The sequence below is a fragment of the Pangasianodon hypophthalmus genome, chromosome 22, assembly GCF_027358585.1.
Source record: "Pangasianodon hypophthalmus isolate fPanHyp1 chromosome 22, fPanHyp1.pri, whole genome shotgun sequence".
NCBI classification, from domain to species: domain Eukaryota; kingdom Metazoa; phylum Chordata; class Actinopteri; order Siluriformes; family Pangasiidae; genus Pangasianodon; species Pangasianodon hypophthalmus.
Genome location: NC_069731.1, coordinates 14,708,536 through 14,824,266, shown reverse-complemented (window position 1 = coordinate 14,824,266; position 115,731 = coordinate 14,708,536). Strand labels below are relative to the sequence as shown.

The 115,731-nt window shown below is 37.7% G+C and overlaps 5 protein-coding genes across 7 annotated transcripts in view; 3 read left to right on the top strand and 2 right to left on the bottom strand.

Annotated features, from left to right (window-relative positions):
- The first annotated feature begins 1,421 nt into the window (after positions 1-1,421).
- On the top strand, positions 1,422-5,619 carry thtpa (thiamine triphosphatase). Its single transcript, XM_026937932.3, has 4 exons — positions 1,422-1,488; positions 1,586-1,659; positions 3,818-4,330; positions 5,107-5,619. Exons 2-4 carry the CDS (start codon positions 1,590-1,592, stop codon positions 5,205-5,207), a joined length of 684 nt encoding a protein of 227 aa, XP_026793733.3. The 5' UTR covers positions 1,422-1,488; positions 1,586-1,589; the 3' UTR covers positions 5,208-5,619.
- A 968-nt stretch (positions 5,620-6,587) lies between these two features.
- On the bottom strand, positions 6,588-12,493 carry LOC113541072 (uncharacterized). The gene is made up of 4 exons (XM_026937861.3): positions 11,986-12,493; positions 9,524-9,664; positions 9,025-9,082; positions 6,588-8,896 (listed from the first exon to the last, which is right to left on the bottom strand). The coding sequence occupies exons 1-4, from the start codon at positions 12,283-12,285 to the stop codon at positions 7,152-7,154; spliced, it is 2,244 nt and encodes a 747-aa protein (XP_026793662.3). The 5' UTR covers positions 12,286-12,493; the 3' UTR covers positions 6,588-7,151.
- Positions 12,494-20,425: 7,932 nt separating this feature from the next.
- jph1a (junctophilin 1a) lies at positions 20,426-55,774 on the bottom strand. 2 transcript variants are annotated; one of them, XM_026938139.3, is made up of 6 exons: positions 55,178-55,774; positions 52,733-53,468; positions 34,838-34,956; positions 27,745-28,409; positions 27,516-27,612; positions 20,426-24,509 (listed from the first exon to the last, which is right to left on the bottom strand). In XM_026938139.3, exons 1-5 carry the CDS (start codon positions 55,554-55,556, stop codon positions 27,532-27,534), a joined length of 1,980 nt encoding a protein of 659 aa, XP_026793940.3. In that variant the 5' UTR covers positions 55,557-55,774; the 3' UTR covers positions 20,426-24,509; positions 27,516-27,531. The 2 variants fall into 2 exon arrangements, with proteins under 2 accessions (XP_026793940.3, XP_053083965.1); XM_053227990.1 differs by lacking the exon at positions 20,426-24,509 and adding an exon at positions 24,534-26,779.
- A 3,963-nt stretch (positions 55,775-59,737) lies between these two features.
- gdap1 (ganglioside induced differentiation associated protein 1) lies at positions 59,738-67,173 on the top strand. Its single transcript, XM_026937825.3, has 6 exons — positions 59,738-60,101; positions 61,483-61,675; positions 62,797-62,970; positions 63,861-63,955; positions 64,130-64,244; positions 64,873-67,173. Exons 1-6 carry the CDS (start codon positions 59,952-59,954, stop codon positions 65,223-65,225), a joined length of 1,080 nt encoding a protein of 359 aa, XP_026793626.1. The 5' UTR covers positions 59,738-59,951; the 3' UTR covers positions 65,226-67,173.
- Positions 67,174-109,160: 41,987 nt separating this feature from the next.
- The window catches only part of LOC117598271 (uncharacterized), a 7,193-nt gene continuing 622 nt past the window's right edge, over positions 109,161-115,731 (top strand). The window contains exons 1-2 of one of the 2 annotated variants that reach the window (XM_034308043.2): positions 109,161-109,488; positions 109,738-115,731. The exon at positions 109,738-115,731 is cut by the window's right edge and continues 622 nt beyond it. In XM_034308043.2, coding sequence (XP_034163934.2) covers positions 109,902-115,649 — 5,748 coding nt within the window. In that variant the 5' untranslated portion in view covers positions 109,161-109,488; positions 109,738-109,901 and the 3' untranslated portion in view covers positions 115,650-115,731. The other variant, XR_008300767.1, reaches the window with a different exon arrangement.

Sequence of the window (115,731 nt, the reverse complement as noted above, 5' to 3'; positions counted from 1 at the left end):
TAAGGCTAATAATAAATGAACAAACAAAGAAAAATACATATATAATTATATAATTATCTAATTATTTTCCAGAAGGTTAATGTTAAGAAGAGACTTGAATAGAGAGAAAAGAGAGAGACTTTATAGCTGCTATAATGTAAGTGATAACAGGCACTTACTGTGGCTGTCTTGCTGACGTTCCACAAAATTAAATGTAACTATAAATGGCTAAAAATCACAACATATCATTCATCAATAAATGTAAAATTGTAAGTGATGGCAAATGGCTATAGTATAAGAGGAATAAACCACTTTGGGGCATGCTCTTTTATGTATCAGACCGCACTACACCACCCAGTCATTTATTATTTTCCTGTAACAGCACACTCTGTTGATTTTTATTCCTTACATATTCTACAATGTCAATTATTGTATTATTGTTCATTGTTTGTATACAACAAAACCATTCAGTGAAGTCTAAAATAAATATTCCTGCAGAATGAAACCTTTTGTATTGTGTTGTCTTCTATTGTATTGCACTGCATTGTATTTCACAATAGAAAATTGTGATTAATACTGATATACTAATACACTATTAATGTCATAACACTAATGTCAGAACACAAGCTCTATGCAGAGCCTACGTACATACACAGAATTAATAATGCATAATTTATTATTATATGTTTCTGCTTATATGTGTATAATCTACATTATTGTATACAATGTGCCCTTTTCTCTATCTATCTATCTATCTATCTATCTATCTGTCTGTTTGTCTCTCTGTCTGTCTATCTGTTGTCCAATAGATAGATAGACAGAAAGACAGCTAGACAGACAGATAATTGCCCTCCAGCTTATGTCTGTGTTCCCCGTAATTGCTTTTCTGTTCTGCATGTATTTTTTGTTGTTCACATCTATCTATCTATCTATCTATCTATCTATCTATCTATCTATGCATACATACATACATACATTATTTTCAATATTCTGGCATTTTATAGTTACTCAGTGACATAAATTTAAATATCAAATATCCAAACAGATGCTTTATTAGTTATGGAGTGTAAATGCAACTGGCTCAAAGAGAACAATTTACCAAATTTTATTTTAATTACATGTTTTATGATATAAATTTTTAATTATGCCTCAAAATTTTACAAGTGAGGAACAGTATTTACCCACATGATATACCCAAAGAGTATCAGAAGAAGCAAAAAAAAAAAATAAAAAAAAGTCTAAAGCAGTCATGAATCTTCATTAATATAAAATATGTTTTAATGTGGGAGGTCATACAGATTTATTTATTTATTTATTTATTTATTTATTTGGTTTACCATTCATTTTCACAAATTTTTAGCTTTGGACAACTTAAAGAAATTGCAAATGCACAAATTAAAAGGCTGTACAATACACGTAAGTATTTGAACGACTCTTATATTGAAATTTTTGCCCAGAAGCCGGAAGTAAAGCCTTCTAAATGCATTATGGGATTGACTAAAGCTTTGAGTGAGTACATTATCATTATCCACAGAGTCCAATGTAATCATGATGAGTTTAAATGGCTGTTCAGTTGCACATTTTCCTTTTTTCTGATTTATTTCAGAGTAATGCCTGTGGAGGTGGAGAGGAAGTTTGTGTGTGATTCACACATCCTAGAGAAACTGAAGGACATTGGAGGTGTGTTTCATTCCTAGCTAGATTTCTGATTAAAGGCTGTTATGGTTTGTAAGTAACATCATCAGTGATCATATTAGTATAGATTAAGGTGTTATTTCAAAAAAAAAAAAAAGTTTCCACGTATGATGTGTTGCATGAATTTGTTGCCTACTCTGTTCAGGGGAAGTAGCTAATGCATGCTCAAAAAGTGACTAGAAGTCGCCAGATGACGTCATAGACTCATTTGCATATAGAGTGAATCGTCACGTTCATTTGCATGTCAAAACGTGTTTCACGAAGAAGCAAGATTTTCTGATGATGAATAGATTTATGAAAATGGAAAATAATAAAGTACTACCTTGTTTCCTATAGAAATACGTTTCCAGTACTATAATTTCTGTAAAGAACACACAAGAAAAGAGGTAGTGGTAGGGAGTAGTCGGAAATAGACATGAAGGAAATGGTTATGGATGGAATAACTCACTTTTATTACTTGTATATATTGCCAAGGAGACTTTAAAATGAGGATCAAATGGTGATCAGTGATTGATCATTGAGAACAATGATGATCCGTGATTGGTCGTTGGGAACAATGGTGATCACCGATTGATCTTTGAGAACAATCGTAATCAGTGATTGGTTGTTAGGAACAATGGTGATAACTGATTGGTTGTTAGGAACAATGGTGATAAGTGATTGGTTGTTAGGAACAATGGTGATAAGTGATTGGTTGTTAGGAACAATGGTGACCAGTGATTGGTTGTTAGGAACAATGGTGATCAGTGATTGGCTGATGGGAACATTGGCTCACACAAGTGCAACTCAGTGAGATTTTACACACTAGTAGTGATTTGACTTGATTGAACCTGCTCTCTCATCTCGTATAACCAGCAGTTGTGCTGTGAGCTGGAGAGTACAAATTTGTCACTAGACGCTTTTCTGAAATAAAGTCGCTAAAGAGATGTCAAAAGTTGCCAAATCTAGCAACAAAATCGCAAAAAGTTAGCAACACTGGACAAGACTTCTAAAGCCTTCTTTAAATAGGTGAAACTAATGTTTCTAGATTGTTCTCAAATTCAAATTTTATTTGTCACATACACAACCATACACAGTACGATGTGCAGTGAAATGCTTTAACGACTGTCCATGACGTAGAAACAGAATTTACAGATACAAAGATTGGTGGCAGAAACAGTACGACTGTATTTTGAATAAGGTGCAGATATATGCGGTTTGTGCAGTCAGGCTGAGGTAGTGAGTGTTCTGCGAACAAGTCCAAGCTCTAGTCCTGTGTGTTGTCCTGGTTGAGGGCCCGAATGGCCTGTGGGAAGAAGCTCCTCCTCATTCTCTCTGTGTTGGCCTTCAGGGAGCAGAAGCGCTTCCCTGACTGCAACAGAGAGAAGAGTCCATTGTTCAGATGGCTGAGGTCCTTCACTATCTTCCTGGTCTTGGTCCAGCACTGCATGCTGTAGACAGACTGCAGGTCAGGGAGCTCAGTGCGGATGGTGCGCTCGGCTGATCGCACCACCCTCTGGAGAGTCTGCCTATCCTGCATGGTGCTGTTCCCAAACCAGTCTGTGATGCTTCCTGTCAAGATGCTCTCGATGGTGCAGGTGTAAAAGTTCCTTAGCACCTTAGAGGGCAGTTTAAAATCCCTAAGAAGTGACTCTCCCTGTCGGGGAATTGAACCCTGATCTTCTAACAAATCCACTTTAAAATAATAACAGCCTTCTTTCACTGAATAACTGAACTGTTGCACTGCTTTTGCAGTTGGGTATAGTGGCGATTCCATGATTGCTGTCCTGTTTAGTTCCTGTTATTCTTTAAAATGATCTTCTTTCATTCTTTTGCAACATTAAATCTGAGAAAATGTTTGTTCCACCATTTTTACAAGGTTTATTTACAATGGCTGCTTGTTACTCTTAAATAAGTAACATGATTGAAAGTAATATGGTTTTAGCATAGAACTAACATACAAAAATAAATAATTTGCATTAAATCTGTAATTAGGGTAAACCAATGAACCCTTTAGGGTGCTAGATGGAATCTCTTTTCAATGCACAATTTTATTAGCCCCCCCTCTAAACTATCCATCAGTTGAAAGCAGCACCATAGGACCATCACTGACCAGGTGTAGGAACACGAGCTGACATTTTCCCTCTCTTTTCTCTCCTCCTAGCTGTATGTATGGGTCAGTATGAATTTAAAGACCAGTACTTCGACTCAGCAGACTTCACATTAACCCTAAAAAATTTCTGGTTGAGAAAACGTGAAGGATCCTGGGAGCTAAAACGGCCCCCGTCATCTCATCTGAATGCAGAGAAAAGAGCACAGGATGTGTGCACTAATTACAGAGAGATCACAGATCTGCTTCAGATCAGAGCTGAACTTATGGCTATCGTGGGCATTCACACAGAACACACATCAGACTCCTCACAGACAGAACAAGCTAAAGATGTTCATGCTGAGTTTGAAAAATGGCTGCAGGATTTGAAGCTGGAGTGTTTTGCGGAGTTTACCACCGTCCGGTGTTCTTACACGCTGGAGGACGAAGGGGACAACAGAAGAGTCCGGATAGATCTGGATCAGGCCGATTTTGGCTACTGCGTAGGAGAGATCGAAGTTCTTGTTTCAGAAGGGGTCGAGATGACGTCTGCGCTGCATAGTATCGAGAAGACGGCTCAAAAATTAGGTAATTAGAGAGTAGTAGGCCTGTGTTGATAATTATGTATACAATATACCATAATAATCACCAATTGATATTGATATTGTTGTCATTCAAATTACACAAATTACGGTCACTCCCACTGCCTTTCATGCAGGCGTAGGCAGCCTAGGTAGCTATAGGCACTGTCCTATTTGGAAGGCAGAATAAGAACCTCTAATTCCCCTTTTTTTAATTATTATTATTATTATTATTATTATTATTTATTTTTTTTTTAAATTCTCCACGTGAGTGAGGTTAAAAGACATGGCAGACAGTACTGACACTGCTGTTTGCAGAAATATAAATCCTGTATATGTCTAAAATGAAAAAAAAAAAAAAACTGTGAGAGAACCTTATTCAAGAGAGTAGATGTGTGAATATTTTATCATACGTATTATCACAAACCATGATTATTAATACAAGAATCAAATTTGAATTGACAATTATGGTAATATTGTGAGTGTTGAATATCATACATTTTATATCAGATAACCATTTTATTGGAGTATACCTATCAGAGAGAATGCTCAGTATCGTAAGTATAGGAATAATACTTTTTTTTTTTTTTTTTTTTTTTTAAACAAAGTTCTTAATTTTGTTTTCTTCAAATACTTATTTGATAATCATGCTAGATAGAGTAATGTATTCATAAAAGATACATCTAGATAGATGATAAAATTGCACGTTAATGTCTGTGTATTAGCGTGTTGACGTGACCGTTCATTTATATCATTTTCTGTCTTCCTCTCTCTGACTCAAAGGTCTCGGTGGTGAGCAGAAAACTCGGGGGAAAATGGAGGTGTATCTTCAGAAATTTCGCCCAGATCACTACGCAGAGCTTCTTAAAGCTCATATACTGTGATATAATTGTAACTAACAAATATTTTATTCATTAATAATAATGAAAAAAATGAATATATGCCTGTAATAATGTGTAAATCTGCAAAGTTTGATCACAAATAAACCAATATCTGCAGCCAGACAGTATATACTGTAGAGCTGAGGGAGTCTGTGGGGAAAATTTAGCAGATTTGAGGGAAGTTTTAAAAATTTTTCTTTTTCAAAATATTAATTGAATGTATTCATAATGATGCCAAAATTTCCAGTTAACATATTTCATTAAATATCATATAAACGCATTTGAAATCACGATACAGCTTCCCCAGAAGTCTCTGTTAGTGAGCGATGGATATGGGGACCTTAAAGTTTCTGAAAGCTTGTCAGAAAACCAAATAGTGGGTGTTTAAATAAATATTATAGGTTAATAAATGAAATTGTGTTGATTTGTCTAATGATGTTTCATATTTCTATTTGTACTCTACACTATAAACAAAAGATGTATGAAATAAGATCCAAGGATAAAGGGGCCAGTATGACTTTAAAACTTGTGTGTGTGTGTGTGTGTTTGAGATTTGGGTCCACATGTCCCCTTAGAGTGAAGAGTCCCTGCAAATTAATACAAACTTCTTCTGACTGATCACCTTTATTTATTCTTTGATGAAACATTTCTATTCTGATGGGTGTGGTCTCTTCCAGGATGACCCCGCCCCCATCCATAGGGCAAGAGGGGTCACTGAATGGTTTGATAAAGGAAGCAAATGATGAAAATTATGTTATGGTCTTCACAGTGAACAGATCTCGACCCGATTGTCAAACTTTGTCAAATTTTTGTGCCATTGCAAAGACATCCAAAGTTCTTGCGATGTCAGAAAATTATTGTTTACAGTTTTTGTTTAGAGTATGACTACTGCCACGATGCTCGTCTAAAAGCCACCAACAGGAGGATGCCGTAGGATGACGAGAAACTCACACGGCAGCTACTAATACTTAAGTGGCAATGGCAAAATGTAAATGCAATCTGCTGACAAGCTTGCATATTTTACGTCAAAAGTTATATTCATGTAAAATGTGTCCTTTGCCATGTCAGCTGATGATGTCATTAACACTACTGTAGTAGGAACTATCGCTAGAAGTGGAATTTTATGTAGTGAACACAGATGAGTGAACACTGAAACGTCCCAGTGCAATTATACTAAATATAAGCACTCTTGGAATGTGGCTTGTCCAATCAAATTAGTGGAATGAAACTAACTGTTGTATAAAACTGAAATATACTGTAATTATGTGTAATTTAATGTTTTTAATGAATATTTAATAAAATATCTCAGGACTGGTGTCTCTGTGAAAACATTGTAAGTATGGTGAAAACTTTTTTCATTTCTTCCTGCTCAAGTGTATAGAGAATAAACCTATGCGAAAAATGCACAGAATAGGTATAATTGTCCTGTAATTAAAAAAAAAAAAAAAACTGCATACCAGCTGAACCAGTAGTATTTGTTTATACTCATACTTGTAGTCAATAATGCAATTAAAAAAAGAATGAATGAAGAGTGCGGCGCAGCAAAAACCAAGCTTGTGTAGTACAAATAGCAAAAAATTTAATCTTCACACCATATAAAGCATTATTTTAATATTAAATATATTTATACATGATTTAACATACATACTGTACATATTAATCATAATGAAACAAAAGCTGAAGAGGTGGTAAGATTAGAAAGTAACAAAAAGTGAAAAACTAGTGCGTGGTCATCAGTCAGCTCCCAAAACAGAACCAAGTGAGTAATGAATTATAAGATACCACAGCAACGTTTAATATATAGAACGATGTTGGAAATGACTTTTGACCCTGAGGCTAAGTAATTGGTGGATTTATAAAGGCCACTGCTTTGGCTTAGTCTCTGACAGAAACACTGACTCCAACAATATATGAGGGATTGAATAACCTTGAGGGTCACCTGGAGGATCAGCTTGTTCTAAGTGAAGGTAGAAACCGGCACTCTGCCCCTCCTGATTCCTCCTCTGAATCCTCCTTATCCATGCCCCTCTTTCTCTTTTTATCCACTGTGGTCTGTTCATCATCTACACTCTCTTCATCTGAAAGGAAGTCCGTAGTGGAGCGGAGAACCATTCCCCCACTTTCATCAATCATTAGAGCATCTTCGTCATCTTCAGTGCTTCCTTGCCTCTCATAGTGAGACTGTACGTCTGCACGGTGCCTGTCTTTGGTGCCCTGGGTGTCCACTAGCCATTTTCGTACCTCATCCTCAGTTAGTCCCACTTCCCTGCCAAGGGCTTCACAGTCTTCTCTTGGTGGAATTTCAGAATCAGCTTCATTTCGCGACTCGAAAAAGGCCCACAGAACCTGAGACTGAAACTCGGTTAGTGCTGGAGGTCCTGAGGACAAGCTTGAACAAACCTTGGTACTTGAAGGCATTAAGACAAGATTAGCATGTGAGGGGTTGCATTTTGCAGGACTGGATTTGGTAACATTTCGTGAACTCGCATCAGAACGTTGTCTTTTTTTCCCCACACTCACCCCTTTGGCTTTGCTCTGCTGCTTGTCACCACACACTATGCTATCCTCAATTCCATCCCACATGCTGCTATACTCTTGTTTTAAACCCACCTGACTAATAGCATCTGCTGTACAGGGTGTCATCTGTGATACCGCTTGATCACAAGGCTCCTCTTTGATTTCCATTTTCACTTTCACTCCTACCCCATCAACCGTTGTATTCATTTCTAAAGCTTTCTGAGATGCACTGGAGACTCTAGTAGCTGCCGACTGACTTTGGGTATCACTTGAGCCAAGTCCTTGAGTCTGTTGTGCTGAGCAGAGATCAAGGACTGGCACAGCTTGCTGCAAAATTTGTTGAGGGCCATCTGGGCTTGCACTTTGGGTTTGAAGCCCATTCATGATAAGAGGCATTAGCATTTGAGGTTGGGGTATTAGCTGAGTAGTTGAAGTCCCTGGTGGAGGAAAGACAGAGGGGACAATGGCGTGTGGAACAGAGTTTGGAGCTAATGTTAGGAGAGGAAGAACTGTAGGCACTGCCTGAGCTGACACCACTGGAGTGGGAAGCAATGAGGAAGCAGGCTGAAGCTGAACCGTCTCTGCTTGTGTCACATAATTATAGGTCTTAGCACCAGCTAACTGTGTGGCATTAGCCACTGTGGTGCCTGCCAAGTTTGCCACAACAATTCCAGTTTCTGTATTTGTTTTGGATTTAGTTGCAGTATTTCCAGCCTTCCTGGTACGACTCTGGTGCAGTACAGACTTTAGATGGCTCTCCAAGCCGAAGGCATAAAAGTAAGAGACGTGGCACACATCACACTGGTATGGTTTGGTAGAGACATAAGGGTAAGCAAGAATAGGGATTGAGGAATCACCATCATTCCCTGCTCCTGTTCTCATTTTTTGGATATGAGTGGCTGAATTATAATGTGCATTCAATGCTGACTTATTAGTAAAGAATTCCAGACATGTGTGACACTTGAAAGTGTGGTTAACTTTGCCATCAGCAGCAGCATTGCTTTTATCATTGGATTTATCATCTTTGACTGAGGCTTCTGTGTCACCATAGATGCTTCCTCTGTTCCCTACTACTGATTCAGCACATGCATCATTTTCCTGGGAAGAACCATCTTGTTGAACTGCCATTAAAGGGGATTTGGTGTTTTCGCAGGACTTCTGCTGTGATGTGCCATCTTTCAAGGAAAGAAATTTAAATGTTAATTCCTGATAAAAACCAATACCATGAGCGATTTACATAAGTATGAATAGTAATGATATCCATGTATGAATAATCTTGATGGAAAATGAGGCTTAAACTGACCGATATTTTGTGCACTGGATTCTCTGACTCCTCCACTGGAACGGTTTGCGTAAGGTGCCTTGAAGAACAGGAGGGAGAGATGAAAGGAGAGGGAAATAAGTAATGGAATAGTTTGATGAACTATCAAATGCACACCATGTAACTCAAATGGAACTGATCAGTCAATGATATATTTGATTAGTCTTTGCTTCTTTTATTTTAGCCCTGGAGCTATGAGGTTAATGCAGCCTACAACTACTGCAAGTTTACTTTGCACTAAATAATTTATTCATTCATTCATCATTTTTTGTACACTTTTATTACCAAACTACTGATGCTACTTGACTAAACCAGTATTGTAAGAAGTGGACTCAATACATTCAGACTAATGTTAAAATACAGTATAGTCTGGAACATGTAGTAGCTTTCTTCTTGGTATAAATCCAACAAAATGAATAATTTAAAAAATGTCATTTTAGGTGACAACAAGTGGAAACAACAGAAATATTAAAATACTCACAGTGATGAGTAGGTTATCGAGACATGCTGGATGCACGCTGTGTTTTTTAGTCAGGTGCAAAGAAAGAGCATCACTGTCCTTTTGACGTCTTTGACACAAGGGGCACAGGCGTGTTTCAGCTGTGGTTTCTTCCAGTTTTTCCTAAAGTCCAAAAAACAACAACAAAAAAAAAAAACTCATCCAATAAAATCATTACCCATTACACCTATCAGCTATAACATTAAAACCACCTGCCTAATACTGTGTAGGTCCCCCTTGTGCCACCAAAACGGCTCTGACCCATTGAGGCATGGACTCTACAAGACTTCTGAAGGTGTGCTGTGGCATCTGGCACCAAGACGTTAGCACTTTAAGTAGGTACTAACCACTGCATACCAGGAACACTCCAGAAGACCTGCTGTTTTGGAGATGCTCTGACCCAGTCGTCTAGCCATCACAATTTGGCCCTTGTCAAAGTCGCTCAGATCCTTCCTCTTGCCCATTTTTCCTGCTTCTAACACATCAACTTTGAGAAATGACTGTTCACTTACTGCCTAATATATCCCACCCCTTGACACCTGTGAGATAATCAATGTTATTTACATTACTTGTCAGTGGTTTTAATGTTATGGCTGATCAGTGTATATTTATTGAATGAGCATGAAATCCTTTACACATGAAATAAGTTGCCCTTTGTGTCCTTCAGCATGGATCTGAACTGAAGTTGTCACGTGATTCTATCATAAGCCATGCTTTCTCTAGTCTTTTAATGTTTTTCTAATGTTGTATGAGTAGAATGCCCATTCAGCCACAAGAGCCTTAGTGAGGTCAGGCACTGATGTCAGGCAAAAACTATGGCAGCATGGTTTTATGTCATTAATAGCTTAATATCTTCATCTTCAGATATGAAGTTTAACTGTAAAAACAGTAAGAATCCAGCCATAACTGTCTGTGTGTTCTGTTTTTCTCCCTTATCAGTAAAGAATGAAAGTCAAGGAAGCCAAACATGAGAGAACTTGTATGATACACAGCAAGATAATTTCATTATAGAAGCATGGCAAACAAATCATTTTTTCCCCTGACATTTTTTGCAGGAAGCGACGACACCATGTAAAGTATTTTGTTGCAAAAATATGGAAACACATATATAGTGACATCACAATTCACAGTATTTTTAAACTACACCTTCATCTCATCCCGTGCATTACGCTCACTATGCCGACAGGAACTTAAGCCGGGTTTATACACTGTTCTGCTTACATCATCAATCAATGTCGTGTTCTGTCGCAGACAAAAATCACCCATTATAAAAGAATTATTTAGTCGTGAGTTGAGATCTGTGGTGTTAGAATGCAGGATGTGGTGTGCTCGCTGGTGGACAATTTAGTGAAATTGTGACCAAAGACAGCTGATGACAAAGTTCTGGCAGTGTCAGAAATATTTATTGAAATCTCAGAGTGTGACTGCTGCTATAACATGATGGATGTAGCAAAACTCATAGAACAGCTACAAGTACAGTAATATTTGGGGGCACGGTGGCCTCGCTCCTCTGGGGTTGGGGGTTCGAATCCCACCTCCACTCTGTGTGTGCGTGGAGTTTGCATGTTCTCCCTGTGCTTCGGAGGTTTCCTCTGGGTACTCCAGTTTCCTCCTAGTCCAAAGACATGTGTTGAAGGCTGACTGGCATTTCAAAATTATCCGGAGAGTGTGAATGGGTGTGTGAGTGTGTGCGATTGTGCCCTGTGATGGGTTGCACCCCGTCCAGGGTGTCACCCGCCTTGTGCCCTGAGTCCCCCTGGGATACGCTCCAGGCTCCCCTGCGATCCAGTGTAGGATAAGCGGTACAGAAAATGGATGGATGGATGAATGGATCAATGGATGTTCATGGACAAAAAAAATATCCTTATTACATAAATCTCAAAGTTTCTCTTACTTTCTGCACGAGCCCTGATCACGCTGATTAATGACGCAAGCGAAACGTCATCATTTTCTTTACTCGCAACTCTGTTGTCAGAGAACATCTTTCATCATCATATAATCAGACATGGAGCCTTTTTGGAATTTTACTGGGATCATCTCATACAGCGTGACAACTAATAATGTTAAAACACTCAGTCTAGAAAACTTTACATGACGTCAAACGGGCGTGAAGCGCTGCGTACGCACAGGACTTTTATTTTGACACGACGTCACAGTACGGAAGCGCTTTTCGATTCGAAGTGTCCGTTAGTTAAAGCGACGTTATCAATATTAAAAGCCGGTATTTGGGATTAAGGCTAGTGAAAAAAATAGAGATTAATGTTACAGAGTGTAAGAAGTAAGTGCATGTTGATATTTCTATCTCACTGCTCTGGCTGTAAATAAATGTCTAAGGTTAGAGGATAGCATTGTGCTAGAGCAGTGCGTCAGAGAGCTAGCAGACTGGGAGAAGACAGTGGGATGTGTTTGTTATTGAGCTACTGGTGAGTGAAATGGAGGTTTACCTGTCGAGTCCTGCTCGCTGCTGCTGTGAACTCCAGCTGCACAGCTATGGTCGGGACAGCATTAGGTTTAAGAATGAGCCTTTTCCCGAAGCCCATCATTTTCTGCCGGTAATTAGTGAAACATTCCTCAGTGAAATGAGAGCTGCAGATCCTTATGCGATCCAGATTTTTAAATTTAGGCGCCGTGCGGTTTTTGTAAATGAAATCAATCCACTTCTGTCGTATCTCTGGATCCTTTGGAATATAATGCAGTGAGGCTCCAGAGCCTGCATAACACCCCCGACACATGCAGTCCGTCATTTTCTTAACTTCAGCTTTCTACCTTGTTATCATGAACAGGTTTTCTATACTCTCCTGTAATGGCCTGTATTTGCATATCAGAACATGATTGGCTCTTATGGTCTTTTGACGTAATAACGCTTTCCTGTCACGTGTTCAATGCTAAACGCACTGAGAATATGAGCAACCCCGTTTCTTAACGAAATTCACACTTTGTCCATTCAAATAAACTGCCTCCGAATTATGTTTTTATTAATATTCTTAAATGAAGTTTAGAATGAATGTAAGGTTTTTTTTTTTTTTTTTTTTTTTTTTTTTTTTTTTTACTTTCAATTTTCCGCCTTTACTCTTAGGTACTGCTGTGTAAACAATGGAAAATCACACTTCCGGTATGACGCATACATTATGTCAGTGTTCACTCAGTAAGGATCCAGCCGAGCTGTGGATAAATTCCCAATGGATATAACGTGAACTACATAGGGAGCACCATCTTTTTATTTCACACACTGTTTAGGGCACTTCTATAGGGAGGATGAAACTATGTGTAACTCAGCCAGTGCGCGCGCTCAGGCATTATAGTCACACGGCAGCCTTCAGAGTTGTGTTTATGCCGGAAGTATACGAGTGTGAGCACCTTATGATTATCTTTGTATAAAAAAAGAACTTAAATGTATTTTTAAAGCTTTTAAAACTGAAATTACTGGAATAAAGCTGCGTTCGTGGTGTTAATACAGTCTGTAGCTAACAAATCCCTCCCACTTGCACTTCGGAAAACGTTGCCAAACTCGCTACTGTGAAATTATCGTGCGCAGGTACATCGCACTTTACGGTAGCGCGTTTGCTCGCTTGGAGAGCCATAAGTTTCAGCTTCATTAAACACAGAGCAGAACCTAAAAGAAGCTGTCCGACCATCACAAAGCGTTAAGATTTACATTATGTATTTTATTTATATACGCAGATAGCTTGAATGGTATGTTATTGGTTATTATAGGATTATTACTCAAGTAAGTTCACAAGTATTTTGTGTTGTTTTTTTCTACTTTTTTTCTGTGACTTTATCAGAAGATTAATCCATTAAAACTACAGGTAGCATGTTTTAATAGGCATATGACAAAATCCAGGATTATGATCCGGCATTAAAATATATAAAGAAGCGTGAAGTTATGGGTGCGCATGCGCAAAAACAGCGCACAACACCGGAAGTTTCGATAGGCTCATTAACTGCTATTTCATTGCAGTATATATCTGTAATTAGTCGATAGATAAAAAGTACTTTTTTTTAATGTGTTAAATTTATTTAAGCAGTGTCTTGGTTAAAAGAAAGAACAAGAAGCAGCAAATATGATATTTATTTTGTAATTAAAATGGCACAGAGACATAAATTCAGTTTTGGCTTACAGTTCTTCATACTCGCCCTCGCGTTATTTACATCCTGCTCATGATTATGATCCCGGAAGTGACTCTCTGAACCAGTCCATAGAGGCAGGAGGAGCAGAACCATAAATCAGTCATTCAGCCAATATTCATCACCATAAAGTCCTCATTCACAACTCCATACAATTTAAAATTAAAGTTAAGTGTTACCTCCCTGAAGCTGATTGTTTTCCTGTAAGAGCACAACCCAAAATGTTTTATTCCTCTTACACCACAGCAAATTATCAACAATTACCTTTTTAATTTTTTTTTTTTTTTGTAAAAATGACACATCATACTTTTAAGCATTATCACTACACTTAATGTTGTGGAACATCCATGAGATAAGTTACACTGTATGGCCAAAAGTTTGTGAACACCTGACCATCACTTGGAAGCTTGGAAGCACACAATTGTCTAGGACGTCTTTGTATGCTGTAGCTTTACAATTTCCCTTCACTGGAACTAAGAGGCCGAAACCTGTTCCAGCATGACAATGCCCCTGTGCACAAAGCGAGCTCCATGAAGACATGGTTTGCTAAGTTTGGAGTGGAAGAACTCGAGTGTCCTGCACAGAGCCCTGACCTCAACCTTGCTGAACACATTTAGGATGAACTGGAACACTGACTGCACCCCAGACCTCGTCGATATCCCAACATCAGTGCCTGACCTCACTAATGCTCTTGTGGCTGAATGAACACAGATCCCCACAGCCATGCTCCAAAATCTAGTGGAAAGCTTTCCCAGAAGAGTGGAGGTTATTATAACAGCAAAAGGAGGACTAAATCTGGAATGAGATGTTCAGCAAGCGCATGAGTGTGATGTGATGGTCAGGTGTCCACAAAGTTTTAGCCATATAGTGTAGTTCTTGTTATAACAGTCTTTCCCTCACCAGAAAATGAGCCTCACAATGTTTACACAGCACATCCATTACCTTTAAAAAAAAAGGTGAAAAAAGTGAAATATCCATTTAAAAAAAAAAATCAATAAAAATCCACACTGTTGACTATAACCTGTTACTTTACTTATTACCTGTATAGCCTTGTAAGTTCAGTGCAAAATTAAAGGTTTTTTTTTTTTTGTCCTAGGAGTGATCAATGAGCGTGTCATAACAGTATTTGTTGCAGTCCCAGAGGAACCTGACATACGTAAATCTCCTAAAACCATGATGATGTTTGCGACTGTCATAACTAGGCAACTTGTACTAATTAGGTGTGGATCAGAGATCTAATGAATTTGACGTTGGCGGGAAAATGAGGCATGAGGTCGTGCAGCGTCATCGCCTTAGTTCACGGGATTGAGTCAGTTTTTATTCGTTTATATCTGTCCCTTGAGTCATGTAGGGGTTTTCAACTGTCTGTGAAAATAAATAAAATACTTTTTGGAGTAATTATCTAAAGTTGATTTTGGCTGTACTATTATGTTCCTTGCATGCTCATTATTGATTTTTGACAGTATAAGTGTTGCTCAAAGCTCATCAGAAAACTAAAAGGAATTAAAAAGAAAATAAACTATTTGTTATGGCAAATCAAATTGTATCAGCATATCTTATTCGATGGTGTTTTTAGTGTTCTGTCAGTGATTAGAAAGAGACAGTGCTGTTCTTACACACTGTAATCCTTTCACTTCACCACCAGCAGGCAGCGCTGATGCTGTTTAAAGTGTTTACACTCACTTTAAAAAAAAAAATGGATTAAGATGAACACTAATACAGTCCATGCAGAAACATATACTAAAGTTAAATGTGAAATATATGATTGATAAAACAGAAAGAAAACAAACAGACACACCAGGCTTTAGTGTCACACCCAGACACACCCAGACTGGAGTGCACATCACTGCACATCACTCCTTACCAGGAGAAGCAGCTGGAAGATGGGATGAGATGAAATGGAGTACACACAGTGGAAAAACACATTTTGGAAGATCTGTTCCTTTTTCTATTGTTTTAAACCTGATATAATAACATGAGCAATAGAATTGCTCCTTAAAATGATTTGCTGCTATTTAATCATGTGATTCAGTACTTAAAACATTTTAATCAATCAGATGTAACAGCAGTATAAATGAAAAAAAGAAAAAACAAAGTAAAAATAATGCAAGCTTAAGGGTTAACATTCAGCTATAGTGAAGCAATCATTTTATAGAAAAAACAGAAGCACGATAAAATTGAGTCTAGACCTGAAATAAATTTTCTAATGAAACATAATGAAGTGTTTCTTCCTCTAGACATGAATTCTTATGATTTATTGATCGTCACGAAGAGAGACAGACACTCCCTCTCTCTCTTTCTCTCTCTCTCTCTCTCTCTCTCTCTCTCTCTCCATGTATCTCTGTCTGTCTGTCTCATGTCTCCATGTACCCCTCTTTGTCTCTCTCTCTCTATCTCTCTCTGTCCATGTATCTCTGTCTGTCTGTTTGTCTCACTCTCCATGTATCTGATCTCTCTCTGCCTGTCTCTCTTTCTCCATGTATGTCTCCCTGAGTCTCTCTTCATGCATCTCTCTCTCTCTCTCTCTCTCTCTCTCTCTGAACACTCAGTGACCTTTCCGAACTCGGCTCCTGTGTTCCTGTCACTGCTTTGAAGTTTCTCTGGTTTGACTTTGAGCAGCTGCTTTACACTATTTTGGGTCCGGAGTCCCTTTACACACACACACACACACACACACACACACAAATGCAGTATGTTAGATGGATGGTAGAGGATGAGTGTTGAGAATCTTGGTCATTAAGAGAGATCAACTCTATAACTGATATCTCTCCCTCGCTCAGCGGTTCTCTGAATCTCTACTATTAATCTTTCTTTGCAATGTACATGTTGACTCTTTAGGAAAGACATTTAGTTGCAGGGATTCTCAAACTTTTTACAGACAGGGACTCCTTTAACTGTAAAAAAAAACAGTACAGATTTATTTTTACAAATAAAATATTTAAGAAAATAAACATTATTTAAATATGTATAATAATACAGATAAAAATATGTATAATATTTTGACTATTTATTGGAGCTCTCTCTCTCTCTCTCTCTCTCTCTCTCTCTCTCTCTATATATATATATATATATATATATATATATATATATCTCCACACATAGAACTCATTTTAATTTGACATGTCATTAGATTCCATTATTCATTTATTCATCATCTTCAGTGACGGTTCATGGTGGAGAACAATGGGAGTAAGGTGGGAAAACACCCTGAATGTCATGCCAGTCTATCATAGGGCACCATGCACACACACATTCACACACTCATTCACACTTTGGGGCAGTTTTGCATAGCCAAGGAATTAGGAGAAAACCAGACAGTTACAGACAGTAACCCGAGCTAAGGATTGAAGTGGACATTATTAATAGGCATAATATCTTTGATAGTGGTGGGGTGTCATTTCTACCACTGTAACTAAATTAGAAAATCATGGACCCCCTGGCTATGTTTCAAGGACCCCTGGGGTTACCTGGAGCCCATTTTGTGAACCATAGAGCTATTGAAAAAGGATCTACAGTATATCCTATAACAAATATCCTCTGTGTGACCCAAAGTGTGTTAGTGTCTGTTTATTGAAAAAAGTTGATCACATTATGAGTAACTATTCATTTTACTGGTTAATCTTTAAACACTTGGGTGTTTTCCCAAACATTTGTACACACCTTGGCTGATTAGCGACCTAGCACTTGTATCTAGACACAATCTGATCAGTGAAATGGCCATGACGTTGTTAAACAGTATATTACACACACACACACACACACACACACACACACACACAGAATGCTGTTCACAACTAACTGTACGTTGTTATTCGGTCAATCACTCATGTAACAGAAGCAAATATATTTTCTTTCACAGTTTTGCCACATTTAAGTTGTTAAATGCTTCAAAATCAGAAAGAGGTGCTAGATCGAGGTACGTCATGAACGGTTAAGATGCTGTGAAAATTTTCATTTAATATTTTATTGGTCTTAGATAGACTGCTAAATCTATTTATCTACTGGAGAGTAGCAACTTGGTCCAGTGTCTGTACATCTGTGGCATTTTCATTTTACTGTGCAGCTAATATACTGCACAACCTAAAATTTATCCCTTTAGAACCACTATTAGTTAAAAGCAGCTAACTGTAAAACAAGCAACAGATACAGAGAGGGCTCAGTCTCAATAAATATCTAGCTAGCTAGATATACTGCTACTCTGAATATCTAGCTTCAGTCTCAGGAAATATCTAGCTAGTTAGATATACTACTACTCTGAAAAACCTAGCTAGTTACTGGAAAAGCTACATTGTTTTGAATATAGCTCACCTCCGGCTACACTACTAAAATGTATTTAAGCTAATAGTATGGCTACTTTTAGCTAGCTACTCGTCAACGCTGCTGTTAACATGGCACTACAGTAACACCTGTTTTATTCTCAAGAACTGGGTTATTTTTTGTTACATTGTCAAAGTAGTAGCACAATCATTTCTGTAATTTGCTCTTATTTGATTCCCATATTTCACCAAAAATTTCAATTATGTGATCTTTATAATTCCACGCTTGATGATTTACAAGGAAGAAAATATACACAGCAGTATACACACAATATACACAAAATATTACTGTAGCACTTCCTGTTATGTGATGATAGTACATATTCTAACCCTAGTTAGTACGTTTGGTATGTTGTTGGCATTCCAGTTCATCCCAAATGTGTTCAATGGGGTTGAGGTCAGGGCTCTGTGTAAGCCACTCAAGTTCTTCCACTCCGACCTTGGCAATCCATGTCTTCCTGGTTCTCACTTTGTACACAGGGGAATTGTCATGCTGGAACATGTTTGGGCCTCTTAGTTCCAGTGAAGGGAAATTGTAATGCTACAGCAGATAATTCTGTGCTTTCAGTTTTGTGCAACAGTTTGGGGAAGAACCACATATGGATGTGAGGGTCAGGTGTCCACATACTTTTGGCCATTTAGTGTATATGCTGCTATTTAGCTGTGAGTATTGGTTTCTTGGATTATAGCTAAGGAAAGTTGTGGGTGCAGGCAGTTGCACATCAATTGATGTAGTTGTTGCTAAGATAACTGATCTGGAATCAGGCAGTAACTGCTTTTATACAACAGCGCCATTGCATTCTTTAATCTGATTGGTCAGAAGGTGTTGATTAAGCTTCTGTAACAACAGCTCTGAGAGTAGTTCCAGCTGTTCCAGTAGTTCATGTGCCTGTTATAATATGTTATCATTTCTATAGTGACTGAACAACTGTTTATACACTCATCATCTACTTTATTAGGAATGCCTGTACACCTGCACATTCATGCAGTTATCTAATCAGCCAATCGTGTGGCAGCAGTGCAATGCAAAAATCATGCAGATACAGGTCAAGAGCTTCAGTTAGTGTTCTGTGTAAATTCTAGAGACTGTTGTGTGTGAAAATCCCAGGAGATCAGCAGTTTCTGAAATACTCAAGCCAGCCCATCTGGAACCAACAACCATGCCACGGTCACTGAGATCACATTTTTTCCCCCATTCTGATGTTTGATATGAACATTAACTGAAGCTCTTGACCTGTATCTCCATGATTTTATGCATTGTGCTGCTTCCACATGATTGGCTGATTGGATAACTGCATAAATGAGCAGGTGTACAAGTGTTCCTATTAAAGTGACCACGAGTGTATCTGGTATAATGTGTGTTTATATCTGCTATAATAATAATATAAAGTGATAAAAGGAACTAACTTGTCTCATGAACATTCCACAACAATAAATGTAACTATAAATGCATACAAAGTATGTGTCTTTCAGTAATAAATAAAAAATTGTAATTGTTGGCAAATGCTGTGGTACAAGAGGAATACAACACTTCAGGACATGCTGCTATATGAAAATAATCCACTGTGTTTTCCAATAACAGCACACCCTGTCCTGTTTTATTCCTTACATGTGGAACAAACACTGCTCTTCTCTTCCATGTTTTTTTTTTTTAAACCATTGCATCAGCTGTAAATCTGCCAAAAGTTAGCAATAATAGATGACATCACTTACACCAACTTCAACGTATTTTTTTTTAAAACTTTGTTCACATTACTGTAATATAGTTGAGTGACAATCATCGTTATAAACTAATTAAATGTCTCGGTGGTGATGTCTGCTGGATAGAGTTATGTTAAGTATGGAAAGATGACCTGCATGCTATTGATGTCTTGGCATTGCTTTTTTAAATAAACAGTCAGTAGGATCTGTTCACTGCTTACGAGCCTTAAACTAAATTTAGCAGAATGCTACAGGCTCATCATGGCCTCGGAACAAGTGTACGATTACACACGTGAAAGCAAATCTGTAAAATCACAACTCTATATACGCTCCATGTCTACGTTTAGGCATGTAAAAGGAAATCGCTGACAGGATTTGAGCTCGGCTCGGTTATTTATCGCACTGCTTACAGTGCTGAAATGCTCTTCTAAACAACTAGGTGCAGAACATAATAAAAGTGTTCATTAAAAATGTCTAGTATTAAGAAACGTGTAACAGAAAGGTGGGGTTGGTGGCATTCCAGTTCCTCCATACATTATTTTCTCCTGAGGATCTATGAACATATGAAGGACTTTGGAATTTTGTTCCATCAGGATTATGTATGTATATTAATCATCAGTGAGATGTAGAAAAGACAGCGATTTTAAAATAAATTATACAGTATAAAGAGACAGGCAGGAACAGGACAATGTTTCTAAGTAATGAACACTACAAGGGGATTACAAAAAAAATAACAAGATAAATTTTTATGCATAACATTTTTATTGTTATACACAGATCATTTTTATTACAATCTCCAGAGTACAAATGTCACTGGGGCTTAAATATGCTTCAAATGCCGAAGGTCGTACCTTTCTTCTCTTCCAGTGGTAGAATATATCTACAATAAAGGCTCCTTGTAGCTTATATTATTAATCAGCTGAATCAAACATATATTTTTTTTGTCAAATAGGTGTGACACAATTGATTATTAAGTCATTCACCCATAAAATAAATGTGCAAAACGTTAGAAAAATACCAACTTGGGTTATGGACTAACCTTTGTAAAAACAGAGTAAAACTGTTGTTTATAAATGTTTTCTTTGTGCAATAGCTGTTCATTTTAGAAAAATAATTCTGCCCTTTGATTAGTTAGTAAAATAATAAATCAACTGGGAAAACATGAACAGAGGCCATATACAATGCAAAAGGTTTGCTGCACAACACATATTCACAAAAATTATAATTAAAAAAAAAGGGAAAATTAAAATGGCAAAATAGGTACCACGTAATGATTTATAGTTAAGGATTTAGATATGTAAAACACCATAAAAATAGTTTTTATTTTCTGTACATATGTAGTTTGAAAGTTTACTATATTCATCATTCTGATATTTTTTCTTGTAAACCTATTATAAATATTATAATCTATAGAATTTATATTATACAATATAATTTAATGATGTATATATTTCTGCTTGACTGCCCTAAAATTTCTGGAGCTATATATATCGTAAGTTTATACTGATCATCAGTGGTACATCATAATATTCAGTAGGCACAGTTATATTCAATATCCCTGCATTGCATTTTTGCCTAAACTGAGAAGCTAGCAAGCGACTGTGAGTAAAGTAACAAATGTTGCAAACACAGCATGCTAGAGGAGATGATGTACAATCAAGCTTGAAAGAAATCGACCTTCCAGTCTTAACTGACTAAAACAGCATTTTTGTTTGGTAGTGCACTGTAGTGCATGTATGTCTCAAGAGACAGCCTTATTAAAATATTGGACTTATTAGTGGAACATAGTGGATTTTAAATAAATTATGCAAAGCAGTAATAAAAACAAATACAGCATAGCCTATGCAAGCCCTTTTTCATTCATGTCTTGAAACAAAACTGATGCGCTACTAATTATAGAATAAATAAGCCTTCTATGAAGTGATAAATGCACACAGGTTTGGTAACAAGTCCAATAAAATCACCACTCTGTGCCAGCAATAATGAAACAAACCAGTGGCACAATGTAGTGTTCCCTTACTAAAGAATTAAGACAAGACCTGTTTCTTTTTTTTTTCCCTTTTTCTTCTTTTGCATTCCTCTGAGGTAAACGGTAGTTAAAGACTCATTAATTGCAACACATCCGTTGTTCAATGTATCACATACCTGAATTAACCTCTTCACACCCCGTGTCCATTACATGATTCAGGAATTTTCATCTACAATGTATAAATGTATAAAAGCTGGTTAGTTAGTGGGTAAGGGTGTAAACCTCAGGCTTACACATGATATGATATGAATTTGATTGATAAGGAAACGATTCAATATTTGATGATACCACAGAATCTGCTACAATATGATCCGATTTGATTCAATAGCTTCCAATCAATATGTGATGAACTCTGTTCAGAATCTGGGTTAGGCCTATCATTACTACCTTGAATTCACAAAAAGAAGATGATGAACGAGTGCTCTTGAATGGCGCAGCAGTGACACTAGCCAATCACAAGTGTCTGTGAGGTCAAGTATGTGAAAGAGGGCAGATAGTTCTTTCCTCTGAGTGTGTTACGCTGCCCTGTGACATACCATGCACAGCAGTTCAAAAAGATGTGGTTAGCTGGCTTCATGTGTCTCAGAGGAATCACATGTTAGCCTTCACCCTTCCCACTGGTAGCTGTTGTGTGATAGGAGAGAGATAGCTAGTGGGTGGGACTTGGCAAAATGACAAAATTAGTAAGAAAATGTGAAAGATGTTATGAGCAAATCACCTGGCTGGCTGATTAAATTATTTACACATCAGTTTATAAATATGAATTATTTTTACACACCAGTTGTTTGTCCTTTTTTGATAATAATCGATTTATGATTGTCACATCGAATCATTTCAATTGTTGCATGTTAATCAATGCATCAGTCCAACTCCTCGGATTGCTACATCTCTAGTGGGTAACCAATCAGAAATGAACCTTGCTCTATTGAGTATCACAAAAAAAGAAAATCTGCATCATTCTGAAGGGAACCCTGATGGAGATATCAAAGAGAGAACAGTAAGGAACAATAATTTAGTAACTTTACACATGTCTTGACTGCTGATGCTTATATTTGATGGCATCAGAATAATAATAAAGTGTGAAATTTTAGATTTTATATGTTTTATATGAAAAAAAGCAGGTCTGAAGGGGTTAATTCAACACCAAACAGAGAATTTTGAATAGTATGTTTTCTAACATGCAAACAAAGCTCAGACCTTTTTACCTAAAGCATGTCTAAAAATAATTTTTCATCTACTTCTCACTGCTCACTTGTAGGCATGTGCCGATAATCGGTTATATGATATAATGCAATATTGCTATTAAAAGAGTGTCAATAGAAGTGATGCTACTTTGTATAGTTGTATGGGTTTCGCTTGCTGGACTTTTCATTGATACTGTGATATGCTGCATTTGGAAACATCATGGTGACAAAATTCTTAATGGTGTAGCTATGTAAAAAACGATATATATATATATATATATATATATATATATATATATATGTATATATATATATATATATATATATATATATATATATATATATATATATATATATATCCTTATTCAGAGGTATAGTTTAAACATAAGTAGTAATTATTTTTTTAAATACAGTGTAAACTGTGATAAAATGTTAGGCGATTATCGGCACGTGCCTAGTCATTTGCATGTCAACGCACCAAATCAAAGAAACTGCATGCATGATGAGCAATGCTCATTTCACAAATACATACAGCATAAACATTTTCATCTCCTTTACATTTTAGTAAACAATATTCACCCATGTGGCTGTGCGCATGGCGATTCTTATTACAGTAGACAGTCCTCTCCAACTTAATCGTCATCTCATCGTCATCTCATTTTCATTTCCTTTTATTCTTTTGTAATCAATTATGGAACAAAGTGAGCTGTTGGCTAAATGCCCTTGGTGTGATATGGTGTGATATATAATTTGGAAAAAAAAATCATATTGCACATTTTATACAATAAATTCTTTCTGAAAAATATCATAAAGTGAAAATAATGGAGAACTGAAATACATCTGTGATTGAGTGCATGAGGACAACAGAGAAAAATTAATTACATGCTACCATGCAACAGGGCATGTTCCTACAGATAGACATGTGCTGATAATCAGTTCTATGATATATCACAATATTTAACACACATTATAATATCGTTATTTGGAATACTTGCTGCCTATGGTGAAGTCTGGAGAATATGCATTGATAAGTAATATTTGCAAGTAATTAAAAAGTAATTAAAATATTTTTTTAATTACTAGTATTAATTATTAGTATTTTAATTATTAAGTAATTAAAATATTTTTAATATTTTTAATATCATAAAACTGCAATTATATTGAGCACATGCCTACCTACAGTAACAGTAATGCTTGTGTAATGTTATAAGACTGGCGATGGAGGCCGTGGTGCGTGTTCGTTTTTCTCTGACTAGCGTGGAAAGTCCAATGAACACATTCCTCTGGCACTGAGCATAAATCTCCGAACCCAACACGTCAGACGGGAAAGAAACGAGGCAGCTGTTTGTGCCTGTCATGTAAAAGTGCACCGAACGTTTCCACACAGAGCAGCCAGCTTGGATCAGCACACCCTAAACTCTCTCACACACATCTCTCCTTTTTTCTCGTTGCTCTTCTTTGTTTCTAACAGTCAGTCTTTTACACGGCTAAACGAGCCATGAAAAGTTACGTCGTCCTCCAAAGGCGTTCTTATTTTCCAAAACTTCTTCTGTTGCTCCCACGGCCAAGGACCAGCGCCAGTTTAACGTAACACTGTGTTATTTCCATGACTGAGGAATAAAAATGATCAGAAGGTTACAGCTGGCAAGAAATTCCACTGAAAGAAATATTATATCATTCCATTCTTACTTATAATTGTCTAATGAAAGTGTTTACAGGGGAAAATACTCTTAAAGATGAATAAAGTAAATAAAGATAAGCTACAAAGCACAAAATCGGTATTTAGAATAACAGTCCTTATTACAATTCTTGCTTAGGTGTCATTTTAGTATACTGGAAGTTGTCATTTTAGTACACTACCAGTCAGGAGTTTTTTTGAACAGCTTAAGTTTCTTATGTTTTATTACAGTTCAATCACTATTATTGCCCCAAATGTAAATAAGTGTGCTACATGTCTCTAATTAGAGTGAGAAAGACTGGCCTTTTAGATCAAGATCTAGCTTAGATCTAGATTATTCCAATCTACAATAAAATATAATTCCCTTTCTAACGTTTTTCAATTCACTAAGTAAGGAATAAAACATGAAGAGGTGTGCAGTTTTAGAAAAATAATTTATGATGAGATGGTGTCATGTGGTCTGATGAAGTAGAGTTACTCTTACCACCCTGAAGTGGGCCATTTTCCTATAACAGCATGCCCCAAAGTGTTTTATTCCTCTTATACCACAGTGATTTGACAATTATTAATTCATTAAAGAATGACATGTCATAATTTTTTGCAGTTACATTTAATGCTGTGGAACATTTGTGAGACAAGATTTGTGTTATCATTTACATTATAGCATCTATAGTATCCATAATATATACACAGTTGTTCTCTCATCAGCCTCTGGTGGAAAAATTTTTGATTAGACAAAGAGCTGACACTGGAGACTTCCATAAATGTGAAACAGACATAATAAATAAGAAAACTTCACATGGACACTTTTTGTTTAAATCGGAATGAAATCAATCAGATTTATTTATCAGAACGCTGAATAAAGTAATCGGGTTGATATGCGCGTTTACATGACAGAATCGGATTTGATCTTCTGACATGAGCACAGTGCACGAATACACGTTTCCCGCAGTTTCTTACACGTTTCTTACCTTCGACTACAACAGTCAGTCGTGCTTCATACGTCATTACGTGATTTGTACGTCATTGCACATGTGCAGAACTATCTGGTTTCATTTTCAATCTGATGAAGTGTTTACATGTCCTCTCCATCGGATTAGAAAAGGTTTAAACCACCCCTTATGATCCGAATGAAATTTTAATCGGTTTTGGCCAATTCATTCCAATTGACGTGTTTACATGTGACTTTTTAAATCTGGTTGTGCTTCTAGTCCAATTACGATCGGATTATTAGTGTCCATGTAAACGCAGCTACTGTCTGTAGCCCATCTGCTGCTCTGCCCTGTTCAACCACATTCATCAGTGTAAATATCTGGTACTGCTGACCAGATATTATATGGTTGGTAGATTATTCTCAAAGCAGTGACACTGATGTGTAAGTGAATCAGTAACTTTTAAACACCTCAGTGTAATAGTCCACCAACCAAAAATATCCAGCCAACAACAGTCCTGTGATCAGAAGAGCAGAGTACAATTAGCACACACTGTGCATGAAAAAACTGAGCTATAGCCTCTAACTGTACACCTACAAGGTGCACCAACAATATCTTTATTATAAAGGTCATGATCAAATGTTTCTGCACAAACTTCAGCCCTATTATGACGGCATTAGTTTTACACAAGGTGTAATTTCATCCTTTATATCTGCATATGCAGAAGTGCCAACATAGCTAACAAGAAAATCGTAGCAGAAGAAAGAGAAAAGAACGGAATTTTACCAAACCCTACTGCATGTCTGCTCTGCAGTCCTGTCCATATCTAGATTATAATACTCTGTCTACAACTGTAGCGAAAGATGTTTTCTGTTGATTAACTTAATAACTCTTTACACAATATCTTTAAAAGAAAGAAATTATTGCAGTCCAAAAGTGGCAAGCAGCATTCGCCCTATTCTCAGGAGATCTCCATTTGAATATCGAAGATGCCACAGCTATCCGTGGTCGGAGTCCAAGAGAGCGTAATTGCCCTTGATCTCTGGGTGGAAGGGATGGTGTTACTCTCTCACCTGTCAAACACAGTGACACTAGCCAATTGTGGACCTCTGTGATGAGGAAGATGGCAGTTAGCGCTTTCTTTCAAGTGTTCAGTTCAGTGCCCAGTGCTGTATCATTAACAGCTGCTCGAAAAGATTGGCGGGCTTCACGTGTTAGCCTTCACCCTCCCCAGTTGGTAGCTCTCATATGATGTGGAGAACTACAGTAGCTAATGGGTGGGAATTATGAGGAAATTATTATAGCTTAACCGAAAGAAAATAGCAGTAGTGACGCACATCACATCCTACCCTGATCTATTATTATCAAATGACCTGTCTGTAAATACATAAATGGAAAATACTGTATATAATACTGGTATACAGTTAACCCATTTCAACCTCGTTCAGTCAGGTGCAGCCAGACGTTTTTGGTCACGTGATACAGAAGTAGAATTTTGTTCGCACATAATGTGATGTTTTAGAGAATGTTGGGATAACATCAGCTAGCTAAATTGTTTGGAAACGCTTTTCGAAACAACAGTAAGGAAATAACAAACATGTCTAAAGAGAATTCTTGTTTTCTACTGGCTCACAAGACAGAGGCTTGTGAATTCACAAATGCAGCATTCACGTCCTACGTCATTTCCGCTTCAATGAAATGTTTTTTCCGATGGGTGAATTTTATTCACATATGGTCTAACCGCTGCTTTCACTGACAAAGAAGAAAACGCTGTTTCCTATTTTGCTGTAAACATATCTCCCATATCACTGTAGCAAGTTGTCAAAAATTGTGAATGCTACAGATAAACCGTAGATGCTGGTATCTCTGCATATGTAATTCCCTTGAAATAGTTTCATGATCCAATAACGTGATCACGCAAAAAAAAAAACTTGTACATTTGTGGGAATAGAAAAACATGATTACATTTCTAAGTCATGTTTTAAGATCAACAAATGGTAGCTTACCTGAAACACAGTGCAATCATGTCAAAAAGTGTACAAAAATGATGGCCAATCCAATATTCAAGAGCATCACCATGGCAACTAAAATAGAATTCAGACCCTGTAATGTAAATTAGACAAATAGTTACGACAATATATATATATACATATACCTCACTGGACATCTCACAGGCAATGCTTTATGATATGTTTTTTTACACCTGATAAAGACAACAGGGAGGACAGCACTTACCGTATCATCTTCTAACACCTCATTCATGAGCTCCACACTGGCTTTCTTGGTTTCAGTGAGACTCTTTGGTTTTACACTTTCTTGTTTCCTGAGCTTTGTCTCTAGTTTTGGCGTGGGTGACCGCACCATCTTTGGAGGTGGTGGCATTCGAGCTAAACTGGACTGTGTCATTTCAGGCTCTTCATCCTCCGGTTCGTCTGGTGGAGGGATGTTTTTATGTGTTTTCACATAATAGCTATGATAAGCAGTGTGTAATTGGCCGTTTACTGATGGTTCGTTGAGCTTGGGCGGCTTTGGTGGTGCAGTATCTTGAATTTTGATGGCAGGAACTTTGCTAATTTCGGCTACAATGGTGGCTCTTTCATCTTTGCTAATCTTACGGGATAGAGTGCTGTTGTCTTTGCTAATTTTACGGGTTGCTGTAGCACTTTCTTTGCTGATCTTTCGTGTCACACCAGTACTTGGTTGTTGATTTTTCTTCGTTGGTGATAATGGAGGTGAGGGAGTCGGGCTGTGAGTAGGCGAGTGTGATGGAGTCGTGCCACGGCGATAAAAAGGACTGCCTGATGAAGACTTCTCTTTCTTCTCCTTCTTCTCCAACTCTAGTGGAGCTTCTTTAATCTCCTCCACATGGTATGTGAAGTTTTGCTTGATGTACTCAAGGCCTGTGAGAGAAGGAACATAAGATCGAGCAGGGGGAAAGGTCAGTAACCAAGGCATTAAAACAGATATCTGATATACTGATATCTGAAGATCTGAAAAAATTGTATAGATGTTTCCCTCCAATCCACCCATGTAATCTGTGATTCACACTCCAGCCAGGAACACAGATTAAAAGGCCAGATGATGTGCACATACATTCATGAGCTTTCTATCCATTTTTCATATGAATGCTGAATTTTTGCCAAAGAATATGTGAATGGAAAAAACAGACAGATAACAACTCATCTGATCTGAGGAGTAAAGATTGTGGTATATAGAAAGAGAAACGTGATAAACGACAATGGCTACGTCCCAAACTACAGATTCAGTACCGGCATTTGCGCTTGTTGGAAAAGTGTCCATGAATCAAATTCATGTTCATCAAACTTAAGTTACGAAACAAATGATAAAAAAAAATAATGAAACAAAAAAAAAAACATAACCCTGGAGTTGTATAATGGTGTTTCTGAGAAATCTGACAACTTAAGCCTGCATAACTTAAAGACAACAAATAGGAACAGCAAATGCTTAGAGAGATTAATGTCTCTTTTGATCATAATTTCAAGCAGTAACTCAATAATAATAATCAGTGTATCAGTCTGTTTATGCATAATGCTGTCCATGTAAATTCCACACATGGTTTGAATAATTCACTAAAGAAACAGACTCATGACTAAGTCTTTGGTCACTTACAACTCTGATTCCTTTCCATTTATAAACAATATATAGTATATTAACCATCTTTAACTGTTACAATTTGGAGTCAAATATGCATTAAAAGCTTGATCTAATCCTCTGCCTGCTCTTGTGACTGCACAGAGATTTATCTCTGAACCAATACCAAAGAATTTTAATCTGCAATTTGTTAAACAGATTCAAAATAAGGCCTGCATAAAGCTTTAGGATCACTTTCCTCATCTCCCTATAATCAGATAGAAACTCAGTGATGATGTGGGATTGCTACCATTCTATTATGAGAAGCTGAAATAACAGTACGTCAGAATAAGCCTGACAATAATTACCATTCACATGCCTAAAACATCCCCAAATTATTTCACACTAAATACACCTGAGCATTAATTTCAAATAAAACGATATTTTGTATAATTCACAGTAGACAGATACACTATATGGCCAAAGGTTTGTGGCTACCTGACCATCACACCCATATGTGGCCTTTCTCAAACTGTAGCCACAACATTTGGAGCACACAATTGTCTAGGATGTCTTTGTATACTGTAACATTACAATTTCCCTTCAGTGGAATTAAACTGTTCCAAACTGTTCAAAACTGTCCAAACTGTTCCAGCATGACAATGCCCCTGTGCACATAGCAAGCTCCATGAAGATATGGTTTGCCAAGGGTGGTGTGGAAGACCTCATGTGGCCTGCACAGAGCCCTGACCTCAATCGCACTGAACACCTTTGGAATGAAATGGAACGCCAACTGAACCCCAGGCCTCTTCGCCTGACATCAATATCAGCTCTTGTGGCTAATTGGGCACAAATCCCCACAGCCACGCTCCACAATCTAGTGAAATGCCTTCCCAGAAGAGTGTAAGAGGGTAACAAGGAAGAAAAAAAATTTAATATCAAAATCTAAAGAATATAGACCGAAACACATCATTGCAGCTTTTCGTGTTAATGATATGACTCCAGCATGGATTTATAAACACACATGCTATGAACTGCAAAAGTGGTTTTTGATCGTGTTTTTCTGAAACACACAATTATCCCTTGCTAGACAGGAGATTGCCTAAAAGCTGCATTCCTTTTCTGCAGTCCAGTTCACATACAATACAGATTCCATACACAGACACTAGAAAGCAATAGAAATGAAAACAAAAAAGAATCGAGAGCATGGATACATGCATACAAACTCTTTCCTCCTAAAGACATTTGTCTACACTGATAATAATTTAGAAAGGTTACCCACTTCAAGTGGCCCTATGCGTATTTAAGTGACATGCCGACATGAGGAGTGTGCAAAGAGGTTAGGGGTGACTATGTACTATCAACTATGCACCTTGCACCAGAGGGTAGAAAAGAGAGAGAGAGAGAGAGAGAGAGAGAGGGAGGACAGAAGAAGGGGGCTGAGGTCACATGTTCACAGGTCTGAGTGAAGGAATGGACAGCTGCTGTGAGTCAGGGACTCGATCACTGTTCTGCAATTGCAGCCATTCCAACATGGCGATTTTAGATGTGAACGGAGCAGGCTCTGCTGCACTGAAAGGTCATTGCTGTCACACACTTCTGTGCTAATCTAACGTCAATGTCAGTCACACATGCAGGCATTAATTCTTCTTAATATGATGTATATAGTTTAATTTATGGGTGTGACTACAGTAATTAATTAATTACATCCATCCAAGCACAAATGGAAATTCTTCTCATTTTGATGAAAAGCATACAGCTGGCAGCAAACATTTCCATTCGTCTTCTTCTTCTTAAAGGAAACCTCCACTCTGAAACACATTTTCATGTTTATATTGAAATATTTGTGATGCAATTATTGATTCTGGTGCTAATTTGTTGGTTGGTACTGTATTTTTGTTATTCCTGTGAGAAGTTAGCGGTTGTGCCATGATGACTTTGGTATTAGCATGACGGCACTGACGGTGGTATTAGCATGCGAATTAAAGCTTTGTAGGCTAATCTGTTTGAGCAGAGAGTACAATACAGGTGAGAAGGTAAAAGAAACGGACAGACTAAAGGACTAAAGTGCCACTGCATCACTCTCTTTGGGTAGAAATGAAGCGAAGGGCTAAATCCAAATGCACCACTGTCAGCAGGTAGTCGAATTGCATTGTAGGTAATGTACAAAACCGTAGAAAGACCAGCATGTCAATGAAAGAAGTTAGAACTAATATATCAAATCAGAGTTTCATTGTTAAGAAAATCTTGGACACCAAAGAAGATCATGTTAATTATAAAGATTAATGGACAAGTTGTTCAAGGTGGATTTTTCCTTTATCCTTTTTTTTTTCCTGCCAGAAAGTTCACACCTTAGGAGCTGTCCAAAGCGTTTTAAATATTTTACGATAACTTATTAACAAAACCTTGTCTCAACTGTGAGTGTAATTGCAATGAGCGTGGAGATAAGGAGGGGTACAGTCGACTAAACTACTAAAAAAAGCAACACGTTACCAACAGGTGAAGTGAGCAACATTGATTATCTCGTTACAATGGTAATCTCGTTACAAGGGATATATTAGGCAGCAAGTGAACAGTCAGTTCTCGAAAGTTGACGTGTTGGAAACAGGTAAAATGGGCAAGCGTAAGGATCTGAGCGACTCTGACAAGGGCCAAATTGTGATGGCTAGATCAGAGCATAGTAGAGCTACTGTAGCACAAACTGCTGAAACAGTTAATGCTGGCTATGATAGAAAGGTGTCAGAACATACAGTGCATCGCAGCTTGGTGCGTATGGGGCTGCGTAGCAGCAGACCGGTCAGAGTGCCCATGCTGACCCCTGTCCACCGCCTAAAGCGCCTACAATGGACAGGTGAGCATCAGAACTGGACCATGGAGCAATGGAAGAAGGTGGCCTGGTCTGATGAATCATGTTTTCTTGAATGGTCATTTACCTGGGGAAGAGATAGCACCAGGATGCACTATGGGAAGAAGGTAAGCCGGGGAGCCAGTGTGATGCTCTGGGCAATGTTCTGCTGGGAAAGCCTGAGTCTTGTTATTCATGTGCATGTTACTTTGTCCTAAACATTGTTGCAGACCAAGTACACCCCTTCATGGCAATGGTATTCCCTATCGGCATCTTTCAGCAGGATAATGCGCCCTACCACACTCCAAAAAATTGCTCAGGAGGAACATGACAAAGACTTCAAACTTGGCCTCCAAATTCCCCAGATCTCAATCTGATTGAGCATCTGTGGGATGTGCTGGACAAACAAGTCCGATCCATGGAGGCCCCACCTCACAACTTACAGGACTTAAAGGATCTGCTGCAAACGTCTTGGTGCCAGATACCACAGCACACCTTCAGGTCTTGTGCAGTCTATGCCTCAATGGGCCAGAGCTGTATAGGCAGCACAAAGGGAACCTACACAATATTAGGCAGGTGGTTTTAATGTTATGGCTGATTATATAGAATGAGGAATTATGCTACCATAACAAACAATGACTGTCAAAAGCCATTAGCGAAATATATTGCTATTTGTAGCAATGGGGTCAATCTTAACCAAGCTCTTAGCTTAAGAAATTTTTTGACTCCTTCCTTTATGTAGTTTTTTGAAGAGGTAAGAACAGATTTTTTAAATGGCCCCAGCTGTACATATGTGAGTACAACAGCTTTGTTTTAAAATACTGCAAAGTATTTGGCCGTTGCAACACCAAAAAACTAAACATATTAATTACTGTTATATGTGAGACAGCAGTGTGAAGTGTTAGTTGTTAAACAGCAATTCTGGATCATTCAGGAATCCTGAGTATGTTGTTTTGAGATACGGGAGTTTTTCAGTTACACTATCTCTGTCCTTATCTCTAAATCAGTTCCCTCCACCTGCTGTCTCAACCCTGGAGCCTGCTCAACTATTACCTCCCTTCTTCTTAACAAGTTATTAGAGTCAGCCTATGCACTGTACATCTGCCCCCTAAAACGGTTGTGGATACATTAAGTCTCCAGAAGCCTGGTTTTAGTCTATTACAGACGTATTCTTTTTGTTTTATTCAAACGCTTGTGAAACTTTACAGTTTAGGGTCCATCCACTATATAGCATTGAATCATCTTTTAAAAGTTACCATTGATCTCTTGTAGTCTGTACTCAGGGGTGCTCCTGACATTTTCATTTTGCTTATTGCCACATTTGATAAGGCTAGCTATCTCATCTCACACATAGCTGGTGATGGAATATTGGTCATTCTGTCACTGCTCTTGCTTGGTTTACTATACCATCTCACTGTCAGGTATCCATTTGGGAAACATAAATCCTCAAAAAAGGTGTGCCCCAAGGATCAATTCTTGGCCCCTTCACCTTCATCATCAGTAATGTTCTTTCATTTAGCCTGATAATATGGTCACATGATCTTCAAAACTTTCTCAGTGACAGCTCTCTCTCTCTCTTTCACCCTTATGACTAACAGCATTAAGTTAGGAATAAACTCCAAATTTCTTAACTGAAATCTTGCTGGTTTTGTCCAAAAAATCTCTAAATTTTCCAATTGAGCTAATGCTGTTATTGCTAGGCCCTCTATCTATCTATCTATCTATCTATCTATCATGAGGATTGTGGAATGCTGTGAAATTACTAATAACATGTTCTTAAAAGTTGAAACAATATTCAATCTCAAAATCGAACTGGGTGGGACTAAGTATAATACAGTTACAGACAGAATTGACCAAGAATTATTAATTGAAACTGAAGAAATGATTGCTTCAATGCTGGACATGAATGGTCGTGTTGTTATGGTACAAGCTGACTGCTGTGCTGCTAAAGTCCCTCCAAAAGCTTTGTGTGCTTCCAAACCAAACACAGTGGTTCACTGTAGTCATAGATACAGCTTTCAATAGCTGTGGTCTTACATTACATCTGCCCGTAAAACCAGTTTCAGCTGCTCGGCATAATTGAGTGTGTGAAAGCAGTGTGGGAGAAAACTCCTTTAAGTGGCATGAACCATGGCATGAAATACTCAAAAAACTGCAAAATGTTTTCAAAGAATAAGAGCTCCAATTGTCACACAGAGTTTAAAGATCCAATTTTATCCCAATTTAGTTCCATATAACCGTGACCCACTAGTTGATTCTGCTCTAATCCACTGCTGCTACTACTCTTGTAAGGCATATACAAAAAGCGAGCCACTATTTCTTTTTGAATATCCTACCCCTTGACAGGTGCCATTGTAACGAGATAATCAATGTTACTCACTTCATCTGTCAGTAGTTTTAATGTTATGGCTCATCGGTATATATCAGTGTGTTGATATTACATAGAGAAGGTGCTGCAAATAATTTTTTTTATTTTGGTGTGACTGGGTTAGCATGAAATTAAAAACTGCTCACTGCTGTAATATTTTATTGAGTCCTGAGGGATGCCAGTACTGATGCACACCTCTAGTCCTTTCTATCCAGACAGCAGCTCTCTTCTGTGGCAACTCCAGATCTCCAGATTATCGAGCTTAAGCACATTTTACTCAGCAAGCTGCAGTCACTCCGCAACACTTTTCAGTTCACGCTGGCTGTGACTCAGTTATTATAAAGGCAAAGTGTAAAGCATTCATTACTGTGCCAGCAGCAGTTGAGTTAGGATTTAAAATATTGCCCAGGCAAGATTGTACATCATATGAGTATTTCATTTTGTAGGGTTTAGTTGCCTGCCTGAGAAAAACAACAAGTTCACTGTGTGTGTGTGTGTGTGTGTGTGTGTGTGTGTGTGTATACCTGGTTGCTGGAAGTCAGGAGCTAATTCTCTTGCTATAGCCCTTGCAAGATCTGACTCCTGGTCAGCAGCAACTGCAGCCTGGTCTGCTGATTCACTCTTTGTTCTGGCATGGGCTGTCCTGTTTCACACACAGACACACAAACACACACAATTCATTAGCTAGCACCACAGATATACATATTAGAGATAGAGGCAGCTGATGATTCTATACACAGTGACACAAAGGCACTTAGCCGTCATACTATTCCTTCCTCTCTGCTCTGTAAAATGAATGTTGGTCTAAAGGCATAAAGTGAACACACACACACACACACACACACACACAAATCCAAAGAGGGAGAGATCCTGTTTTTTAGCCATTCATCAGTCATCACAGTGCACAAAAAAGAGTTCATATTTCAAGTATATGCATTTTAGCTGTTGCTCAAAATAGACATCAGCGTAGGTGTGTTGTGAATGGTAAAGTCCCGCCCACACCACCATCTGACTAATCTAATTAATGGCTCTGTCCCAAATGCTAGAATTCATGTCTAGTTCGAGTTCTTACTGTAACATCTGCCATTTGAAGAAACGCTAAACCTTATTTTTTTTGGGGTCTGCATACTGTGTCCTTAATAAATTTACATTAACAGATAAATAAGATAAGCTCTTTGGTCTTTTCGTAAACGTGTGATTGCTTAGGTGCGCAGAAATTCGTCAGAGATCTCCACCTGTCAATTACTGTTATTGATTTTATCTTATTTTTCTGTTACTTTCTATGGAACAAATTTAATACCATCATTTTCCATAATTTTATTTTGTGCATCAGCAGTAATTACAGAACCATATGTGTGCAGTGTTCCTGTGGTTTCTGTACTTATTCAATAATAAATTCATAATTTGCCAATTAGCTCCCAGGCTATTAGCTAGTTATTGGAAAGGCTACAATAGCAATAGTAATGATGTTCCCTTTTCTAGTGACTCTGACACACTATTTCCATTTACGGTCCCAAACCACATGATAATATATCAAATATATTCCTTAATATATTAACATTATGCACTGTTATACACTCAGTAAACACAGTATACACCCAGGAACACCTGTGCACCTGCTCATTCATTCATTCAGCCAATCACATGGAAGCAGTGTAATGCATAAAACCACACAGATACCGGTCAAGTGATTCAGTTCATGGTAACATTCACATCAAACACCAAAGTGTGGAAAAAATCTTGTAAGGTGTACACAAAAAAGCAAGCCAATAATCTTTTCGAACTGCTCTTTGTGTAATGTCATGTGGCCGAGAGTGCTAACTGCACAATTGGCTAGTGCAATCTCTCTGATAAACATGGCAGCTTTTTATTTTAGTAGAGAAAAATAATGTTCTAGAGGTATTTACGGGGGAGGTTTATTTTATTTTATTTTATTTGCTTTTTTTTTATTTATTTCACCCTATTTTCTTCCCAGTTTGGTCGCCTGTGAATTCCCATCTGCGATGCTGCTCGAGCTCCATCACAGGGCAGTTTAACACACTTGGAGGAAAGAGCTATCTACCCCCTTCTGCATACATGAGCTCAGAGACGCCCACGATTGGCTAGCGTCACTCTGATTGACAGTGGAGAGAGTGTGCGACCCAGAGAGCATTGTGATCTCTGTGAGTATTTCAGAAACTGTTGATCTTCTGGGATATTCATACACAACTGTTTCTAGAGTTTATACAGAACGATGCACAAAACAAACAACCAAACAAACAAAATCCACTGAGCAGTTCTGCAAACAGAAACGAGAGACGAGTTGACGAGAGAGGTCAGAGGAGAATGACCAGACTGGTTCGAGCTGACAGGTCTACTGTTGTAGCCATTTATGAAATTAAGATTATTAAAGGAATATATTGGATAATTATTTTTCTGTATATGAATTTGTTTATGTAGCTACTTTTATGTTAGGGATACGGATCGGTGATAAATTGCAGGTGTGTTCAGCACCGGGGGTGGGAGGTAAGGGGGGGGGGGGGGGGGCCTAGGGGTGAGTTTGGATGGAGAAGAAGTGGTTGATATATAGTTTCGAGTACCTTCAAATAATCACTCTTTACGACTGTGATGTGCAGTAAAGCATCTCAGAAAGGCAAACACGTCAAACCTTGCAGAAGAGCACATTGGGTTCCACTCCTGTCAGCCAAGAACAGGAATCTGAGGCTACAGGGTGCGCAGGCTCACCAAAACTGGACAGTTGAAGACAGCAGAAGCAGAAGAACAGTCACCTGCTCTTTCTCCAATCTTCAACAGTCTAGTTTCAGTTAAACTGTGCCCACTGGAGCCTCAGATTCCTGAGTTCAGTATTGTAAAGGTAGCATATTACAACGTCCGTGTATTCTTGAAATTAAAAAAGTGAGCTGTCTCTAATGTGTATAACCCCTTATGTGTGTGTGTGTGTGTGTGTGTGTGTGGCTGCAAGCCTGTAACCATGACTAAGGCACCAAAACAAGTATGAATTAGCATTAGAAAAGACATGACCTGAATTTGGCTGTGGGAAGCAGTTGGAGGGGATGTATTTTGTGTGTGTGTGTGTGTGTTTCAAGCACACTGCATTTTTATTCCCTCCCCCCTTCAGCAGGACTACGTATTATTCCTCTTTGGGTTTGGCAGGTCTACATATTGGTTGGTGTTTGAAAGGTCAGTGGCAAACAGTGACATAAATATTAATACCTATTTGCTGTGGAAATTGAAGGCCCAAGGTAATGAAGAGGCCATGGACAATTGTCTGTTCTGCCTATACCTGTTGCCGGTGTGTGTGTGTGTGTGTGTGTGTGTCTGTGCTGCCACATGTCCCAAACCCCCTGCTTTGGTCAAATCCACATCTTGCTTTTATGAACGGACAGGAGGGGATATGTTAAAGCACATAATCTGGTCACAAGGATGCACACACACGAACACAGATGAATACACACATTTAATCTGCTTAAGCCAGCAAACTACTTCAGGATCATAGCTTAAAGTCAGTAATATCAATTCAATCACATTACACATCCAAATACGGATATTAAAACTGTATCTATTTCCTGAATATAAGAAATGAATAGTGAAGGGCTATTTGTGTACATTTAAAAGTTTGCAATTATTACTGATATGCAATGCTGCATTTAACACATTAGCACAGCCATTAGTTAATAACCACCTAATTATAATTGGTTAACAGTCAAAAATAATTGCCAAAATTTGCCTCGCTACTTCCTGTGTGTGTTTTACTGAGTTATTCTGTATAGTTACAGTATGTTTATAACATTTCTTCTTTTTTATTGGAAACTGTGTGTGTGTGTGTGTTACACTCTCGTACTGGACTGTGTAAAAATTTAAATTGAACTGATCAAATGGGACAGAGATTTAACTGAAACATGTTTTTAATATCACAATATGAATTTTGCTGTATTGGTATTGTAGTCAGAACAAAAAGACAAATAAAGCACCTACACAAAATCCAAAGATCGGTGAGTTTTTATTTTATAGTTTATGGTTTAGCGTTTGGCCACAGACTACTTTCAGGAGTGACATACCAAGCTTACATGCTATCTTAAATCCCCTACAAGACACTTCATCCATTATCCGTATCCTCACTAAAAACTTCCTGAATGAGACAGGCAAACTCAAGCACTACAATATAATACACATATTATACATGTCCTGAGCTGATTTTATTTAATCAAACACTAATCCAACATTTTACTCAGCCAGTCCTTATTATTTAAGAATTCATTATTCAACACTGAGCCAAATCTGAGGCCCTGATTTACTAAGATCCTAAAAAACAAGCACTAATTCTGCGAGTGCAAAGAAATGCGCATGCAAAAATGGACTGTGTTACAGGTGATTTACATAAAAACAATACGAGTTACATCACATGCAAAGCAGTAGGAGGAAAAAACACAAATTAGGTTTTTGCGTGTGCTGTTTGTTCTCAGATGCTGTGGTGAGTTCTGACTTCTGAAGTGTTTAAGCTGAAACTAAACTTACCCCACACACAAAATTGTGTGATCAGTATTATGCTGATTATGGGCTGCTGAAAAACGGCTCAAAATACAATATTAATGCAAAATAAAAAGCCGTGTGTCAAATCTAATAAGAAATCATCTTTCCTGCGGTTATATGTCATCATTTTATTAAACCTTCTGACCATCTTCTGATCATTTGCACATTTTCTTTATGAGTGTTATCAAGTTTGCATGTTTTTTACACATAGTAAATCAGGACTTCAATGTTTTGCTGTGTGAGAAATTCACGTATGAAAATAAATTCTACCTGAAGATCTTTTTTGCGTTATTTTGTATTATTTAAAACTGTTGCGCTGCCATATACACTCACTGGCCATTTTATTAGGAATACGTGTACAGCTCATTCATGTAATTATCCAATCAGCCAATCATGTGGCACGAATGTAATGCAGAAACAGGCCAAGAGCTTCAGTTAATGTTCACATCAAACATCAAAATGGGGAAAAATGATGGCATGGCTTCTGGAGTGACGGGCTGGTTTGAGTATTTCAGAAACTGTTGATCTCTTGGGATTTTCACACACAACAGTCTCGAGGGTTTACAAAGAAAAACAAAAAAAAACAAAAAAAAAAAAAAAAATCATCCAGTGAGTGGCATTTATGCAGGTGGAAATGTCTTGTTGATGAAAGAGGTCACAGGAGAATGGCCAGACTGATTAGAGCTGACAGGAAGTCTACAGCAATTCAAATAAACACTCTTTACAATCATGGTGAGCAGAAAAGCATCTAAGAAAGCACAACATGCCAAACCTTCGGGCAGGTGTCGTTTAACAGCCAAAGACCCCACTGGGTTCCACTCCTGTCAGCCATTCGTGTTTTTCCAATATTTAAATGCCCAGTTTCAGTGAGCCTGTGCCCAAAACAATCTGAATATCATCAGTCAATTGTACTTCTCTGATGATCATGACAAATGTCAGACATATTTTTGGACTAAGTGGAGCTCTGTTCTCAGTACTTAAGAATTCCCTCAAATATATTAAAATGCATGAGAGGTCAGTGGTCTGGAGTCTAGTTCTGAAATAGATCTTATTCAACGAGGAAGTACAATCAGCTTTGAATTTTCACACACATGACTTTGTGTTGGATTTTCACACAACACAAAAAGCCATTTCTCAAAAGATTGTTGGAAGTGTGAAGCTGAAGCGTGTCCCAAATCCATACCCTACGCACTATTTAGTGAAAGACCATTTTGTGAAAAATAGTCATGCTTATAGTCATGGTGGATGATAAGCGGATGTAGCTCCTGGTGTGAAAAAGCCTATTATTGATTTGATTCTTCCATTAAAGTAATTCGTAAATTAAAGAAACTAGCTAATGTTCTTGTATTATGCAGATATGAATCAATAGATTGATTTCTTCTGGTGACACTGTTATTTACAGACAACGGTAAATTGTCTGTGTTTATTTTCTGAAAACACAGCACGTCTCAAAATCAAGGCAACACAGCGGGTCTTTCAGCTACGATTTACCTGATAGTTCTACACCACTTGATTAGCTGTTGCTAGCGGTTAGCTCATCACATGATCTGCAATAAATGGATTGATATTACCTAAATTATAATAACAACTATTTAGTTGGATAACTAATTAAAAAAAACATGTAATCATGAATACTTAGGCAGAAGGGTGTTCTAATATTTTAAAAATTCAGCAAATTTGATAATTACATTCATTTGAAAATGATAAAATAATTTGAATTATGGACACTTAAAAGAAGTTTGCAGAAATTGTAACATTCAGCATGAGTTAGCTTGGCACAACATTAAAACCTTTACAAGTGAGGACTCCAGTCGCCATAAATTATGTCCTGTTTTTGCAATTTCCAAGCTATGTTTTAGACTTCTAATTTAAAGTGACAATAACAGTCTTTATACCAGGTGCAATCTGAATATGAATGCAGGAAAATGACATTTTGCAAGCTTGTGCAAGCTTGTCAAGGCCATGTTTACCAATCCATTCATCATCTATACCACAAAACAACCATTACCATGCAGGTTAGCCACCTTAACAGGGGTGTAAGTAACAAATATTCTTTAATAAGGCTGTGAAAAAAAGTGTGAATTAAATACTCAGTTGATCATTAGAATGCAATTCGATGATCTATAATTTTGTTGTCGTTTTTGTTACTTCTGGGTTATTTTCTCATTCAAGCAAGCATTTTGGTCTGCTTCATTTTTCATTTGGGGTGGAATCATCTTTTACTTGTACAGTCTGCTTTAAAACAAGTTCACTGGCCTTAATCTACAAATTTAGAAAGCCTTTCAGCTGAGACTGTTATCACTAGATTTACACTATTAACAGCAGTTATGTGATCCTAATTAACATTAACGTTAGCCTATAATATGCTACCACAATCTAATAACAATGATTTTGGTTTTATATTCTATAAAGATATGAAGAGCTGAAGACTTAATTCACTTTAATAATTTAATAAAAGAAACACATAATGCTAAATTAACATCATCTAAATATTGAATAGGTTTCTTTCTCTCTCTCTCTCTCTTTCTCTCTCTCTCTCTCTCTCTCTCTCTCACTCTCTCTCTTTTTCCACCCACAGTTTCTGGAAAAAAACATAGTGTGTAACAAGAAGAGTGGACGAATCACCATGGCAACACTGTAGCGTCCATGCACAAACACTGTCTCTCTCTTTCACACACACACACAAACACACACACTCCTTCCGGTGTCCTGAACTGAATTCAACACCCGGTATTCAAAGATTAAACACGGTGAAGGAAAGGTCACATTGCCTGCCAACACTGTGTGTATGTGTGTGTGTGTGTAATTGCCCAATCAAGCCTCACCTACTTCCATTTTACTTTACCGTCAATAGAATAGCACAGAATGGCACTTGGATTTCCAGCTGATTGATCCAAATCACAAAATAAACAAACCCATATGGTCACACACACACACACCAACGCACACACTTCAGCACTGTGGTGGAAATGAAAAGTTACTTAGACCTAAGCTTCAGCTACCTCAGTGGTTGCTATGACAAATTTAAAAGCACATACTGAACAAAACAAATTCAGGTCCTTATTATCCCTGTATGTCATTTTCATCAAATAAAACCTCAAAAAACGATTTGCTTAGTTTGTGTGATTACTAAGTGCTAGTGCAGGTGTCACAGGCTCACTGCGCTATTCATAGAGATCTAAGAATTTTTAATGGGTTTGCTGCTGAGGAATATTTTTGTACAGTAATGCACGCTCAGCATAGTATCACTGTCCAAGACCACCACAGTCTCTGAAACCAACTAACGCACACACACACACACACGCACTCACACACATGCCTGCTTTCTTTCAGTACCCTACCATTTCTGTTTAAATGGCTGGCAAATTTAAATGAATTTTTAGGTTACAGTAACACAAAGGAACAACATTTTTTCCCTTTAACATGATGTCTGTTTACTTACAAAGCTGAAATTCAAATATGACTCCTATTAATAACCAGTTTATTTAGCTCTCAATCCCATTCTGTTTAAGACAGACATATTTTCTGCACTACAAGGTGTGTCTTTTGCATTCAGGCAGGTGAATTACCATTAGAATTTTAGCATTGGCCCAGTTGTATTTTGCAGATTTATTAGTGTGTTAACAGCCAGGTGTGCTACTTCAGCAGTTACAGAAAGGTTACAGAAAGGTTAGAGAAAGGAACACTACTTAAGCTTGGCACTTCACCTACAATCAAATGATTATGTTCCCAGTGATTATGAGAAGACTTGTGGTATTAATTATTGATTTCAGAAGACTAATGATTTCATCAGAGCATAATTTTAGTTGGACAGAATTTGTTTCTTAGTAATTTACCAATACATGTAATGAAAATGCTGATGTTCCCAATGGATCTGTCTCACTTCTACCGCCACTGTGCCTTTACATCATCCACGTAATATACAGTAACTTGACAAATACACAAGTTCCATTTAAAGGCACCAAATCAGAAATGAAATTTTGGGTCAATATTTATTTTCTGAAAATGCACAAAAATGATTCAATCTAAAAAATGTTAATTCAACTAATTCAAGGTAATATCTTGGTGTTATCTCCTTTCCAATAACATTTTACTCCCTATCATGTCTTTGAAGCTTTAGAGAGTGTAATGACACTGTAAACATACCGAATGACATATATCATTATGACAATATATCCATTAGTGACCTGCTTTACTCGTATTGATTACGGCATCAGAATCACAAACATGATTTCCAGGTTCAGTGTGTCACTTGAGATCTGATGTAAGATTTTTTTAACAGGGTGAGAATCAGAGAGAGCATTGTTTCTACATTGTTCTGATAAAGTACTGAAGGCTAGCAAGCAGAGATCATCTTACCAAGTCTGCTTTAACAATATTCTAGCAGCTTCTCTCACTGAATAACTGAATGCTCACAGCCACTGCACTGTTATATGACATTTAATGCTGTCCTCTTTCAGAGGCACTGAAAACCATCATATTGACTTGGATGATTAGTAGAGCACACTTACAGTGTTACACACCTACAGTATATACAAGATTGCTAATAATCATTCCTAGCAGGCAGAGAGAAAAAAAATAGACAATAGAATTTTACCACAGACACCCTAGCACATGTCAGTGGACATCTTTTCATTTCATTTTCAGATGTACACCATGCAATAAGATTTTAAAATTTTAGTGAGCAATATTTTAGTGTAAAATTTTAGTGTGAGCTCCTCCATTTTTTACTGACCAAAGATACCATAGTCCTGCCCTTTTTTTTGTTAGCTCACAAGAATTTACGAATTTATGAATTCGCAGGTCTTAGATAAAGTGAGTACAATGCGAAGGTAAGCACTAAAAGAATCAAATGCAAGTCCTGTGTCCTTTCCCGTTCAGTGAACTGGTGTTTCTGCCAAATGTTATTTGCGTTTCAGTGAACTGGTGTTTCTGCCAAATGTTATTTGTTTTGTGTTATTTGAGATGAACCTACCGACATATGAATCGGGAATGATTTGCGAATGATTTGCGCTGGTGTTTTAAACTCTCGGATTTTAACAAACACCCCCGGAATCCCTGCTCCTCCCCCACATCTTACACGTTCTTGGGGCTCGAGGAATTTGTGAGGTGTTCTTTCTTTCTGTCATGGTACATGGAGAATATTTTGAGTTCTTTAATATGAAATTAAATTCATTGTCATTATCATTGTGTGTTTAACTTAGCTAAAGTTAGACGAGTATACATACTGTATATTTAACATCAGTTAACTGTATTTATTGTTAGGATTGCTGCCGAAAGAAAGAAGGAATACAAATGAATACATTAATATAAACCTGTGATTTCCCTTGCAGGCAAAACTTTCAGAGCTATTGATATAGAAAATTAATCAACCTTCTGACCTATCAGAATCAAGAATTCCACAGTGCTGATATATATATATATATATATATATATATATATATATACATATATATGTATCTATCTATCTATCTATATATATATATATATATATACATATATATATATATATATATATATATATATATATATATATATGTATATATATATATATATATATATATATATATATATATATATATATGTCATAATTGTAAAAAATACAATATAAAACTGTATTATTAAACATTTATTACAAATCTATATTTATCTATACATTAGAAAAAAATTTAATATACTTGGATTTACACATACACACACACACGCACACACACACACACACACAGGCTAAATCAATAGTGATGAAGTGGTGTTTCACTGTGTACTGGGTTGTGTATTTCTGTCCAGTGGTGATAAGCTGCCTTGCCTTATTTAGTCAGCCGGGGAGTGAGGAGTGTGCTGACACACCACTGCATTTTAAACACACACACACACACACACACACACCACAGAAGAGAAGGCAGGGGCTCCATGCTTATTAAACATACTCTTTGAGTGCCACACGTCCTCTACATAAACTTTATTTTTTTTTCCATCCAAACATTTCTTAATTCTGAAGCTCGTTTCAGAGAAGAAAACAATGAACGGTGTTATGTTCCAATCTACTACTGTTCTGTTAAATGTCCTGAACAGAAGCAACAAGATGATGTCATGAAAACAGCGTCAGCCAAACACACAGTCATGGAGAGTCTGAAACACACACTCATTACATCACCATTTATCACAGCCATGGGCTTCTTATACTGCTTACTTTCACGCTACATAATGTTGCATTAAAGAGCAAAGAACCTAGAATGCAGTAAAAACACCAAAACAAAATAAGGCCAGTGGAAACTAGAGAGCAAGGAAACTAGGGAAACTAGGAAATTGGAACAAATGGAAATAAGGGAATAGCAGAAACTAGGTAACACCTGCGACTAGAGACGGTTGAAACTAGAGAACATTAACTACAGTTCTTATCAGAAGAGGACATGTGCGAGGGTACGAGGGAACTGAAGAGCTCTCAAGAATGAACAAAGCTTTATTAGCATTCTCTAATACTAATCTAATACTGTATTGTCTTCTCTCTTATTTTTACACTTACCATATATTATCATGTATTATATTACCAGGAAGAGAGAACACTCACATTAAAATGCTCCACTTTCCACCATATACACAAATAATGAACAAAAAAATGAACAAATAGTTATTACTAATAATATCTTTTGTTAACTGCTATTCAATACATTTATATATACAACAGATTTCACAGGTAAGATGAATGAATGAATGGATGAATGAATGAATGAATGAATGCACAGTTAAGTAAATGTTAATCGTCGCACTGTGTTAAAGTGGACTGGAGTTGTCTGGATATCTACACTAAAGCTGTCTGTGTATCAGAGTGATAGTGTTACATGGTAAACAAGTATGCATGTCCTTCATGGCCTTACACACACTTGCTAACCTTTCATGCGAATAATTTCAACAGAAGACAACTGTAGGATATAATGAGGATAATAATCTGGCCACTCTGTGAATTTTAGCATTACTGTAAATTTGTTGGTTTCATTAAAATACTGCTTTTTCTCCTTGCTACCATCATTTAGATTTGTACTCCTAAATTCTCACATGAACTGAACTAATTTGAACTTTGATCCTGTTTTGAGTGTGAGGCTTAGCATAAATCATCTCGGCTCTCGAGGACTGAAATCTGTGACCTTGTATTTCTCTACACAAAATATCCCCAGTTCATTTCTTCCTAAAATTGTCACTGAGCTGTGTAAGATCTGCAGATCTGAAGTCATTACAGTGACTGCAAACCATTCTTCTCTTATTCCTGGAATATTCATAAAATTATTCCCGAGATCATTTTAAGCGAAAGGTGTGCTGTGGATTTTGTTTGTAAACTGAAAGAATTTCGATTAAAGTATAAAACTTTCTCCCTGAAATACACTGACAGAATGTTGGTCAGTTTGAATTCCAACTGCCAGTCAGGGATCAGAAATGGAAAAACAAAATTAATCGGGTTTGCATCAAACCAACATTTCTTGCGTTCTAACCCCAATATAGTGGTCCTAAATCTGTTAAAAAAAAATTAATAATAATAATAATAATAATGATGATGATGATGATGATGATGATGATTATTATTATTGTTGTTTCTTTTACACAGACCTAAGATAATAAACCTGTAAGCTTGTAATTGCTTATATGGCTTAAAATAGCATTTATCAAATGGCATCCAGTTTATTTTCCCAAGTTAAAAAACAAACCTTCACTTCCTCTTTTTCTTGTGTTAATATTTAAAACAATTATAGCTTCTCTTTGGTTTGTTGAATTGGACACAAAAAATGCACTCATGCCTCACTGCAATGCCTCACACCATTTATTTTAATTAACAAATCAACAATAATTTGTGGGTTTTATTTGCTTGTTTGAGAATTCAACTATAAAATTAGCTAGTTACACTGAATGCCCATCCCTAGTCAGGGTGAAGTAGCTAAGCTGTTTTTCTCCCATCCTCATGAATGCATGCTCGGTAATCAGCCAAATACATACTTAATACATAATGCATTTTTATGTTAAGAAAATGTTTATAGTAATTTTAATGGTTTCTTCTTCCATGAACTGAACGTTATCCATGAGCCTTGTAATGCTATAGCCTGTGCTGCACTGCACGTGTGAAACAATACACTAAACGAAATCACGTGAGATGTGATGGTGAGAAAAAGCAAAAACTATTTGTCCAAAAACATCTGGGAATTTGGAGGGAAGACATAACTAATAAGCTAGTGGGCTACTCGGAGTGAAAAATAAAACTACTATCCTGTGACAGAGACTTTAAAGAGAGTAGCATTCTGTTCCACTAAAAAAGTTAATTATGTTTGAATTGTGTTTTTGGTCCTAGGGAAATATTGTTCAGTTCAGCTTTGTGCTTCTTTTCCTTAAAATGGTTTGGAGGCCCGCTGCCTACTGATGATGTCATAACGTTAGACGTTAGAGCAGCTGACCAATCAGCAGCTTCACTTGCACTTACTCTGCAAGAGCTGAGAGAGACTCTGATTACTGCTGTCTTTAAAAAAAAAAAAAAAAAATTATCCTTTTATTTTTAAGTTTTTATTTTAATCTTTTTCTACTCTCTTTTTTTGTACCCCTAGCTTGTTTTCTTTCTTCATTTCACCTTCTTCATTTTTTGTGTTTCAGTTTAGTTCTTTCTTTCCTTGTAACCTTCAGGGACAATGGTAAATTTATATACTGTGTGTATATATATATATATATATATATATATATATATATATATATATATATATATATATAGATAGTGTTAATAGCCCACATGTCATTATATTATACTAAGAGATTATATTTTAACTGAGTTCCTAGTTTATTAGTTATTATATTGGTATACCTAATAAAATGGGAATGTATATGACTAGTAAACATTACCTATATAAAGTTTTCCCAATAAATGTAGATTATGTCATGAACAGAAAGCAGTAAGCAGGTGTGAAGTCTCAAATTAGCATTTATAATGTCATAAAATACGTTTTATTATATCTATTTAGAGAAGTTGCAGAATTTAACCAATGCAGTACATTTCATTTATTATTTTTAAATTTAATTTATTTTCCTGTAATTGTGTGTGGACAAAACTTCATAAATAAGCTTTTGTTATATTATATTAGCTTAAAAGTTTATAGTGAATTTAATGCTGAGGTATTTATATACATGACAAAATCCCACAGAGATCTAACATGAACATGAGTTGTGCTGTAAATGAACACATTTAAGATGTAGTACAATGGCTTTACTCTAATTTCATTATCCCCGTAATGACCCCTGTGTGTGTGTGTGTGTGTGTGTGTGCGCGCGTGATAGGGAGTGTATCCACACTCCCAGGAGGACCAAATGCCAAGCTGTGTGTGGTTAACCTATCTCAGGTCACACACACACTCATACACACACACAAACACACACACGCGCACAGCTGGTACAGTGTGTTTGCACATACTGTTCTATAGCTATATTATAAAATCATTCTTTCTTGCAACACATAATTTAATGTGGTGTAAAGTACTGTGAGCGAGTTGGCCACTTCATTTGCTGTGTGTGTGTGCGTGTGTGTGTGTGTATATACATGCTAACTAGGATGGCTTATTCATATCGACTGGCTGATCTCACACACACCCACACACTCACACACACACACCCACCCACCCCCTCAAACACGCACACACACACACACACCCCTACACATGTTAATGAAGTCAATAACCCGGAGCTGAGAAGTTGTGTTCAGCAAATTTCAGCTTCCTTTAATCAATGTTCATTACTCTCGTCTAATAAATCACTAATCAATAAAATATTAACTTCTGCCTCATTTCTTGTATTCATGTTTATCGCACTTTATCATGTTCTAATATGACATCATGTTTCAGAATTTATTCCAATTCAGATGCTAATAGAAAATGCAAATTTTATAACAGTTACAAAAGGTACAACAGTTGTAAAGACCAAAATGTCCAAAGTCCGTTTGAAATTTCATTCAAGTCCAAACTGGTATGATTATGCCATATAAAAAAAAAAGCAATAGTATTCCATTTGCTATTGCATTTACATTTTCTCCCTGTCAACTGAGATAGCACTGTCAGTCAAACTTAAATGCAAAAAATATGCACATAACTATTCTTAGGGAGAGTTGGCAAGGAGGACATTTCAATTGAAACCGGTTTCTTCTTATTACGGGTTGAAGGGATTCTTGACCTGCTCATAGAGCAACAATATTAGTCAAACTTTATTGACTTGTTTCAAGTTATTCACAAGCTTAGGGTGGGTGCTAGTTTAGCTTAATAACAGTGCACATTGGAGTTGTACAATATTGGGCTATAACTATAACAGACATTTTTTTAGGGACAACCTTTGAATGCATCAGCAACTTGCCTCCCTTTGGTGCTAAAGGGAGAAAATGCAAATGAGATTGCAAGGGTATTTTATTTTTGGCAAAGTTGGAGTGTGAGGAAAGTGAAATGCAATAGCAAATGGATGGAATGCTAATACTTTTTTCAATATAGCAGAATAACACCAGACACCAGTTACGATACTGACAAAAAATGTGAAATGGACATTGCGTTTGCATTTTAATTTTAGCCGTTGTACATTGTTGAGCACTAAAATGCAAATGCAAATATATGTTTTTGCAAGTGAATTTCAATTATGCCTCATAAGAGAACTGCAATGGCAAATACCTGTTTGAATTAGCATTTTATCTGATTAGCATCTGAATTTGAATAAAGTCTGGAAAATGCTGCCATATTTTTAGTTACAAACCAAAAAAAAAGGTCATTTGTATAGTACGAAAGTAAAATGAGTAGTTAGGATAGCATAAAATATAATATACTAACATGTTATATAATATATAGAAAAGTTGAAGTAGTATAATATGATGCGTATAGATTAATTAGTAGTATAGGCCTAATGTACAGCATATTCAAATAATAATAATATACAGTGCAGTATGAAGTTTAGCATATAATACTATATTCAAGTATATTCAAGTTGATATAATACATAATTTTGTATATCATACTAAACGTATAGTGCAGTAGTTTGTGTCATTTAAAATATTCTAAATGTATAGTATAGTACAGTAAATGTACACTATAGTATTATACTTAGTACTACAAGTTATAGCATAGTACATTAAGTAAGCAATTCTAATGGCATAAAGTATAGGACAATGTACAGTACTACTTATTACAGTGTAAAGATATATTATAGTAAAGGTAGATATACTTTATCAATTAGGTTGACATAAAGAATGGCATAATTTAGCGGCAATTAATATCATATAGAGCACAGTATACTAAAAGGATTGTATACAATAATACTAAAAGTATAATATGTAGTTAGAAGAGTATAAAGTTCAGTATAGTATAGTAAGTTTAGTATAGTATACTAAAAGTATAACATACAGTGATACAAAGGAAAGTTGTTAGTATATTTCTAGTATAATGTCATATTATATACTGTATATGTATATAGTACTATAACATAGTTTAAGGTATAAGGTAGTAAATGCATATTACACTATAGTTACACTATACACTATAAGTACAGTATAAGCTATAACACACATATACTACACATAGTGTATGATCAGTATGCAGTGCACCCATGAAATGTTCTTCAAATATTAATCAAATACTGGGATACTATAACTTGCTATATCAGCACAGTTTTGCCTGAGTGTAGCACTCAAAGAAACCTCAATATTAATGGGCTAATCATGTATTCTGATTTCTAAACTTCCTGAGCTGATTCAGTAATTTGAATATAGCTGTGAGACTTTTCTGTTTTATCTTTAGAGATCTGACTGACTCTATTTACAGAGTGCAGTGCATAAGAAACTGATACACGGAGGGATCAGGTGGCGAAAAGCGTACAAAAACAAGTGTGTACCGCATGTTAGCTTGTGCTGCTTGTGCTGTGTGTTTAAGGTTTCACGTTTAAGCAATATTCTTCCCTGAAACCCCCAAATCCGTTCAAAATAATCACTTATTCAGTGTTTACCGAATGCTTTCATCTGGGTGGAATAGAACTTCTGCATTCCTAATACTAAAATGATAATTAGATTACTAAATATCATTAACTGTACACATAAAAAAATAAAAGATGCTGTAGTGCAGTAATATTCAAGCTTGGTATAGTTATGCCATTAATCGGGCAGCGCATAGGCTCTGCATAACCACAGCATAATAAAACCACATTGTCTATAAAATGAGTCAGAAATATCCTTTGCCACATGAATACTAACCTCTTATTATGTTTGCTTGTATTATGTCACTGCATGTGTGAGTTTTCAAATGTGTTCAGTCTGCTTTGATCGAAAGGTCACTTTAGGCCTTGAATATAAAATGCTACTCTAATGCAGCGACTGGTTTTGGAAGGGATACAATAAACATACGTACAATAAGGGAAACTCCCACAATTCTCTGCGGACAAATAATGAGAGACCAAACTCATCAAAGTATTGGCTATAAAACATGGGAAAGCAAAATGCTTTTATGTCTATTCGTTTGGCAGATGCTTTTATCCAAAGTCCAAACTGAGTTGTGTGGTTAATATATAAATAACAAAACCACTACTTATAATAAAGATAATAATAATAATAATAATAGGATTTTGGTTTTGCTTTGCAGTGGTTTCTCTGGCAGTCCTGCAATTTTTTATGTAGTTATAGACAGGTTTCAGCCACTACCTGAATGTCCACTATTACACAACAGCTACCAATCTGAGAAGGTGAAGGCTAATGTGCTGCCTCACGTAAAGTCACCTCATCTGCTCAAACCGCCGCTCAGGCAGCCATATGGCAGCTGAACAAGTTCAGACGAGGGTGCTGACTGCCCTGTTCTTTATTATCGAACATCAGGGGTGTCCAACCGTATCCAGACAGGGCAAGTGTGAGCGCAGGTTTTGTTTCCAACTAAGCAGAACCACACCTGATAGTCTATTGAAAGTGAAGCTCGACTAATTAAACAGGTGGAATCAGGTGTGGCACCTGCTTGATTGGAATGAAAATCTGAACTCACACTGGCCTTTTTACGGATATAATTTGACACCTCCACCTTATGTTCACACTAGCAAATGAAAGCAACAGGCAACTATTAATTTTCTATGTACGTGCACATCATGGAGCCATGATTTTTGACACAAGTGATATTTGAATTAATGCTAGGGCTAGGTGCAATGTTTCTCAGTTCCCTACTCACAACTTTAGTTCCTACCTGCCACTAGCTCATATTTACTGTTTGCATGTGATATCTGTAAATGATTATAGAGAGAGTCCAGGGAAAAATAAAGCTTATAAAGAAGGAGCAGGTGGTCATTTGTGCCTCTGGTGAGTGTACATAGCTAGTACAGTTAGCTTGCTTGGCTAATCTGCCAGTGAAGCTAGTACCAATGCTAGGACATACAGTAACGTAAATAAAACAACACTGATTAGTGCATTATTACATTTGTGTTTAACAAGACTAGCAGTCGCCTCACACACATAAGAGACTACAAGTGACACAAACGGCTTGTTGCTTGCTAGTGTGAATATAGCGTTTGTTATCAGACACCTGAGATTGGCTAGCCTAACTGTGACTGACGGGAAGCTAGTAAGGTTGGTCTTCCCATGCTGACAGCAGTATAATTACATTCTCGCTAACTCCATGACAGTGACATCACTGAGATGTGAATTCACAATCTCCCAAAGAACTCAGTGACTTGGTAGTTGCTAGGTTTGAACTCTCAACCTTTCAGTCCCTAAAGCAGAACCCCAAGTGCAGAGCCAGTCAGAACACTCCTCTAACATCTCTTCTTATATTAGTAAAGGATGACAGAGTCTTGTGTAAGAAACATTGTGAAAAAATGTCATTATTTCTGCAGCCAGGTTTTTATGGTACCCTCAGGAGGCCACCTACCTTGACAGGGCGATTTCCACTTTGGTTCTGGCGACATTGGCTGCTCTCCTCGCTCCCTCCACTGCACTGTCTACTTTCTCTTTGGTTTTGGGATTTTTGAGTGGAATGAGCTGCTTCTTTATCCCTCGGACCAGTGTGTTATTTTTGTACTTCCCTTCTTCCCGGGTTCCGTCCTGAAAAACGGTGCAGCCGTATCCGTGCCGCTTGTTGTTCAACCACTCCCCTTCGTATTTGGTGCCATCAGAGCGTTCGCTCACTCCAATGCCGCTTCGCTTGTCGTTTTTCCACTCGCCTGCATAGGACTCAGTGACTGTGGCGTCCATTTTGTCCTCGGTGTCAACATTGTCCTCAATGTCCGTCTTGTCCTCGTCCTCGGCGTCGCTCGAGCTGATTCGGCTCATGGCGGAACTGCGTGTTGAGCTGCGCTTGCTTGAAATCGAACTTTTCGATTCGGACTTCCGGAGCTGACGAAGGCTTCCGAACAGTGATCCACGCCGGACCAAAGGACGTTTTTTCTTCTCACCATGGACATTTAAGACAAAGCCACCTCGTGTGTTGGCTGGCACATTAGAGGCCTCATCCTGCAGCAGCACAGCACCGTTGCTCTGCATGCTTCGTAGGGATGATAGAGAAGTTCGCAAAGGGGAGCGAATGGTCATGGCCATGCCGTACGGGACGCTCTGTCTCACGCCGTAACCATGACGCATCCCACCCATCCACTGACCCTGATATGTACCTACAAAACAAGAACGTGTTTTCATGGCTCATGATGATTATGACAATATTGTATAAAATGAATCTTATGAGCGTCTCATTTTGGATTCATTCATTCATTCACTCATTATTCATGCATTCATTTTGGGCTTTACATATCACTTTATGGGTTAACAAATGACCATTTTGCATGTTTGATGCCTCGGAGTCACAGTTTCAGCCCAACCCTCTCAGCTTTCTTGATCTCTCTACTTGTCACTGTTCACTTAGCTCTCTGGAAGCATTCACTTGTTCCCACCCCCTCAAATCTGTGCATTTTGGCAGCGTAATCAATTATTCATAGCTGTAATTGCAGAAATGCTGTTAGTGTGTAAATTGCAATTTGTAATTGCAACATGACAGTAAAAATGAAAAGTAGTTTTTGTAACTGTAAAAATGGTTCCACTAGCAAAACCTTGCTATAATCACAGTTACAGATTTACGAATCTGATTACTTAATCTGATAATGTTACAATCTCATCTGAATTACAATTATGTATAATTACTTTTAACATGAAAATAACACCCTAATAATAATTTGCTACCATATAGGGATAATTTACTCAAAAACTAAACAAAACTCTTTATGACTTCACACTGGAGCTTATCTTGCTGTGTGTATTATTTGCCTTCCAACTCTCTATTCACCTTATTCTGGTAAACTTTTGCATTTTTACAATATTTACCTATTCTTTTTTTGTACTTATGCTCTTCGAATTGCATATAAATATTTGCTCACCAGTTTTTTAAAACTTAACATTCAGTCTAGCCTAACTTATAGTGCTAACTCACTCACTGACTTAATTTTGTAAAAAAAACTTTCTAATCTAATTCTAAGTCTAATGTTAGCATTACCCATACCATATAGGTTTGATTTACTTGTTTTATGTGTGCAATATTTAACAATAACTAACAGTTTCAATCAAGCAGACTTTACTTGAAATTATATGAAGTTACATTTACTAAAAACAACCAACCAGCCAAACAAACAAACAAACGAACAAATGCAAACAACATTTTTTTAAAAAATTATATTTTACTCATTATTTTCTTCTGTGTAAATCAGTTCCCATCTCATGTCTTGAAGCTTTTTATTTACATATTTACTCAGGTACAGAAATGACACTGGGCCAATATCAGCCAATTCACTAGACCAACACTGGGTGCCAACATTGGCCCAATGCAATTTTGTCCATTTTGTCCATTGGCTCAATGTAATATTGTCCATTGGGCCAATGTTGGGCCACCAGGGCTGACTTTCAGCCACCTTGCCAACGTTGGTACAACTTGTACAAGAAGGACTCAAAATAGGCATTGGGCCAAAGGATCAACTTTGCTACCTGTTTAATTCCATCCATCCATTCTCTATACTACTTATCCTACACAAGGTCTCAGGGCAGCCTGGAGGCTATCCCAAGGGACTTGGGGCACAAGGCAGGGGACACCCTGGACAAGGTGCCAGACCACAGCAGGGCACAATTTGGAAATGTCAATCAGCCTACAATGCATGTCTTTGGACTGGGGGAGGAAACTGGAATACCCAGATGAAGCAGGGCGTAGGTGGGAATCAAACCCCCAAACCCAGAGGTATAAGGCAACAGTGCTACCCACTAAGCCCCTCTGTATGTTCACGTATTATTTTTAAAACTACACTTCCAGTGGTTTAACACATCATTCCTCATCTCTACTCACCCCCATCCTCGTAGGTTTCCACCCCGTATCCGTCTTGCAGTCCGTTATTCCAGGTGCCATCATACCTGGCGGGTGACTCCCGGGTCTGGCGGACTCCGTAACGGCCCTTGAACCCGTGACTCCACTCACCCCGGTACTCCCAGCGTCCTTTGCGCTCCACGCCGAGCCCGTGCCGCTTGCCGTGCGCCCAGTAGCCCCGGTACGTGTTGCCGCTGGGCCATGTATACGCACCGACTATCTCAAAGCCGTGAGACCACGCGCCGCTGTACTCGCCCTGGCCGCGCGGCCCCGTGCACACGCCGTGCCCGTGCGCTTTCCCGCCCTCCCAGCCGCCGCAGTAAGTGCCGCCATCGTCGAAGTCGAACCGGCCGCCCGTCATTCAGAAATGAATAATAATCCTTTTTTCCTTCTTGTTGCTGTTTTTGTCTTCTTTTTTTTTCCAGTGTGTTCTTCTTTTCCCGGATGGAGAATAAATAAACATAAACAAATAAACATGAACGGGAGAGTGTGAAGATGGATGTGAGGCGGCTGGCAGGGTTGGAGGGCGTGTGTGCGCGTGTGTGTGTGTGCGTGTGTGTGGGAGAGTGTGTGAGTGAGTGCGAGTGTGAATGAGGAGGCAGACGGAGTGCTTGCGATGAATTCAGGGTTGCCAGATTGATTTCGTTTCAACCCCAATGAGGCACCTGCTGTCAACAGGTTCCATCATAATAATCAGTTTAACTGCACTTCAGCAATCCTGAACTTGAATATCACACTGTATTTGATTATTACAGTGTCAAGAAGCTGGGACCCCTCTGTGCATCTCTTAAATATGAAGTTACACTACATGGCCATCACAGTTTCACCTGGCCATCACACCCCTATATGTGTTTATTAAACATCCCATTCCAGATATAGTCACTCTTAGCTGTTATAATAACCTCTTCTGAGAAGGCTTTCTGATAGATTTTGGAGCTTGATACTTTATGACCTTTCTGAATTTTATGGGATCTGCTAATAAACAATGGGTTTGTACTGATACCACCAGCAGAAATGTATACACAACTTCTGTTTGCAGTCTCAAAGACCCCAGCTATAAACTCTGATTGAATGTAACAGATTTGTTACATTCAAGTCTGAACCCTCTGTCTGTCCAGCAGCAGCTCTAAAATGAGCAAGGTGCCAGATCTACAAGGACAGAAACCATAAAAAAAAATAATAATTCTGTTATGAGTGAGAAATGCAAAAATCTGCAAGGCACAGACGTAAGTATTCCCTCCACCCCTCCATCCAACCTTTGCACCTTGCACTATCGTACATAGTGTATGTCAGCATTTTTTGGGTCTGAGGAGCTGTGTATGCGTATGTGTGTGTGTGTGTGTGTGTGTGTGTGTGTGTGTGTGTGGACTGAGGCCAGTGTATTCATTGGGGTCAAACTGACGCCAAATATAACTAATATTATTTTCCAGGATAATAACCTAAATTTCCTGATCTCTAAATGAGTTATATATATTTCTTCACATGTATCCTTAATGACATATTAAATATTAGATATTCCCCTATTTGCCCTAATCAAATTTCTATAATTACATATAGAATTACATAGTTTACATTGTTCTTTACATTTCTGAAATTTGCAAGCCCAGTTTGTTGTTGAAAAAATAGGGTTAACCATACAATTATTTTCGGTGTACTGAGTTTTGAAATATATGGAATAAAATGGTATAGACACATTTGGAAGGAAAAATAATTACTTTTGAAATCAGTGTTATTGGAGAATCTGGGACGCCAAACAACAAGGCAGTGAAGACAATGCTAACAAAACACAAGGGTTAAAAAAATCCTGCCCTGTAAACAAACAAACAAACACATCAATCAATCAATCAATTCATCCATCCATCCATCCATCCACCTGTCCACCTGTCATAGCACAATTTAGTTGCACAAACTAACCAAAAGTGACCAATCAGGCAACCCTAGTTTCGTTAACGAATCGGCTCTTTTTAAACGACTCTTTGAGCGGGAGTCAGTCAGGTGAACTGATTCACGAATCGAAACGTGTTTACTGAAAATCTCGTCATGCCTCTATGTAATATTAACAATTTGTTGACATGTTTTATTAATGTGAAGTGGTCATGTGAATTTATCTAGATAGCTATTACCACATAAAACGAACTCATTCTGATCCATACAGGTGCTATTTAGGAAAAAGCATTAGGTACAGCATGACCTGTACCGAAATCTCCAGAAATGACTTATTGTTGCATTTTAATCTATTAGTTTGTAGGTAGTAATATTAGTAGTAATACTTTTATATTAATATACCTAGTCAAAGGTATATTAATAAACATGCTGGGTTATACCACTCCACAGCAATCAGCTGAACTACTCAAATAATATCATGGCACTAGAATGACAAAACAGAACAGTTTTGGTCACAGTATAACACTATGGCCTGGAATATAAGCATGATTTTTTCTTTTTGTGGTTAGGAATATGGTGCAAGAAAAATACTTTAGTGGTAGTGGTAGTCTTATTGCCTGTCACTGTAGTAAAGAAAACCACAAATTTATCTTGTACAAATGTAGTAGTGAAGATTGCTTTGTTTTGCTATTTTATATAATTATATATTTATATATATATATATATATATCCTACAATGGCCTACAGTTATTTAGGCAAAATAATGCAACACCATTATTATATGGATTATTGCTTAAAATAATATAGGTTTAACTTCATTGTCTGTTGTTTTATGACAATTATGTATTATGACAAAAGTTACAGCTCATACGTCTCACTATTAAATAGAAAAAATGTCACTGTGTTTGCATTATAAATCCAAAACCGTACTTTAGGTAACAGAACCATAGGAACTCTCTGTAGGTTTTGTCACCTTCTTATTTTCATGGTACCAGCCATAATGATCAATGGCTAATTATATTTCAGTATATTTTTATTGATCTCCCATCTGTATACATTGATCAAGCAGGACAAATTAATGTGCCGTAAACAGGATTATGCAACGTGCAAAATGTCTGATGGTTGAAAGATATCTGTGTAAGATTAGAGTTCGAGTAAAAACAAGAAGTGCAGCTCAGTACAATGAACCACACAGGACAGTACAATGAACCACACAGGAGTGTTAGACTATTTTATGCCTGCTCATATATGGTTTTTAAATAAAGACTAAAAACACACTTTTATAAATGAGCATCTGTGTGGTCACATATATTTCTGTTTTTTGCAGCATGTTATATGTTGAGTGTCTTTCTTTTTTTTATTATTATTATACATAGTTTATATGCTCTTAGCTATGCACAGCACTTTGGTCAACCTTTGCTTTTCATATGTGCTTTATAAATAAAATATACTTATGTCCTTACTATTTCATTAACATTTCCAGTAAGTGGTGAAACACAGGAGTGCTATGCATGCTAATCAAGCAGTCAGAAATTTAATTACCAACTATCTTTAATATTTCAGATATTTTTTAATATAAATTACCTGTATAAATGGGGAGCTTAGTGGTTAGCACCTCGCACCTCCAGCGTTGGGGATTCGAATCCTGCCTCTGCCCTGTGTGTGTGGCGTTTGCATGTTCTCCCCGTACTTTGGGGGTTTCCTCCGGGTACTCTGGTTTCCTCCCTCAGTCCAAAGACATGCGTTGTAGGCTGACTGGCATTTCCAAATTGTCTGTAGTGTGTGTATGAGTGTGCGATTGTGCCCTGTGATGGGTTGGAACCTTTTCCAGCGTGTCCCCCACCTTGTGCCCTGAGTCCCCTGGGATAGGCTCCAGGCTCCCCCATGACCCTGTGTGGGGTAAGCGGTACAGAGAATGGATGGATGGAAGGAACCTGTATAAATTGTGACCTTCATTTTTATATTTCACTGCATATTTAGCTTTAAAAGAAATGCTGTTAGGATATCTCAGTATAGAATTTCAGTGAATCCATCATTCATGTTAAAAGTGAGTTATACTATGATATGTCATCATACTGTAAATTGTTTTTAGGCACAAAGAATGTTCAGAAACACATACAGAAATTCCCCATAAACAGCTATAGGTTTCTCCAAACAATTATAAGCTACATCACAACAAGTGCTTCAGAATAGCTATACGTTTATTTACATTGTTTTTTTTTTTTTAAATGATAATTAATTATGACAAAATGTACACTTCATAAACCTATTATATAGGAACAATGTCACTGTATTTGTATTACAAAATCCAAAATCATGCTTTAATGAATAGAATCCTAGGTGTAGTAAATCTCTGTAAACTTCCTACATCTCTGAACTGTAGAACATGGGGAACGGTAATACAGTGACACCTATTGGTGATTTGTGCTAGTGTTTTAGTAATATGTAGCGTTTTTTTTTAAAGTAATAAACGTATTTTATTTAATGACAGCAAAGTCTTTGAGATAAATGCGTTTTATATGAGAAGGAAACAGTGGTTATAATTTTTTTTCTTTCGTAAAACAATCATAATTAATTATTTCTTGAAATTGAGGCACATAGGAACCAATCGCAGGTAGGAACTAAGTTGCGAGGGTAGAAAACCGGGGACAACGGTCCCGCTCTAATGGGAGCAATAACGTTAACTTTTAACAATATTGTAAATATATAAAAAAAAAAATAGAGCTTAAAAACTGCATATTATATCTAAAAAAAAATCCCTCATGATTTTACCTGTTAATAAAAACTGAATATTGTAACAGCGTCTCCGCTGCTTGTGTACTTTTGTTGTAAGACTCCGTTAGAGGTTCTTTCCCTTGTATTGACATTTAAAATGGCGGCGCAGGACGAGAAGGAGTCTCTCCTCCAGGAAGAGACAGGTGCAGAGATGCTGAAAGGCAGCGAGGGAAAAATAGAGAGCACCAAAAAGAAAGAGTCGGAACTGGTTCTGTATCACTGGACCCAGTCATTTAGTTCACAGAAGGTAAGTGAATATGGAAGAATGACAAAGTCAGCAGGAATCAGGGAGGTCATAGCATTAAATGGAGAACAGAGCAAAAAAAAGCTACTGAATCACTGCATTATGGCATATAGTGCTGCCTTAATACCTACAGTTATTACATTAAGTTCCAACAAAATACAAATAAACTCTAGAATTGTGTCCAAAATGGTGCCCCACTCCCTTTTTCTTATACACTTATAAATTGCTCATTTGGGCACTAACATATTGTAGTAGCCCTACATTGTGAGAATACATGAGCACAATATGGTTACAAAGTGGCCAAACCTCTAAAATGGTGCTTTCAGTACTTTATACTGAATAGGGTGTGGTTACAGACATACTATTGGTGTCTGTTAATGAATTTATTCATTCATTCATTCATCCATCCATCCATCTTCTGTAAACGCTTTATCCTGGTCATGGTGGATCCGGATCCTATCACAGTTCATTGCAGGGAATGAACATTGCTGCACACACATACTGGTATGTTTTTGATAGTTGGGAGCAAACCAGAGAACCGGAGGAAACCCACATGGACACAGGGAGAACATGTGAAACTCCACACAGGTTTGGGCTCAGGATCGAACCGGGGACCGTGGAGCGATGAGACGGCAAGCTTCTTGCTGCCACACTGTGCTCTCTGTTTCTCTTAAGGAATGACATGCAGTGTGAATTGTGACCTTCATGTTTTCATGGCTCCAGTCATGATGATCATATGTATTTGACCAATTATAAACATTGTTTATTGTTCCCTCATTCATGTACTTTATACACTGGGATAAAATAATGCAAAATATGGGTGTTGTTCACAGGGTTTGCCTTAATGGTTGTGAGTGGAAAATTCCAGTTTCAGTTTAAAAAAATAAAATAATAATAAAATAAAATTGAAGTTGCTCAATGTAATATACCACATACAGTGCAAAACAATTTCATGAGTATTTACAGTTAGTACTATACAGGAATGCTATACATTTACAGTTAGTACTACACAGAAATGCTTTACATGCTTACAAAGTTGATACATATTTTAAATATACAATTATTACTTGTTTTAATATATGAGATATTTTTAATTAACTAACCTAACCTTTAGTTAACTGAGCTTAATTTTGATATTTGTCTGTGTACTACTTCTTAAAAATGGCTGCCATTTTAATGTATAGAATAGGCTTTCAGTAATTCTAATAAACCATCAGTCATTTTGAAAGTGTCAAATTATAAAATTAGTTGTTTTTATGCATGAAGAAATGAAGTACTCATCCCGCACAATCAGTTCAGTCACAGATGCTCCATATGCAGCCTAACTAAATGAGCCCAAACAATGAGACATTCAAGGACAGTGTCTGTTGTATGTGTGTTGCAGGTGAGGCTGGCCATAGCTGAGAAGGGTTTGCAGTGTAAGGAGTATGATGTGAGCTTGCCTCTGAGTGAACACAATGAGCCATGGTTCATGCGTCTAAACCCAGCCGGCGAGGTTCCTGTTCTGGTGCATGATGATCGTGTCATCTGTGACCCAATTCAGATCATGGATTACTTAGAGGAAACTTTCAGTGATGGTAAACACACCAAGTTCTCATTTAATCCTTATTATGGGGACTTAAATCGGCTTTGGCAAGTTTAGTCAAATTATTAGCAAAGTGTTTACATTTATATAGGGGTAGGCGATATGACATAAATATCATATCACAATGCTTGATTTCCATGATACACAATATGTCTCATGATATAGAGGTTTTCTAATAAACTGTCCGAAAACAGTAGTATTGCATTTAAAAACAATCTGTGGAAATCTGACGATATCTATGATATCATTTATCACAATATTGATATTATTTTGTCATATTGACCAGCACTACATTTACATTTAGTCATTTGGCAGGTGCAAACTTACACATGACCTTCATTGTGTATTTATGGTGCTGAATTGAATTTGCTCACTTGTTTGTATTCTTAAAAGTCAGTGTTGTTTTTCATTTTATTTATATCGATTTAATAAACCTTACTTTACTTTCGTAAAATAAAAACCCTTTATATAATTTGTTGCATGTTGTTGTTTTTTTTTTTTTTTTTATAATTTTACCCTTCATGTTCATTACAGTTAGAAGAAAGCGTGCCTTTTTGATATATTTTCTGTTTACATTTTTTGTGTTTTCATCACCATTTTAAGTTCATCATGACCAGAAATTTGGATAAAGGTGACAGACAGTTTGTGGTGAGTGTGTGATTTGTTTGTGTTATTATGGAGTTTTGGTTTAAAGAAGCAGTTTGTAATTTTAGAGCCCTCTGCTGACTGTGTGACAAATTGTAATCAGAGTGAAAACATTCACAAGATTTCCTCTCATTCATCTCTGCCTGCTCTGTTAAAGTATGAATGCCTTGTGAGATACCTTTTAATGAAAAGGGGCGGAGCTGGGCTCCTGAATACCGCAATAAAAAAAGAGTTTGCTGTATTGCTGGAAGATCATGAGTTCAAATCCCAATGATGCCACAGCGATTTGTGGATTTGAGTCCAGGGAGCAACTGCTGTGTTTTCTAGGTGGAAACACTTCTAAAACTTACAAACTGCACCTTCAAAGATCAGTTCATAGGAACTCTTCGTACAGCTCATTTTTAGTATCATTAATTACATTCCTAAGAAACAGGAATTTAATGTGTGTGCTTTTCCTGCATGAATCAGAGAAAACTCCAAAGCTGATTCCAGAGACAGGGAGTACATATTATCACAGAGTGCAGCATTATCGTGAGCTGCTGGACTCACTGCCCATGGATGCTTACACACATGGCTGCATTCTCCATCCTGAGCTCACTGTGGACTCTCATATCCCGGCCTACGCCAACACACGCATCCGCGGTAAGTAACCCACAGATATCTGCTTACTGACCTTACTTACCTGATAGCAAATGTTAAACCCATTGCAGAATAGATGGTTTGTGTTTCCACCACCTGCTGATTTGATGAATGTTCTTGGGAGGCAGCATGAGCTGACTTCTAAGTTTTCCTATTTTGGACAAATATTTTACACAAATATTCTTCTAGACAAATATTATTCTATAGATTTGAAAATGATCATGAATGTATTGTTGAGTGCCAAAATTTGTACACCGGGTCAAACGACATGTACTGTATTGGCATGAAGTAACAAAATCCTCTGCAGGGAGCAAAATTAAACATGATGTAATTTTGTAAATTGTCATGCACAAGTACTACTAACTTGTTGATTTTACAGATTGGGAGTGGATAATGGGGCGAGAGGTGGGCAGGGAACCATGAAATGAGGCATGTGCCAAAGTTTTGGCAACCAGTTAATGCTTAAGAAGTCACAGCTTCCCTACGTTTCCTGTAGCAGCTAACAGGCTTCCTCTTCTTTTTTTAATGGTTTATTGCTCTTCCTTCTAGTTCAGAAAAAGTTTGTTTTACAACTTACTTTTGTATCTGATAGATCAGGGGTTCTCAACTTTTTTTGTGGCCATGGACTACTTTAACTATAAGATAAATTCCACAGATCCCTACAGATAATATTCTGGTTATTGGAGTTATAGATCTTTTTGTTCTTGAGCCTTTTTCATTCTAGGTCCAAGTTGACATTCTTTACAGCTGACTTTTTTAAAAATTGAATTAAAGGTGTGAATTAAATGCATTCAGATTAAAAAATGATAGATGGAAATAAAGATGTGAATAAATATAAATAAAAGGAATTAATATTATTACCAATTAATAATGTGATTTTCTCCCTCTCACAGCGCAAATCGGGAACACGGAATCTGAGCTGAAGAAACTGGCAGAAGAAAACCCAGAGCTTAAAGATGCTTATATCTCAAAACAGAGGCGCCTAAAAGTAAGAAATGTCCACTTGTTCTAAAATAGTATATTTTGTTTGGCTATTAGATTAACACAAATATGATGCGTAATGTTTATGCGAGAAAGTTTTAGTACCTTTTGTTTTTGTTTTTTTTGAGAGTAATAAGCAGCACTGTGTGAGTAAATAAGAAATTCATATCAATGTGTCCAGACAAAGCTGTTTGATCACGACAATGTGAAATATCTGAAGAAGATTCTGGATGAGCTGGAGAAAGTTATGGATCAGGTGGAGACCGAGCTGCAGAGGAGAGCAGAGGAGACACCAGGTAACAAAACTCAACGCTTAGCTTCAGTGCAAATTAAAGGCGCCATTTGTAATTTATTTCTAGACTTGTAATAATCATGCAATTTTTTTAAACTGGTGATTCACAGTATTGCTGTGCAATGTATCAGACTTCAGTTTCTTCATTTCAGTCTGATGGAGCTGGAACTGACCTTCTCAGCTCCACCCCTTTTCCTTAAAAAACAACTCACAATGCATGCACAGTTTGAAGTATGTTTTCATTGCAATTACAGGTTACATTACCAGCAACAGATGGTTTCTTTAATTCAAAAGAAAATGTTTTTCCATTAGCTGTTAAACTTTCACATTTTGGGTTTTGTGTCATCCTATGCCATCCTCCTGTTAATGGCTTTTAGACGAGCTGAGATTTTAATAAAAACTGTCTGACAGAGCCAGAACTTTTTCACTGGCTGTCTTTGTTTGCAGTAGCACTAAATCAGCCACCACTGAGCATGTCACATTATGTGTTCTATGATCGCCAATCTCAGCTTATGACCAAAGAATTCAATTTTGCAACAGTAAAATTGGTCCAAAAATTGTACAGTGTAAACCTAGCTTAAGAGATCTCCATGTTTATGTACCTGATATTTCTCCTCTTTCTCTTTCCATAGATGAAGGAACTCAGCAGTCGTGGCTGTGCGGCGAGTTTTTCAGCATGGCCGATGTTTCTCTCGCCGTCACGCTCCATCGGCTCAAGTTCCTCGGCCTCTCGCGTCGTTACTGGGGCAACGGCACGCGGCTCAACCTGGAGTCATACTACGAGCGCGTCCTGGAGCGCCCTACATTCCGCAGGGTCCTCGGACACGTCAACAACATCCTCATATCAGCCGTGTTACCAACTGCTTTCAGAGTGGCCAGGAAAAGAGCACCCACCTTCATAGGCACCACAGTGTTAATTGGATTATTAGGAGGTGCAACTTATTTTGCTTTTCTTTATTTTAAAAAGCGCCTGCTTGTGTCCTGAAGTAGCCATAGTCATTTTCATGGCCTCATCTTTTTTTTTTTTATTATTTTTTTTTTTTTTTTACATTTAGTAAAGCCTATGCATATATACTGTAATTTCTGGACTAGAGGAGATGGGTTGAGGGATTGTACAGCAAAATGATGTGTATGTGACATTATTATGATTGTAATATTCATTTGTTAATCATAAATATTCTCATTGAGATACTCACCATATACTTGAATTAATTTTCACAATTTTCAAAGATTTTACAAAATGTGACAGAATCTATCAATTTAGTGTTTTTAGTGTTTTTCTCCCTAACACAATACTTTTTTCAGTTTCTGATGACATGCTGGTGAACTGTTAAGGGTTAACCATGCTATTTAAAAATGGTTCTCAAAGCTAACAAGCTGAAAAAGAAAAATCATTACTTAGAAATGTGTTGTAGCACTTGGGCAAAACCTGACATATTGAGATAATGTAAAAAGTTAGCTACTAAATAGTAAAATGGTATAAAGTATCACCTAGCCCAGGCTCAACTAAACTTGTTCATATAACTTGTCTAATTTAGTATGCTCCATGTTTGCAGAGATCATTGGTTGGCTAACTTAGCTAGCTAGCGAAATTGGTAGTAACCTTGTGTTAGCAGGAGGTTTTTACTTTCATACAAGTGAGTGTGAGTCAGATTTGAAGCTCAGATAAAGATCAGGCCTTAGGAACAGCCTGGTGAGGGTCACAGTCTTCTAAATTAAGCTACTAGTTTGTTTATATTTTGGGAAATAGACCCCACTAAATTATAAATATGATACCAAAGACGGAATTAAAAACAGTCCCACACACGTGTCTCGAGTGATATAGCTGAGGTTGAGGAACTGTCAGAGCTAGAATTCGCCCATTCCCATGTTAATGAGGTTTTTATTATAGCACTGCCACACAAGCATTTTCAGTACTTTGTGACTTATTCATCAAAGCAAGTGTGTGTGTGTTTATGTCAATGAGATCATTTGCGTCTCAGGATTGTTTTATTGTCCAGAAAATACAGTCATTGTGAAAATATATGCACATTAAGCACTTTTTAAAATCATAAGTTATGTGTAGAATGTGATAAACACCCTCTTTATTCTGTCCTGAATTTTCCTCAGTGACTAATGCGCATTACACTAGTGAGCATGTGCTGGTAATCGGCTGTACCCTTACAATAAATATGATTTGTCATTGTGCACATTTCAAAATAATGTCACAAAACATGTATTATGTTTGGTTTTAGATTTTTTATTCAGAAAGTGTGACAGAAACTTAGGCAGTTCTCATGGTTTGAAAATGTAATATCAGCACATTCCTGTTCAGTATCACATACATGGGAGGTTGTTGCATCTCATGACTGGTTTATTTAGTGAAGCTGTGTATTTAATTAGGCTTGCATTCTGTACCAGGAAACAGTGAACATCCTAGTCAGATAAAACACTTGGCTTTTCTTTAACTGTGTTGAATAGAAGTGTTTGAAAACTGTCCTATACTATAATAAAATAACTCAGTATGGCAATGCACTGTGTTTATATGCAGAGATTTTTATTGATATATACAGTGGATATACACACCCCATTTAAAATTGTAGGTTTATGTGATGTAAAAAATGAAACCAACATAAATCATGTCAGATCTTTTTCTCCATGATGGCCTTGACTGTGTTCCATGGTACATCTAATGTTTTGGAAATTATTTCGTACCCCTGTCCTGATCCATACCTAGACGAAACCAAGAAGATGTCAGGAACATCCTATAGAAACAGCTGATCTTTATTTAAGGTTAATCAGAAACAGGTCTATGATAATTACTTTTGAACATGAGTTTGGATGTGGTTAATTCTGAACACAGTAACATGCCCCATTACAAAATGGTGTGCACACTTATGCAACCAGGTTATTTTTATTTTTTTTTATTTTTTATGTTTTCCCCAGAAATCTTTCTATTTCACTTGAATTTTGTTGGTTGCTATATCACATTAAAGGTGGAAAAAGATCTGACATGATTTATCTTTTTATCTTTTTAGATAAATCATGATTTATCTTTTACATGAATAATTTTACATACACTGTACAACTGATTTGAACAGTTTGCATCCTATTGTCTTTAAATGAAAAAAAGAAAAGTTTATGCAGTTGGCTTGTGCCTACGAACACATCACAGGTATAGATGTTATTCACGATAACACACTTCCTCTTGTGTTCTATTGCTTAAGTATACCAATGTTGAATTCTCAATTCTGACTGGTCAGAAAGCATTTGAAATTTTGTTAGGAGATGTTTATTTAGCATTTATAGAAGGAGTCTCTAGTGTCAGGGCTTCCCAACATGAAAAATCTTCAGGACAGGGGACTTTTCAATTTGTCTGTAACATGACAAGCTGCATTTAAATATATATAAGTATACTATAAGTATATAATTATTGGTTTATCATATAATATACCATATAAAGCACTTTGCAGGTAACAACAACTGACTGTTCTGGCAATGGTGTATTAGCTTGCGATTCAAATATTATATTATTATTAGATTCAAATATTAACTAAATATTAAATATAAATTTTTAAATATATCACATACATTATGATCAAGTATAAGACCTCTGTTACATCCCATGGCATACTTGGGCAGAAATATGGGAGAAAAAAACAAACAAACAAAAAAGCATGAAATAACAGGTAGAGAAAAATAAAAAGTAATAAAAAACAAATCTTCGTGGATGCTGTTGATCCTAACTCTACACCTATCATTAATTTGTGACAAACCATTGTTTGTGTATTTTTTAAAAACAATAATGATTTAATAATGCTTTGGTTTCCCTCTAGGTGGCAGTAAACACCTATTTCCTTGACCCTGCTGAGTGCACTTCCTTAGCTCGTATCAGATTTCCTCTGAGTTCCAATCCTGTTTCCAGTGGACCCTCGTAGACCTTCCCTCAACCCTCTGAAGTGTGTAACACCTACACTGCACAAGTGTGCAAATGCAACACTAAATTATGGAGGGTGTAATTAAGAACAGGATTACACATGACCTTGACAGATTTACCTGAAGGGATCTGAACAAAAATAAAGTATTGGAAACAGCTCATGAGATGGCTAAGGATTAATCCAAGGGAACATGAAGGGAAGAAGTGAACGAGGGTGCATTAAAAAGAGTATTGGCATGCAGAACAAGTGTGGCCTCTAATCTAGTTAAGGTGCAGCTGGAAAAACAAACCACAAGCTGGATATGTGTGTTGCGTGTCCTATTGTTCAACTGATTGGACTCGACGTCTCACTATTCCGTTGTTTAAAATTCGGCAGGTGTTTTGCGGCAATAGGACGGGGCCAAAATCTAGACAGTATTTTCCATTGCAGTTCTCCAGGAATCAGAATTAGTTCCATAGAGCCACTGTGGATCCAAGAAAGTCAAATATATTTGGCAAACACAGGCAGAGAGGGATTCTATGAAGGGTAAATCTCAGAAATCCCAGTTCAAGCGCTTCAAACCTCAGACAAAAGAATAACAGTATGATGCAAACGTCTGCCAAAAAAGGATGCTACCCTATAATGCTGCACAATATATTGGAGTACAGATTTCATTCTGGCATGGCTTAGCTGTCACTGTGAAGTAATGCAAACACAACAGATCATTATACCATATATTATTTGCACATTGGGAACATATCTAATGTCTTGCATTTCACTGAAGTTTCCTGCTATTAGGATACTTCAGTATTATTATTATTATTATTATTATTATTAGGATAGGTTTTGTGAGTTGAAACATTATTGAAATACAAAAAAACAAGTAAATCTTGTGAAGATTTTTAGATGAGAATTTGGGTTGGATTTAATCCCTGACCGGGTGGTTTAAATCAATAAGTTTAATAAATTACACTTTTTCACATATAAGACATTTTAGGGCTTAATACAGACTCACCATCCACTGTATGAACGCCTGCTTACTCATGCAATTATCCAATCAGCCAATCAAGTGGCAGCAGCACAACGCTTAAAATCATGTATACATAGGCCAAGAGCTTCGGTTAATATTCACATCAGACATCAAAATGGGAAAAAAGTGATTTCAGTGACTTGCTTTGCAGCATGGTTGTTGAAGCCAGACTGGCTGGTTTGAGTATTTAAGAAACTGTGCTGGGATGTTCTGGGATTTTCACACATAATAGTCACTTGAGTTTACACTCTAGAATGGTGCGAAAAACAAAAAAAAACAGAGTTCTGCAAGTGGAAACACCTTGTTGATGAGAGAGGCAAGCGGAGAATGGACAGACTGGTTCAAGCTGGCAGGAAGGTTATATTAACTCAAATAATCACTCTTTACAACCTTGGTGTGCAGAAAAGCATCCCAGAATGCACAACACGCCAAACCTTGAGGTGGATGGGCTACGGTAGCAGAAGACCACATTGGGTTCCACACCTGTCAGCCAAGAACTGGAATCTGAGACTACAGTGAACACAGGATCACTGAAACTGGGCAGTTCAAGATCGGAAAATACCAGAATTAGATATATTCCTAATTCCAACAATGTGCAGTTGTTCCCAGTCAAATGGCCTGTGAATGTTCATTTTTGACTGTTAGAGGTATGACTGGAATATCTGGAACGATGGTATGTTGTGAAATCTGAAATAGTTATACAATTATATATGAATATATATTATTAAAAAGTGTTATTCTATATGTCAGGCTATAGATAATGATTTCACAATATTAAAGATTTATTTTTAGATGTCACTTGAAATGTAGAAAAAAAAGATGAACATCTGAGAAAACTGTACTTCTACATTGTTCTGCTGAGCTTGTGTATTACCCATGAGGCATTGCAAGCACACGTCAGCTTTAACTTTGAGATTGGGTCAGCTAATCAATGTTCAAAGATTACCGATTCATATAAATGCAAAGTTAGCTGAAGTTAACACTTGTGTATAGGATACACAAAAGATTTAGGAGCCATAACTAAGACAAGGACACTACACATCTAGGAACTCGGCTTAGAAGTGATGCATTACACAAGCAAGACTTCACAACCACAAAACAAACAGAGGGTTTATACATAAACACAGACTAATGAGACCCTGCAAGACTCAACAACTAGATAGTAACAATGATGAGGGGGAGTGTTTATAGCTTTGAAGTGAAAAGAAGTAAATACCACTGCTGCAGCAAACTATTTTATAAAATCATTTTTTTTCTGCATATATTAATGCACAGTTAGATTATATTTGAGGAACTTTAAAAAATTTAATTTTGGCACCCTTCTAGTTGTAAAGTCTCATTAATTAATTAGAACGTAATTGACTCATTAGGACTCATTATGCAGGTCAAGTATTGTCATTAGGAATAACAATTCCAGAGTGTAATAAATTCTCTGACTTCTCAAACCTTGGGTTAACACCCAACAACCATAGGCTCCTCTAAGCAGCTGACTGAGGATCTGAAAATGAAGCTAACGGATACAAAGCAGAGGAATGTCATTGAGAAATGGCAGTTAAGGGGAACTGTGGAAGTCAAGGCAAGGAAAACTTTCAGATAGAACTGCTCATATACTGGCCAGAAAAGCAAAGCAAAACCCCCACAGGACACCAAGGACCTGCAGGAAGATTTAGCTGGCACAGCAGTGATGGTGCACCATTGCTTGCACAAATCTGCATGGAAGAGTCATCAGAAGGAAGCCTAACCCTAGGTCCCATCAAAGTGAACATCTGATGTATGCAACACAAGTGCTTTGGAGTGATGAAGTTAAAATGGAACTCTTTGTCACAATCACCAAAGGTATGTTTGGAGAAAAAGAAGGAGCAGTACTTGATGAAAAGCACACCTTGCCAATTGTTAAGCATGAGGGTGGATCTATTATGCTTTTGGGTTGTGTGGCAAATTCTGAAGCTGAAGCTTTTTTGTCCCGTGACTTGAACATAATTGAAAGAGAAGAGTGGGTGGAAACTCATTACACAAGAATAGTAAGACTCATACAAAACACTTGGCTACAAAAAGCATTTGCAAGCTGTAATATCTGCCAAAAGGGGCATTCGCTACGAAGTCCTGACTTAGAAGAGTGTCCAAACTTTTGCACATGCCACAATTACTATTCCAAGCCTCTACTATTTAAATTCATTAAACATAAAGTAAATGTGCATTAATATTTGCAGATTGATTTTACTGTTTGCTGCAGATGTTGTGTTTCCTTCTTTTCAAATCAGAAATCAACTAAATATGTAATTTAGCCAGGGGTGCCGAAACTTTTGCATACAACTGTAAAACTAGCTAATTTGACCCTGTTAAGGGAAATTTTTCCAGAATTGTTTTGATATGGAGCCATTTTGCTGATGCAGTCGGCTTGTTAGAACTGCTGCCCAATTTTGAGTGTGTATTCACACGCAGGTTTCATCAGGAGTCATATGAGGGCTTTGAAATCCAACAGCACTTCTTGAAAGTCACAACACAGCTAACACAATTGGGTGTATTTAGTGTGAGATACTGATCTGCTCCTACAGTATTTGTAATAAATTTTATTTAAATATTACAGTAATTTCGAGAAAGCTTGTAATAAAAATCAAATGTACGAATCTATGTTTCCTGTTAACCCAAAAGTAACCAATCAGCAAACAATGCCCTAGTTATTAATGTTAGCCTTGTAACTTGTTAGCAAAGCACTAACGAAATAAATAGTAGACACAAATAAAGAGTAGACGTTTGATTTTGGCCTAAAATATTTAATGTTTACCATGCATGCTTATTATTCATTTTAGTACAAAAATGTAGCTTCAGGCTGCCTCTAAGGTTGCTCTTAAACTGTATGATTTTTGCACAATTTTGCTGTCATGAAAATTTGTTGTCATGACAATGTGATTGGATGGTAAATGGTGTGTGAAACCCACTGTGACAGGATAAACAATGCTTGACAAATCCGTTTCAGGGAGCTGTTGGGGATCAAAACAGATTTCTGACAAGGTAGAAAATTTTAATGGACACCGCTTAGCGTGAGTAGCATCATAATCATATCAGAAGCATGTACATATCAACAATCATATCTCATATATACATATCAGAAGCTGTAAGCACCAAGGTTATCTGTCACTTTGCTATCATCAGCATGGTGTGGTTGCTTGGTAACCATATGCACACGCTATAGGCTGTGAAAAGATATAATCGTTGATATGGTGAGGCTTTCTGTAAGGAGACATTTACGGAAGGAGTCCCCAGTGTCAGTAGTAAGAGGTATAGACCTTCCTATAAGTTTTCTGTCTTAAGTCTTAATTACAGAGGACTTTTATGCACTTTATGTTTTCTCTGTAAAAAAGCTGCATTTTTGCTGTCTTATTAACATCAAGAGAAAGTGAGGGAATGACTGTGTGTATTATAACTTAGGTAATAAACAGGAACTTGTTTCTTGGATGTTCTGCATCATTAAATATAACTGTAAACAGATAAAAAGAATAATGCATTGTTCTTTAATAAATAAAAAATTGTAGTTGTTGGCAAATTGCTGTGCATAAGGTGAATAGTGAAAATAAACATGTCTGGGTTGGGAACAGTAACTCACGTTGCATCACACCACCCTGTCTTGAGTATTTTTCAATATCAACCCGTCAAGTGTTTTATTCCTTATATATGTGATTAACAATTTGTTATTGACGCAATATGGTCAAGGTGATTTCAACCTGCAAATGAGAAGCAACTTTTTTTTTTTTTGGATATTCATTCCTGATCAAGCTCATCGTGCTTGCTATGAGCTTGAAGTGTTTGATGAACCCATACAAAATGTTGCTGATGTTTTCTCTACGGACGGTCTGCAGCATTTACGAAGAGCAAACATTGTTTTTGGCTTATTTTGATATGCATAGACAGCGATACACTGCACAAATACAATTACAGACAACGATTTTCCACGTGAATTTTTTTTCTCATGAATACATTTGATTTGTGGTCAAAAAGGGTGCAATATTTCATTTTTGGCAGGAAGTCTTCTGATTTGTGGTTTAATGGGTGGTTTTACATGTGCAGCTAGCTTTGTAGTTTATGCTGTCATATTGCACTAGCCAAACGCTATGAGGGAAATTCAAAATAGGAACGCCAACTAGCAACCAGCATAGAGTGATTTGAGCAACGTGAGGTGAAAAATTGCTGCCAGCGTGAGTGCAGGGCAAAGCATTAATTGTGTTTATAAAGATTGAAAATTTTACATTTAGAATCCAAAAAACTTCCACAGTAAGTCTAATGAAAGATTAATATTAAGCATTGCACAAGGTTTACCTATTTTTAGATTTGAATAAGTTAACACCCTGTCCCTCCGGAAAAAAAAAAATCTACCTATCTAATGATTGCATTTATTTTACAGTGCAGAAAATCTTTTTTGGATTGCAAACGTGCGGTGCAGCATCCATCACTCTCTCTTTCTTTTTCTCTTTCTGAAAGTTTCCATGAACTCCTCCCAGTTTCAGACTGGGACAATAGCCACTTCACTTTCAGTTGTGTGGAATGATATTTGTCTTTCTCCCCATGCCAGAGTCTCTCATTCTCTCTCTCTCTCTCTCTCTCTCTCCACTGTCTGCTTGTCTGATCGGAGCTTCCACCATTCTTTCTTCCCTTCACCTTGGTTGAGTCCCCTTGTTCATTTTAGTAAGGGTCAGTCTGTTACCTTATCAACTCAAGTCATGTTCTTTAGATGACTGAAATTGGATCAATTCAGTGAAGACTTGCTTGCTTCTCTTTTTTACTTCTTAACTCCTCAATCTGGAAGCAAGGAAAGACTGGAAATCAGGACAGGAAGAATCAAGGACAAACATAGTTTCACCAGTTGAGATGTCGTTGCTTATGTGCTGGAAAACTAATGTTTGGGAATCTAAAATGTTTTTGTACTGACTTGTATGTAGAAGTCATACAATAGAAATCTATAACAAAGTTGTACTCAAAAAAAAAAAAAAAAGGAGGCCTAAGACGTTTACCCAGTACTGTATATTTGTACTTTGTACAGCATTTACAATATATTTTATGATGCCCATTTGTTAGAAGTACATAGATACAGTACACAGTATGTATATAGTATATAGGTCCGCATGTTGTTCCCATTTGTACCGGCTGTATCATATATTCTAAAATCTTTCTTCACATCATTAGACTGATGGACTCTCATAGTCTGTTCACATGCTCGGGAGTTCTCCTAAAAGCAGTTATGTTTGTGTGTGTGTGTGTGTGTGTGTGTGTGTACATGTGGATATAAAATTAAGAGATGCAGGAAATGGGATGCCACTAACATCATCGTTTTTCAGATTTAAAATTACGCTTCTATTCTGTCTTATTACACTCAGGACAAAAAAGAACCTGTACAACTATTTCTTCTACTTTTTGTAAAAATGTAAAATGGGGCATTATGGCCTGAGGAGAACATGAAGGTCAAATAAACTGGCCCCACTGAAAGGCATTTGGAGAAAGAGGGGCTTTTCTTCCCGAAACTCTTTCAGTTGGTGTTTTATGGTATTTGCTGATTGAACTGTTTAGCCTGTTGACATGAGTGTGTGAATGGCCCTCCTGTAAGTTTGCCCATTGCAGGTTTATGATGAAATCTGCTGCACTCGTCTGTCTGAAATGTGCTTTTCAAATGTTTAAACAAGTTGAGCATAAACACGACCACAGCAGACCAGCTAAAAGAATTGCCCTGTAACGTTGTACAATCTGCCATGCCAAGCATTCCCGCTCACTTTATTATTCAAGCATGGACTGGTTCCTAAAGCAACTCTCGAACTTTTCCTTAGATACCACAGTTTCTAAAGTGTAAGTCACTGTAGTGTATAAGATACATCCTGCTAAATTGTTCCTGTTAACAGAAATACGTTGTGGGACAAATTATAGGAAAAAGTGCCGTAGTCAGGTTCGTCCACCACAAGACATCAGAACAGCTTCAATGCATCTTTCCATAGATTCTACAAGTCCTTGGAACTGTACTGGAGTGATAACACCATTCTTCCAAAAGATTTCCCTCAACTGGTGTTTTCATGATGGTGGTAAAGAGCCTTGTCTAATACATTTCTCCAAAATCTTCCATATGTATTGGTCTGAGATCTGGTGAGTGTGAAGTTTATAGTGAAGGATTTACATCATTTTCATCCTCATCAAACCATTCACTGTGTACTTTATCCACTGCACTGTGAATGGGAACGGGGTCATCCTGGATGAGACCATTCCCCTCAGGATAGAAACGTTTCATTATTAGGATAAAGATGATCAGTCAGAAGAACTCTGTACTAACTGCAGTGACGCAACCTTCTAAGAAGACAAGTGGATTCAACCATGGCAGCACAACAGAGAATTTCTTCATTTCTTTGTTTAATTTGTTACCCATCTGTAAATTGGTTTGTTGTATACGTCATACTATTGTAGCATTGTAGATCAGCACTATATTGTTTCCATCCTGATCTTAATCCCTCTCTCAGACCAGGGGAAAAAAAGCAATTGAATAGGATTTGCAGACACATCTCAGTTTCATATGAGGATTACTCATGCGCCTAAAGACAAAATCTGTCTCAGTCGGGCAAGGCAGGTATAAATGAGCTAGCAGGGATAAGTCTTTCAATTATAAAACTGCATCATTATACAGTATAAAGTTTGGCATCCACATCGGAATATTTGTTATTAACATATGTCCTAAGGTTGATTATTTTGGACTTTTGTTGAACCAAGTGCAAGAGCACAACCAATGGTTCTAATAAAAAATATAGGGTATTCAAAAAAAGAAAACAAACAGGAAACCACTGGTTGTAATAAAAATATAGGGTGTCCAAAAAACAGGAATCAATAGGAATATGTTGAACAAAATCCACAAAAAGTGAAGTGACATGACTTGTGGCCAAGTAAGGTGACCCATACTCGGAATTTGTGCTCTGCATTTAACCCATCCAAGTGCACACACACACAGTAGTGAACACAAACACACACACACACACACACACACACACCGTGAACACACACCCGGAGCAGTGGGCAGCCTTTTTTGCTGCGGCGCCCGGGGAGCAGTTGGGGGTTCGGTGCCTTGCTCAAGCGTCTCACCTCAGTCGTGGTATTGAGGGTGGGAGAGAGCGCCTTATTCACTCCCCCCGCACCTACAATGTACCCACGAACCCATGACCTTCAGGTTCACCTTTGGGTTGCAAGTCCAACCCTCTATCCATTAGGCCACGACTGCCCCCAAAAACATGATACAGCAGCTGAGAAAATGCATAGAGCATAAGGGTGAACATGTAGAGCATAGGTTCTAAATAATAAATACAAAATTAAATATATGTAGTTTTACTCTCATTGGTTCCTGACTTTTTGAACACCCAGTATACAGAATGGCATGAAAAAGTGACGCTGACGCTGATTTCTTTTTTGCCCAGACTCTAGAGTAGTGCACGTTTAAACTGAGTACACCAAATGAAATGCTCCTACTGTAGATCCTGGATTTTATCTCCCTTTGGGCTGATAGTACAGAGCTCACTAACCATCCATAATAATTCATCAGCAGTGATTTGAGAAAACACATGTGAATACTTTGACAGTGTGTGGAACATGAAAAAGGTACGTTATTTACTCTATTATAGTTTCCCCCCAGTATTCTTTGGCACTGAAATTAAAGGTAGATAGACTAAAGACACATTGTCCAATCACAATTTCGCTTTGTGTGCATTTGTGCCCTGTGATGGGTTGGCACCTCAGATTCTGTAGGATAAGCGATATGGAAAATGGATGGATGGATGGAAGTCACAGTACTTTTGTAAACTCTACTACATTTAAAACAAGTGCAGAATGGAACCAGAAGTCTCTCACAAAAAGAGGAAATATGTGCTATTGCTTCCAAAGATTTGTCATAAATAAGATATGGTTTTGTCTGGTTTCTTCTTTGTGTCAGGTTTTTGTTGAAACTGTTGCTTGAGCCAAAAATAAAACTACAAGGTTAAACTTAATTTGATACCTGTAGTTCATAGGGTCTTTTTTTTTTCACTTCCATTGTCTTACTATTGCACTACAGCCTACCTACCTCATATATTACTTGTACCATATTTCATTTCATACTTGTAATACATCACACTCCACCTGTACACAACACCCCACACTGTCCAACCTTTTTATAACACAATCTGTATGGTATCAATGGTTTATCGGATGGATTGCAAAGTAAGAGTTTCATTGTAAGTGTAACGTCCTGTTTTACTGTGCGTATTACAATAAACTCTTCTTGAGTCTTTTTCTTTTTCATATATTCAGTGTATTTTGCCAAATTTGTCAATCAAATAATGTGATGTGAAATAATGTGTGGCTCAGTGACAGTTTTTGTAGAATTTGGGTGTCTTTCTAGTCACATAGTTGAATACTTGATGTATAAGCGGACTTTTATTCCATTTTCTTTATTTACAGGGCTAGAAGGTCAACAGAGAATACCTGAAAACTTTCACAACTGTTAATTGCAATGATTTCTTTTGTAGGTTTATAGCATGAAATGCATTAGTCACGCTCACACACACACACTTGATGATTTCCAAACCAGGGTGCATGGTGGCTTAGTTGTTAACACGTTTGCCTCGCACCGCTGAGGTTCGAAACCCTGCCTCCACCCTGTGTGTGGAGTTTGCATGTTCTCCCCATGATTCGGGGCTTTCCTCCAGGTACTCTGGATTCCTTCCCCAATCCAAAGACATGTGTTGTAGGCTGATTAGCATTTCCAAATTGTCCATAATGTGTGTGTGTGATTGTGCCCTGTGATGGCTGGCACCCTGTCCGCTGTGTGCCCGGAGTTCTCTGGCTCTAGGCTCCCCGTAACCCTGTGTAGGAGGAGAGGTATGGAAAATGGATGGATTTGCAAACCAAATTGGTAAAGAAAAGTCAAGTCAGGATTTGTCCATGGTATTGTATAACCTTTAATCTATCAACTAGTGCTTTGCATGTCACAATCATTAGGGGCTGAGCATTAGATCTAGTGCTCCTTCTTAAATGAGATCCACCCCTTCTTAAATATTTATCGGAGGAAATAAAACATGACCCCTGTTGAGCATTAGGGACTTGAATGATTTAAAAAATGATGAATGCAGTTACCTACCTGTTTTTAAGTGTGCATGTGTGCTAGTTTGTCCCACATCATTCTTATTATTCCTTTGTTGAGACCTTGAGGTATAATACATTGCTCAACCCTAATAGCTTCATTATCTATTAATAATTAGGTTTAAGCCTCCCATCTTAAATCATGTCAATGACAAGCCGTCATTGTTCTCAATTCTAAATAATGGATTCTTAACAAAACAATCAAAAGGATTCAAAATTCAAGAATTATGACTCTTCTATTTGCCTATGTAGAAAAATGACCACGTTTTGGAAAAGATAAGAACTTGGCACTTATCTGCACTTATCCGAAGTCTCTTTTTACGAGGTCAAGGATCTGAAACCTCTTTTGCCCCGCACCTGTATAGATCAAAGCTCTTCGACATGGATAGTTTTGGTGTGTTTGTGCAGCAAACATGAGTATTCACACACTACTGAGAGGAGACACAGTGAGGCCGTGTGAGGGAAACAGAGCTAAAATCTCAGAGAGCTGTTTGAGGAGAAACACAGCTTAGAGACCAGACCAACAAAACACAAGTTCATCTGAGATGCTGTGTGCACTCAGATGAACTTGCACTAAACTTCACAATAATTTGAACAATTTACCAAACACAAAAATGTTCCCTACTCTTGATAAAATCGTCTTTAATAAAGAAGGACGGGGAAGTGACTGTACCTTAGAGCATGTGTAATAACTATCTATTGTACTTTTTAAGTATTGCATTATATTGTATTATACCAGAGTGTTCAAACCTCGAATCTGACTACTTATGCCAATCAGCCATTACACACCACTGACAGGTGATGTGAATAACATTGATTATCTCATTGCAATGGCACCTGTCAAGGGGTGGGATATATTAGGCAGCAAGTGAAAAGTCAGTTCTCAAAGTAGATGTGGAAGCAGGAAAAATGGGCAAGCATAAGGGTCTGAGCGACTTTGACAAGGGCCGAATTGTGATGGCTAGACAACTGGGTCAGAGAATCTCCAATGGCAGGACTTATGGGGTGTTTCTGGTATGCAGTGGTTAGTACCTACCAAATGTGGTCCAAGGAAGGACAACCGGTGAACCGGCAACAGGGTCCAAGGGTGCCCAAGAAAGGTGTCAGAACACCCAGTGCATCGCAGCTTGCTGTGTATGGGGCTGACTCAGACCAGTCAGAGTGTCCATGCTGACCCCTGTCCACCTCTGAAAGCTCCTACAATAGGCATGTGAGTATTAGAACTGGACCATGGAGCAATGGAAGAAGGTGGCCTGGTCTTATGAATCACATGTTCTTATACATTATGTTGATGGCCTTGTGCGTGTGCGTCACTTACCTGGGGAAGGGATGGCACCAGGATTCACTATGGGAAGAAGGCAAGCTGGCAGAGCCAGTGTGATGCCCTGGGCAATGTTCTGCTGGGAAACCTTGGGTCCTGGCATTCATGTGGATGTTACTTTGACACGTACCACCTACGTACCACAAACACTGTTGCAGACCAAGTACACCCCTTCATGGCAACAGTATTCCCTAATGGCAGTGGCCTCTTTAAGCAGGGTAATGCGCCCTGCCACACTGCAAAAATTGTTTAGGAATGGTTTGAGGAACATGACACGGACATTAGTTGAATGGTATGAGGAACATGACATGAACATGACATGAACATGACATGAACATGTGTTCAATCCGATCGAACATCTGTGGGATGTCCTGGACAAACAAGTCTGAACCATGGAGGCCCCACCTCACAACTTACAGGACTTAAAGGATCTGCTGCTAACGTCTTGGTGCCAGATACTACAGCACCCCTTCAGAGGTCTTGTGGAGTCCATGCCCCGACGGGTCAGAGCTAAGGAGGGCTACACAACATTAGGCAGGTGGTTTTAATGTGAGGACTTATCAGTGTATACTGTATTATATGCACTCATTCTAATACATTATTGTTTCTATAGTAACAACTCTTTCTCAGGAACTTGTATAGCAGACACTCCACATAATCTAAGCCTAATAATAAATGGACTTAAAAACCTGTTTTTATTTAACAAACAAAAATGTACAATCATTGATGTGTGGAAGTTTTCTGTAAGGAGATGTTTATTTAAAATTTATGGAAGGAGTCTCCAGTATCAGCACTTGTAACAGTCAGTATGTTTTCCACCACAGGACAAAGGATTTCTAGGTAATGTGACAAGTTGTGTGTTTTAGTTTTCTTAACTTCAAGATAGAGAAAAGAAAGCAAGGCTGGTGAAAGAATGACTGTGTGTAACGTACTATAAGTGAAAACTTGTTCTGCAGATGCTCCATAACATTAAATGTAACTATAAACAAATAAAAGTATGACATGTCATTCATTAATAAAATCCAAATTGTTATCATTGGCAAATTGCTGTGGTATAAGAGGAATAAAACATACTGGGACATAAAGTTATTGGAAAATAGTCAACTTGTTCAACCAACTCATTGTTTGATTTTCAACCCAAACTGATTCTTTTCCTATAAGAGTACACTCCATCATCCCAAGGATTATAACTGTAATGTAGCATCATATAACTGATTATCAGTATATGCCTTTGGATGAGTTCTACATTTTCTATTCCAGCTTAAAGTACGTGTTGTTTTGTAGATAATGTGTCTGGATGGAGAGTTCACCTGGCAGACGCTTCACACGCTTTTCAGCCATAACACTTTTATTGTCATAATAAGCTCAATATGTCTCCAATGTTGCATGCACACACTGAAGTAACGCTTGCTGGCTTGCACAGAGGTCAGTGGTCATTTCAAATATGACAAATATTCACACAGAAGGTAGCCATGGAATTTGCCTGCTGAACAAAATATACTTTTTCTTCATGCCTTCCTGGACTTGCCCTACATAGACTGAAATGAGGTCTATCAACATTATATCATGGGAAAAGATGTATGCTGTTACTGTAAATCAGTGAATCCCAGAGCTGAAAATACACATTTCACACACACACACACACACTTCAAACAGTCGAGCTAAGGTGTAACATTGAGTGCAGCAGCCAGTTTCCCATAACTCACCACAGTGTTATGACTGTAAATCTCCTGGAGAAGCACTTGTGAATAATAATGATTGTTTTATTAAATAATAAAAAGTGACATAATAGTAAAGGCAAAAATAATGTTTATGTTTATGTTAATGGATTAAATAATGCTATATTTATATTAAATGTATAATATGTGTATTTTATGATTCCTTTTTGTACTTTAACACCACTGAAAATATGTTTCCTGAGAATTACTTTTATTATTTTTTTTAACCAAATACTTTTACTTGACCCTGAGAGTCGCGACAAAACCGCATTTGCAAAGCAAACAAAAGATGGGATCATGTCAGCAGTAAGTAAAAAATCCAACATTAACAAAGATCATGACAACTTGAAGAGGGAACATGACAGCATTAAACCAGTGAATGGTTAAAAAAAGGGTTTTTTTTTAAACAATCAAAAACTGGTGAACCTTTAAGAGATGAAACACTAACAACATTAAAGCATTAACAAAAACAAAGAACATTTTTGCATAGGCTGAATTTGAGGTCATATTTGTCATACTGGATCTACTCCAGGCCAGTAGGGGCCGACGTATTCAACGTGAAACAGTGATAATGAGGAACAGGAATTTTGGACAACAACCTTACAGTCTGTATGTAGAATTGTTAAGGCTTTTGCAGGACATTTGTTTTCCCCTATATCTAGTTACAGTGTGGTCGACAGAATAAATAGGAGTGTTAGCTTTGGACTTTTTAGTGATTTTCTAACAAGCTGTAATAACTTCATGCAATATTAACAATGCATTAGTTAGCTAGTATTAGCCATTTCAGGATAGCTGTGCATAAATTTATTTAGCTTATTTAGCTAGCTTATGTTTCAGTACTATTGATAATGACGAAGATGAAGTTGTGCACTCAACCAAGATACCGTTAATGGACCTTTTGGATTTTATGTATCATGAACATGCTCATTAAACAGACTGATTTTCAGAAATTGTCTGTCATATCGATTATTTATTTCAGTTGGCAGGTCAGATTAAAAGAGTGCTCCTCTTATTTAAGTGCTCTGTAAATAAAATATTGACTGAATAATTCATTGATGGCACTTGTCATATTGTGTGTGGAAATATAATTGTGTACAGGAAGGAGCTTTTGCTTGGGATATGGTAGAAAAGACATGCTTCTGCTACTTTGTGGTGTTGTGATAATGGTGAAATTTCAAGAAATTTTGTTAAGAAATTAAATATTTAAACTGTATTGGGCCCTGGTAAGCCTCAGCACAGATGATATATTATTCTTCGGCATTGCAAGCTGTGAACCTGTAAAAATATCAATTTGCATTATTAATGATCATTTGAAAGTGTTTTGTACCCTAGCAATGGCAGTCTATGGCGATACATTCTTTTAAAATAATTATGTGGTGTTATTTGGGGGCAATAGTTCATAATATTGCCACATTTGTGATTTGTGACTCGACCAACACATCATAAGTCATGTGACTTTTCCTGGACTGACACAAGCCTCATCACAGAGCATCTTTAAAAATTCACTAGCGAGTTCGTCACAAGCTTCGAAGCCTCGTTGTCAAAAGTAACATCAGCAACTGTTGATTGTTTTGACTAAAGCATTGTTACGTATTTGGTTTCTGCCTTAGAGTTGTGTTATCGCTCAGTCTTGTAATGTTTTTCCTTAACATTGTTGCTATCTTTTGTTTAAGAAATGCTCTTGGGTTGTGACAATGGTCATCATAAACACTTTTAAACAAAGCAATATATCTAAACAAACTACACTCTTATTATTATTATTATTTTTTAACCTTAGGGTTAGGGCCATATCACACCAACCTGTGTTATTGTCCTATAACATGATTATTTTCCTATAACATCGCACTGCATTGTGCTGTTATAGGTTTTTGTTGCTTACGTCTCACATTCTCTCTTTATAAACACTATTTCTATTTAGGTTTCTCATGTGCAACTTAGTATTTTTTAATTTGAAAAAAAAAAAAAAAAACACTACTAAAGCACAATTAACAGTGCAAAAACACTACTATCCTGGTGCAAAAACTGCAAACACACAATGAAGACTTCAAAAACAGTGCTGTATTTCTTCCCTAGACATTTTCCTCACTGTCTGTTTGAACACAGGAAGAGACCAGAACACCATTATATGCACCATATGAAAGTTAAGACTTTTACAGTTGTCAGTGGTCCATGTTCAACTTCAAAACACATTATATAACCTGGGGCAGAATTATGTGTGTTATGTTAGAGTCCCTACTGTTCAGCCAATAAGAAAACACTTTTGGATTTATTGCTTTATCCCACACACACTACACACACTAAATATCAGGCCTTTTGAGAAATGTAAAAAATTATTTGAATTTTTACAAGTCAGAATTTTCACAGAAATTTTCAATAGTAGTTTTTTTATTTTTATTTTCTAGTCTTCTTACAAAGTCCTTATTCTCTATGGCTGAGAGTCTGTGTGTATTACCCACAATGCTCACAGCATGATATTTTGAGTTAACATTCAAACGATTGTGTAATGACATAATTTATATAGTTAACTGCATATTGTGCAACATTAAGCTAAAGGTCATATGTGTTTTGTCTCCCTGTGTCCTCTGTGAAGCTTCAAGCTTCAGTAATAATAAAGTCCTGCACAGAGGACATCAGAAGATACAATGTCTTAATCAGAGGCACTGCTTATGTGGAGGACAAAAATGGATAAAATTATAAACAACACTCAAAGTGAGCTGTAAATGTAGCAGATGAGTGCTTGGTCAGCTTATCTTTCAAACCTTAAGCTTATTTTCTTTTTCTGGAGAGCACACAGAACTAACCAAAACCAAGCATTTAGTTAAAATAGTGAATTAAAACCATGAAAATATCATTTCCCATGCACACATTATGATTTCATGACCTGATTTAGTACTTGGTGGCTTCATTAAGTTGTGCACTATAAAAATTGGCATGCAGTAAAAAAATTAAATGCAAAAATATGATGTGCTGGCTCAAGAGCTATTTCCTATCCCTGATTTTTTTTTGTCTTAAAAGTGTTTAAAGGTGGTGGTCTAGGGAGTGTTTCATAATGACCAAAAACCAGAAGCAAAATTTGGACCTTCACCTCTGTTTAAGAAAAGAAAAATAAAGCCAGTTAAGTAAATTCACCCTACAAATAAATGTACACAACACTGGATTTTATGATTTGTTATTGTCTGAATGGTGAAGTATGGAAGTTATTAAGGCATGAATAGGAATGTAAAAACCATAATGGTTGTTTTTTTCTTGGAGAGGAAATATGTTTCTGCACTGTAAAAATGAAGAATACTTGGGGCTCCCTGTGGGGTTCCTCAGTTTACTTCACTGGCAGAAACTTAGAGACCAGCTCTCTGAGGAATCTTATAGTTAGTCTCCACTTGCATATCAGACATGATTTTTGGTGTGGAAACAATCAAATCTTTGGTAGTGATATAATAATCAACTGTAGATGTGGCTGAGTCTGGTTTACTTCAATGTCTACCAGCCATCCAATTGGCTACCTAGCTAGCATTATCAAGTAACCTAACATTTAAAATAATATATTTGTGAGGTGGTCTGGGAAAACCCATTGGATGTCACTGTGCTTAAATTCTGGCAACCAGCTAAAAATAATGAAAAATTGAGTTTCAACCAAAAATAGAGTTTTTCTGCTAAATGAGTTAATAAAGTTAATAAATCCTGAGTTAATAAACTTTGAAATCTCTTTTAACAAAACATAAACATACCTTACCAAAACAATGTGAATTTTTTTTATTTAGGTTATTTTTCTAACCTTGCCTTGGTGTAAAACCTAGCTAGCTAAGAGAACTTTTTTCACAATTTGATTAAGTTATTGGATAGCTACCTGGCATACAGAAACGCACATAAGCCTAATCTATTCAGTTTGTAATCAGATACTGACATTAATAAAAATAGTTATGAATTATTTAATTATTTTTTATACAACAATTACCACTAATTTGATTCGACGAGCAGCGTTCCAAGAGTGATTACATTTAGTATAACTGCACTGGATGTGTGTATCACTCTTCTCGCCTATGTTTACCAGGTAAAATTCTAGCAAATTCAACAGTTACTACAGTAGAGTTAGTGACATCATCAGCAGACATGGCAAATGATACATTTTTCATGAATATACTGTAACTTCTTACTTAAAATATGAAAGCTCGAGCAGAGCAAAATAAACAAATTAGTTGGCCATATTGTGTCCAAAATGTCACTTACTCTATATTAATTTCTTATTTATAAAACTGTTGTATTAATGCAATATTGCACTCGCAATCATGCTGTTACACTGAATATCGGCACTGAATATCAGTTCAATATTGCTTAAATAGGGCAATAATAAAAAGAAATTCAGTCAATAGAACAGAACAGACTGAATTTTTTCAGTGAGTAATTTCCTACCAATGCTATTGTGTACAGAGATCATTCTAGTGAAGAAATGATGATGAGGCTCGTGTTTCAATGTGGCAAGTGACTTCAGGTGATGAGACAGAGACTGATGTGGATGATTCCCATTGTAAAATTATAATTCTTTAAAATTTGTCAGTATTGTTTTTCCATAAGTAGATTAGGTAATGTAGGCAGGGCTTCTTTCAGTGGAATTGGAATGAAATCTTTAAATACTATTTTCTCTTTTTTCACTTTCGGGGATAACCAGACTTTAAAATGCTAGAACTTTACTTGTTATTGTAGAGGAAAATGTCAAAATTATGGGAATACCCATAATTACCACAGGAAGGGTTTTCCCCCACAAATATAATAAAACATTGAAGAGCTCCATCACATGATATGTTTAGAATTAAACTAAAAGTCTTCCCACTTGGATGATGGATCACCTACATCTTCCCACCAAATCTCATTGCCAGTTTCAACTGGTAACAATTTTTGACAGACACCAATCTATACTTAGCTGATTGCTTAAACCCAATCTGTCTTATTGGCATAAAGTTGATCTCTCATAAACTTTTGCCATCACACACTGAGTAAGATTTCACCACAATAAGTTTGTTTATGAGAGTGTAAAGTGTTGTAAAGTGTTATGGGTATTCTTTTAATTTAGCATGGTCTAAATCAAATCTAGGTGGTTCAAGAAATAGTTTGAAGTTCCTCAAGGAACATTTGCTTGGTAAAAACATAAAAAATACTACTAATCATTTAATGTGATATAGAGTGATGTTCAAATTTTGTGAGAAGGATAAAGTACTTCGGTGCCTAACCTTCAAATAAAAGGAAAATTAGGAACTGTTCTTTTCTGATGGAATGCAGGATATGCTTCCTTGAGCTGTGCATTTGCAAGAAAGTTCCTGACACCTGAGTTAACTGCAGTACTGGTGCTAATGTCTCTCATCATGTCCATAAACTACCATGAGATCCTGATTATGAAAGGGATCACTAGAGAACGTTTAGGCATTTGGTTTAAGGTGCTTGAGGACTCACTGAATCAAAAACCTAGACTGCATGATGGAACCCAGTTCTGATGTTTGAGGTTCCTGCAAAAATGTACACACTGTCAAAGATCCCCTAGTAACACCATCATTTTATAGGATTTTTAGACCAACTTCAAATCTTCTGTTAGGCTCCTTGAGTGTGCTACGAGGGAAAGAAAATAAAGTGTGCTTTAACTGTACAATTAATGTCATATGAAAAATATATTTTATATGTGTCTCTAAAAGCAATGCAGACACATAATTTTTTACAGTGAATAGAACTTATCCTGGATTTTGAATAATGACCAGACATGCATTTTAAAGTCATAAAGTGCCCTGAGTTTGTCCAGAGACCAGTGAATGACATACTACAGCATTTTAAGATGATGTCAGAGAGATTTGGGCCAAAGAACGGAGGATTATATTAAATAAACAACCTTGTATGACCATCTAAATCTTAAAACCCTTAAAAACTGTTTCTCAAACAAATCTACTGTAATCTAGGTGTACAATAACCTACTTGATGTAATAATTAAGATTAATGCAATTGTATATTATTTTAAAAAACTGGGCAGCAACAGCCAAACAAAGTAGCTAAGATATTAAACTAGTAAACTACTTGTATACTTTACATTTGCCTCATAGCTCAAGTACAAAACTAAAGAAACTATAGAGCAAAGTTTTTGCTAATTCGTATTAGGAGTTCAGAGCGAAACACCTACACAAAAAGTCCATATAGTGATTAGCGGCTCCTCTGAGACTCCAGCTGGTTTTCTCATTAAGGATGGTGATGGCGGCGGCGCACCCCCGCAGGCTGAGCACGAGCCTCATGGGTAAACATCAGTGTTTCCCATTAAAGCTTTCACCAAGGTTACTTGTTGTAGAGATTGTGTGGCTGACCTCATTGCTGCTCAGTGTGTGCTAATTATTACTGATAGGTCAGATGTAGGTGGCAACCAACCCCAAACAGGAATAATGCATAGTTGTGCTGATATAGTCCTTTTACAACTGTCCCTTGTAGAAACCATGACATGGTTCCACATGGCTGACACATCTGTCGTTGTTCAAATGGTTTGGAGAGCAAAGGAAACAAGCAACGTTTTTAATCAGTGTCTCATTTTCATTATCATTAAAATTATTTGTAAAGTGTTAGTTTTGCCAATTTGTTATAGGCCTATTTAATCTATTTTTTTCCTGTCAAACTTCTAACTTTTTTGAAAATTTGAAATATTCCGCTGAAGACTTTTGGTGGTTGAAATTGTCTAATGTTACCTGTCTAATGATAGCCAAGTCAAATATACGTTGATAGATTTTATTTCTTATTAATGAACTCTTACCCTGACAGAAAATAAGGCCATCGTGTCAAATGGGAAAATTGAGTCGAAACGAGAGCACTGGCTAAAACATTATTATCATAAGATGGAGGAAGGACGTGAGGCTTCCAAGGGGTCAGTTAATATTAGAAAGTTCAGAACAACTGTTAATATTTCCACATTTAAATGTAGAACGGCTCATCTGCCACCCTTATTGGGGGAAAATGGAAGACTGCTCTTTTTGAGTATTTTTGAGTGATAACTCATACCAGTGCACTGTGTCACATGCTTTCTACTCCAGGTAACAAAGAGCGGCCTACAAGCATGGACACTGACTACGAATCCCAGAATGCAGAGCAGCCTAGAAACGCTGAAGACTACAGCACCCAACAGCCATCACGCACTCTCTCACGTTGACGTTCACCATCATTCTGATTGCGTACACCTGGTTAACTCATTTACACAATCACTGCTCACTACTTAAGGACTCTCAGCTCATACATTCTTTGTGAAGTATATGCTCATTGTCTTGTACCTGTGAGATCAAGCCTTTTGTTATTCTGCTCTAGTGTTCATTGTCATGACTATGTTTCTGGTTACTGAGTTTATGTCTTTGTCATTTGCCCATTTAACTCTCTTTGCACATCGTCTGACTTCTGCCTGTATTCTGACTTAGATTCTGCCTCATGTTTTGGGTTTGTTTATCTGTTTAAAAATAAAGACTCTTAACCTGCAACTTCCACTGACTCTGCCGCCTGACACAGTGCGATATTAAGATGCAGAGCTCCTCTGTAAAAATCTGTGAAGGTTGTGAAATATGTGAAATTTGCTGTTCACCTGGCCAACCACAAAATCAACATGAAGACAAAACCGACCTAAATGCTTTATGAAACAAAAATACATAACCACGCAACAAATGTGTCCGTGTCTCTTTTCAAATTGGGAAAATGTGTTTCGTAATGAGTTGTCTTTTCATCTGTTTAGTGGGTTCAATCGTTTGTGTATCCAGAACATACCTTTCAGATAAATGCCAGTAAACACATTGAAGATGAGATGTTGATGTGTTTTTGGTCATTTTTTCCTCTCGCCCACTTGACGTTGGACTAAGTGTATTGTGGCTCTTTATGTAAAATGAGTTTGGCACCCCTGGACTATACACTTATAATCATTACCATATGGCATTTGGGTTCATTACAACACCTCTGTTTGAATACACCTCTAAAAACACCTATTATTCAGTATTCACACGGTCAGGTGCTGATTAGCAAATATTCACATTAGCAAAAACACACAATCTTAGTGGTTGTCCATGTAGGACAGTGAAAGTGAAGACTGAAAGAATGACAGGAATGTTATTTTGGGGGTTAAAAGCACATTTTTTTCATCTCGTTTTACGTCACTACCACCCACAGTTTTCCTCCACATGTGGACATGTAATAGGGGGGCATTTCCTCGCCTGCTTCTTGATGACAAGGGTCAATTCACTAGCGCCCTCTTTGTTGAAAGCACATGGTCAAAAGCACACCATTAACCCTCTAGTCAGATTGATTGGTCTCTTACCCAAATCACTGTGGTTAAACATGATCCCATGACTGTAGAAGAGATCATTTTTTTAGAGTTACTTCTAAATATGTTACAAGGTCATCAAAACATCATGCAAGCTATAATGATGAGACAAAGAAGGAAGAAAAGCCTTCTTACTGATGCATTACCTCTGTTAACCTCAATCTCACGAGAAATGTGGTTGACGCTGAGAAGTCAGGAGCGGTGGAATGGAGTCTATGCTTTTGACGATGGAAAATGGACAAGTGTCTCTTTTATTTCCACTGTGATTATTGTGGTCTTTAACGTCTTGAGAATGGACAAGTGTCTCTTTTATTTCCACTGTGATTATTGTGGTCTTTAACGTCTTGAGAATGGACAAGTGTCTCTTTTATTTTCACTGTGATTATTGTGGTCTTTAACGTCTTGAGAATGGACAAGTGTCTCTTTTATTTTCACTGTGATTATTGTGGTCTTTAACGTCTTGAGAATGGACAAGTGTCTCTTTTATTTTCACTGTGATTACTGTGGTCTTTAGCTTCTTGAGAATGGACAAGTGTCTCTTTTATTTTCACTGTGATTATTGTGGTCTTTAACGTCTTGAGAATGGACAAGTGTCTCTTTTATTTTCACTGTGATTACTGTGGTCTTTAACGTCTTGAGAATGGACAAGTGTCTCTTTTATTTTCACTGTGATTACTGTGGTCTTTAACGTCTTGAGAATGGACAAGTGTCTCTTTTATTTTCACTGTGATTACTGTGGTCTTTAACGTCTTGAGAATGGACAAGTGTCTCTTTTATTTTCACTGTGATTACTGTGGTCTTTAACGTCTTGAGAATGGACAAGTGTCTCTTTTATTTTCACTGTGATTATTGTGGTCTTTAACGTCTTGAGAATGGACAAGTGTCTCTTTTATTTTCACTGTGATTACTGTGGTCTTTAGCTTCTTGGTGTTTTGCCTTAAAGGCTTTAATTTTATGCTGACATTGGAGCCAGGACCATATCCTTGGTCTGCTATGACCTGAGAAATTTCCTTGTAGACAGTTTGTTCAATCTGGACTGATTATCCTCCATGATTCGCATGTATCATTTGGGTGCCAAATGATTATTTGGCCTACCCAAAAAATTGGTTGCATTAACAATCACCAAGCATATAGCGTAAGGCTAAGGTTCCCACTTTTTTAAGGCCAAGACAACTACCAGGAACAACCCACAAAAAATAAATCAATTCATTCATCTCCAACGAATGCTTCGTCATTGTGGACTTCGACCTGGAAAGTATGATAGTCATCATGTACACACAACACACACTCATTCACACCTATTGGCATTTAAAAGTAGCTAATCCACCCACTGGCATGTTTCTGGGAGGTGGAGGGAACTCAGAGAATAATACCCAGAGCTCAGGAACTGTGAAGCACCAATTGTCTTTGTACCGCTCTAACAGAATTTTTATTTTTTTACTTAAATCGAAATAACAGATGCTTGGTATGCATTGGACTGATGTAAGTTGTTTATTGACCCTTCCTGCTCTTAAATATATCCAAATATATCCAAAGGAAACGCTTTATTAACTGTACTATATATGTGTTTAAAGTGACAATAAACCTACTTCTTTAATTATTCTATAAGCTCAGAAGCAGAAAAAAAACGATTAGGAAATGGTCGGAAAACGAAAGTTGAAAGATCATTGTTGCATTAAGGAATATAAGCCAGTAATCAAGTTCACATAGCAATATCCTTGATTAAAACAAAGCAATATATATGTTTTGAAATAATAATTAAGATTATTATAATACTCTTTTAGTCTTTTAGAGTTCTTTCAACGTCAAGTGCCAAAACAAAGAATCTGTCAAACTGTGTCTTTGAACTCAAATGCCAATTTTAAGTAAACTTCCAATGAACGTTGATAAATATTTACTTAAATTCATGAGACATATGGTCTTATATTCTGCTATTACATTTATTATGGGTATCCAGCAGATCCTGTATGTTTTTCTGGGCCATGGCAATGGAGGCATTTCATACCTTCGTGATTATACTACATTTGCAAATAGTTTAGTCAGGATTTATATCCTGTTCTGTAAGCAGAGATGGATCAAATTATGAAACAAACGAACCTCATTTCACATTTGTGAATTAAAATGATTTAACCAGATCTTTTTCAAAAGGCGGTTCTTCCAACCCAAATGCCATTTTCAACAGTGCAGTCTTTGGTGAGTGATTGCTGGCACGTGTGTGTTCCATTAAAATTACCGCATCATGATTAATGCGCCTTTATGGAATTTATTCTGGAAAAATACACTTGACGAAATGACAAAGACAAAAATGAAGGCTGGTTAAAGGGACAAATGGTGCATCACTTAAGAGTGCTGCGGGATATGACCTACAGCTCTTATATACAGGCCTTTTTATATTATATGCAATATATACTTTGTTAGCATAAATGAGTATAACTTATAGTGAATAAAAAATTTACAAGTGTCAAATTTAGACCCAATTTATTTCACCACAAAAAAGACCTTTTTAACCCCTGATATGTGTTCCTTAAAATAAAGTGCTACCAGAAATAGTTTATATGCTTAGTATTATGATATAATGGCATAGATGATAGGGACTTGCATGATGGTCAAATTGTAGGGAAACTACCTGAAAAACAAAACAAAACAAAAACAAAACAAAACCATCAAACAAACAAAAAAGAAACTTGGAAACATGGTCTTTTGCGTATGTGCAAGTTTAAGTGTATCTAGTGTGGTTTAGACAAGTTAATTTTACATTTTGTTATGTTAAGGTTTTTTTTTATAAATTAGAATTCATTAACACTAGATAGTCTTTTCAATAAATTCTGAAAATAGAAAATAGACACAGGCTAATTTTATACATTTTTCTTTTTTCTCTTAATGCTATATCATCAGACTAGAAGCTCCTGTTCCAAGGTCTTTTTTTTTCAGTTTGCGGTTTTTGCTTTTTTTGCAGTAAGCATAAATTGTCAAACACTTATTTCTTTGGCTGGTATTGCTGGTGCTACATGAGTGAGTTTAATCTCTGTAGTTATTGCATTACAGCTCATTTATTTTCAGTCACTGTAGTTCCCACATCTGTCCATGTTTAAAGTTCCTAGTGGCATTATAAATAAAAGTCTTTTTTTTTGGGTGGTGTGTTGCTTGAATTTTGCTGCAACACAATTTGTATTTGTCCTGATAAACTCCTGATGCTATGAAAGATTAATCAGTATTCTGTAATCAGTAATCAGCAGTTTCCCTAACAGAATTAATGAACCATCGTATTGCTGCTACTGCATTATAGCATTAAATGAAAAAGGGAATCTGTAAGCCATAACTTATAACCTTAGAGTTATACTGGCTGAACAATTAATTACAGGCCTGCCATCCAGTGTTATACATTAAATGATCTAAATGGAATACACCAAGTCTACCTTAACCCACTATGTACAGGTATCTTCATTAGGATGCGCAAATATTAATACTGCCCTGTCTTTTATATGATCGTTATGATTGTTACAAACAAAATATTGTATCTGTTTGTATTCCTCTATCTGTTCAATCTGAATAATGTTTTTGTATTTGGTTTCATCCTTACTATGTAGTTTAAATTACACCAGAACATCTTAAACTATTATATCTCTAATAAACAAATACAAAATGCTTAAAATATCTCTACATCTAAGAATTCCTCAATCTAAGAAGATACATTAATATGCAATATGAAGTTTGCAATATGCCCCTACGTCCTGCTGCTATCCTTAATAACTAACTGCTAATAAACTAGCTCATATTTGTTAGGTTTTCTTTTTAATTCTGCATCTATGGATTAGAAGCTCTGAAAACAAGAGTCCTGCCCATAACATACATAAGCTCAGTGTTACGTAGGAACTACAAAGGCTGCTTTTTCAAATGACTAAGGCTTTTTGGGAAAGTCTCTTACCGTCATTAGGTTCAAAGGTCAGCACTAAATGTCAGCTTGATCATCATTCAACAAATTAAAGGTCACAAACTCAGATGTCAGAGTTTTTCCCATCCATGACAAGCTTGCCTTTTATGTAGGATGATGGTTTGCCATGTTTGGAGCTGTTGTTTTAATGCTGTGTAATGGTTAATATTGAACTGAAATATTCCATCTGTATGGAATATTGACCTTTGTTTGACACGATGATAACATCTAACAAAAGCAAGACTTCGGTGGTCTAACTCTCTGGCGTAATTAAATCCTTTAATGTTCTGGTCAAGACAAAATGACCAGTTTTATGTTCTTACTAAATGCTGAATGGTGAAATAAAGTGATGATGGTGTCCTATTCCCTCCATCTCTTATTTCTTCACACACACACAAACACACACACACACATATATGCACACCTGCTATCACAAGGATCCCTGAGCATGTGGAACAGACATTGGGGCTCTATCAGAGCTGTTTCTATTAATCATGCCTGAGATAAAGAGTAGACAGACTTGAGAGTTTTAAAAGAAACCTTACAGCTGCATTGCTATAAAACCTAAAGAGATGACCAGGGCAACATGACATAACAAGTGAACATTACAGAACAGGAACAGAACATTAGTTATAGCATTTCTCAGATGTCTCAGTCTGTGTCATGCTGAGCTGTTACATCTGGATTCAAACCTGGCTGGTGTCAAAGGTCACGTAGAAACATTGTGATTTTAACAGCAGAGAAGAAAAGTTCCTCTCATCCCTGGAGATCTCACTGCTGAAGGAAAACACACACACACACAGAGGAAGATTAGTGAAGGCAGCCTTTACACAATGCCTGTATTTCAAGCAGTACAATTCATGTCCATTTATACCATGGTTAGACTACACAACTTTAAAAATCCCAAAAGATTATGACAGACTTGGCAGCAGACATTTCCTAATAGTTTTTTTCTGGATTATTATGAACACTGAACCTGGAAAATACACACTAAATGACTTAGAAGCACAAATGAATCATATATTACCGAACTTGACTTGTTGGGAAATTTAAATCAGGCCAAAACCTGCATTTATGTTACTAAGAAACACACCCAACATATCGGTAAGTAAGCTAGCTACCCAGCTAGGAATATGCAGCTAGTGAGCTAGCCATTTTTTTCTCACTTGGCAAATATCTAGGAACCATCATCTGCCAGGACCTGAAGTGGGAGATTAACAGAGTTACCATCATGAAAAAAGCACAATTAAGGATGTTAAGGAAGTACAACCAGTTAAGGAAGCAATCCAGTTAAGGTAGTACTACCTTCCTCAAGAGTTGCTAACCCAGTTCTATAGAGCTGTTATTGAATCTGACCTCTGCAATTCCATCACTGTCTGGTTTGGCTCAGCCACCAAGCAACATAAACTCGGACTACACAGGACATTCCAAACTGCAGAGAAGATCATCGGCACAGACCTGCCTACCCTTCAAGACTCGGTAAAAGAGCAGCTAAAATTATCATCCACCCCTCACATCCCAGTCACTCCATTTTTGAATGTCTCCCTTCTGAGAGGCACTACAAATCTCTGTGTGTCAAAACATCCAGACACAAGAGCAGTTTCTTTCCAGAGGCCATCAGACTCAATATCACTGTGATTACCATTGCGTTATATAGCTTTTTCTGTAACGTACAGTAGAACTTACCTCATATCTAACCATGGGATACCTGTGTACCACAAACTGCACAGCTTGTGTACTTCCATCCATCCAACCATTCTTCCTACTGCTTATCCTACACAGGGTCACGGGGGAGCATGGAGCCTGGAGCCTATCCCAGGGGACATGGGGTAGAAGGTAGGGGACACCCTGGATAGGTGACCCATTGCAGGACACAATCACATACACACTAAAACACCCATTCACACACTACGGACAATTTGGAAATACTAATCAGCCTACAACGCATGTCTTTGGACTGGGGAGGAAACCAGAATAAGCAAAGAGCCCCCAACCTCTGAGGTGTGAGGCAACAGTGCTAACCACTAAGCCACCATGGCCCCCTGCTTGTGCACTGTAATAATAATAATAATAATAATAATAATAATAATAATAATAATAATAATATTAGTAATAATCTACTATTATTCATGTACTTCCTACTACAATACTGTTTGCTATTTTTGAATACTGTGTGTGTGTGTGTGTGTGTTGCTTGTGTGACTGAGAGAGCTACTGGAAAGTCATAGTCTAATTCCTTGTGTGTTCAAGCGTACCTGAAACTGATTCTGATACTGATCTGTATTTGGATTTGGATTTAAACACAGTGGGCATGGCCAAAACTGGAATTAAAAAAAAAAAAAAAAAAAAAAAAAGGACATATGGGTGAGGGACAGTGTGTTGCTGTGAGTAAATGTCCTTTATTTAGAACATTCCAACTTATTGCCTTTAAAAGAAATTTTAAAAGATGATAGTTTGAAAAAGTCTACAATAATCTATCATGCTGAAAAAGTTCACATAAATTGGATTCAACTGGGGAGAGTGTTGCCAGATTACACTGGATTCAGTGTGATTGAGCTACTAAATGCCTTAGGCCGCAGTTGTAATTTGTCAGAATTATATTTTGGGTTGGTTTGAAACCACAATCTGGACTGGAAATAGGGCAAAATAATTGCCAACTCTGATCGGGGGCCAGTTTTATTAAGCTCTCTTCATAACTTAGAATGAGGGGTTTTGGGGATTGTGAGAGTATAAGACACAACATTTCTCTCCAAAAGCAGGAGAATTGGAAATCCTAGCCTGACATACTATACATAACATCCTCAGAATCCAAAGCTGTCAAATTATGACAACAGTATTATTAATGCATCTCTCCCATCATCTATTCAGAGCTACAGTGTCTTGCATAAGTATTCAGCCCCGTGAACTTTTCCACATATTCACATCTAGTGTTACTAACTGGAACTGAAATGGACCTAATTATATGTCATGAATCTATTCAAAATAATCCATAATATAAACCGGGTGGGGGTGGGGGGTTGATTGGCTGGATAGGGTAGATACATGGCAATACACAATTGCCATCAGAAGTCACATAATTAGTTGAATGGTGCCCACCTCCATCCCAGACTTTGTGAGAGTCTCATGAGCTATCAAAACAAGCCCGGGGCGATGTTCTGGGAAAATATCAATAAGGATTTGGTTATAAAAAAATAACTCAAACTCAAACTTGTGAAACACAATTAAGTCATCTTTATTAAAGAAGCAGAACTTGGGGGATGCCTCAGCCACCAAAAGTCTAGTCTTCCTTGTTACTAAATTGCCTGAAATGCTCTTAAAGTATTATTTGAACAGCAAGGAAGCTATCAAGGGGAGATTCTTGGATGGACAAGAAACATCATGCCAACTGGTGGTGGAGGCATAAAAATGGAAAGAATATGGCATAACAACAACCCTGCCTAGAGGAGACCATCCACCAGAAATCAGTGATAGTGTAAAGAGGAGATTATTCAGATAAGCAGCCAATCCGAACAATATACTGCTATAGTTATTGCTGCTACACTGCAAAATCTGTGTATTTATTGTCCTATATACATCTCACACTGTTGTGTATTGCACTATATGTAGTCTTGCACACTGTTATGTGTTGCATCATGGTCCTGGAGAAACGACTTTTCTTTTCAATGTATACAAGTTATATAGAGTAATGACAAAAAAAAAACAAAAAAAAACACTTGACTTGATTATCTAGGTAACTGGGAAGTGTGAGACAGGAATTGTGTAACATTGGAGGGATTTGTTTGAATCCAGCAGCTAACTTCAGTATCCCTTTAAAATACCTTAAACTAATTATTGGTTCTTTCCTGTATATGTGCATTTTCATCAAGCTTTTAGTTTTTCATAGTGTTACTGTATATATATATATATTTGCAGTTAATGTATCCGACTTTACAAGACTTGTTCTCAAGTAAACAAGTAAATAGTAAATAAAATGTAAGTAAATATATGTATAAAGTAAATATCTTATCTTATCTTATCTTATCTTATCTTATCTTACCAATACAGCACATCATGAGTACTTGGAAACTACAACTGGATAAGAGAACTAAGGGAAAATGAGTTGATATTAGAAAAACAGATCTTAAGTTTGCACACACTTTCTTGCTCACATATACTAGCATATAGTTAAATTTTTTTCCATGCATATTGGTGCATTACTTTGCCTTGGGAAACTCAATGCTGAAAAATGAATCTAGTAATAATAAAGAGCAATACAGGCTAACTTTAATGAAAGCAGACTGTGCGATTTGTGACCCAGATGGGAAAATACGCAGGAGTCAGAAGTTGAAAAGATGAAAAGGTAACCTGCCTGAAAGCTTGTTGGCACGTGTATGTGTTTTTTCAGCGCAGTGACGTGCTACTAAAGCTTAATCACTTGGCCAAAACACTCCAGAAAGCTCAGCTACATGACACAGATGTGATAACATGACGCAATGCATTTCAGTCTTCAGGATGTAGAATGTCAAAATATATACAGTATCTGATGCAGTGCTACAGTAGGGTGCAAAAGTTTAAGGTCATGACCAGCAAGCAAAAGTGCACTCTTACTGGCTGAGAGCAGAAAGGACAGTAAGACACAACATATGCTACTCATAGTCAATAAGAGATGACAACTATTAATAGTGAGTTACCACCATAAGTGTTCCCATGTGAAATAAATACATAACATTATTATATTTCGAAAAAAAAACAAAAAAAAAAAAACAATGTATGGATCAAATTACTGGTAGACAAATTCCTCCAAGACAGATCCAATATCTTAAGTCTAAAATATAAGGTCAGAACTAGAAAAACACCAAAAATACTGAAAACCAGTGACTAGAACTAGGGGGAAAAATGGCAAGACAAACAAAGATGTAGTGGAAGATGGGTCAGGTTAGTGCTGAAGGAGACCATCATTCCACACTTCATTTATCAGGCAAATACAGTCCATCTTTCAGAGTTTCTGACAAAGGTGCACAATTCTCGATCAAAGTTTGTCATTACAATGATATTCATTCATTCATTAGTTAATAATTGCTTTATCCTGGTCAGAGTCACGGTGGATCCATAACCTGTCCCAGGAAAAATGACCGCAAGGCGAGAATACACTGTGGATGGGATGCCAGAACATTGCAGGGCACCATGCACACACACATTCACACTCTCATTCACACCTAGGGGCAATTTAGGGCCACTAATCTAAGTGGGGAAAAAAACAATGGAGAACTTGGCATAAACCCATGCGCACTTGGGGAGAACATATGAAACACAATAACCTGAGACAATAACCTGCGCTCAAGATCGAACCGGGGACCTGTGATATAGTGATGCGACCAACTGCGCCAAAGCTACAATGAAATGCAGCATATACAGTAAACACATTGGGTAATACAGTGTAATACAGTGACATTAATGACATAGTACTAGTTGATACAGTGATATACAGTGACACTAATGACATAGTACAGGTTCAGAATGTAAACAGAAATCTTCTGCATCAATTTAAAAAAAAAATCTTGTGGCTTTATTTGGAGTTCTTGAATTATAAGCATCAACTTGTCTTCATTAATCTTATCTGCTGTATGTGATCACACTGTGTCACTATACTAGATAGTGTATTAATAAATACACACAGAACTGCCACCCTCTGGATGTTTTCTGTTTTTCGCCCCATTCTGTATAAACTCTAGAGCCTGTTGTATATCAAAATCCCCCCAGATCAACAGTTTCTCAGATACTGAGATCACAATTACCCTCATTCAGGAAGACGTCACTGTGGTCATTACTTTCAACATTATAAGTAAAAGAAGGAGGGAGAAAATGAGACACAGAGAGAAACATTTGACTTTAAAACCTTGTTATTAGATAATTTATCCATAATAAAGACATTTTAAAGTGTAAAAGCAAAAAAATGATCACTTCCTTTCACCACACTTACACACATTCTCAAGAGATCACCAGTAACTTGTATAGAGACCAAACATCTGTGTATTCTTTTTTTTTTTTTTTTAAAGGCAAGCAATTCTTATATGAAATCCAACAAGTGATTTGATCAGGTTCTTCACACTGATAACTGGCCAAAGTACATGTAACCTTCTGACCATTAGAATATCAAGCGTGTACAAAACCTTCGTGAACAGGAAACCCAACCCTCAAGGGCTCAACCCAGCAGATGAAAGAATAAGGAAAGTGGGAAAGAAAAAGAAGGTGATAATGATTTATGATTAAATTAAGCAGGAAGGGCATGAGCAAAAGAGAGATAGAAGGCTTGCATTGCTGATAAGCATATCCTTTTTTCCAACATCGTCAGAATTTGAGGTCATTTTTCTTCAGACTGTAAAAAAAGAAAACAACTTTCTCATGTCCGTTTTTGGCCAAAAGTTCAAACACCAGGTCATTGCTATGTCGTAAGCAATCCGGCCAATTTGATTTTTGATAAAAGAAGGTAGCGTGATACTCCCTTTTGTCAGTCTAAATTATATTATATACCAAAGGGAAAGCCATGTGTGAAAGAGAAGTGTGAGAAAAGCCTGGGCTATGACCTTTTTATTTACTTATTAAATTATGAAAAGCTAATCCAATATTGTCAAATAATATTTCTCCAATAAGACCCAAGAAAAAAAATATTTTGAGTAGGGAGATAAAGTCTGTCCAAGTCAACCTAGGGACAGCTGTCTTTAAAAGTTCTTTATTTGGAGTGAATTTGAAGCATTGCCTGTGTTCCTCATAGAAAAGCCAATCCCATAATTCTGTTCATCCATTCAGTGTGAACATGAAAGTTTGAACAATATGGTGGACAGAAATGGCACTTCACCAGAGGAATAACATTTCATTCAGATAATATTGGGAATATTGATAATTTAAAATAATTGAATCTGTGTCAATTTTAAGTAATAAATTTTTTGAAGAGTAAGGATAAACTGAGGAAATGTGCTGCTGGGTGCTGATTAAAAATAGACTCAAGAATACAAAGTTTGCTGAGTAATTAGTCGTGCAAGATGACTGTGGTAATGCTGAAGGTGTATTCTAATTTGTACTTTCTTACAATTATGTAATTACTTATAAGAACTTCCTTAAATGTGATTGGTTGAGTATATTTAGTATAACTGCACTGAGACATTCCATTGTGTGTATCACTCCGTTTGTCTGTGTTCGCTACATAAAATTCCACTTCCTAGTTTGAAACAGTTACTACAGTAGTGTTATCGACATCATCAGTGGACATGGCAAACAGTACTTTTCAGGAATATAACTTTTGACTTAAAATATGAGAGCTCGTCAGATGAAGATGGAAAGGAAGAAGGGAAGCCAATTTCACTGGAAGCACCTTTAACAGGATTGTACAAATCAGTGTAAGTTAGCTAGCCAGGTAGCTGACGAGCTGTAAAGTGAGTGTGACCTCTTTGGGACCTATTTTTGCTAAGCAGAGCAAAAATAAACCAAAAGTTATGCCATGTGTCTGAAATGCTACTCAATATTAATTTCTTGTTTATAGAACTGTTGTATAAAAGCAATATTGTACTTGCAATCGTGCAGTTATGCTGAATATCGGCACAGCTGTGATTATCTATGACGAATCACAGCCATACTGATATTCAGTAAAACTGCACTCTTGCTCATGTGATATTGCGTAAATAAACACTTCAAAATATCATCTGATGCATATGCAATGTTTATGCACCTGAGATTTAAAAAAACTCACATAATATTTTTTATTCAATTTTTTTGTTACGCAAATCAATATCGTTATATATGATAACATTTTGGGGAGTTCTTGTGATATGGAAATGACATGAAAATCTGTACATATCTAATCTAAATGTAAGCTCTTTCACACATATTAGTGGGTACAGATCGCTGAAAACCCATACCAAGAGAAACCACCTTTCAGAAAGTTAGCAATAGTACTACTGCTTGGAATCACACGGCAGAATTATTTCATTTTTTGCACCTCTTGGATATTTCTGGCCCAATAAAATAAAAAATGGTTTGTTTTTTCAGGAATTTTTGTAGCTGCTAGCTCCTCTCCAGTGTGTGAGTGCTTTGGTTGGTTACAGTTGGTTTTCCATGTAAATATGCAGTCAGACTGAAATAGACTGCCTTATACACCATATACCAATAAAATACCAACAAGACTGTCTTTTAATAACAAGTACCAGTTCATGTCCTCTTACTAAATCAGTTCTACTGTTCAATTCTGCCTTCATACTTTGGGCCACACCTCCTACCTGAGTGATACCAAAATATGTGAAGAGGAAGAAAGTTAATGTAGAGTTGAACAGCACTGATTCAAATGCTGCCATTTCAATGTTGTAGAAGGCTGGGAGTCTCAGACAGAAGGCTGTCAATCAAGCTCAGGGATCTCAGAAACTGGATAGTTCTCAAGTTGTTTTATGTATCACTCAAAAAAAAAAAAAAATTAAGTACACTATATTTCTTGGCATTTTTCATAGTTCCTTGCAGGATGTTGAATCGACACCATCAAGTCATAGATTGAGAGTGTCTGCTCAATGAATAAAGGTAAACTGCAAATCATATTTACTTTTTTAAATGAAGGAAGACTATGTTCTCATCTCAGAGACATGATTTCCTTGACTAAAGACCACAAACATGCTATAAAATAGTCTTTAAAATCAGCAAAGGTGTACTTTAAAACCACCCACTGTGGTAACAGTAAGGGTAGTTCTCTTTCAAGGGTTGCCTGATGTGAAATACATTGAGAGCATTGATTTCCAGAAAAAAAAATGATAGGAAATGATTTTTGCAAGTCATAATTTTAAAAAAGGAGGGTTGGATGAAGAAGAATCAGCAACCACATCTGTTACATCAATCATTATGTAAATGAATTGCCAGTTGCGTGATAGTAACCACAGTATCTTACTGTCATTCCTGTTTAATTCTTTGGCAACCACAGCCTTTGATCTTTATGTTCACCTGTTCCTTAACGGTGCGCTAAAATAATTTCTGGAAAAAAAGGCGAGAAATGGTGATGCAGTTGGTGAATATTTATTCAATTCACCTGGTACAAGCAGCACCTCATCACCTGATGTGGATGTTTATTACGACTTTTGTCAGAATGAGGCTCTGGCTAGCTAACAAAGCTAGCTAGCAATACTCTAACAAGCTAGCTAAGCTAGTAATATCATGTAGCTTATTGCCTAAAACTAGAAGCTGCTAGCATTAAAAGCATGTACGCATTATTATTATTGTTCACCATTTTGTGCATTTGGGAATTGCCCTTGGGATTGTGAAACAGCCTAGAAATCTCACAGTCTGTGTATATACTTTATTTATTATTAGTGTTTCTTCATCAAGAATCATACTACTATAGTATAGTACATACTATTGTAGTATCTTGTTTCTAATCTAATGTGTGTAGTTTCATTTACTTTATTATTTTTCTTTATTATTAGTTTACATTATTACAGACATTTTTGTTCCTTGTTTTGACTCCTGCATTTTATTTATATCTGTAACAAGCAGGCTCCAACTGTCTCACGATATAAGCTTTCGTCCCCTAATAGGAAGGAAGGCACAATCTACACAGATATTATACATGCTCAGAGGGTATTTTCAGGATAAATTTCAACAAAATATATTATATATACTGTAATACTTAACCATGCCCATGGTGTCCCCTGCCTTGTGCCCCAAGTCCCCTGGGATAGGCTCCAGGCTCCCCTGCGACCCTGAGTAGGATAAGCGGTACAGAGAATGGATGGATAGTGGATACCTATATGTCAACTCTTTCTTTACTGCCTCTAAGAGTGCACACAAATTTGCAGTTCTGTCAACCTCAAGACTTCTAATTTTGGAAAAATAATGTGCTCTCTGTGAGGATTGCAGCATGGAATCGTGAAATGAAGTGTTATCCTGCCCACTGTACATTTTGCTTGCCATCCTTTGCTGCTAATATCTACATCAAATTCTGCATCATGGTATAGCAAAGTCATTGGAATTAAACTTTCCTACTTCTCACAATGAATCCTTTCTTTTCAAAACTGACTTTGCAGTTAGCAGCTGGAACCTTTTCCCATTAGCCCGGAGGTGAGCTATGATGTAATGTGGTGTCACTAATGAAATACAATAGGAGAACCTATATCCGTGCAAGATGGAGGACATGGAGATGAATGATCTTATTGTCTGGTCTAAAGCTGGATGTCTGGCTACACTATGATACGTCTACAATAAAGTCGCATGACATAAACTCATTATGATGGTAACATTTCATCAGGCTGCCTCTGTATTTCCAAGTTACCTCCAAGCTCCTACTCCTTATGTTTAAACACTGGACAGCCTTGCATAAATTTTTTTTCTGAATCCATAGTTAGGCGTCAGAACATACAGAATAACTGGATGATAAGAAGCAAATCAATACTCTGTTGTACTCCAAGGACAAAGCAGAAAAGACTAGAACTCTATTAAAAAGATACCAATACTCAGAACCAGGAACTGAAACAGTGGAACAATGAATTCACGACACAGAACCTGGAACTCTGGAATACAGAACACAACTCAGAACTTCCAATTCAGAACAGAGAACCTGGAATTCAGAACATGGAACTTGGAACTTATAACTTATAACTAGAAATGTAGTACTCTGAATACTGAACACTAACCATGGAACTTGGAACTCAGAAATTAATAACTAGAAACTCCAAACACTGAAGCTCAGAACACAGAACACTGACAATGGACCTTGGAACTCAGAACTTATAACTAGAACTGTAGAACCTGAAATCATCATCTTATTCCAAAATTAAGGTCAAAACCAAAAGTACTAAAGCTCCTTGCAAATTTATTAAGATGGAGCTCCAAATATGGAATTAAAGACACAAAATATGGAACATGTGGCTTGAAACATGGGAGTCAGTACCTATAATCAAAAACCAAGTATTCAGAATTATGAACTCAGAACACAACACTGTCCCAGCATATCAGAACTTAGATCAGTGAAGGTGGAACTCAAAACACGCCACTGACGAGTTAATATCCATAAATCATAAAACACACATATTCAAGCTGTGATCAAAACAACAATATATGTGTGAAAATGTCGAACTAGGAAGCTTTGAATTCAGATAACAACTGGAGACCCAGTGTAAGAATAAACTTATTCTGTTTTTTTATGAAACTGTTGAATTAGGAAGCTTCAGATAACGAAATTCAAAACACAGACCCAGGACACAAGAGACAGAATTTAAACACATACAAACTTCCAGACAAAAAAAAAACATTCAAACCAAAAAGAGTACTAACATACAGACTGGATTTATACAGCAAGGTACAGGTGGGAAAAAAATGTCTGAGGGCTAAGTTTAGAAGTAGAGAGCATTTTCATGTTTGCTTGTATACATCAGAAGCTCTTGTGAAATGTCTGAGTGTAGATGCAAAGCTCACCGTATTCCCTCTCTAATATGCCATCAAAGATCTCCAGAAATGTGTTATATATTGAGTGAGAATATTTTGGCTGGAAAGGAATGTCACATGTTAGAAATAGAAACAGAACTGTTTGTGTCTGTGTGTGTGTGTGTTTGTGGAAAGGGATTTGATTTGAGGTAAAAGCTGGCTAGTTATGTAACTGGCATGCGTTGATATTTTCATGTCATATTCAATGTTTTATTTTGATTTACAATATTATTATGTAATACAGTATTATTGTACATTCAATTACCTTTTTTTGTACCAGGACAATCACAGCTAGCTGAATATTATAGTTAGCTACACAGCCTAACTACTTACAGTATATGCTGCCTGACAGGTCTTGTTATAAGAAGAAGAAGGCTTTATTTGTCACATATACATTACAGCACAGTAAAATTCCCCCCCGAACTGTTTGTTTCCACATTGGGCATAGTTTAGCTTCAACAAAAAAGTAGTAATCACAATAGTAATCACAATTGTGGTTCACGTATCTGGCTATTTGAAAATATACACGTACAAGAAGACAAATTTTAAGGGTCACATGTAAGAAACAAATACCCACCGAGCTGGGTAAATAATTAATTAATTAATTAAAGGTGCTGAACAGTGCTAAATTCGACCTGGCATTTTGGTGGTGTGTGTGTGTATATATATATATTGGCACATGATTAGGATTTCTAGGATTTCTTTTGGATTTTTAAAGAACTGGGATTCCTCACCCTGAACTGCTGCACTGAGGCAGCGATGAGAAACGGCTTTTGTGGTTCAGTGTTTGCGCTCTGTTCAAGGGCTTCGCTTTATTATGTGCACTTGACAAAGCTGAAGTATAAAATCTCAAAAGTAAAAAGTAATAAAGATCCCCCATTAAGTGCTTGAACTCATGTATCCAGACAACATAGTGGGAAAACATGCGAAGAGCTCCAAGCTGGACTAGTAAATCATATGTACTAACACTAGCTTGTAAAACATTGTTCAAATGCTTTGGAAAGAAACTATGGGTGCAAGTTTTGCTATTTTGGTGTGACCTAGTTTTAACTTGCTGTTGTTAAGTGTTAGAAGTGTTGGAAATCTGGAAGCCTTAGTGGTTCTTCCATTTGTCTCACTCAGGTACTATGTAGAACCTTACAGTAGAGTTTCCCTGTCAAAAAGAGTCCCAAGTAGAACACTTATAGGAAGCTCCAAACCCTTGAAGAACCCTTTATTGAGATCATACAAACCCACTGATCAAAATGGTGGCAGAAAATCTATACCTTGGCTCCAAATGGGTTCCAAATGAAGTATCTTAAAGGTGTGATCATTGAGAAGCAATGTGAGTGCCGTAAATTTGACTTCTACAAAAAAGGGCTTTGAAGATGCCTGTCTGTGGCTTTGAGACTGAGCTAAACTTTTTACATTGCATTGTGAAACAAAATTTGTGCATTAATCTTATACTGGGGAGAAGCAAACAAAAACCATGGCCGTCAACCACAGCATTTCTTTTTGCTCTATGGCCAGTGACAGCAAATAAGTAAGTAACCTCATCTTTATTTTTATTTTTCTCAGTCTCATTCTGACTGTCTTCAATATAACACAGAATATGAGGTGAGGGAAGGGGCAGATAAGGAGATAGAACAGATAATTTAACTGCAGTGTAAAGAAAGGGGAGTAAAAAATGTATAAATGTTCATTTTAGTTTCATAACTCTCATAATACACAGACAGTATAGCTACATTTCTCATCTATTCCATTATACAATTATTTCAATGTTGCATTTGTAAAGTGCCTTATTGCCTGTTATTCAGTTTAAAGCTGGCATATGCTCTCAGTTCATTCTGGCAAGTCACTCAACCACTGAGAATAACACTGGACGCACATCTGAAAATGTCTTCATTTATGACTCATGTCACAACTAAAATTTCCTGATAACTTCCATAGCTCATGAGAGAAAAAAAAGTTCTCAAAACAGAATCACAAAACATGACACCTGCCCCAGTTTCTAATGAGCCCTGAGCATGAAAAACTCATTTCTGCTCATATTCAAAGCCAACTTTTTTCAAAGATAACACTTAAGTGATTTTCCTAGACACTCCACTCTCGGCCAAGAGAGGAAAGAGAAACTGAATCCTTCGGGTGGAGATCACAGCTGTGAATTTGGGCTGATGGACGTTTCTGTTCATCTCTTTGTGCTGGAGAGAAAGGAAAATTACAACTGCACTCCAAGTAAATCAATTTTCTGTCTGTATATTTTACAACACGGCTGAACTCTCTGACTCTGCTTTCTAATCCAAAGGTGATCATGAGTTTCTTTGCATGTCAATATGTGATCTGATGGGTTGCCTACCATGGAAAATTGAAATAAAATCAACTCTGCTATACAGAATTGCACTGTGTGGTGCTTTAAAATGTCCCTCACTTCTCAAATCTCAGTCTTTCACTTCTGCAAACTAGAGGTTGCAGAAGAATTTGCTAAATTAGTAGGTTTACTCTTGCGTCTAGCTGTTGTAATCTAAATGATTGACACAGATAATATGCAGTAGCAACATAGTGACCATACCATTCAATTTCACACATGCATACTTGAACAGACTGATCAGGCTTTCAGAAATCCAAAATAAAACGAACTGAAACATACAAGAACAAAAGATTACATGTTCTGAAGAGATACACATATAGATATGAATAAAAGATGACTTTCTTTTGACAGAAAGCTTGCCACATTGCTAGGCTCACAGGGCATCTGGTTGACCTGAGGTGTGCATCGGGACTGGGATGCTGCGGGTCGCAAGTTTCATAAAAGTCTCGTAAGCAGGAGGTTTTTATTTCATGCAGGCGGAAGAAACCAGATATTAAGTTTGTGGGTCATTACTATGATTGTACAGTGTTCATTAACATGATTGCACAGCACTCTTTCATTCATTCTTAGTATCCTCCTCATCAGGGTTGTACTAGTCTTAATTAGGCTATTAGTTTATTTATATTTTGGGGGAAATTAAATTAAATTCCAAAGAAAATATTGTGGACAGGTAAATACAGAAATAATAACTTTGCGAGCAGACTTCAGTAAAGAATTCTGAATATGAGTGATGTCATGGGATGTTGTGGAATTAAAAAAACTGAAAAAAAAAAAAACATTCAGGTATAGGCCATGCCCACTTTGGGTTTAAATCCAAATACACATACAGATACAGAGGCATATTTGAGGCACTGAATAGATACATTCAGTGATTGGCAGAGACTGTCAATTCATTTTTCTTCTCTCCATTGGACATGCCCGAAACCCAGGGAGGCATCCAAGAGGCATCCTAGCCAGATGCCCAAACAACCTCAACTGGCTCCTTTCAATGCAGAGGAACAGCGACTCTACTTTGAGCTCCCCCCGAATGTCTAAGCTCCTCACTCTAAGGCTCAAACTCTAAGGCTGAGCCCAGCCTACCTGCGAAGGAAGCTCATTTCTGCCGCTTATATCCGTGACCTCATTCTTTCAGTTACTACCCAAAGCTCGTGACCATAGATGAGGATTGGGATGTAGATTGACCATTAAATTGATAGCTCCAATGTCTAAAACTGCTGATGCTGCACCGATCCGTCAGTCAATCTCCCACACCACTCTACCCTCACTCGTGACCAAAACCCCGAGCTACTTAAACTCCTCTGCATGAGGCAGTATCTCACTTCCAACCTGAAGGGAACAAACCACCCTTTTCTGGCTAAGAACCATGGCTTCAGATTTGGAGGTGCTGCCCCTCATCCCAGCTGCTTCACACTACAAACTGCCCCAAGCATGCTGGAGGTTGCTGCTCGATGAAGCCAACAGGACCACATCATTTGCAAATAACAAAGATGCAATCCTGAGGTCACCAAACTGGACCCCCTCCGTCCCTTGGCTGCACCTAGAAATTTTCTCCATGAAAATCATGAACAGAATCGGTGACAAAGGGCAGTCCTGGCGGTGCCCTACGCACACCGGAAAGAAGTCTGACCTGAAGCTGGTAATACAGAGCAGATTCTTGCTCCAGTTATATAGGGACTTAATGGCCCATAATAACAGGTCTGGTACACTATATTCCTGAAGCACCCTCCACAGGATCCCATGAGGGACACGGTCATATGCCTTTTTCAAGTCCACAAAACACATGTAGACTGGTTGTATTGCCCTTTAAGCTGAATTTAACTGCAGTAATTGGTGTGTCCACTAGGAGGTATAGGCAGTGTCTGAAATTGTATACTGTATTGCCCTTTAAGGAATTTAACTTTCAAATATCTGCTTTAAATATTTTTTGGTAAATATTCTCAAGTAAAAATGTGAAGTTCATAATTACTTTTCCTTTATCTACCTCGTTTGTAAAAATTTATATTATTTATTTTATGTGATGAGGTCACTTCCTGTTAGTGCTCCAGGTTCTGCATGAAAACAATGAGACAGACATAGTGTGCTCTCTCTGATAATCCATTGCATCCACTAAAAAGCATCGTAGAGGCAATGCCGTAAGTTCATTTATATGACATTAGACATGTTAATGATCATATATTAGTAATGATTTTGTTAAAAATATGATGTTTGATAAGTTGCTAAAAACGGTTGTTTACCATTGTGTACAAGCTTTCAGTGATGCTAATAGCCATTGTAATCTCTACTACAGGGAGAACAGTAGTTTATGTTTATGTTGCAGTCATTTATAATGCAATGTTAGTCAAAACATGGACACTGAATATTGCTGTATTGTTTTATTACAGTTTTCACCGCAAATGTTAATGAGGAAGAGTGACAGTAAATGAGCAACCTTACTACGACTCTGTTTTCATTGGCTACGGTTTAACTTGGTGTTTAGTCAGAGTTGCAACACCCTGCACGAGAACACTACAGTGAAAAGGCACCATTTGATGTTAAAGTGGTTAAGATGGCTACAAGCAGTAAGTCGTCTGTGTGCAGCGCAAGAAGCAGCAAGTCATCCGCATCATCGGCGAGTGCAGCCCATGCCCGGGCCAGAGCTGAAGCCGCCAAAGTGAGAGCATCCTATGCCAGCCAAGAGGCTAAACTGAAAATGGAAAAGGCCACAAGAGAAGCTCAAAATCAGCTGGAAACAGTAAGAATAGACACTGAGTTGGAAGTGTTAACGCTTCAACGAGAAGCTGATGCAGCCACTGTGGAGGCACAAGTGCTGGAAGATGCTGAATTAGCAATGCATGCTGCAGTTGAAAGAGGAGGATCTGAATCAGAGAAAGTTAAAATTGACCGTACCAGTGAATATGTCAATTCTCAAATCAACCTACAGAGGCATTCTCCCTCTCCACTCTTATCAGCCTTACCTGTTGCTCCTCCATTTCATGCTGACTCACATAACAGCTTCATAACATGGAGTGCACCTGCGAAAGACACTTCACATACACAGTCTATCAACAACAAGCCGAAGTCTGAGAAAGCTGATAGTATGCACTTACCTGCAACAAACCTATCTGATCTGTCTACAGGTGTGATGAAGTCTGAAGTTGGGAGGACCAGCCCCATCATGAACGCACATGCTAAACCTTATGTTGCTCGATACATTCCTCCAGCTAGCACGCCACCTCAGGCAGAGCCTTTGGCACAGTATTTAGCACGGCGAGACCTCATTAGTTCAGGACTGTACCAATTTGATGATAAGCCTGAGAATTATCGGTCCTGGTATTCCTCATTCACCAGTGCAGCTCGTGAAGTTCACCTCACAGCAACCCAGGAATTGGATCTCATGACTAAATGGCTGGGAAAGGAATCTGGCGAAATGGTGAAACGCATCCGCTCAGTGCATGTCAGCAACCCCAACCTTGCTTTACACAAAGCATGGGAAAGACTACGTGAGTGTTATGCCGCGCCGGAAATCATTGAAAGGTCACTGTTTCAGCGATTGGACAGTTTTCCTAGGATTTCAGCTAAAGACTACACCAAATTACGTGAACTTGGGGATCTGCTTATGGAAATCCAAGGTGCTAAAGAAGATGGATATCTCACAGGTCTGTCATACCTTGACACTTCACGTGGAATCGCACCAATTGTAGATAAGCTTCCATATGGGCTTCAGGACAAGTGGGTGACTTCTGGGTCATGGTACAAAGAAAAAAATCACGGCCACTTTCCTCCCTTTGAGTATTTCTGTAACTTTGTGTGCTATGAAGCAAAGAAGCGAAACGACCCCAGCTTTATACATCAAAGCAGTGCTACAACAACTGCAAAACCAGACAGATCCATTGTGAAAAGTTTCCATAGCAACAAACCCATCTCAGTTCACAAAACAGATGTGTGTGCATCTAATGATGACCCAAACAAAATCTGTCCATTACACAATAAACCACACCCCTTGAAAAAATGCAGAACATTCAGAAACAAACTCCTCGAAGACAGAAAGGCCTTCCTCAAGGAGAAAGGAATATGTTTTAAATGCTGTTCTTCGGTTTCTCACCTCGCCAAGGAATGCAAGTCTTCCGTGAAATGTTCTGAATGCGGCAGCACCAATCATGATGCGGCCATGCATCCTGGCCCATCACCTGAAGTAGTCAAGGCTCCTTCACCGTCACAAGAGGATGGCGGGGAGGGAGAAGATCATTCGAACACAGCTGTTGTCAGTGCGAGCTGTACAGAAGTTTGCGGTCCAGGTCAGTGGAGCCGCTCATGCTCAAAAATCTGCCTCGTAAAGCTGTACCCAAAGGGTTCCAAAGACATGGCCATCAAAGCCTATGTAATTCTGGATGACCAGAGCAATCGTTCATTAGCCAGACCTGAATTCTTCGAGCTGTTCAATGTGGAGAGCAAACAATTCTCATATCATCTCAGAACTTGCTCTGGCATCATAGAAACATCTGGCAAGAAAGCAGTAGGATTCCAGATTGAGTCCCTAGACGGAAAAGTTCTCATATCTCTTCCACCACTCATTGAGTGTCATGAGATCATGAACAATCGCTCTGAGATTCCAACACCAAGTGCAGTTCTTTACCAGCCTCATCTCCGACACATTGCCAAGCACATTCCAGAACTAGAACCGGAAGCAGAAATACTTTTGCTACTCGGAAGAGATGTGATTAGGGCACACAAGGTCAGGCAGCAGGTCAATGGACCAAACAACGCCCCCTTTGCCCAACGACTGGACCTGGGCTGGGTAGTAATAGGAGAGGTGTGCCTGGGTAATGTACATAGGCCAACAGTCAACACATTCAAGACCAATGTGCTGGAAAGCGGCCGCCACTCAATTTTTCAACCCTGTACGAGCTTTATGCAGGTCAAGGAGACGCAGCAAAGCTGTAGCATGTCTAACAAAACAACTGAGAAGACGCTTGGACAGACAGTGTTCAGCAGAACTGAGCATGACAACAAACCTGCTCCATCCATGGAAGACACAGCTTTCCTAAAAGTAATGGACACAAACGTCTACAGAAATGATGCTAACAGCTGGGTAGCTCCTCTACCGTTCAGAGAACCACGCCAACCCTTGCCAAACAATAAGGAGCAAGTTGTTAATCGACTCACATGTCTGCAACGAACCTTGAAGAGAAAACCTGAGATGCAGCAACAGTATGTGGCATTCATGGAAAAGATCTTCACCAACGGACATGCTGAGGTAGCGCCGCCACTGAGAGAAGGGGATGAATGCTGGTATCTTCCTACATTTGGGGTCTACCATCCCCAAAAACCCAATCAGATCAGGGTGGTCTTTGATTCCAGTGCTCGATACTCTGGCGTCTCTCTCAATGATGTGCTCCTTACAGGCCCCGACCTCAATAACTCCCTTGTCGGTGTCCTGCTACGCTTTCGGAAAGAGAAGGTTGCAATCCTAGCGGACATTCAGCAGATGTTCCATTGTTTCTTGGTGCACGATGACCATCGTAACTTCCTCCGTTTTCTATGGCACAAGGACAATGACGTCAACAAGGAAATTATTGAGTATCGAATGAAGGTCCACGTTTTCGGCAATCGGCCATCTCCTGCCGTGGCCATTTACGGGCTGCGAAGAGCCATCAGAGAAGGTGCACAGGAGCATGGTGCTGATACCGTCAAGTTTGTGGAAAGACATTTCTATGTTGATGATGGTTTGGTATCTGTACCATCTGAAGCTGAGGCAATCGATTTGCTCCAACGAACACAGGCCTCACTAGCTGAGTCAAACATCCATTTGCACAAGTTTGCTTCGAACTCTCAGACAGTCATGGAAGCTTTTCCTCCTGAAGATTGTGCTCCAGTAATCAAGGACCTAGATCTGAGTGGAGAAACTTCTCCCATGCAACGGAGTTTAGGTCTGCTATGGGAGATCACAACCGACACATTCACCTACTCCACATCGACCATTACCAAACCATTCACCCGTCGTGGAGTCCTCTCCACTGTCAACAGTGTTTTCGATCCTCTAGGTTTATTGGCACCTGTCACGATCCAGGGAAGAGCCCTTCTCAGAGAACTTACCTTCGAACAGTCAGACTGGGACACATTCCTCCCGGAGGACAAACTAAGCAAATGGGAAGCCTGGAGAGATTCTCTCCAAGACCTCGAACAACTTCATGTTCCGCGTACGTACACAACAACTTCACTAACTGAAGCAGTGTACACAGAATTGTGTGTATTCTCGGATGCATCGACTAAGGCTATAGGTGCTGTGGCATATCTGAAAGCACTTCAGAAAGATGGGCAAGTCGAAGTAGGATTTGTTATGGGCAAGGCGAAACTAGCACCCCTGTCCGAACCTACAATCCCAAGGCTTGAGCTGTGTGCTGCTGTCTTAGCAGTAGAGATGGCAGATCTCATTGAGGATGAGCTAGATTTAGAGTTGAATGACATAAAGTTCTTTACAGACAGCAAAGTGGTGCTTGGCTACATTTATAACGAGTCAAAACGATTCTATGTGTATGTTCACAATAGAGTCCAACGCATTCGTCAGTCCTCGAGACCTGAGCAGTGGCACTACGTACGTACGGAAGAAAACCCTGCAGATCATGCGTCGCGATCTTTACCTGCATCCTGCCTAGCGCAGACTTCTTGGTTCAGCGGTCCCTCCTTCCTGCGTCAGCCACCTGCAGAAAAAACACAAATGACTGAGAAGTATGAGCTAATTGAACCTGAAAACGACTCAGAAATCCGGCCACAAGTACAAACATGTGCTACTAACCTGGAAGAACCAGAGCTTACCTCTAACCGATTCCAGCGGTTCTCCACCTTCACCTCCCTAGTAAGAGGAGTAGCATTTCTAGTTCACATGGCAAAATCCTTCAAGCACACGAACCAAAACAGCAAATGCAAAGGTTGGCACAGATGTGACTTACCTCGTACTCCAGATGAAATTGATCAAGCAAGGAATGTTATCCTTAAAGCAACACAAAAGGCTGCATTTGCAAAAGAACTGTCAGCCCTCCAAGCTAACCAAGCTGTATCCAAAAGTAGCCGCTTGTGGAAACTCAGTCCAATTATGGAGGACAATTTCATTTGTGTTGGAGGACGACTAAAGTACTCTGAGGTTGCAACTGCAGAAAAGAACCCAATAATTCTTCCCAAAGATAGCCACATATCCCTACTACTCATTCGACGTCACCATGAGCAAGTGAAACATCAAGGCCGTCACTTGACGGAAGGAGCAATCAGGGCAGCAGGACTGTGGATCTTGGGAGGCAAGTCGCTAATCAATTCAGTACTCCACAAATGCATAACCTGTCGCAAGCTGCGTGGAAAGCTTGAAGAACAACGCATGGCGGACCTGCCATCTGAACGTCTCAAAATCTGCCCCCCCTTTACGTATGTGGGTCTCGATGTATTTGGACCCTGGTCTGTCACAAGCAGACGCACCAGAGGAGGACAGGCGGAGAGCAAGCGGTGGGCCATCATGTTCTGCTGTATGAGTTCGAGAGCTGTGCACGTTGAGGTCGTTGAGTCTATGGACGCGTCAAGTTGCATAAATGCTCTCAGGCGCTTCTTTGCACTCAGAGGCCCTGCGAAACAGCTCCATTCCGATTGCGGTACCAATTTCATCAGAGCGTGCAAGGAGCTTGGAATGGACAAAATAGTGCAGAAGTACCTCAGTGAGCAAGGATGCAGCTGGGAATTCAACCCACCACACAGTTCTCACATGGGAGGCTCGTGGGAGCGCCTGATCGGCATTGCCAGGAGAATCCTAGATTCAATGTTTCTGCAGCTGAAAACTCGCTTAACCCACGAAGTTCTTTGCACACTAATGGCAGAAGTTACTGCTATCATTAATGCACGACCACTCCTACCTGTGTCTGCAGACCCGGAACAACCATTCATACTTTCACCGTCAGTGCTCCTTACACAGAAGACAGGAGTTCCGCCTCCTCCTGGAGACTTCTCGGACAAGGACCTGTACACAAAGCAATGGAGACAGGTTCAAGCTCTTGCAAACCAGTTCTGGACCCGCTGGAGCCGTGAATACTTACCTTGCTTGCAACACAGACAGAAGTGGACAGTACCTCGCAGAAACCTTCAAGTGGGGGATCTAGTTCTGCTCAGGGACAAGCAGATAGCCCGCAACTGTTGGCCCATGGCCAGAATCTCTGCCGTATTCCCTGGAAAGGATGGCCATGTAAGAAAGATTGAGGTCACAACAACTGACCAAGGCAATATAAAAACCTTTCTGAGGCCAATTGCAGAAGTTGTTCTACTTCTACCCAAAGACTGATCTAGAGACTAAGGTTTAGCATGCTCACAAGTTCATAGTGACCTCACGTAGGTCAGGCGGGGAGTGTATTGCCCTTTAAGCT

Excerpts from the sequence above, each read along its gene's own strand:
- gdap1 (XM_026937825.3), top strand. The coding sequence starts at position 59,952 with ATGGCGGCGCAGGACGAGAAGGAGTCTCTCCTCCAGGAAGAGACAGGT. Across the intron at positions 60,102-61,482 it reads AGTCATTTAGTTCACAGAAG|GTGAGGCTGGCCATAGCTGA; the intron begins GTAAGTGAATAT and ends TGTGTGTTGCAG. Across the intron at positions 63,956-64,129 it reads CAAAACAGAGGCGCCTAAAA|ACAAAGCTGTTTGATCACGA; the intron begins GTAAGAAATGTC and ends CAATGTGTCCAG.
- jph1a (XM_026938139.3), bottom strand. The coding sequence starts at position 55,556 with ATGACGGGCGGCCGGTTCGACTTCGACGATGGCGGCACTTACTGCGGC. Across the intron at positions 28,410-34,837 it reads TCCTGACTTCCAGCAACCAG|GCCTTGAGTACATCAAGCAA; the intron begins GTATACACACAC and ends CTTCTCTCACAG. Across the intron at positions 27,613-27,744 it reads AGGTGTTAGAAGATGATACG|GGTCTGAATTCTATTTTAGT; the intron begins GTAAGTGCTGTC and ends TTTACATTACAG.
- LOC113541072 (XM_026937861.3), bottom strand. The coding sequence starts at position 12,285 with ATGACGGACTGCATGTGTCGGGGGTGTTATGCAGGCTCTGGAGCCTCA. Across the intron at positions 9,665-11,985 it reads CAGCGAGCAGGACTCGACAG|GAAAAACTGGAAGAAACCAC; the intron begins GTAAACCTCCAT and ends TTTGGACTTTAG. Across the intron at positions 8,897-9,024 it reads ATCCAGTGCACAAAATATCG|ATGGCACATCACAGCAGAAG; the intron begins GTCAGTTTAAGC and ends TTTCCTTGAAAG.
- thtpa (XM_026937932.3), top strand. The coding sequence starts at position 1,590 with ATGCCTGTGGAGGTGGAGAGGAAGTTTGTGTGTGATTCACACATCCTA. Across the intron at positions 1,660-3,817 it reads GAAACTGAAGGACATTGGAG|CTGTATGTATGGGTCAGTAT; the intron begins GTGTGTTTCATT and ends CTCTCCTCCTAG. Across the intron at positions 4,331-5,106 it reads GAAGACGGCTCAAAAATTAG|GTCTCGGTGGTGAGCAGAAA; the intron begins GTAATTAGAGAG and ends TCTGACTCAAAG.